At 39.3% G+C, this 113,733-nt stretch overlaps 4 protein-coding genes and 1 long non-coding RNA gene across 5 annotated transcripts; 3 read left to right on the top strand and 2 right to left on the bottom strand.

Moving 5' to 3' along the window:
• Positions 1–19,832: 19,832 nt before the first annotated feature.
• On the top strand, positions 19,833–78,031 carry LOC134215237 (growth hormone secretagogue receptor type 1). Its single transcript, XM_062694459.1, has 7 exons — positions 19,833–20,732; positions 36,385–36,527; positions 37,266–37,360; positions 37,457–37,575; positions 63,227–63,336; positions 63,403–63,482; positions 77,386–78,031. Exons 1-7 carry the CDS (start codon positions 20,007–20,009, stop codon positions 77,505–77,507), a joined length of 1,395 nt encoding a protein of 464 aa, XP_062550443.1. The 5' UTR covers positions 19,833–20,006; the 3' UTR covers positions 77,508–78,031.
• Positions 78,032–87,125: 9,094 nt separating this feature from the next.
• On the bottom strand, positions 87,126–87,898 carry LOC134215236 (uncharacterized). Its single transcript, XM_062694458.1, has 2 exons — positions 87,659–87,898; positions 87,126–87,595 (listed from the first exon to the last, which is right to left on the bottom strand). Exons 1-2 carry the CDS (start codon positions 87,663–87,665, stop codon positions 87,258–87,260), a joined length of 345 nt encoding a protein of 114 aa, XP_062550442.1. The 5' UTR covers positions 87,666–87,898; the 3' UTR covers positions 87,126–87,257.
• An 11,680-nt stretch (positions 87,899–99,578) lies between these two features.
• LOC134215235 (uncharacterized) lies at positions 99,579–100,561 on the bottom strand. The gene is made up of 3 exons (XR_009980084.1): positions 100,401–100,561; positions 100,178–100,333; positions 99,579–100,058 (listed from the first exon to the last, which is right to left on the bottom strand). It is a non-coding gene; the product is annotated as an uncharacterized LOC134215235 (long non-coding RNA).
• Positions 100,562–105,354: 4,793 nt separating this feature from the next.
• Positions 105,355–107,366, top strand: LOC134215234 (microfibril-associated glycoprotein 4-like). The gene is made up of 3 exons (XM_062694455.1): positions 105,355–105,768; positions 105,830–106,636; positions 107,106–107,366. The coding sequence occupies exons 1-3, from the start codon at positions 105,611–105,613 to the stop codon at positions 107,242–107,244; spliced, it is 1,104 nt and encodes a 367-aa protein (XP_062550439.1). The 5' UTR covers positions 105,355–105,610; the 3' UTR covers positions 107,245–107,366.
• A 3,215-nt stretch (positions 107,367–110,581) lies between these two features.
• Positions 110,582–111,949, top strand: LOC134215233 (ficolin-1-like). Its single transcript, XM_062694454.1, has 2 exons — positions 110,582–111,372; positions 111,439–111,949. The coding sequence occupies exons 1-2, from the start codon at positions 110,648–110,650 to the stop codon at positions 111,560–111,562; spliced, it is 849 nt and encodes a 282-aa protein (XP_062550438.1). The 5' UTR covers positions 110,582–110,647; the 3' UTR covers positions 111,563–111,949.
• Positions 111,950–113,733: the final 1,784 nt, after the last annotated feature.

Raw genomic sequence — 113,733 nt, 5'->3', positions numbered from 1 at the left:
GGAACCCTTCAGTTTCATTACAATTCACTCTTCAAAATGGTGCAAGTTACAACTGTTCTCATATTTTTAGCGGCAGAAGAAATTTTGTGGTGGCGAAACTGTTTTACTGACACCTATACGCGCTGACTCTGAGAAAATTGTTGTCCCACAAATCGTGCTAATTTGTCCATCGATTCGTGAGTTACATTCAGCCACCTGGCACGACGCCATGTTTTTGCAGCCAACATCTTAAAGTAAAATTTATGGTAGATGACACCCACCTGGGCCCTGTAGCATAATCAGACTAATAATATTAGCTACAAGTTACAAGTTACGAGTCAACAAATTACAAGTACTTGTAATTTGCGTCGCATAATAATGTTTTGCCAACTAATAATATTAGCACTTGTATTATTAGTAAGGTTGAAATTACAAGTCCGTCAGGTTCATTTACCTGTCAAAATTCATCCGACAGTTCACTGTCATTGCGGAGGTAAACGATTTGTTTACGTTTGTTTGCAAATTTGTGGATAGAATATATATTTTGACTGCGATAGGTATGCACGGAACACGAATTATTATCTCAGTAAATTTATTGATTCCGCGGTTTAAGCCGGCTTCATGGTATTGACATTTTTAACCAAGCCAATGTAATGCACACTGGAGTCGTTTTTACGTGGTCTTTGGGATTGACTTAAGTTTTAATTAAGGCGATTTGTAATTAACGTGAACGTACCGCTAGACTTGTTTGTTGTGTGTTTTTAAAGCGGGTTTAATTTACGTGTATTGTGAGACTTATGCGGGTTTGGATTTTGCTTCTAATTCGATTATGAAATTTGGACGATTTCTTTTTTAGTTCAAAATACTAACTGATGAGAATATCGCAATAAATTCTACTCAGAATTTAGTTAGGTTTTCCGTTTTTCCTTTCTTTCCCATGATTGTTGTCATAAATAAAGCAATATGCATGGTCTTAAACGAGATTGTTTAGTACAATAATACAATAATACAAATTTCAGTAAATTAATATATTCTCAATTTTGAGATGAATAAAGTCAACTTTGGGTAAACTAAACTCAGCTTTGGTTAATATATTTTAAGTGGATTAAGTTAAACTTTTTTTTAACTTTATTTATGTGTTTTTAAGTTAAACTACTAAGTTTTAGGAAGCTCAGTTAGGGATCTTGGATACCGTTTAGCGTTTTTAAAAACTAATTTTAATATACCGAAACACTTTATTAACGTAAGACCACTACACTACACACTGCTTAATGAACAAGTAAAGAGGACGAGACACGTTGGCACTCGAGTTTTATAGCCTAATTCTGCCTACCTAGCACATTCCTACACCTAGCTTCTGATTGGTGCATAGCGTGGCGTGATGCACCCCGTTGATTCCATAACGGCTCCCCTCTTAGTTGGAAGCACGTCCTCGGCTTCCGTAATGTTGTTACTCCTGTGGAATAAGATGAGGCTGCCGCTGCATTTCCATCCATCTTTCGGGTATTGCTCTTTCGCTAGGTCCAATGATCATGGGATCCGGAATTGATGATGAATTTTCCATGCTGTGGTTTCCTTTCCATATAAGAACTCTCAGAACACCGATTACCGCTATGATAATTATAATGGTTGTCAATGTCGTTAGGGTTCCGAAAGATAACCATCCAAAAGGTTCAGCTTCCAATGAATATTGTCAGCTGTTAGGTTCAAATGCGCGATATTATGACGCTGCTCCAAATGCTGTTCCTGAAGAAGTTCCAATGGAAGACGATTTATGAATTTAACTGGAGTTACCTTCAACCCTGTTGTTGGGATAAACGAATGGGGCTGCGCATCGTATTTGTGGTTTGCATATTCCTCATCATCGAGCTTCAATGTACATTGTTGAAATTGTATAAGGAACGATCCTTGTAGTTTACGTTCCTGGGCTGAGCAGTTTGATGACATGAGAAGATCTGCGGCGCTAACCACAATGTTTGCGTCGTCCACTCTTTTGATGAAATTTATTCCATACGTTCGTTCTACGTTACAATATGCTGGTTTTCCGGTAGTCAGCTGTTGAATACACTCCGTCATTGGTTCAGTTTGCGCGCTGGAGCATATAAACATATCCTTGGCTTTGGAACATGGAGTTTTAGAAAGATAGGGTGTTGGGCCGTCGAGATAGTAGTTTGCGTGCAGTTGAATTTTGAGATTATTCTGTACCACTGGTTCAATGAAATTCAGTTTGTAGATAACGTTTTTGATCCTTGGGATTTTGAGGGTATAGATAATCATGTCCTTGCTGTAGATTACGTACACACTGGCGATGTCCAAAATGCTGTCCATGCTGTGTTGTTCAAGGCCATCGTGGGAAAGAAATTTCTTGGCGGTGATCAGCTCGCTAGAGCTGATGATGCAACTGCTGGGGATATTTCTCCTGGCTAGGGTGACTGCTTCCTCTATGATTTCTAGCTGATAGATTAGCTCATCTAAGTTGAAAAGGAGGTTTATAGAATCAAATCCATCTAAAGTCCCTGCAGTAAAGTTTCCTGATATTTAATTAAAGAATTGAGTTTTTCAGTAATGTTTTTGAGTCTATGTTCGATTGCTATGTTGATTCTAATTTGCCTGTCGTTTTGATCAATCAAGGAATTCGTTGTCACATTTATAATTTTTAAATCCTCCGCGTCAGGACTTCCTGAAATATACTTCCATGCTTTCCCTAGAGCTTCCCAACGTCTATTCCTGTTCATGGGCCTAACCTTTGATATAATAGAGTGCAGTCTATGAAGCTTGATTTTCAGAATATTACTAAGTGGTTTGTCTTTGTTGATAGCATTCTGCGTCACGGCATCGATTTCCGCTATGTAATCTCCTAATTGTCCTAAGTTTATGGGGTGAACTATTCGTAGGTAACTATTGCTTATTCTGGCTTCTCCAAGGGTATGATGGCGACTGGGTTACGGTTTAGGTCATGTACTCTTATGTCGGTCCAGGTTGTTTGAATCAAGATACATAGTCTGAAATCAGATAGAGGGAGTAAACTTCGATGGTTTTTGATATGTTTTTATGTATTTTGATATTTGTTGTGTCCGTAATCGTCTTTTGTGTTGTTCTTGAATGTCTATCGCCCTGTATCTGTCGTGATATGGAGACGGCTTGGCTTTTGTTTTAACTAAGATTTCTTGAGCCCTGATATGTTCGTACTCTTTGGGTCCCGTAACTTGTCTTGCATTGTGTTTCCTAACTTCCTGTGAAATATTATCTCTAGCCGTCATAATTACTCTTTGTTTCGTTAAATTTATGTCGTCCAGATTTAGAGAGGTCGCGTTGCCAAAAATTATCTGTCGGGGAGTGAGCTGTGTAGTGGAGTGTTTACTGTCGTTGTATATGGCTGTGATCAGAGATAATCCCTGATAGAGTGTTAGTTCGTCCACCTTTCTCCTGTTTGCCATATACATTTCCAAGCGTGTTGTGGAACCTCTCGATTATGCCATTACTGTTGCTACTACTAGCATAGTGAATGGCAACACCGTGTGTTTCAAAAAGCTCTAAAATTTTGACTTCTAAATGAAGTTGCTTGATCACATGTGATCAATTTTGGTATGCCGAACGTTTTGAAGTATTCCGTGAGGGTTTCAATTAGTTCTTCCGATGTTTCATTGCAAATTTTATAAATCTGGGCGAACTTTGAGAAAGAGTCGACAAGTGTTAGAAACTTTTCACCTTCTTTTACATAGACATCAATGAAGATATTTTCAAGTGGTTTTTCGTACAATCGTCTAGTAATTTCAATTTTGAAGGGTTTCCGCTCATATTTAGAGAATTTGCAATCATCGCAATTTTTCACGAATCTTTTAATTTTCTGAATCATTCCGGGAAAGAACACTGACTTTTGGACCTCTTCGTAGGTGAGTTTCCAACTCCTATGATTGAAATTATGGCTCCTTTTTATGAAGTCGTTTTGTTCGTTCTCGGAAACGAGGTCGGGCAGTTTTAGATTTGAAAAATGGACTTTTATGTTAGGATTGAAATGGTTTTTTAGGATCTGTTTACAGGGGAGGATTACATTAAGAGGGGCGAATATTCCGTTTTTAATGCCTGGGACAAGGCAATCCTTGAGGATCCTGAGCAAGTCCTCTCCCGTATATTCGGCTTGGTGGAAGACATGGCGAGTGTAACCTGGAAATATACATACGTGAATATGTGGACTTTTGCTATTGTCATCTGAGACCTTAAGGATTATCTGTAGCTTGAAAGTATTTATGATTTCGGGATCGTATGAAGCATGGTTTTCGTAGCAATCGTTCTTCAAAACGGTATGAATATTCAACTCAACACGAGGAATCCTTGAGAGACCGTCCGCTACCACATTCTGTTTTCCACGTTTGTATACTAATTTAAAATCGAATTGTTCGAGATACAGTCTTTGTCTCGTAACCCGTCCGGTTGCATCCGTCAATTTTAATTCTTTTGTCAGTGGTTCGTGGTCCGTATAAATAGTAAAAGGTCTTCCATATAAGTAGGGTCGAAAAGTTTTAGCAGAGAAATAAATGGCAAGTAACTCTTTTGATGTGGCTGAGTATTTTTCTTCGGCTGTCGATAAGGTATACAATAGGTTTTCCATTCCTTCCATTATTTGAGAAAATACTCCTCCTATGGCTACATGGGAGGCATCCGTAGTCAGAAGAAACAGTTGATTGAAATTGGGATATGCCAGTAGTAAATTAGAAGTCATGATCGATTTTAATTCTGAAAACGCCTTTTCATATGCATCGTCTAATACTATTTCCTTAGATTTTCCTCTGAGTTTCGAAGTCATGGGTTTCGCAACGTGTGCGAAACGGGAATAAACCTTCTATAGTACCCTACGGTTCCTAGAAAAGATTTTAATTGTTTTGCAGTTCTAGGTAGAGGCCATTTATGAATTGCTTCCACCTTTTTGGATTAGGTTTAACACCTTCGGTGGTCACAACGTGACCGAGGAACTCTACTTCCTTTCTCAGAAATTCTGATTTGTCACTCTGGACCTTCAGGTTTGAGTTTCTAAGTGTTTCTAAAACCTTCCGAATATCTTGAAGATGTTCTTCTAGAGATCTAGAGAAAATTATGATGTCGTCCATATAGACGAAACATCTTATATTCAGGTGCTTTCGCAGCACTGAGTCCATCAGTCTTTGGAAGGTAGCGGGCGCATTTTCAACCCGAACGGCATTCGAACAAATTCGAATTTACCTCCGTCGACATTAAAGGCGGTCTTTGGGATATCCTTAGGATCGATCTCGATTTGGTGGAAACCACTTGCGAGATCCAAAACGGTGAAATATTGAGCTTTACCTAATCTATCGAGTATTTCACTCACTTCGGGTATAGGATATTTGTCTGCAGGAGTCTTTTCATTAAGCTTCCTGTAGTCAACGACAATTCTATATTTTTGTTTTCCAGAATTGTCAATTTTCTTGGGCACTATCCAGATAGGAGATGTCCAAGGGGAACAAGATTCTCTAATTATTCCTGTTTCTAGGAGTTTCTGAATCTGTTCTGACACGACTTCTCTTAGATGGTAAGGATATTTGTATGTTTTTTGGTGTACAGGACTCTCATCGGTGGTGAATATTTTGTGTTTCGCTTCATGTGTGAAGGTCAATTTGTTACTTTCATGAAAAAATACATCTCGGAATGGTTGCAAAGTACTGGTTAGCCTTGATTTTTCCTCCTTGTTAAGGTGATCACTGAGAAAATTAAGTTTTCCAGGTTTTCTTGCTCTCAACAAGATCATCGTTGTTGAATGGGCCTAGTTTCTCTGATTCTAATTTAGATCGGCATGAAAGGTGTACCAGAGCTCTATTCTCACGAGCTTCATATAACCCTGGTTTCAAAACAACTTGAGGGGATAAGTTTATCTCCTCTTCTACTAAGAAGGTACCGTTTTTAGTGGTGCAAAGGTGTCCGAAAGAGTTTTTTTGGATGTTGAAGTTTACCGATGAAGGATAATATCTGGAGAAATCAAATGTTTTATTTCCAATTTTCAAATTATGGTGCTTTGTATCAACAACAGCATTCATCTTGGCTAAATTCTCATACCCAATGAGGCCATCGAAGAATTTGTGAAATTTGAAAACGAAATATGGGAGTTTTTCAGGATAAGCATCGGGCAAAAGGTTTGCGTGAACCATCTTATCGATATAAAATTTTCCGTTTTTTTTGTCACTACTGATGGGTTTGCTACAGATTTGGCCTTTTTGACGTGGTCGGGGTTTATATAAGATTTATTCGCTCCCGTATCTACAAGGAAGTTCAAAATTCCTTTAGTTGTTGGAACGCGAATATATGGGATGAAATTTAAGTTTGGTTCAGCCTGCCCTTGGCAGTCTGAAAATTTATCTCTTCGTCAGAAATTTCCAAGTCATCGACCTCCTCCTCTGGATTAATAACTTCTGGTTCTTCTGCTTCTTCTACTTCAATATTATGAGCCTCAGCTCTCACTCGCTGTACATATGGTTGTTTTTTAAACGGCGTGTCATGATTATTTTGTTTATAGTTGGTGTTAGGTGTCGCACCCGGTCGCGGCCTAAAGTCGCTATTGTTATTATTTTTATCAGAGCCGGTATACTTGCTTCTAAACGGGTGGCTCTGATGTGTATGCGTCTGCGGTTTATGCTTAACCCGCGATTCTGCATTTTGGTTGAGGAGCACCGCCTGGTGTGCCTCTTCTAAGTTTTGGGTTTCGAGTTCCTGATGATGAAACCCAATGGCTCTTGGATATTATTCAAGTATCTGGCCACCGTTATTATTTCTATAATTTCATGGCCAGAGAGTGGTTTTGTTTGGAGATTTGCTTTAAGTTTGATATTTACTTCACGCATATCGTTATAAAAACGGGTGTGTGATTTGTCTCCCTTCCGTGTGTGGAAAAGGGTAGAGAGGTTAGTGATGAAATCCTTTTCATCACCGTAATGTTCGACGAGGATCCTCTTGATCCCGTCTATAGTGTTAGGGTTGCCATTTGCGCATAGTAATGTGCGGGCTTCCCTTTCACCTTATTTTTAATAGCTCTAATGTAGAGGCTACTGAGTGAATAACCCCGTTTGAGGTTTTACTTTATAATCATTATATAGGTCATCGACCTCTTCCAGCCAAGCTGAAAGTTCTTTCTTGTTGCCCGTGAATTCGGACAAATACTTGAACGGGTCAGGGAGCCGAAATGCGACCCGCCCTGCGCCTGTGTAGGCGGCACAATCTGTGCCCTAAGCCCCGCTAGTTCATCTCTCAACGCGTCAATCTCTGACTGTTGCGAGTTGTCGGGCTGAGACAATACCTGTCTCTTAAGCTCATGCACTAGTGCCTTGAGCTGCTCAATCTCGTCTGAATGGCGTGTGTTTGGCATGGTTTGTAAAAGCGTGTAACGGTGTAAGAAATTGAGTTGTACTTACAGTTTATTAATGACCAATTAAAGATGCGTTGTGCGGCGGACAGCAATCGTTCGTCCTTTGTTTCCGTTGCTGGATTTTTCTGGAGCGGTTGATGCAATCACTATTTTAACACCTCACTCGCGGATCCCACTTCTGACACCAGTTAGGGATCTTGGATACCGTTTAGCGTTTTTAAAAACTAATTTTAATATACCGAAACACTTTATTAACGTAAGACCACTACACTACACACTGCTTAATGAACAAGTAAAGAGGACGAGACACGTTGGCACTCGAGTTTTATAGCCTAATTCTGCCTACCTAGCACATTCCTACACCTAGCTTCTGATTGGTGCATAGCGTGGCGTGATGCACCCCGTTGATTCCATAACGCTCATTTTACTCAAAGTTGGGTTATTAGTCCAAAGTATGGATTTGAGCTAAAACAACTTACTTTTGAGTAGTTTTGGGTTTCTGTGTACTGCATAATTGCTAATGATCTTTAGCGCTCCACCATTTGAATACTTGATGTCAGCATTTAAAGTACTTCTACTATATCCAAAGTCATTTGAAAATTTTCATTATTCTCAGTGTTATATGGGAACGAGATATTTATTCTTAGTGCACAGTATTTCATTATATGGTAATTTGAAGCAACTAGAATAATAGCTTATTTCTCTGTTAAGTCGTTAAAAACAATTAAACGATGCATAATTACTTTGCACAGCTAAAATAATAAAATAAAAGCTACTTGTAAAATAAATTACAGCACCATTCATACTTGTAAAAGAAACTACAAGCCAACGCTAATAATTTCTACTTGTATTTTCTTTATGCAACAGTTACTTGTAAATTCCACTAATATTATTAGTGCGGTTTACTTGTAATATTAGTCTTGTAATTTCATACTTGTAGATTCATTATGCAACAGAAAAATACAAGTTACAAACTACTCTACTAATATTATTAGTAAAATTTCGATTATGCTACAGGCCCCTGGTTACATTGCCTCAAGAAGATGAAGCTAAAAGTTAGAAAAATAAAATAAAATGCACGGAAATAAATTCATTCCCAGGATCATAAACATAAAAGCATAAAATTTGTTAGTTCATGAAATCATGATTATAGTCCATGATTTCGGATAGTCCATTCATGACACACTATGACTCTACAATGCACATCAGTCGATAAGATGCATATCCAGATACACTTTGATTATTTCGAATGAGAAAATCTTTTACTTATCATGTCTGTATACACTCTCGATAGGTAGCATACTGTGAGAGACGTTTTTCGTTAGCTGTTACGATAATGAACTGATTCGGGAGGCTACAACTCATGATAAATTTCTTTTAATAAGCCCCAATTGCGGGGGGCACGGTGATGCATTTCAACTTGTTTTACACAGCTGAGCAAACAAAAATATTGTCCCCAGCATAAAATGAGCGAAAACAACGCGTTTCATAAAACCTTCTCGGAGGGGTGGGGGGGGAGGTGGTTGGGATCTGCGCCTATCCGAATCAGTTTTTTTTTTCAACTTGTATACAAGTGCTACACTAATAAAAATCCACACATTTTTATTGGCAAAAATCAGAAGGGTTATATACAAGATACGACCGCCCGACGTAAACTACGTAAAACAGATCATAAGATAATTATTTTGGTTAGAGCCTAGAGGGATTGAAATTTTGACTTTTGCGCTCATCTATGCTTGAACGATAACATTTGCTGTTTTGATGAACCTCCTAAATTTTCAACTGAATTGGTTATAATTTAACTGAGTACGAGCCGTTTAAAGTTTGTATGGAAATTACTATAGGAATCGCCCCGTCTGTGAAAGATCGTTTCGTGAGGCGGATCATTAACTATTTAGGGGGAGATCCCCCAGCGCCGGACAGCTCCCAATATCGGACACTTCTTAAAACGATACTACTTGCAGAGGTCCCTCCTTCATCTTATTAAGTACAAAAGGAAGCTATTGAAAAGGCTTCTTACGGCAAGGAATATCAGATCTTCATGTGATAAACTTTGTACAAAATTTGAAGTTGAATAAAAATTCTTCACACCTGTTTTGTTACACTTACTTCAATTCAATTGTTTCTTCTTGCAGAGAAAGCCAAAGAAGTTAACAGAAACAAACATTGAAAAAGGTGGGAATTTGGATTAGGATGTAAAAAATTTAGCTGAAGAGTCAAATAAGCTCCACTAAAATTTTTCAATATTTACAACTTACAGCACGTGAAAAATATTACTATTTTGAATGATGTCTTTACTCATGTAACAAGAACTCAGTCACATTTGAACATGATGCAATAGTGTCCGGTACTAGGAGACATTTTTCTGAACCGTGAAATTTTTCACCAAAATTAATCGTTGTACAAATGATCAAATATAGTTTGTATGTATCATCAATGGTCAATGGTACTATTTTGTGTATCTATCTTTTTTTCCTTTGAGACAATATAACTCACGAATAGGATGACCGATTTGCGAGATTTCATCACTAATCGATTCGTATTGGGATGAGCTGTGTTTCTATATGTAAAAGGTTAGTTAATTTTAAAAGAAAAGTTGAAAAAATTGTCATAATACAATATTAGGGCGAGTTTGGATAAAACTTAATGAGATCGCTCGAAAAATTATCTAGAGTACGGCGTCGCAATCAACGCAGAAAATAACATTAAACGCAAAACCCGAGCAACGCAGGGTACGTTCTGCTGGTAAGGTATAAAAAGAAACATAATCCGGATAGTTAGAGTTTTTTGTTGTTAAATTGCTTATGTGTCCGGAACTTGAGGATCTCCCCCTAAATATAATCAACCCGAAGACTTCGTAGAATATTTCTAAACTGTAAGACGGTTGTTGTTGCGAACCGATCGGATTTTCGTAAGCAAATTCAAAAAGAAAAAAAAAATGCTCATGCTGAAGGGCCCTCCTTAGCCGTGCGGTAAGACGCGCGGCTACAAAGCAAGGCCATGCTGAGGGTGGCTGGGTTCGATTCCCGGTGCCGGTCTAGGCAATTTTCGGATTGGAAATTGTCTCGACTTCCCTGGGCATAAAAATATCATCGTGCTAGCCTCATGATATACGAATGCAAAAATGGTATCCTGGCATAGAAACCTCGCAGTTTATAACTGAGGAAGTGCTTAATGAACACTAAACTGCGAGGCGGCTCTGTCCCAGTGTGGGGATGTAATGCCAATAAGAAGAAGAAAAAGAAGAAAAATGCTCATTATTGATATGGTATTCTTTTACGTGCTCAATTAAATTTTCCACGATTTAGTATTTCCTTAATAATTTTTCTTGCAAGCAGCAAATTGTTTCGCAAAGACGATTCATTCACATGCTAATTTTTATATGTTGTCAACGTTCTCATATATTTTTAGATATTAATGAGCAACGTTGCAAAACGGTTTTCCAAAAAAAATTACTGTTTGCATAGTAATTCTCATACAAATTTCAAACCGCGCGTGCGTGCTTAGTCAAATTACAACCAATGGGATGTTGGATATATGGGGTCGGAAGGTAGCGAGGTTCGTTTTGGTAAACGTAATTTGTAGTTTTTTCGTAAATCATGTTCGATCGCACACCAATCCATTTATGTTTCGATCAAAATTGACGTAACTCACTATATGAAAATGGTTGGATATGACAATTTAAAATTTTCATTTAAAAACCCCAAATTTATTATTCCGCAGTGGAGATGATGCCTTTCTCCGAATGTTATTCGACTTAGAGTGATTAATACATCACATAGTTAATTGCCTATGAAATGGCGATTACATACTTTTGAAGTGTTATTTTAAGGGGTGCTGCCTAAATAGTAAGATAACATTGTATAAAATTGATAATAAATTTTAATAATCACCTCTTGCTTACATGAACATGTCCAGCATCTGCAGCACTTTTTCATAAACACTACTTTTTTGCTCCGACCGTGGTCATTGCTCTGGTTCTATTGTAGCCTACTTTTTGTGCGAATCACCGCACAAAAGTAGAGCGCAAGAACCAACCGCAGCCGGCGGCCGTAACGAAACTCTGAAATTTTACTGGGTTGGTAAAGAATTAGAATTTTCAATGTTTTTACTTTATAATCAATAGATCCAATGGGCTTAAAACATTGCTGGAGAGTTTCCGATTCGATTGTTAATAAAATCTCGAAAATCCATTGAAAGATAAAGGAGCTATTAACGTTTGAAATCTTACATGATTTCGTGACGGTCTCGAATTTGAAAATTTTCATTTGTCACCCTGTATCCGAGTCTTCCCCTTAGACGTAGTTTACGTCAAAATCTAAAGAAATTTACAAATAAATTTTATGTGTGCCTTAATAACCACCCGCTATGGGAGAATCCACATAAAGGTTATTAGTTAATAACGGTTATGTGTGTTTCCACATATATGCTATGCGAACTCACATAGCCGTTATGTGGGAAATGCTATAGTCTAAATTTATGTGCGCCACACATAATGGATATGATTGGGTTTTTGTCAGTGTATAATTTTGTTTTCATGATTTCTGCAATCCCTGTGGTGATCCTTTTTTTTTCATACCAACAACCGAATTGTAACGCGTTGGATGCGTTACATAAAAATAATATATGAAATCATGAAATAAATTGAAATCATGAAATAAGTACATGGTGTATTTTCATACCATGAAAATGTTCTGGATTGTTGAAATCATGAACTATACCATTTCGGGGAACAAATTTTTACCCATCTTTTAAATTTGGATATTCAGGGACAGAAAAAGTCAGTTCAACTACACTCAAACAGCTGACATTGAACACGCAATCAAGTTGCTAGTCCTTCCCGAATTTGAATGTGCGAATGAATAGGACGGCATGCGCACGAACAGCAGCAAGCATCGACTCTCGGTGTCAGCGTTGTTTTGTGCGGTGTCAAAATGAATCTTCAGCTTGGCACATTGATATTCAATTTGAAATCTCAAAATATGAATATCATTCCATACTGCGGTGCATGGATTCAACATTTTGAAGTCAGATTCCTGAAATATATGCATTTGTTTAGTATATAAACTAAAATAATCATTATTCATCGGTGCAAATTAACCACAATTCAAAATATTCATTTCAGCCCCGGTAGATATTCATTTTTTGCGCTCGATTATCAATCGGCTATTGAAGATCGGGCGGTAAATTTGGTATGGAAGTTTGACAGCATGCTGCGAGATGTTCGTGCCTGCATCGCCGAGCGTCTGATCAAAACAAACACGAATCTATGACGAAGCTGCCTACTGAGCATCGATGCAACTGATAGTAAAACGAAGATTTCCGTCCTTGATAGAAAGCCACTGCAATAGAAATAGAAAGCCACTGCAATATTAGTGGTAAATAATTTTGTCAAGGAAATTATTCTGTTTACTCCTATGTGCGATGGAAAAAAAAACTCCCAAACTTAATATTTATCCGTAGTAGAGTTCTCAGTACACTTTAAGGGACCGCCCAAATAACCATTACCGTCGTCGGGGGTGACAATGGGTCAAATGGGGGTGAGAATGGGTCACTGTTTCAACTACTTAGAATGCTTGTAGAATAGATTGAATGTATCTGACGGCAAGAAGACTAAAATATTAACGCATTTACCCAAAAGTACACGCGGCGCTCCCCAAAGGAAACGACGCACCGCGCTTTTTGCTGCCCGTATACTCCATTCTTATGGAGAGATAACACTGTGGCGTTTCATAGGGTGCGGTTGTTCCTTTCGAATGGGAAACTTCGCGTGGAATCTTGTGCAAATGCGCTGTTGGAAACAATTCAACAGCCGCGCGGTGTATCGTATTTACAGCACCCTACAATATAAGAGACCTTTTTGAACGATTTTGCTCTACGACTTCCAGACTGCCGGTGAAAGCTATGTCCCATTCTCACCCCCCAGACCCATTGTCACCCCCGATGGCGGTAGTCCAGCAATCCTAATAACGGGATTAAAACAGATCCAGATTTTCTTCTTCCTTTGATCTAAGCGATAATGGTTAGTCCCAAGACATCATGAATAATAGAACCCTCATACAATGGTTCTGGCCTGCACCACAACGAATTTATGCGAATTGCTCAATGTTAATGTTGTGTAATCTACTTACCTTACTTACGCAAATGTCTTCATTTGAGCCAAACGGTAGATTGCTATCATTTTTGTACTCTTTCGATAGGCGTTCAGTGGTATGACGAATGTTGACTGGCCTTATGGCCTACTGGCGTTATGAAGATATAACCAGCAATCGTTCACGTTAATGTCGGTGTTAGGAAAAGAGGTTATAAACTAAAAAGAAAGATTGTCTCTGTCATCGTTGTCCAGAACATTTTTTGCTGGCTGGGATGGGGAGGATGCAAAAATCCATATGATTTGTAAGTTTTACACCCCACATGTTTCGGACAGCAGAACAATGGGAACCTTAGCGACAATCTTTCTTTTTTTTCAGAATTTTCCGTGCGAAAATCATCACGTCTTTAAATAGAGGTTATAAACTATATAGAAGACGACTGTCGCTGCGGTTCCCTTTGTTCTCTTTGTTCTCCAAACATGTTGGGTACACAACTGTCAAAACGTACTGATTTTTCCTTCGTTAACATTTAGCGCCCTATCCTTGCCAGCAAAAGATGTTTCGCCACAGCGACAATCTTTTACCTCTATTCGTCTTAACGTGATACGCTATCAATATGGTCTATTGATACGCTATCACGGAAGAAAAAGTACCCAGCGTTGAGTTTTTTTTAAACTTATTTTTGACGTAAACTACGTCTAAGGGGAAGACTCGGATACAGGGTGACAAATGAAAATTTTCAAATTCACGAAATCATGTAAGATTTCAAACGTTAATAGCTCCTTTATCTTTCGATGGATTTTTGAGATTTTATTATCAATCGAATTGGAAACTCTCCAGCAATTTTTTAAGCCCATTGGATCTATTGATTATCAACGTAAAAACATTGAAAATTCTAATTCTTTACCAACCCAGTAAAATTTCAGAGTTTCGTTACGACCGCCGGCTGCGGTTGGTTCTTGCGCTCTACTTTTGTGCGGTGATTCGCACAAAAAGTAGGCTACAATAGAACCAGAGCAATGACCACGGTCGGAGCAAAAAAGTAGTGTTTATGAAAAAGTGCTACAGATGCTGGACATCCCAAGTAACATTTTGAGTTTTATACCCAAGTAACATTTTGAGTTTTATCATAGTCTATTAGCGGATTTGAAGAACAAATTTTCAAGACTAGCAATAAAACTAATATCTACATATCAACCTCTTGATGACCGCTATAAGATTATGTTATGACCAAGTGGACCACTCTTGAGAACGTCTTCACATCAAGTTCAAGAATGTTCATAAAACTTCCATAAAACCGCTGTCAAAAAAGGGAATTTCTTTTCCGTGGAACTTTTTGTTATTGTTTTGGAGAAAAAGGAAAACAGTAGAAATGGATAAATAAAAAAACAACATTCATGGACATTGATCATGGATGAAAAATATTATTCAATTATCGAAAATTTGATGCCCCAGAATTCGTTCGCGTGCTTACAATTTTTATGCGCGTTCGAATTTCTGGTGAAACCAGGTAAGAAAATCAGTTTAATGAAGCGCGCCGTCGTAATATTGTAGCTTACGGCTTATTAATTAGTGTAAATATTAAATCGATATGATGTCTTTTTTTCCTAGTGGCATTCCGATTGGCAACAAAACATTTCTTATGCTTTAATATTTGAAAATCATCGAGAAAGACAGCCGTTATTAATAATGGCAATGGATTTCGAAAAAAATATTTTCGCCAATATAAAATCAATTCTATGCTAACAGCATGGCTACTACACTGTGGGCAGTTTAACGGTCAAAATAAAATTTGCATAACTTTCAAAAATAAAATGTTTTTGCTGAAAGTCGCGGCACTCGTTTCCTTACGATTAGTTCTTCTTCGTGCGATGGTTCTACATTCCACGGAAGCTTGGCCAGTTTATCAACCAAATGTTCAGTTAGTATTTCCACAACTATGGATACCTAATATTATTGAAAAGTTTTCCTAATTCCAGTAAAATACAAAGGCCTGTCAAATTTAACATTTACCGTGCCGTGAGAAGATAGGGAATAGAACCAAATCCGAACTGTGAACCCCCGTTAATTTAAACGGTACTTCATTCAAATTAACAAGGTTAATTTACTCTCTGCTATTTTGTTTTGATTATGCGTTTCGTTTATCGATGTTTAATTTTTATTTTCGCTATCCCACTTGCTGAATGACGTTTGAACCATTTTTAATTTGAACGATGTTCGATTCGAGCCAACGAGGTTCAAATTTAAAAGTGTTTGCATTGAAAGCTACCCGGTCCATGATAAATTGAATAGAACTTATGCTTCCATCAGCAGCAGCAGAAGAACATCTCAAATCGTGTTAATCTCACCATATGTTGCGTATTCGTATTTATACCATTTTCATTTACCGGTAGTAAGATAACACGCTCCTTTAGTTTATTTTATTATTATTTTCTGTTCCATCAAAAGGAGTGGAATTTGACCAATGGATTTTATTGTTAATAAACAACAATATTTTGATAACAACAATACGATCAGTGGGGAATATTGTGTTTAATATTTTATTTGTTTAAGATATTTGAGGAACATGTACCAAAAACATTTGTTTTTAGCCATTCGAATGACCATAGTTCATGAAATTTGACATTAACATTATGCTCTTGAACAATGCCATTATAAACCTTTTGAAAACTACTAAGTTTTATTTAGGTTATGGGTAAGACAAGTCCATGACCAATATATCCGTCTTTATGAGTGTTTTTAAAATTGGTTTTATTGAAGTCCTCAGGATAATCATTAGACCACTAATAAGCTCATGAGATATTTGACGTTTATGGATTTATTGAGCGTTTTATTACGGTTTTGAAGATAGCTATAAGTCTTCGAATGAAGCTGATCTCGCAGCATTGAACAAAGCAGCGATAAAACCGTTAAAAAACTTTAATAAATCCATGCAGCCTTGAAATTGTTACTTGGGATGTTCATGTGAGCAAGAGGTGATTATTAAAATTGATTATCAATTTTATACAAGGTTATCTTACTATTTAGGCAGCACCCCTTAAAATAACACTTCAAAAGCATTTGATCGCCATTTCATAGGCAATTAACTATGAGATGTATTAATCACTCTAAGTCGAATAACAGTCGAAGAAAGGCATCATCACCAATGCGGAATAATAAATTTGGGATTTTTAAATGAAAATTTTAAATTGTCATATCCAACCATTTTCATATAGTGAGTTACGTCAATTTTGATCGAAACATAAATGGATTGGTGTGCGATCGAACATGATTTACGGAAAAACTACACATTACACGCGGCAAAACGTTTACCAAAACGAACCTCGCTACCTTCCGACCCCATATATCCAACATCCCATTGGCTGTAATTTGACTAAGCACGCACGCGCGGTTTAAATTTGTATGAGAATTACTATGCAAACAGTAATTTTTTTGGAACACCGTTTTGCAACGTTGCTCATTAATATCTAAAAATATATGAGAACGTTGACAACATGGAAAATTTAGCAAGTGAATGAATCGTCTTTGCGAAACAATTTGCTGCTTGCAAGAAAAAATATTATGGAAATACTAAATCGTGGAAAATTTAATTGAGCACGCAAAAGAATACCATATCAATAATGGGCATTTTTCTTCTTTTTCTTCTTCTTATTGGCATTACATCCCCACACTGGGACAGGGCCGCCTCGCAGTTTAGTGTTCATTAAGCACTTCCTCAGTTATTAACTGCGAGGTTTCTAAGCCAGGTTACCATTTTTGCATTCGTATATCATGAGCCTGGAACGATGATACTTTTATGCCCAGGGAAGTCGAGACAATTTCCAATCCGAAAATTGCCTAGACCGGCACCGGGAATCGAACCCAGCTACCCTCAGCATGGCCTTGCTTTGTAGCTGCGCGTCTTACAGCACGGCTAAGGAGGGCCCTTCAGTATGAGCATTTTTATTTTCTTTATAACTTTGCTTACGAAAATCCGATCGGTTCGCAACAACAACCGTCTTACAGATTTAGAAATATTCTACGAAGTCTTCGGGTTGATTATATTTAGGGGGAGATCCTCAAGTTCCGGACACATGAGCCATTTAACAACAAAAAACTCTAACTATCCGGATTATGTTTCTTTTTATACCTTACCAGCAGAACGTTCTCTGCGTTGCTCGGGTTTTTACGTTTAATGTCATTTTCTGCGTTGATTGCGACGCCGTACTCTAGATAATTTTTCGAGCGATCGCATAAGGTTTTATCCAAACTCGCCCTAATATTGTATTATGACAGTTTTCCCAACTTTTCTTTTAAAATTTACTAACCTTTTACATATAGAAACACAGCTGATCCCAATACGAATCGATTAGTGATGAAATCTCGCAAATCGGTCATCCTATTCGTTAGTTATATTGTCTCAAAGGAAAAATAGATAGAAGAAAGATACACAAAATATGACCATTGACCATTGATGATTCATACAAACTATATTTGGTCATTTGAACACGTTTTGCGACGATGAGTTTTGGTGAAAAATTTCACGGATCAGAAAAATGTCTCCTAGTACTGGACACTATTGCATCATGTTCCATTGTGACTAAGTTCCTGTTACATGAGTAAAGACATCATTCAGAATAGTAATATTTTTCACGTGCTTTAAGTTGTAAATACTAAAAATTGTTAGTGGAGCTTATTTGACCCTTCAGCTAAATTTTTTACATCCTAATCCAAATTCCCACCTTCTTCAATGTCCTTTTTATTTTTTGTTTCTGCTAATTTCTGTGGCTTTCTCTGCAAGAAGAAACAATTGAATTGAAGTAAGTGTAACAAAACAGGTGTGAAGAATTTTTATTCAAATTCAAATGTTGTACAAAGTTTATCACATGAAGATCAGATATTCCTTGCCGTAAGAAGCCTTTTCAATAGCTTCCTTTTGTACTTAATAAGATGAAGGAGGGACCTCTGCAAGTAGTATCGTTTTAACGCTGGGGGATCTCCCCCTAAATAGTTAATGATCCGCCTCACGAAACGATCTTTCACAAACGGGGCGATTTCTATAGTAATTTCCATACAAACTTCAAACTGCTCGTACTCAGTTAAATTATAACCAATTCAGTTGAAAATTTAGGAGGTTCATCAAAACAGCAAATGTTATCGTTGAGCGCAAAAGTCAAATTTTCAATCCCTCTAGGCTCTAACCAAAATAGTTATCTTATGATCTGTTTTACGTAGTTTACGTCGAGCGGTCGTATCTTGTATATAACCCTTCTGATTTTTAGTTATTTTTTCTCTTCTCTATCATCCACTCTTTCTTCTGTTGTCAAAAACAAAAGAGCCAAACAATCCATCGACGCCAGTTCAATACTGGAAGCCAATTTTGAGTTTTATTACCTGAGGTCGAAATTGAATGAATTAAACTTACATTTGGGTAAATAAATTTTCCATTGGGTAATTTTTTAACATGGGAGTAAAGGCAAACTACTTCGACCCTGCTTACTCAATTTTGGCTTCCCGTACGGATGTTCGACGTTGGGTGAATTAAACTCACTATTGGGTGGTTTATTTCTTCCGTGTACGGATAAATATATCAACAACACATTTTGATATACCTGCCGCATATCACTCGATTACATAGCAAAAATATGTATTTGGGTAGCATTCCTATTTCCGTCCCCAACGGTTATTATTTGGCCGCATACCATCCGAATTATTGACTCTATAGAATATGGTTAGCATCTGTCAGGTTTCTGAAGATGTACAAAACCTCATCTAGTTGAAAAGCCAGAAGAAAAAAGGTGGTGCTACCAAAAGACCTTTCCCTACTCATCATCAATGGTTTATATTGCTTTGCCATTTATTGGAGTCTTGAAAAAATACGTCGGCATTTTCCACAAATGGAGCCACATAAATTTTCCAAATCCAATACTATCCATACCACTTAGCGGAATATAGGACAAATCACTTTAAATTCCAAACATCAATGTGAACAATTGACGATAACGAACTTTTAGGCTTGCTTGCCGCTCTACCCACATTTGTCTGGATCGTTCCTGCCCATTTGAAACCACTTCAGAAACGATTCAGATGCGTATACTATACTGTCGCTTAAGACCAAACTCAAAAATAACCCAGACACCAAACACCAGTTGCCCTCCGTTCGTGGCCAAACATCAGAGGCAACTGGTGTCTACAGTACACTTGAACTTGAAGAGGTCCAAGTTGAATGAATCGCATGAACATGGACACAAACGGATCGGATCCAGGGGAAGTTCGATTCTGCGCGCATCGGATCTGATTCACCGGAACTCATCCGAGATTCATTCGCTTCGCGAGCGGAAATTCGTAGGTGCAAACGGTTATTTATCATGCTGTTTTGGCGAAAAAGTCTTCAGTCGCTGATAAGCCGGTCGTTGTGAAACTTTTCCCAGCGGAAACGGGGTCTTTGTGGCACGGTTGGAGTTGATGCTTCAGTAGTCGGCAGGATTAGGTCCGAGTTTGCAACACGCAAATGGAATGTGAGTGGTTCCCGTGTGCAGCGGCAAGAAAAGTTTCACAAGTGCTGAAAGTGCAAAAGTTAATTAAATATGAATGGCTCAATGACAAATCGAAATGCTTCCACGTTGATTTATGAGAAGCTAAAGTACAACGCAAGTTTCGAGTTCTGCGAAGAAAACGTGGAGAATTTGAATGAGTTTGAGTTGAAGTTGTGCTTGGATAGGCATGAAGATGTGCATCGGCAAGGGTTTCGATCGTTCAACGGGAACAGAAGTTTCGCCACATTGGATTATCCAATGGATTCATCAACTGCCATGGAGTGGGGGTACATGATTGGAAATTTTCTCACATTCTACTATACTCCAGCACTGGTCATCATTGGGACTGTGGGGAACATCCTTTCAGTGCTGGTGTTTTTCAACACCAAGTTGAAGAAATTATCCTCATCTTATTACCTGGCCGCACTCGGAATCAGTGATACGTGCTTCCTGTTGGGATTGTTCGTGACGTGGTTGAGCTTTTTCCAGATTCACATCTACACGCGAGAAGTTTACTGCCAGTTGTTTACCTTCTCCAGTGGTTTGAGCAGCTTCCTATCAGTGTGGTATGTGGTGGCGTTCACATTCGAGCGATTTATCGTCGTCTTATACCCCCTGAAGCGCCAGAGCTGGTGCACGGTACGGCGAGCAAAGCTGGTCATAGTCAGCCTAACGTTGCTTGGAGGATTGCATAGTGCCCCCTACGTCTTCTTTGCGGGGCCGCAGTACTCCGACCGGTCCAACGGTACCATCTGTGATGTACGAGAAGAATATAAGGTATGGAAAAAGGATATTAAAATGGGCATGACGGACGAGGCTATAAATGTTTCATTTTCCGGTACTTCACGGTCGTTATTCAAAATGTTTCTGCGTATGGAAATAACAGAAAGGATGCACGAGAACATTAAATATTACAAGCGTGACCCGACAATAAAACAAGCGGTTGACGTACTATTTGAATACTTAGTAAGTATTGTAATGATTGGTCAATCTTCTTATTTTTATATACATAAACATGAATTTCTGTCTGTCTGACCCTTATGGACTCGGAAACTACTGAACCATTCGGCGAGAAAATTTGTATGCAGAGGTATTTAGGGCCGGGGAAGGTTCTTAAGATGATTCCAGACCCCTCCCACATTTGGAAAGGGGGCTCCCATACAAATGCAACACTAATTTCTTCATAAGACAAAACAACTTCTATTATAGACGAAACGAAATTTGTCGGGTCTGCTAGTATTGAATAAAAATAACGACATAAATGGATTAATTGAAACAATCGTTACTGGCGCAAATGAACGTCCAAGGGAGAGAACAACAGCGAAGTTTACCCCAGCTTGAGAACCGCTAATCTATAGAACTAACATGCATCAGAAGCACTAAAATAGTACACTTGAATGATTAAAATTTTGACTTTTTCGCCCCCTTGTGCTTAAACGATCACATTTTTTTCATTTTAGGGGCCCTCCCAATTTTTGAGCTACCGCCAACGGGGGTGTCATTGGGCCAAAATGTGGTATGCTCCAAATAAATGTTACAAAGCTCTAGTAGTTAACATTGTAATCAAGTTTTAATAAGTTTGGTACAAACTTGAACAATGAATTTATCACTGTGTGGAGAGAAATAATAAATGAGGGAAATTCCTCAGAGTTATATGTTGTTTAAAATTGGCCCATTCTCACCCCTCGCAGGAGGTGACAAGTACAATAAAGTTCAACGGTGACGATGTAACGATTCAATCGTTCATTAAAAACAATTGCCTACATTACGGCTCTTATCAACTATGTATGGCAAATCAACCAAAGGCTTGGCCCAATCTCACCCCTTTTCAGCGTGCATTGCTCGTTGTGTGTATCTGTGTGTATCTTCAATCTAACTCCCACTGTCCGGCAGTGGTATTATGGAAGAAAGCTGTCTTTAATAAAGTCAGCTTTAGCCCGGGAGTTAGAAGGTGTTAGCTCTACTGCAGCTCCAGTAACCCATTTCAGACTGCCTGGCAACTCACGTCCAGTCCGAGGTCACTTTCACTTGCAATAAGCCCCGCCTGTTTATGCTACCATTATCAATTGGATAATGGATCCATAAACAAACTTCCGGATTTTTAAATCCAGCGCGTATTTAGTTTTGGAATCATATAAAAACAAATTGAAACAATCTCACCAAATTGATCAAATTCCGTATAAATGAACTGAGGAAGAAAAGACCACAACTAGTGTCCACGAAAAAATCACTACTCTTCCAGCGCTAATCCGAGCAATTCGTTAATGATCCATATTTTCCTGGTATTATTACACATTCAAACATATTTTCACCAAACACATCCGCGTATACAAAATACACAAACGATTTCGCGCGCTCTAATAAGAATACACTTGAGTAAATGTCACCAAACTCGTAAATCTCAAACTTCAGATAACTTAAACTTTTTTCTTCTAGTACGTATGCAAAATATATACATCAGCCGAATCTATTTCTTGCGGAAACGAACAAAAACGTGACAGCAAATTTAAAAACAACAGATTATCGTAACATGATAACCAGGTATCCATCGATCTAAAAACTAGTTATGTAATAGATGTGTGGGGCATTACTGACACTATTTTAATATGGGTTCATTCTATCAATAGTTTTACATTCAAATTTCAAGCATTATGGTACGAGAACAATTAGTTCTTGGAATTTGTTTTGTGATTTTCTAGACGTGAATTTTACTATAATTTCGAACCGTTTGAAGTTTTGATCAAAATTCGTAACAGTTTCTGAGATATTAGGAGTTGAAACATTTTTCGTTTTTGACCCAATCTTACCCCCTAGGCCCAATGTCACCCCGAACGACGGTACTTCTTCAATGGCTCTACACATTTCAACTAGAAACATGGTCTGCTTTTCAACTTAGTGTTCTATTCGCTTTTGCGTTGATATAAATTGGAAGCTTTTCTATTTTTCTTCTACCCGCCATTTGCATGAATATGTAGGGGAAGGTGGGGAGACTTGATCCCCGGGGAGACTTGATCACCCCCTGTTTTATCGAGAACTAAAGTAGTTTTGTTCTAGCGTATTTTTCACGGGTCTGACACTTGTATACCTCCACCACAGTTTGTTTCGTAGTCAACATAGAAAATTCCGCACTGACAGCCATAAGGATAAACACTGGAAGAAAAGAGATAGGTGCGATCCACATTGACAGTTCCATAAACGAGAAGCAGAAGAAAAGAGACTGCATCTATACTACGAAAACATAACCAAAACATCAGACCCCTGGTATTTTTTAGTATAGATCCTCTAGACAAATGACCTTTATGTGGTGAGTTATTTTTTTGGATTGACAACCTTATTTATTCTGCAGGGCGGTTTGTATGTTTTGACCTTCCCAAAGATTTTTTTATTGGCCACGCACAATTTGAACAACTTTTCATAACAATGACCAAATGCTTTCGTTTTTTTACAGCACAAAGCCACAAATATGCTTATTGATCTCTACTGATGAAAATGTTAACATTGCATCAAAGTTTTAGGATATTTGGATTTGAAGTTATTGCCTCAATATGGGGACATTTGATCCCCCATTAGTCACCCATACAAAAATTTGGCGAAAAAAATTCTAAAAAATATAAATCTGTATTCAGGCTTCTAATTTTTTGTATATTTGACAGATTTGATGAAGTTTTGGCAGGAAAAAAATATGTGTTGTGTAGATATCATAAAAAGGGGATCAAGTCTCCCCAAATTTTAAAATTGTATGTGCTGTCGAATTCAATAACAAAAGGGCATCTGAGGGCACCTTTCTAATTTTATCAAAGCAAGTTCTTGGAGAGGGATCAATTTCCCCCGAAAATTTAAAAAGCCGATTTTTGACAGCACTCCAAAAAATCGATTGTGTATCAATAACAACAATAGTTTAAGGACTGTCATACATCAGTAAAATTAAATACTATATTTCTAAGAGAGTTTGTGTGGAAATCGCGTAAGTTTAATTATTTTTGGTTGGGATACATCGGAAATCAGAAAAGGGGATCAAGTCTACCCAGTCTCCCCTATCTTGTGTAGCAAGCACATTGGATATAGAGGTGTGCGCCGGTCCGAAAATCGACGGCGGCGGCGTTTGTCAGAATTTTGGTTGGCGGCGGTGGCGTTTTCGGCGTCACGCCGAAAGCCATTTTTACCGGCGGCAGCGGCGGCGTGAATCGGTGTGGTGATTTTTTTTATAACGTTCTAGAAGTTTTTTGTTCATTTTTTCGGGATATTTTCAAAACATCAACGGGAGCATCTTTTCCAGATTTTTTTTTTTCAAAATGTTCATTATTGGAAATTATTTTAAAATTTTCCACTGGAACTACTTTGCAGCTATTTGTAATTCCCAAGGAAAATTGTCTGAAATTACAGGGGAAAATAATTCAAAATTTGAATGAGAAACTTTTCAGAATTTTCATGATAAATTGTTCTACATTTTGTACTCCAGAATACTCAACAAAATATTTTGTCAAATTTACACTGAACATTTTTTGGAATATCTGCGCGAGACTCTTAGTTTTTACGAGAAACTCGCTGGAGTTTTCACCAAAATGAGACAAAAATTTCGATATCAATGGAAATTGTTAAGAGTTTTCATAGGAAGTTTATTCTAATTAGCATGAGATTTTTTTTTAAATAGCCATGGAAAGTTCTTCGGAATTTTCAGAATTTCGACAGGGTGATTCGAAAAATCGATTTTGCCCACACCGCTCATCTGATTCTGTATCATTTTCTGAGTGTTCTCCAAAAATTTGAGCTCGTTTGGATTAAAACTGATTTAGCACAAGCCGTTTCAAGTTTGCATGAAAATTAGTATGTGCAGGTTAAAAGAAAACCTACATAGCTAAAAGGAATACTCAAGAGCTTTCACTCAGTGAAAACCGCATCTTAATTAATCGTTCCAATAATTAGTAATTGATTTTAATACAGGTTGCGAATCTTTAGTCATGATCGTTAAACTTCTTTGAGGGCATCACTGAAACGTGCAGTGCAACATAGTAGCCTGAATTTGTGTGTGCTATCTTTCGCGCCACGAGCAGCAATGTTGCCTGTTCAGGAGTTACGCAATTAGCTGCTGGAATTATCAGAGAATTTCTGACACAATCACATAACTTTCAAACACGAAAAAAATTAAACAATTTAAGAATTGAACACGTATGGATCGTTGTTCCGATCTATGGACAAAAAAACGTTTAACGCTTCAAAGGAATTTCTGAATAATTCCCGAAGCAATACCTAAAGAGAGCTAAGCATTTATTCGGGAAAACAATTAGGTTTTGCTTGTAAAATCTTCTGAGAATGAACGCTCGGAAATTCTTCATGAATGTGTTAAAAAAATATATATAATGATCAGGGTTTCGACTTTTCGTTTCATTGAGACCAAAGCAAGCGTTTTTCAGGCCAAGGGAGAATCTTTTTTCGTTGTTTATGTTGAAGATCATTTTTCACCCATCAATCTTTTCTCTAAAATTTGCCTTGGAAGATAAACGAAAATATTGCCTATTAGATGAAAATCCTTTTTCTTTTCATCAGTTTTACCTCTCACTCACTTCTCGCGAAAATTATCGCAGAACAATTACAAAATTGTATGGCCGCGCCGGGATTCGAACCCAGAATAGTAACAATAAAAGCCGTAGGGATGCGCTTACTCTAGCCACATCACCACGCTATCTGTATGAAAGCATTAAGTTATTTGTTCTACATAAGCTACTACCATTTGAATTGATGATGCCACGAAAAGTTTCGAATATGAAAGAAAAGGAGCAAACCCAATATGCTAAAAGAAAGGTGTGGTGATCACTTTGTGTATTACACAGCAGATTCATAAGGTAACATATTGGAATTCATACCGATTCCTTGAGGCAAATTTTCATAAGACGTTTGATTGAAAATCATACGTCCATTTTCCTCAGTGTAGTGTTGCAATATACTATGGGCCTATTGGTCACCTATCAAAGGTTAATTTTTATTGTGATCCTATAGCATTTACATAAAATTAGTGTACAAGTAGAGCAAAAAGTGGGACATTTGAAATTTATATAACTCATGTGTAATTTCGTGTAAACCCAAGCTTCAACCGCGAAAAAAGAGTAGACATACAGCACTTTCAGTGTACTAATCAGTTGTGTGCGCCATTTTGCGCCGGAACAAGTTACACGATTCTAAAACACCCCTAGAAAAACACATTTTCTCAAATAACTTTTCAATTTCAAGAGATAGAGCTTCGCAATGTTCTACAAAAACGTGTATTTTTGTTAGCCAAACAACTTTGTAGAAAGTGGTAAAATGCCTGAAACATAGAGAAAAAGTTATGCTCAAAAAACTGATTTCAGGGACCTTCCACAGAAAATGTCACATAACTCGTACTATATAAGTCATATGTAGGGGTCTCTTTGGCACAGTGGCTTGAAATAACATTCGCTGCAACTTTCCTAAAGACACTAGGCTCATATCTGGTTTCGATGGTTAAGCAAAATTTTTATCTCACTTTTAGGTGGATTAATCATTTTACAGATTTTCTCAAAAAAAGGCCCGTTTTATATCTAACGTCTTCTCCAAACAAACTACAGCGAAAAAATCCACAGAAATGATGTTATTAAAAAGCGCACGAAATCGGCAAAAAGCAACACTGTGCACCGTGTCTATGGGTAACCAACAATTTGTTATCATATCAATAACACGAAAAAATATTCCGCGGTAAGGATAATTAATTTTGTTTCTAATGACATTTGATCTTTTTTTTTCAGGATATTCAGACATTTCAGCATGCCAAGAGTATTCAGCACTTTGATTTATATGCTTCAAAATAGGAGGCATAATATTCATATGAATATTGCATAATAATGCAATAACATAATATAAAAGTTTCAGTGAATTCTGAAAAATGTATGCTTCGCGGAAGATGGCAGAAGTGCTCAATTAATGTGGAAAGCTTTTATTAAAATGGAATTGCGATAATTTGAAGTGCTTACATTGGTCTTGTAGATGCTTCTTTAATTTAACTATTGTAAATGATAGTCGTATTTCGTTGGCTGAAAAAAAAAACTTTAATGCCAAGTTATTCCGACCATGGTCGAAGAATGAAATGAGACCGTGTGACGTAACAGACATTCCCCTCAAAATGTGTTTATGTTTACAACTTACTAATACTATTGAACATCGAATTCCTCCACACCTTTCTTTTAGCATATAGGAGCAAACCAACGTTTGGCGGCAATCGAAGTGAGCTAAAAATGGTTGTCACTCTCCAGGCTGTTTTTCTTTCCCGAAAAGCGATTTCTCCCTGAAAATTTTGATGAGGGAGCATCCTGTGCTCCTGAGATTGAGTGAGCATTACGAACCCTGATAATAATTAAGGCTTTCAAGGCAGTTCCTGGAATTTCTGGATCAATTTTTAAAAGAATTTTCGGTTTTACAAAGGAATCACGTGCCCTAGGAATTATAAGCGTAATTTTCTAAATTATTCCTGGGGGAATTTCCAAGATGAGTCCCCGAATGAATTCCTGGAGGAATTTCTAAAGGTAATTCAGGAGGAATTTCCGAAAGGATTCTTTAAAGAATTTCCGCGGTAGAACATGAAGAGATTTTCAAGAAAAAAAAAATCTAAAGGAAATTGTGAAGGATTTCTGCTAAAGAAATTTTCTATGGAATATCGAATGGATTTTCCAAGAAATTCCCAGAAGAATTTTCAAAAGAATTTCTAAATGTATTCTCGAACCAATTCTCAAAAAAATCAAAGAATTCCACAGGATTCCAAAATGAATTTATGAATAGATTCCCGAAGGAATTTCGAAATCAATTTCTATGGAAATTTTAAAAGAATTTCCGAATGTTCAAAGGAATTTGTAGAAGAGAAACTCTCTAGAAATGATCGAAAAAATTTCCGGAGAAGATACTCGAGGAATTCCTTAAAACAAATACCGAAAATAATCTACTCTAGGAATTCTAGAAATAATTTCCAAAGAAATTCCTGAAGGAATTTATTTAAATTTCTTAAATCGTAAAAGAATTTCCGAAGGAACCTTCAAATTAATGTTCCTAAAAATATCCAGAACAATTCCTTAGGGCAGAGCTTCCCAAACCTTTGAGTATGCGGCCCACCTAACAAAATTCTATATGTCTCGCGACCCACCTATGAAAAAATGCATTTTACCAAGTAGTATTAAGCATAAATTGAATCAGAATGTCATCTGTTTCGGCTTCTTCCACATAAAAAATATTCACGTTACCTTACATGTACAAATGCAAAAAATGACGAACATGGTATTGTTTGTCAAAATGTTAGCGTTTTTATTTTACTTCAGTAAGGGGACAGCTTTTAGGCATAAATGTTTAAATAAAATAGCGTGGTGATGGATATTTGAAATAAAATGCGGTTTGAACTTGAAATAGTGTTCCTGAAAAAAAAAAAATGATCAAAAGGTTCGGCATTCGAGCTAATCTGAAAAACAATGTTTTCTTCTAGAACGCACCCAACCTTTTTTCTATAATAAATAATGGAATCAAACTCCCCATGCAGTTCTCTGTGAAAAATTGTTAATTTCTAGATTCCAATAAAAGGGTTTATAAAATGTCTATACATACTCACATACAGACATCAGCTCTGTTCATCGTATTGCAATATACTATTGGCCTATTGGCCACCTTCTTCTTCTTTCTTCTTTATTGGCATTACATCCCCACACTGGGAAAGAACCGCCTCGCAGCTTAGTGATCATCTTCCACAGTTATTAACTGCGAGGTTTCTAGACCAGGTTACCATTTTTGCATTTGTATATCATGAGGCTAACACGATGATACTTTTATGCCCAGGGAAGTCGAGACAATTTCCAATCCGAAAATTGCCTAGACCGACACCGGGAATCGAACCCAGCCACCCTCAGCATGATCTATAGGCCACCTACCACAGGTTAATTTTTATTGTGATCCTATAGCATTTACATAAAATTAGTGTACAAGTAAGGCAAAAAGTGGGACATTTGAAATCTATATAACTAACGTATAATTTCGTGCAAATACAAGCTTCAACCGCGAGATAAGAGTAAACATCCATTTTGCGCCAAAACAAGTTACACGATTTCAAAACACCCCTAGAAAAAAACACATTTTTCCAAATAGCTTTTCAATTTGAAGAGAAAGAGCTCCGCAATGTTCAACAAAAACCGTGTATTTTTGTTAACAATACAACTTTGTAGAAAGTGGTAAAAAGGCCTGAAACATTTGCCAAAAAAGCTGATTTCAGGAACCTTCTACAGCAGCGGCTCTCAACCTGGGATACATGTACCCCTGGGGGTACCTTTGCTGGCCTCTGGTGGTACCTGAGACAAAAATGCTTAATGGCGGACGTTGTATTAAAATTGCAAAGAATACTAATGTAAGGAACTTTTTTCGAATACGCTTAACGACTGTATTATTTTCCAGCCTTTTCCGTTAACTTGGCGTTTAGTTACCAAATATAACAGCATCAATACTTTCGGTTGAGCATATTTATGGGTGCGCGACGTTAGGCATCAATATATTAAGTACCCTTCTTTTCATAAACGAAGTGGGATTCTCTAATGGACGAGTGATTCAAATTTCGTTTTTTTTGCTTCCCGATGCTGAACGATTACATTTGCCATTTTAATAATCCTCCTACATTTTTAGCTAATTTGAGTGAGCACGCGCAGTTTGAAGTTTGTATAAAAATTACTATGAAAATAGTAACTTTTATGGAAAACCATCCCTCAACGCTTCCCATTAGGCTTTAAAAATACGTGAGCAACATAGGAAATTTTACAAGGGAACAGGCACTCTTTGTTGGGAAACGATTTGATGCTAGTAAGAAAAGTGAATAAATACTGAATCGTACCAAATTCTATTTAACACGTAAAAGAATAACATCAATATCAATAATGAGCATTTTGGTTTTCTTCATAACTTTGTTTTCAAACGACAAATCACTTCGCAATAACAACTGCCTTGCAGCTTGAGAAGTATTCTATGTGGTCAATGAGTTCATTATATTAAAATAGTTCATGGGCCACCTCACAGAACGGTCTTTCACATAACGGTCAGTTTTCAGTGTAATTTCCATACAAACTTTGAATGACGTGTGCACAGTCAATGTTAGTCATAACAAAATTTCATCACAATTATATAAATATTTATGTGTTACAAATAACAAAACTTGCAAAAATTTTGTTATAAATTCTCTGTCAAAGATGGAGGAAAGAAAATTTCATGATCGTCATAACATGATTTATTTTTACCAAAAAATTGCCTACGTTTTTGGTAGATAGCAATTGAAAAAAAACGACGGTACCAGCTTCAGTATAACTTGAACTTACATTCAAAGTTGAACCAGCTGGACAAAGTTAATTGCCTACAATCCGTAATGTAGGCAATTAACTTCGTCATATCTTTATCATAATCATAATCTTTTCAATAACATAATTTGTTATAGTATAAGCTATTTTAACCACGTTTTATGTACACATCGATTTATTTACTCGATTACACATCGAGTTATTTTTTTTTGTTCAATCAATAACATATTTAGTAATATGTTTGATATGAAGAAGAGATTTTGTTACAATTTTTGTTATTTTAACTACTAATTGTACATGTTATATAACAACCGCTGCTATAAAAAACTGCTGTAACAGAATAACATGTTCTGATATAAATTTGTTACTACCTACTGTTCGGAAAGTTATGGATGTTTCAAGATGCACGATGCAGTATTTTAATCTTAGATTCCCAAGTAACTTAATTTCAAAAAGATCAACTGTATTGATATAAACGGGTTTATTCGTTTCTCAGTGGGTAATTATTTATATCGTTCCACGTCTCAAAAAAGTTCCGCCTGAACTGTGTGAACTATTTTGTGTTTGTGTTAGAGTTCCCTCTCTAAACCACGGCAGGCTACAGACTGACACTTCTGCCAGTAGTTGCAGTTCTCTTTATTCAATAATAGGTATATACATCACAACCATAACAATATTTCTTAATCTACCCAAGAGCAACTACAACCAACTGGCGCCTGCTTCCTAACCATCAACGATGAACAGCGAAGCGTCGCACACTACCTGATATTCCAACAATTTTAAGTGTTTCGTCAGTAATCCGATGAATTTTTTTTAAATATGAGCCTCAAGCCATGCAAAGGTCTGAAAGGGTACCACTCATGAAAAGGTTGAGAACTTCAGGACGATTTGGAGAACCTGTAATTTCTGTAGGAAAATTGTTTATATTACGTTATCTATGTACTGAGGAATAATTTTTGAACACATTTATGAAAAAATCTTGTTCAAGCTAAATTATAGTCATTTTAACGCAGTTTTGTTTTGTTTTCCAACATACTAGACCCTGCCAAAGGCATCTAGAGATGTTCAAAAAGTGTATGTGCCATTTCCTTATGGAATGGTGATGAACTATACTAAATTAAATCGAGTAAACCGAATTTTACAATTTTTCGATTGGCAGTGTCTTGACTCATGACATTCTAGGAGAAAACTGAGCACCCCTAGAAACCCCTAGTATTTTGAAACTAAAAGATCAATAAATGAAATTTCAAAATCGGTTAACGGGCTGCTGATATATAGCGATATAAATTTTAGGTTTCCTACAAATCTGATCTCGGTATTCGTAGTGTTAAGCTTACTCGGCATATTAGAACACCGTTGAGCTAAGGGGTTCATCGTCATCTGCCAATTAGAAGCTGTAATAGAATACGTCCTTGCATCACACCAGCTACGACCCAAATGTGGTCGGACAAGATTCCGTTTTGCAACACTCTATACGAGAAGGCCTCGTACTGTGCGTCGATGAGGTTTTCGATTTACTCACGATCCCCCTTGCGTCTCCGGGCGCCCCACTTATTCTTGTGATTGAGACGGTCGAAAACTTAATCGTAGTCAACGAAAATTAAATAAAGGGACTGTTGGAATTTAAAGACTTGCTCCAGAATGATGCGGAGTATGACAATAGTGTCCACACATGATCTTCCGGCACGGAATCTGATCTGTTGCTGTCGGAGGGTCATATCGATCTTCTCCTGAATCCGGGCTAGGATAACTTTGCATAGGACTTTGAGAACGGAACACAGCAACATAATAACCGCGACTGTTTTCGCATACAATCAGGTCACTATTTTTGGACACTTTTTGAGATGTACCTGGAAATTGACGTTGTCCTAGATATTACAAAAAAAAAACGCTGCAATAGTTGAGCGAATGTCATAGGGTAAACTTTGAGCATCTCGGCTGATATGTGATCGACAATGACGGAGATTCGGTATTGACGCGTGTTATACGTCGAATCCTAGGCAGATCATGCCGAGGTGGTGAAAAAGTTGTGGTCGGTCAGTAGCTAACCAGTCGCGTCTTTCACGGGCATCGTTGCATTAGATGCTTATGCGTCGCGAGATACCGCAGAGGAGGCGAATGTCCGTAGGCTCTCTCTTCTTCGTCGGTAAGAGGGTCCGCCCACGCTCGCGTGTTTTGTCGACTTAGACGTTTTACTTTCTTCTTCAGAGTCGAGTAATGTTGTCAGGCTAAGACCCTGGCTCCCTTTTAACATGTAAACGTATTTGTTTTTCGTGTGAAAAATATTGAAATTCGAGCTTCAATAACATCACAAGAACCATTTTTGTGACTGTACAACTTTCGCTTATCTAAGTGTTGTTCTTAAGGTGATTATAGAATGAAGCCCGTGGTGAATTTCAAATTCATCACACGTTTATCTACATTAATTTCCAAAAGCCCAAATCTGGCCTGATAGTTTTCGTACAGTGCCGAAAATAAAATTAAGATTGTTTAGCATAACTAAGCAAACGATCTTCCATTATTTCAGCCCCATACGCGTTATGATTCTTTCATCTCGTGCTCTTGAAAAAAATATTGGAAAAGTACGTGGTATACAAAATGTCCGATTTCTGGCTTTATTCTATAATCACCTTAAAGAAGCTTAATATGTGTGAATGGAACACAAAATTGTGGAAATCTTTTTAAGCGTGAGATTATTCTCGCTGGTGGTGATGGAAGCGTTCTTGATGGCGGTCCATTGGTCTTCCACGCTTCTGAAATATCTGCAGCACGAGTCTTAAGTTCTTTAACGAAGGACCGTTTCACCATGGCATCTACCAGTCGGCGTGTGTTGAACCGTCGTCCAACAAGAAAGGCATCGTCACTGCTAGGTGGATTAATCTAGGTTTTTAATGTACAAGAAGATTAGTGATTGGTTATTTGAACTTCGTTAGTTACGTGAAGCTTCGAACTTCCTAGACTGAATTGAAACTGTTAACAAGCCACCATTAGCATGATCAAGCATTTTACCGTCAAACCACGGAAGCATTTAAATGCATTCAAATTAAATTTAGCATCCAGCCGGAACTTCCAAGAATCGTGAAGAATAACGCCGTGCCCCTTCATGAAAAAAGTTTTGTGCGGCATCAGTAAATCAACAAGCCAAGGTAAACGAATATAGGTGTTCGGTAGGATAAATTAACGTTTTATGTTTTGGCAGATGATGGACATCGTGTATTAATTAACTGGGTATTCATTGTTACTGATTACATCCCACCGTAGGATGATGATACTAATTAATATGCCTGGTGGTTTGCACCGCAGATCTGTTTGTGGATACTGACTGAATTGATTAAGCACATACTTGCCACACGTATATCTCAATCTGGACTGACATTGTTGCCTAGCAGAAATGAAATGCTTTGATATGAGAGAAGGTACAAACAAAACGAGCTACCCGTTGGCGCCAGATACCTATATGTATGAATGTATTCATATAGTCTGTTTTAAATGCTCTTTCGGTTAGCTTTCGTTCGAGGTACATGAATTATTTCCAGAAATATGAAATAATTGTAAGCAAGTAATAGGGTGGCTGGGTTCGATTCCCGGTGCCGGTCTAGGCAATTTTCGGATTGAAAATTGTCTCGACTTCCCTGGGCATAAAAGTATCATCGTGCTAGCCTCATGATATACGAATGCAAAAATGGTAAAATAATAACTGTGGAAGTGCTCAATGAACACTAAGCTGCGAGGCGGCTCTGTCCCAGTGTGGGGATGTAATGCCATTAAGAAGAAGAAATATAAAAGAAAATTACCATGGAAGAACTAGTAATAATACAGAATATTGACAGAAATAATTTTTTTTGCCTTTTCCGTTCGTGAAGAGTTCACTCCAGAATCGAACTTGTGATCCATCAACCGGGAACCCAAGTGTGTATGTGAAACGGAAGGTTACTTGAGTTACCCTCTCTGCCCTGCCCTGATCCCCCCACTGGTCTACCTTACAATATTACGTTTGACTGATCCCCCCACGATCCCATTACGTTTGAGGTTTTGGCTTTAAGTCTTTTGGGATCAAAAACGGTGTTTTCATCCGACGTTTCGGACACATTTATTGTGCCTTCTTCAAGTAGTAACTATGTTACGTTTTATTGTCACATTAACCTTCAGCAGAGGACCTATTTGTCACCACAATTCGTTTGCCCTGTCTTGAGTGAGGTAGGGCGGAAATTTGAATTGAACCGGCTCGCAGGAACTTTTGGCATTACGTTTTCAACTGGTAAAAGCAATAAACTTGCGTGAAAAAGCACTTTGACATGCGATTTTGGTTCATTGCAAAAACAAATCTCGGGTGCATCGCTCCATGAGAGCAGATGTTTTGATTTTCTGCTTTCGTTTGCATACTGCCACAACGTAAGTAAAATTGCAACCAACCAAACAGCAACCCATCTTTATCTTTCGTATGTTCGAAATCAACAGCCGCTTGTCCCAAGTGGGCTGAAAATAGCATCCACCTATAGAGCTCATATTGGGAAAATTGGCCAAAATTTTATCCATTTCGCTCGACACTTTTGATGGCTTAAATAAGAAATTCTGAGCAATTATCGTTGTTTTTAACTACTTGGTGCAATAACAAAAAGTAGGAAAGTCGCCCGATGGCATAATATTGATTAGAGCTCCAATATATGCCGATGTACAACAATAAATATGTTCAACCGCAGCATAATAGGCTAATGTTTGAGCCATATACCCTATTAGATAAATTATTAACAGCGATTGTTATCACGGAATGGTGGCAACGCAGAAAACTTTTTAGTACTAGTGGAAGAAGTTGTGTTGCATAGTTGGCCGGTAAAATGACCCAAGTTGTTTCCGAGTCATGTTGAAATTGAATTTTAGATAGATACTCCATGTTGGCGTAGGCAGTGTCAATCTGCATCTAAGGGAGCAAACAAATTTTGCTTGTTGCAACTGTCAGCGCACAACTGAGACCCATGTGGGTGCAAGCAGTATCAATCTGCATCAGGGGGAGTAAAAAATGGTTGCTCGTAGTGCACAATTGAGCAACAAAGTTTTGCTTCTAGCTACTATCAGTGCACATCTGGAATCCATGTGGGCGTAGAAAATATGAATCTGAGCTTTGGGGAGCTTCAAGTATTGAAAAGAAATATTTGCATTCGGATGAAACTTCTCCATTATGAACTTCGATATTTGTTTTTTTTTGGGTATTTAGTAATTGGTATTTTTACCTACCCTTGGCCAAATTGCTACGATTTGTGTATTAACTTAACGTACACACTTAAATCATTTCACAGATTTCGGTGAATTTTGCTTCAATTCACCGAAATCTCAACAGCAGATTTGTTCGGTAATTATTTCACCGATTTTCTGCGGTATTTTCCATTGTTCAACTATCAAAACCACCAAAAAACTGTAAAATTTTTACCGAACAGTTCTGCTGTTGAGATTTCGGTGAAATTTTACAGAAATCTGCGATTTATTTTAAGTGTGTAGTGTACTTTGTGGATGGTACTTGCGCCTCTTGTCAAAGGATCGTTTTATTTTTATCCTATAGTGCCTTAATTTGAAAAAAAAAATGACGTAAGCGTCAAATTACAGCATATATATTTTTAATTTGTATGTAAAAGGACTGGATGAGTACTACTCGTTACCACCTTTTCGGAAAATGGCGTATACGTCATTTTTCCATATTACGACAGTATACCTTTTATTACAATGCAAAGTTTACATGCATTTTCTGTGCTAGAAAGGAATTGAATAACATAGGTCGTGACCGATTACAAGAAATAGTCTACCACTATTAGCTGAATAAATAAATAAAAGAATCTTTGATTATGTAACACAGGCACGGAATTAAACATTTAGCATAACGATTTAAGTACCTGTTGTAAAATATTATTTAATTTCCCATTGAATGAAAACAAATGACAAGCTCTTCATAATAAGAGCTCTTCCATTGTCGATGACAATCAAATCCTAATTAAAGCAATACCGAACCATAATCCACCGGTGACTCGTTTATAACCTCATTATTAATTACGTTACCTCCCGCCTCAATAATAAACTAATGCGTTTCGTGTGATTATTTTCCTCCCAACTTCCATCCGCAGTCCCAGATGATCATATTCAATTATATCGACACAGTTATCGTGTTTGTAGTGCCGTTCACCATCATCCTAGTGCTGAACTCCATCACGGGGTTCACCGTGTGGCGAGTGGCCGGCCTACGCAGAAGCATGACCCTGATACGGCGGTGAGTATGGACGTGACCCGGCTAGATGCAATTCAGTATAAATATATAAACGTTTCCTAATAAAATAGGATTTTTCTTCAATAAACACCATAATTGCAAATATAGTAATGATATAAATCGTTAATAGTATAAGAGAAATTCTTCTGATTACTTGCCAAATTAAGTACAATGATATATTCATTTCATTATGGCGAATATTCTTTTAATCTCACTTATAGAGTATACGCCACAATACCCGAGCAGACAAAAATGATCAATAAAAACAAATCGTGATATGATAACAAAAAGAGATATGAACATGATTGTTATAAGAAATATTTTCTTATTACCAATATTTCTTATACCAATCAAGGCCATATCATGTTTTGTTATTCGGATCATGGATTCTACCCGTGTATGCTTATAGCGATGAGAATAATCAACATAATATATCAATCGTTTGAAACGTGAATTGTTACTCAATATGTGGTTTGAAAAAGATAACTGGAACTGAGTTACAAACCATCAAGATCACCGGATTTCCTGTTTTTGTTTTGTTTGTTTTATTTAGATTTTACAATTTTCCACGCTAAATTTCCTCCTTTATTACGTAGCGTTAGTTTGACTGCCCCTGTCATTGGGGGCAATACTATTGGCTTCTTGATGTCCTTTGCGGTGCGTGACCTGCATTTCCAAGCGATATCTAATCCAATCATTCACCCGTTTCGTTGCACGCATGTCTCCGGCCACCGCGCACAGCAAACCCTCGAGTTTTGAAATTCGTAGACAGCTTAGCATGCAGAGGACCTGCCCCCATCCTAATGGACGGAACAATGTTCTTAAGCAAAGACCCGGTAAGGACATAAAACATGTTTTAACGGTTTTCCACCAAAATGGAACCAGACCACTTTGACGCTTTTATTTTCATCTCTCTATTTCGTGGCGTTTAGGTATTGGTCGTATGGTCAACTCCCAAATGAAGGTTACTAAAATGCTGTTGATTGTGTCGTCGGTGTTTGTCTGCCTCAACCTGCCAAGCTATCTAATGCGCGTCCGAGCATTTATCGAGGTACGTGAGATAAGATTGGCTTCCTATGTTGATGGGGAAAAGCAAAAGTGTGTTCTGGTAGCTCGTTCTGAAGCAGTAAATACCTATATGATTTTGATTGAATAAATCTGAAATGTGAGTACACTCAATTACATATATTGAGATACATAATAATAGCTAACATTTCGTGTCAATAATTCACTTGTTTTGGGGTTATTTTGCCGAACGCCGTTTAGTCGAATCCCATTTGGCCGATTAGTTGAAATTTGTTTCTATTGCAAGTGTGTGAAGAAAGATGTTCGATCTTGATGTGAATAATAAAAAGCGAGAACTGAGAAGTTGAAAATGAGATGCTCGAAGTGTTCCTAGTGAGAAGAAAGAAATGAAAAGTGGGCACTGATTTGTAAAATATAGGCAATAACAGGAGAATAGTGAGAAATAAAATGCTTAAATTAATTAATGAAAAGTAAGAAATTAGAAGTAAAAAGCGAGACATGAGATGTGATAGGTAAGAATTGTGAAGCGTGATAATTAGAGTTGAGAAGGGAGTGGAGAGATATGAGAAAAAAGAGAGAAGGAGGAAGGGTGGTAGAGATATAAAATGAAAGCAAATAAGAACGGAAGAATCAGGTAGAAAGAAGAAGGATGAAGAAAGAAAGAGTAAAAAGAAAGAAGGAAGAAAAAAGAAGGAAAAAATATGGAAGATGGAAGATGGAAGAAGGAAGAAGGGAAAAATATGGAGAAGGAAAGATAGAAGAAAAGAGAGATGAAGAAGGAAGAAAAGGGAAGGAAGGACGAAGAAAAAATAAGAAAACAGTTATAGAAGAAAAGAAACAAATAAAGGGAAAAATGAAGAGAGGAGGACGATAGAACATGGGACAAAAAGAAATAAGGAATAATTTTAAAATTTCAATTTTAAATTCTAACATCTCACTTCTCACTTTTCACCTCTCACAGCTCCTTACACATCCCTAATTTCTTTCATCTCACTACTCATTTTTCACTTCACACTTTTCCCGTCTCAATTATCATTTCACTTTATTTTTAATTTCTCACTTTTCCTTTCTCACTTCTCACTTCTCGCTTATTGCTTCATATTTCTCACATCTCACTTACTACTAATCACTCTTCAATTCACTTCCTTATTCTCGCGTTCTGTTTCTTATAAGACGTGAATAATGTCTCATCCTTCATCCCTCACTACTCGCTTCACATTTCGTAACTGCTCGGACAAATGGCCCGACACTCAATTGAGGTTATTGGTTAAAAGTAAGAAATCAAAAGTGAGTGACAAGAAGTGAAATGTGATAGGTGGAAAGTGTGCAGCGAGATGTTAAGAGCGGTGAGTGGTGAGATATCGTTCGTATCGGTGAGTGATCGTTCGACCTAACCCCAAATATCGAATTCCTTTCGTTTATTGGGGCAATTTGACAAACGTCAATGTTGTTAACTTTTTGAAATAAAAGAAAATTTCACGCTCCACAAGAAATCGATCCCACCAAACACGGAATCAAAATGTCAACGAAGTTTTGTTTGATTCCGTGTTTGGCGGGATCGATTTCTCTTGGTGCGTAAAATTTTCCATTGTTCAATACAAAAAGCTAACAACAATGACGCTAGTCAAAACGCCCCAATTAACGAACGGCATTCGATAGTTGGGGTGAAGTCCTGTTAGCGAACGTCCACTGTATCTCATATCTCACTACTCACCACCCTTAACACCTCACATACTTCATATTTTGACGTTTAGCTGCTATTAAATTGGGTTCCGCATCAATAGACCAGTGCATGATGACGTAGGTTGGCAGTTCACAGAGCTTTTTCACCAGGACTTAGTCTCCGGCGAAGCTTCCGATAAAATTGTTTCGTCATATTATTCGCATGTAGATGTCCTTTGCGATTGATTTCATGCTGAATGCAAAGAATATCACTGAAATATTCGGATCACAGCAGTTTTAAGCTAAAAATATGAATTTTAATTATCCTCTCATCGATTTTTTCTAACATCTGGTAAACAAGCTTTGTGAACTGTCAAAATAAGTGAGGTTAAGTTAGCGTTTGCATTGGTTCATTAGCGAACTCCCACTAAACAAAACTCAATCAACGAACGGTCACTGTAGAAGGAATAGGGAAGAAGGGAAAATGAAGAAAGAATAAGAAAGAAGGCAAATGGAGAAAGGAAGAAATAATGAGAAATAGGAAAGGATGTAGAAAAAGGAAAGAAGGAAGAAAATAAAAAAGAAGCAAGGAAGGAACTGGGTAGCAGGAATAAGGAAGACAGAAGAAGGAAGGAGGAAGAAGAAAGAAATAAGAAGAAATAATGGAAAAGAAAGAAGGAATAAAGAAGAAGGTAGGAGGAAGAAAGTAGTAGAAAGATCGAGCATTGCAGAAAGAAGAAGTGGAAAAGAATAAGGATAAAGGAAGAAAAAAGAACAAAGATGTCAGAATTTTTTCTGAAAAGGTATACAAAAAGAAGTTAGAGAAATAATGAAGAAAGAAGAAGGGAGGTTGGAGATGGGAGGAAAAGAAGTGGGGAATACATGTTAATTTTTAATTTCAATAAATTCCTTTCCTTTCTCATCTTTCATTTCATATATCCCAGTTCTCATTTCTCACCTTCCACTATTAATCTACCTCTTCTATTTCTCGTTTTTTACTTCTTATTTCGTACTTCCCACTACTCTTCGCTCACTTCTCACTTCTTACTGCTACCTTTACAGTTCATATTTCTCACTTCACATTTTTTATTTCATACTTCTCACTTATCTTTTTTCACTTCTCACTTTTCACACTCCCCTTTTAACTTTACTCTTTTTGCTTTTCACTTTTCAAGATATGCCTGAAGTATTTTTCATATACAGCCAAGTAACATTTTAAGATTTATGATTTACTACAAGAGTATTTGAATCATACAACAATAAAACCATAGTCAAGGCATTTTATTCTTTATCGCTAACACCAAAACCTCTTGGAGAGTAGTATCTGCCTAGTTGGCCCACTCTTGAAATGGTTTTGAAGGGTAAATGCAAGACCGGTTTCATGATCACAATATGACAAAACATGAATACGAATTCGGCATCAAAAACCTTTCGTAATCTATTTGTAAACCATTATAAAAGATATTTGGACTCATTTGCAACCTTTTCTAAGCCATTTAATCTCGATGCCTGCGGAAATCTCTAGATCTAGCTTTATGCAAACTTTCACATGAAATAATAAAATACGTCCAGTCTCAACAAAATAAATTAAAGTTTATTGTACATGAAACCATAGAATGTCATAATCAAATATTGAAATGAAATATTTTTAATCATCGAGAAAAATAACCAAAGCAGATTTGATGTATGATGCTTCAATTTTTGGTGCCAAATGAGATTTATTGTGTCATATAGTGCGAAATTCAGATATAACTGATGCGCTCCCAGTAAACCCCGTTTTAAATATTATTTTTCGAAAAACATATTGTTGTTAATTTTGAGCTTATCTGTTAATTGCGTATTATTTAATTGTTTTATTATTTGCAGCTGATTTGTTTATAAAAGATCATCTCAAATCATAAATGTAATGCAGTACTAATAGATTTTTCGTTTCAAATTCTCTCCTAATGTGTAGTGAAAAAAATATGGCGATGGCATCCGAGATGATTTCTCGCCATCCATTTATTCACATTGCTTTGCTTTGATGAAATTAACAATAAAATCATAATGTTTAGATATGGCATGTATGAAGGCTCGAATGATTGTTATAAATGCTGAATGGTCATTTTTCGACATATATGGTGACCATATTTAGAGTGAATTTGACAGTTCATGTTTACCAAACGAAAGAAAAACACAGGGCATGGATATAATTTGGATTGAACTCAAATTGATCATTTGATACACGTAAGTAAAACATGAAGTACTCAACTAGTGGTGACGGCGCTTTATCAGTCGGACACATAAAAAACGCTTGCGTGCCACTGTTAGAAAAGTGGAAAAGTGAAACTTTTATAGCGACTGGAGCGGGTCTACGCGCCGTGTTTTTCCTCTATCTTGTATTCTTCAAAGTTTGTCACCTCGTGATTTCGGAAATGAATATTTCGACATCAAGTTGATTCATAAAGCTGAAAATTGGTTAGGATGCATATTATGAGTAAGCAAGCAAGGTGATGTTTCAGAGCTATTTTTTGTGCAATAATGAAGGATTCAGCTCTTACTTACTTTTTTTCAGAGCTGCAGAGTTTGTATTTTATAAGACTCTTTATGTAGCAAGCACAAATGCCAATTGATCTGATTTAAAGCCGAAAGTAACTTTTATAGTAACACAACGACTTTAAGAAGTATTTTATCATGACAAATGAAACAAACATCAAGGAGTTTTAATGGTATTTCCCAGGCAGGTTTAATCAAAGCATGGACTGCCCTAATAAATTCCTATTTAAAAGTTCATAGTATTCGGAATTAATAAACTGTCACAAAAGGTTTTGGAAATAGCTTAAAGATGGATCATAATTCAGGCGTGGTAAATGTTTTATCAAAACTGGAGAGCAAGCCTATTGCCATAATAAAACCATAATGAATAACATCGAATGCCAAAGAGCTGTATGAATGTTACTTGGGAGTCAAACCTCCATGAGTCAATATTGAAGGGACCATTGACTCATAGAAATATCGAGATGTAGAATATGAAATCTTTGACGAGCTGTTTGAACGGACCATCATAGTAACCCAGAAAACATCGAACAATTTGCTTCCATGAGTCGATATCGAGTCGTAGAACATCGACTGGTGGAGGTTTGACTGTACATTTTTGCTGTTTTACCTGCTATGCACACAAAGTTCATACCAACTTCTGTTATCGAGGACTCCACTTCTGCTGAAATTTCTTCACATTTCTCACATCCCACTTATTACCGTTTTGGGTCAAATTCCGAACATGACTCAAGCCCCGGACACAGACGTTAAATCGCCCTAAAACTAAAAGTTCTATCGGTTTTAGATAGTATCAATATCTCAAACGAATTCAATATCTAACGGAAACAAATATGCGAATAAAGTTGAACTGGTCGTTTGAACAAGTGTTTGAAATACCAAACATTTATATGATATTAATATGATTTATAGTGATAAGTACCGTATCATTCTTCAATTCACTTCCTTCCTCATACGATTTGTTTCTTATTAAAAGTGAGAAATCTAATTCCTCACTTCTCGCTTCATATTTCGGGATTCTCTCTCCTCACATCAAACTAATCATTTTTCTCTACTCGCAGTTAAAGGATTTGTATAACTGTCCGGCCAAATGGACTGAAACTTGTTTGAAATAATTAGTGAAAAGTGATAAATGAGAAGTGAGTAGCGAGAAGTGAGATGTGGTATGTGAAAAGTAAGAAGTGTGAAGCGAGATATTGAGAAGTAAGAAGAGAGTGGTTAAATATGAGATAGAAGAAATAGGGAAGAAGAGAAAGGAAATAAGAACAATATAAAAGGTAGAAGGAAAATGGAAGAAATAATAAGAAAGAAGGTAAACGCACAGAGAACATGAAACCGTTAGAGACCCAGGGAGTGTAATTCAGATTCTGGACGAGGACCAGCAAAGCCCCAAGCTGCTGGTCTAGAGCCACGGCAGCTTCTGGGGTGGGTACTCAAGGCCTCTTTTGTTATTCTCCCTGGTCCTCAGGGTCGTTTTAATTACTTGCTGTGTTGGTCTTTGGAGATAATTCCTTTTGTAATTCTATTTAGTTTTATGTGGTGGAAAGGAGGACAATAACAAGGTGGACGGAAACATCGGAAAACAAGATTTTTGGACTTTAGACTAAACGGACAGCTGTGGTTCGGAGGGCCATACAATTTTTGATGAAATTAATATTTGTTTTGTTTTATTTAAAGACTAAAGAGTGGGGAGGGGGGGTAACAGGGTGAGCTCACCGATACGTTGCGGCCGTTGCTGCTACTGATGATCGATGTTATTTTGAGGCTTCTGATGTTTCTTCGCTGGATCGTTTTTTCTGGCTTCTTCTTCACCGCCAAGCTATCACAGCATAAAGGGGGTGTATTTCGACGGTTAGGCCTAAGTGACGAACGGCCAATGTTTCGCGAGTCCGGAGGGTGGTACCGTAGTGCACACTGTTCTGGTCGGGATTCGAGCGAGCTGACACCATAATTAACTGGCAAGGTACAGACTTTACAAAACGTCACTGTAGTAACACCATTGCCACTTTCGACCACACTTCACTGCAGTTTTTTTTTTCCACACTCGCTCGAATTGTTCCGTACGTTCCGATCAAAGCAAGCTTGGCTCGGATGGCACTAACTTTTGCAAAATGGTGTCTCTTGCCAACCGTTCATGTGGTTTGCTACACTTTGATCCGTACTATTTATTTTAATTATTTAAAACTGATCGTGACGTTTTAGCTGTTTATAGTTTTTTGTTAGGACCAGTACTGGTAGTTTTCGTGACTGTCATGTGAAAGCGAAAACAGTTGCATTTTCATTTTCAAGAGACCAAATGAAAATGTAGCCGTCTGCTGGTCACCTGTCACATCACAAGCAGTCATGATGGGAATGTTGCTTTGTTTTGAAATCTAAATTTCTGGATAGTTTTAAAAGATTTGTGCAAATAACGATGACTAGTCGATAATATGATTGTATTGTTTTTGATTTTCGAGATAGATGCAACATTATTGAAGAAGAAACAGTTTGTTTACAATAGTTTGATGCGCTTTCATGAAATAAAAAGCAGTGAAAATTTGGCAGAATTCCTTTCATTGTTTATGTTTTCTTTGAAAGCGGGAGAGAATAGAATGTAAATATCGCGTTACCTCTATCAATGAAAATAAAAATCTCAGTACTGGTTAGGACTAGGGATCCTATATTAAGAGATGTGCGAATACTTTTCCAGACGATTTAGCAACGCTGTTACTTTCGTAAACAAACGCTGCCAGCACTTGCCGCAGTGAATAATGTTTAGGCTTGCACATGACTTTACATTCGAAGACACTTTTTGATTATTTTGTCTATCCTCTAGCAGTGCATTTTTGCTAAAATTAAAGAGCAATACGAATGAACACAATAGAAGGCATAAACTAGATTACTTTTACTTACGAAAGCAAAACAAATTGTTTATTTTATAAAACTTTTCATAAAATCTGTTGAATCCAAAATCTAAAGTAGTATCGTAGTCCGTGGAAGCACAAACTGCTAGAAAACGATAGTGTGTTGATTCTCTCACTCTCAACTCTTCTTTCTTATCAGCTCTTAGCATTAGCAGCATTCGATCGGAAAGCCGATCGATATCAATCTTCGTCCCTATCATTCCATTTGATTATATAAATTACCTGCTGTAGAATTAGAGAGTCAGTCGCAAATAAAAATTCGAACGCATCGTACTGTAATATCGTCGCGTATATTCAGTAGAGCAATAAATCTCGTCGTCTATCGTTTCCAACAAAATCGCAGCACAATCAATCCAAATTCGAAATTGCTACATAAAAAATGGTCCTTTGAACCGGATTGTTTGCTGTTGGATATTGTGTTCGCGATTTTGTCTACGTCGGTTCGGATTGGCAAAGTGGAATTAAGTGATAAGAACTAAAGATCAAGCATATGCGAACTGTGAATAAATGAACGTATCTCGAACAATTACCTCCGCGTACAGTGTAGTTATTGCGAAACCATAGTTGTTGGTGCTAACGGTCGCTGATAGTGTGCAATCATCGAAGCCATCTCTCGATTGTGAAGCTGGTCTATTGCTGCATTGTTTCCGATCACCTTTGTCGGTGGCGTTCTATAGCAACAGTGAGCAGACGTGGCTTGGGCATTACCGCGTGGGTTGGCTTGGGTACATCATCGACGATTGTAAGTACTGCATGCTGTATGTAATCCGATCGCGAGGAAATAATCACTTTTGAAAGATTTCCCGTATCGCTGAAGTTTTCGAGAATTTTGCATGATCTGATTGGATACAAATCACGGAATTTTGGCATTTTGGGTGGAACTTGGCAAAAACCTGCATACACACATCATCTGCGATTGTTTTAGTGCGCGCTATGGCCCCGAATTTAAGAAGGTTGGCAAAGGGAGAACGTTTCTGTCGGGATTCTTTGCGGAATCTGGCTCATCTGGTTGACGAGTACCAAGATGAAAGGGACAGTGTCATGCTCGAGGGATGGAAAGAGCGTCTCGAGGAGATTTTTGATGATTATAAAGATACTAGGTTGCAGCTAGAGGTTTCAGATGAATTCCAAAATGATCTTAAGCAAAGGCTGGAGGCAGACGCACTACAACAATCGCAAAAAGGGGCTTCAGTTGAACCTCAATCAATTGAACAAGCGAATAGAGAGGCAAGAGCCTCATTCGAGTCCACTTATTTGAGACTTAAGGGATTCATTCTGTCCAAAATTCAACTTAAGGGTAACGCATCCAGAGGAGTCGTACCTATTCCGGCGCAGCAAATTCGGGTTAAGCTGCCGGAGATCAAACTGCCCATTTTTGATGGCACTATTAGGGAGTGGCCTTCTTTTCGAGACTCGTTCCAGTCGCTGATTGCGTCAAATACCCATCTTAGCGACGTGGACAAATTTTCTTACCTTCTTTCGTCCCTCTCGAAGGAGGCGAAGCGCGTAGTTGAGGTGATAGAAGTGACCTCCGATAATTATGCTGTGGCGTGGGAACTTCTTGAGAAGCGCTTTGAAAATAAATACCTGATCGTAAAGTCATACGTTGAAGCGCTTTTCACGGCCGATCCTGTCAAAAAAGAGTGTCACGAGTCTTTGAATCGCTTGATCGATACGTTCGAGCGCAATTTGAAAATGCTGGAGAAGACGGAGAACGAACAGCCAACTGGAGTACATTGTTGGTGTTTATGCTGAGTTCTCGTTTGGATCCTGCAACTCTCCGCCATTGGGAAACCCACCGGAAATCTACACTGGTTCCTAGTTACACCGATCTCGTGAATTTCCTGCGCAATCATAGTCTGGTACTGCAATCCCTTGACGCGTCCAAAGGTCGACCGACCGATTCTTCTCGCTCATCCACACACCGCTCCCCCTCACATCCCACTAAGCTGAACGTCGCTCACGCAACCGTAACCCCTCAGAAATCATGCCCCTTCTGTAAACAGTTGGCCCACTCACCCTATCAATGCGAAGTGTTTCGAAAAATGACTCCTGTTCAACGGTTTGAAGCCACTAAGAAAAACGCTCTGTGCATTAACTGTTTGTCACCTTCGCATCTCGTCAAAGCCTGTATGAGTGGAACTTGTCGTGTTTGTCACCAAAGACACCACACAATGCTGCATCAAAGACCCATCGTCCCAAATAGCCAATCGATTCCACCTACCAAACCAACAGATCCACAGACTTCGTTCTCGTACACTCAGACCAACCGTCAGCAGTCTGCTTCATCGAGCAAACAGCCTCTGCAACCGGAAAGCCAACCCCCAGCCTCCGCGGTCCCTGCCCCACAAACCAGCCACTTTTCGATACCTGTCACCGAAGCCGAGCATATCGTTCCTGCAACTGTTCTTTTGTCGACGGCTCTGGTGAAAGTATTCTCTTCATCTGGCTTCTCATTGTGGGCCCGCGCATTGTTGGATTCCGGATCGCAGCTCAATTTCGTTTCGGAGAATATTGTACAAAAACTGAAGCACAAAGGAGTTCGTCCCAATCAGCGGTGTAGGCCTTTCGTCTACTTCTTCCAAACACACAACCATCATTCGCATTCAGTCTCACTGTGCTGATTTCGAGGATAATTGGAAGTTCCATGTACTTCCAAAGTTGACATTAGAACTGCCAAATCAAGCTGTTGATATTTGCCGATCGAGATGGCCGTCAGACGTCGTATTAGCAGATCCCACATTCGATCAACCTGGCACAATCGATCTGATTCTCGGCGTTGACATTTTCTACGACCTTCTACGAGATGGTCAAATTAAGCATGGAGGCGGAGATCCTGTGTTGCAGAATACTGCCTTAGGATGGGTAGTATCCGGGAAGGTTCAAGCAAAGATACCTTCTGCCTCGGTATCGAATTTTGCACACGTGGCACCTAGCCCAACGATTGAAGATCAACTATCACGGTTCTGGGAAATTGAATCGTGTCGCACGTTTAGCACTCACTCTGTAGAAGAGGATGAATGTGAAAAGTTTTTTGAAAAACAGTCGAAAGGGATCCGTCTGGTCGTTTCATCGTCGCTCTACCGACGAAGTCTTCAGTGATTTCCATGCTTGGGAGTTCTAAAGATATTGCAGATCGTCGTTTCTACTCGTTTGAGCGTCGGTTGAACGCTACTCCTGCGCTAAAGGAAGCATACACTGCTTTCATACACGAGTACGTGCAACTCGGACATATGCAGCCTATATCGGATGCGGAAACCCATACACTTCCATTGTACTATCTGCCTCACCACTGCATCGTCAGACCTGACAGTATCACCACGAAATTACGTGTGGTTTTCGATGCGTCATGCTCAAGCGACAGCGGTGTCTCACTCAACGACGCGCTTCTGGTTGGTCCTGTCATCCAAGATGATTTGTTGTCTATCGTTCTGAGATTCCGGATGCCGCAGTTTGCAATCATCGCCGACATTGAAAAAATGTACCGGCAAATCAGGGTGAGGAAGTGTAATCATCAATTACAACGGATTCGATGGAGAGATTCCGCAACCCAACCGCTGCAAACGTTTCAACTTACAACGGTTACGTACGGAACATCTTCGGCTCCGTACCTCGCGACTAAATGTCTTCAGAAATTAGCTGAAGATGGGTCCGGTAGTCATCCAAAGGCAGCATTGGTTCTTGGGCGTGACTTTTATATGGATGACATGCTTACTGGAACAGATAGCATCGAAGAAGGTCAGGAGCTCTGTCAACAGCTAATCGACCTGACTAATTCCGCTGGTCTACCCCTGCGGAAATGGGCGTCGAACAGCGCGGCTGTTTTAGCAGTCATTCCACCACACCTGAGAGATGAGCGCACCCTTTTCGAACTCGACTCTGCTGCTGCTCCCATAAAGGCGTTAGGATTACAATGGGATACTATTTCGGATGAGTTGCAGTTTAATGTTCCAAATTACAACACACAGCTGCCAGTGACCAAGCAGATAGTACTTTCGGATATCGCCCGCCTGTTTGATCCATTGGGTCTAGCTGGGCCAGTGCTGGTACAAGCAAAGTTGTTTCTCCAAGATCTATGGCGAGATGGCTGTGATTGGAAGGAACCGCTAAACGAAAATCGTCAACATCAGTGGCTGGAACTTCGGGATAGCTTTCAGCACCTGGCGGCCCTCAGAATCCCTCGATGGGTCGTTGCAACTACCGGAGTTGTGAGTTTAGAAGTCCATGGATTCTCCGATGCATCGCGGCCTGCATATACCTCCGTGCTGTGTCGTCGACAGGCAGCATCCATGTCAACCTGCTTACCGCTAAATCAAAAATAGCACCAAATGGCAAAAGCAAAAGAGCAGGAATCGTCAGTCTTCCACGTTTGGAACTGTGTGGAGCCCTGCTATTAAGCCACTTATTCGAGAAGGTCGAGTTCAGTCTGAAACTTAAGGCCCAGAACTTCTTCTGGACGGATTCGGAAATCACGCTTTACCAAATTACAGCCAGTCCCTCACGTTGGAAAACGTTTGTCGCAAACAGGTGTTCCGAAATCCAGCGTATCACGGCGGATGGCATGTGGTCGCATGTTCCTGGCTCGGAAAACCCGGCAGACATAACCTCCCGAGGAATGTGTCCAGAACAGCTGCAAAACTACACAGGCTGGTGGCATGGACCAGATTGGTTACCGCAACCATCACGCTTTTGGCCGCCACTGGGGCGGCCGACAAACCGAAACTTCAGTGCCGAAGAGCTTGAAGAACGAACGGTATCGCTTCCTATGCAAATACAAGTACCAAACGAGTTATTTTTGTTGTATTCCACGTACTCTAAACTCGTTCGAACTGTAGCTTGGCTACAAAGATTTGCTTACAACTCAAGAGCCAAAGATAGAATAAACCGTCGCATTGGATTTCTCTCGACCGCGGAAATCAATTATGCTACGCTGCTACTCGTCAAAATCGCTCAACAGGAACACTTCGCCCAAGACTTGGCGGAGATCTCTCGAAATGGACAAGTCACTGTTCCCAATCCTCGTAGATGGTGTGATCCGTGTAGGTGGCCGGTTACGTCACGCCCCTGTTCCGTATGACCAACGCCACCCTATAATCCTGCCGGACAAGCATCGTCTCACGGAAATGATAATGGTGCACTACCACCGGAAACTCCTACACGCCGGACCGCAGCTTCTGGCAGCTGTAGTACGGGAACGGTTTTGGCCGCTTCGTATACGGATTCTCTCTCGTCGAATAGTTCACGCATGTAGCAAATGCTTCCGGTGCAAACCCAAGGTCTTAAAGCAGCTAATGGAAAAACTACCGGTAGAACGTGTTACACCCTTTTGTTCATTTTGGATTGGATATTGTGGTCCATTTTCATATCGCCCAACCCGCCGTGCTACTGCCATCAAGTGCTATGTCTCTGTGTTTGTCTGCCTCGTAACAAAGGCAGTGCATCTGGAATGTGTATCCGATTTGACCACCAATGCATTCATTGCGGCACTCAAACGATTCGTGGCACGTCGGGGCAAACCCGAAATGATCGAGTGCGACAACGCCCTCAACTTTCAAGGTGCTAAGCGAGAGCTAAAAGAGCTAGCTCGCTTGTTTCGGTCGCAACAACACCAGGACCAAGTTTCTCGCAGCTATTCGGAAGACGGAATAACTTTTAAATTCATACCTCCCAGGTCCCCGAATTTCGGAGGACTCTGGGAAGCCGCAGTAAAGTCTATGAAGAGCCATCTACGCAGAACTGTGGGCAATGTGATCCTCTACCAGGACGAATTTCAGACTGTTTTAGCCCAAGTCGAGAGCTGCCTAAACTCTCGTCCGTTGACACAGCTAACATCCGATCCAAATGATCTGGAGGTGCTCACACCGGGGCATTTCTTGGTGCATAGGTCCCTTACTGCTATACCGGAGCCCAGTCTAAACAGCATCCCGACAAACCGACTAGACCGATACCAACAGACTCAGGAGTACGTCCGAAGAATTTGGAACCAATGGCAGTCCGAATACTTGTCCGGGTTACAACCCCGTACGCGTTGGACTCAGCGGCGTAACAACATAAAGGTCGGAACTTTGGTTCTGGTCAAGGAGGAGAACCTTCCTCCACTGGAAGTGGAGAATAGGGCGGATCACGAAGATCTTCATGGAGATGACAATTGCATTCGAGTCGTCGATGTGCGCACGAAAGACGGCGAATACCGCCGAGGAATATCCAAAATCTGTGTGTTGCCTAATCAACTCGATGATGGCGGTGCTGTCGACCCACCTGAAGGAAACTGAAATCCTTCCACCAATCGCAGTCTTCTACTGCGCACCACCGGGGGGTCGAAAGACCTCCCGTCCATGTATGTCGTTTTGTTTCAATTGTATTTCAAAAAACTAATGGAATGTTTTGTCTCCCTGCGTCTGCGATGGCATCGTTTGCATCAACCCGCCCACCGAGGTTCCAGTTGGCAGCTTCTCAACGGTCTGCATCTGATCCAATGCATTCACGGTATGTCCGATAGACTTGTGAATTTGCTAGGTGAAATGCATAGATCTGAGGAAGCTAGCTCAGCAACTGCCTCGTATCGCCATCGAAATCAAAATCAACCTAGAAGGAAGCCTCGCTCGCTTAACCGCCAACCGAAGGATGTCTAGCTTGCCAAGTCGTCGCTCGAAGGAAGTATCGCTCGTTACATCGTCGCTCGAAGGATGCCGTCGAAGGATCGTCCGGAAACGGACCCGTGGAGACCGGTTGCCTCCGTCCCAGTTAAGTGTTTCTTATTTTCTTCATTTACTGTTTGAAAAAGCCGTCTATGTTTGATTACAGAATGAGGAGTCTAGGCGAGGACGACGCAGCCGACGAAGGAGACGGACGAGTAATAGAAACCCTGTCAGCATCCAGGTTACCGTGAGCTGGAGAAAACTGAAAGATCGACCATGTCAGCCGAGAAGTCACATGGCTTTGACCCATTCAGTCCCGAGATGTCGCCGAAGTAACACGTGGTGGCGTAAACAAACACACGATCCTGATACGAATATAACCGAACGAAAACGAATCCTGTCGTCGAAGCCGCAACAATCGCATTGAAAGCAGAAGGAGAACCCAACGAAGTGATCAAATTAAAATTATAGAGAAATATTTACTAGTGAATTCGATAGCAAGTAAGGATAGACTTTGACATGTGTTGCCCGCCGGTTATGAAATAATCCGGAGTCGTTAAAATTAACATTTTCACGGTGGCCGGCATGTTGAATCCAAAATCTAAAGTAGTATCGTAGTCCGTGGAAGCACAAACTGCTAGAAAACGATAGTGTGTTGATTCTCTCACTCTCAACTCTTCTTTCTTATCAGCTCTTAGCATTAGCAGCATTCGATCGGAAAGCCGATCGATATCAATCTTCGTCCCTATCATTCCATTTGATTATATAAATTACCTGCTGTAGAATTAGAGATTCAGTCGCAAATAAAAATTCGAACGCATCGTACTGTAATATCGTCGCGTATATTCAGTAGAGCAATAAATCTCGTCGTCTATCGTTTCCAACAAAATCGCAGCACAATCAATCCAAATTCGAAATTGCTACAAAATCTATTTCACCAAAATCGCAATACCTTTCGATCTGCAACAATAACGATGTTCATTTGGCTCAGATTTTGACAGTTCTCAATGCTCGATTGGCTCAAGATGGCCGCTTTCGCATATCTCTGAATGTAGGATCCCTAGTTAGGACTAGTTTTCACAAAGTTATCACTAACAAGCGAATTTCCCCGGATCGTGTATGCAACGGACGAAACCGGACCGTCTTTCGTCACCACTCCGGACCAAACTTCTCAATAGAATCGACCCCTTGCCTTTTGAGAATCCCTTTTTATATTTTCATCATGACTTCTCGAAACTTCTGCAAGTCATTCTTTATGTGGAAAGAGTCGTATAACGGATGCGTTTTCAGTGCAACAATGGTCTTCTTACAGACTAAACAAAATTGAATTAATTACAAGTAGGTGTCATGTCAAAATACTAATATTTAAATTCCGATTGTTGGCTACATGCAAACCTTTACAACCTTTACAATCCTAGCCGGACACTTGTTTTCCTTTTATTTCTTGTTAATATTTTTTTATATAATTGTAAATAAAGTATCTCGATAAATAGATTAATAATAAATAATGAATAAATAAATAAATAAATAAATGAAATTAATAAATAAAGCCTCTGAATAAATAGTGAAATAAATAAATAAATAAACAAATGAATAAGTAAATAAATAATTTTTTTATTTTATTTTTTTATTTACAGTCTTCGACTATGTTGTTCATCGTACAGACTAAAAAACTTAAGAACTAATACGCGACTTGAACATTCGTTTACTTAAATTAAAATCATACAAATGACTGATAACATTAAAACATTCACAACAAACGTCAAACGGATTTTTTTGCCCATACAATGTACGGTGTGCAGGGCGTCGGAAAAAGTCTGCTCTCCTTACTGTTCTTTCGGGGGCATTGAAACGGAGTTTCGCCAAGAGATAAGGACAGTCGATGTTGTTCTGCAGAAGGTCGAATACGAAGAGCCTCTGATAAAGCATTCTCCTACTCCTCAATGTAGGAAGACTCACGAGTTCACAGCGGTGCTCATATGGAGGCAGCTCACGTCTATTACGCCAGGGAAGCCTTCGTAGCGCAAATCTGATGAAAGCCTTCTGAACATGTTCGATTCTAGCTATTTGCGTTGCGTGATACGGCGCCCATTTGACTACGCCATACTCCAGAATACTGCGAACCAACGATGTATACAACGTCCTGAGGCAGTAAATATCGCTGAAATCTCGGGTGTTGCGCTTCATAAGTCCCAATATGGCGAAAGCTTTAGCTGTTGTGGTTGAGATGTGCTCACTAAAACGAAGTTTACTGTCCAGTGAAACACCTAGATCTTTGACGAGCGAGACTCGATTCAAAGTTAGGTCATGCATAGTGTATTCGAAAATTATTGGAGAGCGCAGACGTGTGAAATGTTACATTTGTTTACATTCGCCGTCAATGCATCTGAATAAATAAAGAAAATCTACAATCGGAATACATAACAAAAATGAATAAATAATAAATAAATACACCTTAAGCTACTAAGCGTAAAATAAACATCGTAATCAAACACAAAAATGTGGAAGCAGACGATTATTATACACTTAGACATTTAAATTAGAAATATAAACATACAATTTGAATAAAAAAATAACAATAAATATTCTCCAGACCATCAGCTGGCCTCTCCAACACATAACAACATTGTTACCAAAAACGGTTGGTAACAAACAGACATGGAGGCACGAACACAATTTCTTTCAGAACATGTGTAAACAAACAAACCGAACTTCAACACCATTGACGTCGACATTGCAACTCACGATCTCATTTTGACAACACGATGGCGCTGGTATGCTTTTGCATGCAAAACGACACTAGCGCACAGTGGTATTTTTTGATGACGCTAGCGCTGATTCTGCACGGGATAACGGCGACATTCCAAAGTTATTTCAAAATGAACAGTAAAAAGTTATCACAACATAGCGAGTGCAGGTGTGGTAAAAGGATGATAGAAGATAGAATAAAAAAGAAGAAAAAAATGAAGGAGAAAAGAAGAAAGAAAAGGGAAAAATAAAGCAAGAAGGAGTAGGTAAACGGAAGAAGGTAGAAAAACAGAGCAGAAAAATATAGGAGGAAGCAGAAAGAGTGAAGAAGGCTGAAAGATGATAGTAAGAAGAAAGTAGAAGGAAGATAAGGATTGAAGAAACAAGAAGGATGAAGGAAGAACGAAGAGGCACAAAAATAAGAAAAAAGTTGAAAAAGGAGGAAGAAGTAAAATAAAGAATAAATAGAGAAGAAGGAAGATTGAAGATGGAAGGAAAGGCGGTGAGAAATATAGGTTAGTTTTTCGATTTTAATTGCTAACATCTTACATCTCCTTACTTATTTCTCATTAGTCACATCTCACATATTTTTTTTCTAATTTTTCAAATCTCACTTTTCTCTTCTCATTTCTCATTTCTTAATTCTCACTTTTAACTTCTGTCTTTACACTTTGCATTTCTCAGTTCACATTTCTTCTAAATTCTTACTTCTGACTTTTCACTTCTCACGTCTTACCTTTCACCTTACCTCACCTCCTACTTTTGTTTTTCACTTTTCAAATCCCACTTCTTACTTCTAATTTCTCACTTTTCACTTCTAACTTCACATTACTCACATCTCACTTTTTACTTATTACACTCCACATTTCTCTTCATTTTTCTCACGATATTTCAATTATGAGAAGTGAGAAATGTCTCACTATTCACGCTTCACACTTCGCAATTTTGTCTACTCACTTAAATCTACTCTCTTTTCTCTACTCTACTAGCTGTTCATTTAAAAAGTTTCGGATTGGAAGCTTCCTGACATAGTGTATCCATTGTGCTGGCAACACAAGGTACATACTCATGCAATGGCGGGCATTGGAAAGCTATTGACAACTTAGGAAATGCTAATAGAATACTAGGTTGAAAATCAGATCAAGTTCCAGTTGAAATGCAGAGCCATTGAAGAAGAAGAAAGCATTACCATATGAACAATTATAACATCCCTAGTGCCACGTTGTTATTGTAACAAACTTGGTCGACGGTAAAATGTGTAGAGTTACGGATGGCATTTACGGCCAGGTTTAATTCCCGGCACAGACTTAAAACCAAAGAAAAAACATTATTTTGCCAAAACACCTCCGGAATCGTGTTTACGATGCAGCTAGTTGAAATTGAATTTAAAGATTTAATGAATCGCCTGCTTTGAGTGTAATTACAGCTGCACACTAGGAGTTAACTTTCTGAAATCAGTATGGCGAAAGACATCTAAGGTTCGATTTTTCAAAATTAAGCCCCTCCATCGAAAAAATATTTGGTAGGCGTAGTAGCGGACACCTTCCTACATAACCGGTACCAAATAGTTTTTCATGGAAAGTTCCTAATTTTGAAAAAACCTACGTTAGATGTCTTTCGCCATACAAATTTCTGGCAATTAACTCATGCTGGCTATTTGCGCATATACGATAGCGCCTGGATGTGGAAGCGGCGAGTAGAAAATCAGCCACTGCCAATAATTCATTGGGGCTTTAGAGGAGTGTGTGCAAATAGTCTGCCATGAATACCTTCCGATACCATATTGCTTGAAATACTAAGAGAAATATTCCTGGTTATGAATAAAACTGTGTCATCAAAATCACATGTAGCACAACAATAAACCGATTCGACTTAATGAGCTAAGAATCAGTGCTGTGTTTATAACTTCTACTGCATACAGAAGAACTTGTGGTTAAAAAGAATTTGCCCACGAAATAACTGTACAAGACGCTAATCAGATCTGTGGTTTCAGCATGGTGCAGCATGACTTGCATGGCGTGGCCGAGAAAATGTGTATCTAATGCATCACAGCAGTATCTAATCAATCCCTCAAAAGCAATTGGGGTGAACGAAACCGCAACAAGTAAGCCTGTGTCATTACGTACTTCCTAGGAACATATGCATTATCGATCCACGGAAGTGCTAACTGCAGGGTAATAGCCATGAAAACCCAAGTCAATCAATCTTACTTGTGACAACTGCCGGTTAATCGATACCCAGAAGTGTGCCTCTGCCATTCAGCACCTCGCTTAAAATGCTTGATGTAAAACTATGTTCGCAATTTCTCGCTCAAACTCCCAGTGATCCATCCACTTTCATAAGACCTGCCAATCAGTCTTTGATTAGGGGGGCCGAAGCTTCGCAGCAGGAGAATGGACAAAATGGTAGCATTAAAATCAAATTAAGCTTATCAGCGTGGAACATTTGCCACCTGACGGACAAATGAACTATTATCGGAAGCTTACTTCACCTGGGACAGGCATGCATCGGTACCTATCAAGTAGGTACGTCGGAAGGTAATCGAGTTGCCTACTGAGGACATGCATTGGGTTGCATGATATTCTGCCGTAGCGAGTCGATAACGGCGGCTCTTGCGTGCGCCTTTCTATTGCTTTTGTAAATTATTCCTTCTACGTATTCTCGATTACGTATACCGTACGGTGCACAACATCTAAGTGCATAGTTGAACATACCCGTGCAGGAACGAGTTGGTATGAACTTGGGGTACAAAAGACATGAAATAAGTCCAAACATAAATGTGCAAAATACTTTAGACATAACATACTCAGGTATTTTATTACCAAACAGATAATAATTTCTTGAGCGTTTGGTATTGTAATAACAGAAAAATGTTATGTCTGAAGTTTGTTGCATATTGCATATTTTTGGTATAAAAGATACTCTACCTTTTATGTACCTCTTATGAACTTACATTACTTACTTATGAACAGTGTGGTTCATCAAAAACAGTATGTACGTTATTTTGAGTTTTTTTTTCTCCTGCTCGGGTATCTACTAGCATCAAGGCTAATATTAAATTTGTGAGGCACAGTCAGTTCGTTTTTATTAGTGTACTAGCGAAAGAAACCCAGCTTTGCCCGGGTGTTGCAAATCTAGATCAACATTTGAAAAGGGCGTAACAGCCAAAATTTATTCCTTCTGATTCTTTGTCTACATATATAACTATACTGCCGCTAACCGCAAGTCAGACTTATCTGTATATGGACGCAATATCCAGATAAGTCTGATTTGCGGTTAGTGGCAGTATATATGTAGACGAGGAATCAGAAGGAATACATTTTGGCTGTTATGCCCTTTTCAAATGTTAGTCTAGAAATGTCACAATGAACTATTTGTAGCCCCGCACTCTAAATCAATTTCCGTGCGTTTGTTTTGTTTTTTCTCCACAGCTGACCTAAATTGTTCACCAACTGTTTATATACAAACCTTGCGGATCCCAGAATGTATCGATTATGGAAAAAAACTTGCAAATCGGTCAACCCGTTCGCGAATTAAATCCTAAGGAAGGAAACCTCAATTCATTTTTTTTATATAGATAGGTATTAGGGTGGTTCAAAAATCGATTTTGTTCCACAGCGCTCATCTGATTCTTTATCATGTTCTGAGTGTCCTCTGAAAATTTGAGCTCATTTGGATTAAAACTGATTTCGCACAAGATGTCTCAAGTTTGTATGCAAATTAGTATGGAGAATATATTTTTTCATTACTTTGTTAACGACGCTTCCCCATTAAGCGCAGGTTAAAAGAAAACCTGCATAGCTAAAAGGAATACTCAACAGTTTTCACCCAACGAAAACCGCATGTTGATTGATCGCCCCTATAATTAGTAATCAATTTTAATACAGGTTGCGAATCTTTAGTCATGATCGTTGAACTTCTTTGAGGGCATCACTGAAATGTACAGTGCAACATAGTAGCCTGAATTTGTGTGTGCTATCTTTCGCGCCATGAGCAGCAATGTTGCCTGTTAAGGAGTTACGCAATTAGCTCCAATGGCTACGCTATTGCTTCATACAAAAAGTGTGACATACGTCGATGAGGGGTCGAAAATGGCCAATTCAAGCTCTATCTGGAATAAGGGTGAATGTCGCAAGAGAGGATTCTCTTCGTCGTTTTCCCCTCTTTTTAATAAAAGTGACAAGCAGGGGATTTCTTTGCAGTTTATCACCTCAGAACGATAGAAAACAATGCGAACTTGCATTCTGAGGTGATAAAGTGCAAAGAAATTCCTTTCTTGTCACTTTTATTCAAAAGAGGGGAAGTCGACGAACAGAATTCTCTCTTGCGACATTCGCCCTTTTACCAGATAGAGCTTGAATTTTTGCATTACGTAGTTATTGAAGGAGTCAAAGTTGAACAACATGTCGGAGCGTAATGCAACGTACACACCAGTCAAGCAGTTTGACGAACATTGACTCCGCCCCCAAGAAAACGCTTCGGTTGCTACTTTGTTTGAACGTGTGTGAAGTTGTTCGAACAACCATTTGACAGTTGGCGGCTCGGTTGGAAGAATATAAAACCGTTTGATTTTGGTTTGAGTTGTCGGGGGTGGAGTCAAGGTTCGCCGAACATGTTTGAGCATTTGTAGTGAAGTTGCACAAACTCCCATATATTTTTTGATGGTTGGTGCTCGAGTTGGTGCTTCGGTCGTTCGTGTGTGATATTGTTGGTCAAATAAATTGATTGTTCGTGTCGCTGTTGGTAAAACTTGATGGATGTTTGAATAAACGATAGGTGGAGCCAATGTTGGTCAAACTGCTTGACCGTGTGTACGTTCCATAATGGGGCCCCTTTCAGTCAGAAAAACAAAGCAGGAATAGCTTAGCCAACTCGGTTTGCCAACAGCGGGCTGAAGCTGATGATCATTTGGCACAAATTTCCTGTCTTTGTCTTTCAAGTGATAGTATTCACCCAAGCATTTATATAGGGCCGTCACTTTCACGCTCCAGCGAATGAACTGAATGGACTGTCACTACGGGCTGCGTGTGCAATGAGAGAAGATTTCTTTTGTTTACTTTATTGCGAGAAAAGAGAAAAATTCTAATTTTGCGGAGCAAAGACGAAGAAGCAGACTGAGTATCGGAAACTTCAAAATGGCATGCACTGTACGAAAAGTGTTGATAAATATTTCTTGATATCAAGAATATTCGAGAAATCTAAAATGTTTCAAAATCACGTAAATATACGACAATATGCCTTCAAAGTATCATAAAACTTGTTTAAAAAATATAGCGGCATGTAACACTCGTTTAAAGTTGCATGTTCCCGTTGATTTTAATAATCAACATTCACACCGAAAAAATAAACCAAAAATTTTTACCGTGCAACAAGTGATTTGACGTTTGCGGAACAGCTTTCCGACAGTCGACCGTCGGACCCCGGTTCGAATTTTTCAATCTTCTCGCAATATCTTTGATTGTTGCTGCTAACCATTTCCAGTTTTCACTGCTAGGAAGTAAGTTTGAAGAGGCAATGGTATCAACATCCTACAAATTTCAGCCACTGAGATTAAGAATTCGCACCACTGCACAATAGGACAGCCCCATACAAAGGAGTGACCAAAACTACCAAAAGGCTGATTTTCGTTTTTTGCGAGTAGAATGTGATGATTACATAGCTTATAACCTATATTTTTATAATCAGGACGGTTTTTATTTTTTTAATTTTTTGGGGAGGGATGAGGGGCGTTCAAACTAGACCCTCCTAGAAATAATATTTTTACGTTTTTTGGGAAAACGGTCATCTTTGTCATATTTTTGTCTCAAAAGTAACATATTTATATATCGTTGCAAAGCTCTTAAACATATCCATGTAATAGTCTTGATGATGTAATAATAGCTCCGTACAGAATTTAGTTTTGCAAAAGCGTATTTTACGCAATATTTAACGAACAAAACAGTTTGATACCCCGCAATACCCCGCAGTAAAACATCATGTACTACACTATTGAACTCTTAAGCTTTGAGGACCATGAATAAAATTCTGCCCAAATTCACCATTTTGTGAGATATGTACATGAATTTGAAATATTGCCCATTTTTGTCTTTTTCGTGTACTAATTATACGTAGAAGCTATATATAATTGCGCCAAAAGCATTTAAAAGAAAGCCCAAACGCTCATAGTGTTGTATACCGATCGATTCGGTTCGACGAATTGAGGTGATGTCTGTGTGTGTACGTGTGTATGAATGTCTATATGTGTGTGAGCAGAAATGATTTTAACTCTTTTTCAGGCACTTACTTTAAACCGATTTACTCGCAACAAGTTTCATACGTCAGAGAATGTTGTTCCATTGTTCCCTATTGAAAAAAAAGGCTGGATTGCGCTATAGCTAATATACATTTTCTTATAATGCACGAGAAAGACAACATTACCGCTAGGGGGATTAATCAGGTGTTTTGGTAAACTTCTTCATTTTCAATTTTCATTTCAGTTACTCAATAATGCCCCTTTAATTGAATTTGGTGTCGAACACAAACTACATAGCATTTTAAGGGGAAGGGTTATGTTTTAACCCTGGCTGAAAGTCATTTTGCCGAAAGGGTCGTTTGGCCGAATGGGTCATTTTGCCGAAAGGGTCATTTGGCCGAAAAGGGCGTTAGGCCTAAAGGCACATTTGGCCGAAAGAATCGTTTGGCCGAAACGGTCGTTTGGCCGAAAGGGTCATTTGACCGAAAAGGTCGTTTGTCCGAAAGGGTCGTTTGGCCGAAAGGGTTATTTGGGAGAAAGGGTCGTTTGGCCAAAAGGATCATTTAGCCGAAAAGGTCATTTGGCCGAAAGGGGCATTTGGCCGAATAGGTCATTTGGCCGAATGGGTCATTTGGCCGAAAGAGTCATTTGGTCTCACTTCTCACTCCTCATTTCTCATTTCTCACTGTTGAAAAAGAGAAGCGCGAAGTGATTAGTGAGATGTCACTCTTCTTATTCCTAATTTCTCACTTTTCAATAAACTATTCGGCTAAATGACCTATTCGGCCAAACGACCCATTCGGCCAAACGATCCTTTCGGCCAAATGACCTTTCGGCCAAATGACCCTTCGGCCAAACGACCCTTTCGGCCAAGCAACCCTTTCGGCCAAAAGACCTTTTCGGCCAAACAACCCTTTCGGCCAAACGACCTTTTCGGCCAAACGATCCTTTCGCCCAAATGACCCTTTCGGCCAAACGACCATTTCGGACAAACGACCCTTTCGGCCAAATGACCCATTCGGCCAAACGACCCTATTCGGCCAAACGACTCTTTCGGCCAAATGACCCTTTCGGCCAAACAACCCTTTCGGCCAAATGACCCTTTCGGCCAAACAACCCTTTCGGCCAAACAACCCATTCGTCCAAATGACCTATCCGGCCAAATGACTTTCGGCCTAATGGTCTGTTCGGCCAAATGGTATATTCGGCCTAGTGGCATTCGGCCAAATGGCTTTCGGCACTGAAAAATGATTGGGATAACCAATTTCCAAATAATCAGCTATTTTAATTCTGATGGATGCGTTACTGATTTTACAGCACAGGAGAATACAGCAAAGAGGAGTCGAAAGGGCCCTCCGCGCGGCTACAAAGCAAACCATGCTGAGGGTAGCTGGGTTCGATTCCCGGTGCCGGTCTAGGCAATTTTCGGATTGGAAATTGTCTCGACTTCCCAGGGCATAAAAGTATCATCGTGTTAGCCTCATGATATACGAATGCAAAAATGGTAACTTGGCTTAGAAACCTCGCAGTTAATAACTGTGGTGCTTAATGAACACTAAGCTGCGAGGCGGCTCTGTCCCAGTGTGGGGATGTAATGCCAATAAGAAGAAGGAGTCGAATCGATACCAAATTGGCCATGTTCCTCCGATCTAGTCCGGATGTCTTGCTTGTCGCAACTTTCTATTTATAATAAGCTCGTTTTCTTGACATATTTTTTATATGTTTATCTTATATGAAATTGAACAGCTACGAATTATCCATTTCACTGAATTAGGTATATACGTTTGTGTTGTCGGAAAACAATTTACTAATGATTAGCATGTGGTCGGATTGGTTTTCCGTTTTTTCTTGGCTAGGTGATTTCAATGTGGCCTCGTAGATATTTTCGCGGAGAAAGTAGGTGCTTCCGATTACCGTTCCGTGGAAGCCTGCAAAATTTATACACCAGTGCATGTATACTGCAGCTGCTGCATTAAATGCACGTTGAAGAAATCTGCCTGACCAATGCACATACTTCAACAATTGGCTAACAAACACCAAGCGCTAGTAAGTTTTGCCCAGCACTATAAGACCGATTCCAAGTTCTTTAATGGTGCCACAGATTTTCTGTTACGCCCAGCAAATTTAATATAGCGCCACGAGTCAAAGTTGCGGGTATGTAGCTCATCGCAGATTATCCGGTCGCTTGATAAACAATATTATTAAGAGTTCCTTCTAGAGTGTACCTGGTGGAGCTGTTTTGCTTTTCAATGCGGGGATGTCTAAGTAGAACCAAGAAAAATATGATGCTATTTTTTGATATTGGATATGTGGAATGTATCATACAGCACCCTTGTTGTGTTCAAAACATATGGCATACCTCGCCTTCGTACATCATATATTCATAAATGTTTTGCAATCAAAATCGGCGAGCACGATTCTCATTTGCGTGCATCAGATTTTTCCTTCTTCATTGCTCAATACGCCAGGATACGAGAAGCATGAAGAAGCTGCGTAAAAATTCAAAGTATACATCATGTGCTCACTATTTAAACTGTACCGCTGAGTCGCATTACATTACTGAGAACTGTAAAAAAAAAATGTTAAAAATTGAAAAATATTTGCGATAAATTGCATTTGAACCGGTTCTTTTACAGTCAATTTTCCGCAAGGTAAAACAAGTAATAAATATCCCCACACTTGATGGATGTTAGAGATCGTTATTCATTTGAGGCTTAGCACGTTGCACGTGAATATATTTTCGCAATGGCAACTCCTACACGTAGCCACATGAGCGTAGATTTTTTCATAACTAGCCCGCAGAATGCATGCATAGTGTTTTTTTCTTCTAGAGTCTCCAGAACACACAGGCGCTGTTACATTTTATATTTTAAATTGTTGTTGTTTGTTTCTCTGTTTCTCTACCTTGAAAAGTGAGCTGATATGTAGTTGAAATTAATATTAGTTTTTGCATTTCAGACCGAACCGTCTAGTTTGACTATACTCATTCAGTACTACTGCTACCTGTTCTTCATAACCAATTTTGGGATCAACTTCATACTGTACTGTATAAGTGGGCAAAACTTCAGGTTTGTATGAGTACCCTTCGTGTAGGAGTTTAGGAACGCTACTTTCTGTTTTATCTAACTCAACAGGAAAGCTGTGATAGAGATGTTTCATAGAAATAGAAGAAATAACGCCAACCAGGACCATTTTAGCGGAGGAACACAAACAGGTGAGATTTGTCGATACTTATCAGTTTCTAACCCAATGTATGTAGTTTATACACTGAACCAAAATATCCGCCCAACAACGACTGAAAAGTGTTTTGCCGCCGCCCTTTAACGATTGTCATCCGCTTTTTGGATGATGATCATTCGTTTGGTTTGGTGGAAGATTGCAATCATTCATAAGACAGTCATACGATGGTCGAAAGATATTCTTATTGGAACCGTATGTTACAGGATATTACTTTTGACTTAGATACAGACCTTGATAAAATGAAACAAATTTGAATAATGAAGGAAAATCTGGGTTTTGCTAGGCATTTTGCTCTCATTATATTTGAAACGGAAATATTTGAAATGAATTCAACTCGGATGTTTTCCAACACATTTTTTCATTTTATTCGAGTTTCCATGCACTTTATAAATAATACAATAAACATTCGTTTAGTAATACACGGGAAAGTTGAAGAAAGATTGGAAAAGTTGCAGAAAAACGTTTCCTTCGTGTATGACTACTCCGGACTTCTCATCACAGGAAAATAATCAGATTCGAAAATTGTTTCTCATGTCACTTGATTCACCATTTTAGCGCAACCGACATTCATAGGTCCGAGTGAAATCCCACAAGAAGACAAAAACCACACTGCTGCCATTTTCCGATTTCAAAGACTTGCATTTTTTCGCTCGCATCGCATCCTGAATATTCCGGTTTTCTTTATCTGATGATTGAGCAGCATGTTCACATTTTCCTGCAAAGGGATTAATGTAGATATTGAAGCAGAATACTTTTAATTATATGTATTATTCTTACCTGATTAGTCGATAAAACATTCTTTAAAAATATTTTCCTCTCGAAGCCAAGCTCAAAGCTGATCTATTATGGCGTCTCAGTTGTTGCGCTGAATATTCCAGACCGGTGCGATGCTCAATGGTTGAATGACAATATCCGAAAAATATTTCGAATTCAAATGATTTTCGTTAAGGGGCGCGTTTGTTTTAAACATCATCCAATGTCTCGATGATTATCTTTCGTTCATACAGTCTTAATTATAATAGAGTGATGAATCAACTGACAAAGGTATGCAAATAGTTCGTTCATCGAATGATTGGCATTCGAATTTGCGAAGGTAAATCATCCGATCTAGTTTGTCATATGGTTATAGGATGAGGTATGTCACAGGCAGAGGGAATTACAAATCAGTCGTTTTCGGGATGATGTTTTGGTTCAGTGTAGGTTTATTGCAAAAGATTGTTATTGTTGTTGATTTATTTTTGGTCGTATTTATACGCAAAAAAGAATACTAGAACGCCTGTTAGTTGTATAAATCAAGTGATGTGCAAAGCATCAAGCAATGTGGTTGGAATGCGGCCGAGACTTAAACATCGTGGACGGGAATAGGTGGTACTGCCCAGATGGTTTATCTATATGTTTAATTGTATTACCATCCATCCTAATTTTTGCTACAACTGTTTTTGTCTACCTCTGATTTTGGCAACATTATCTTCTTGATTTGGCTACAATCCCAATAGTATCAATTTTATTCACTTGTCTTAAGACAAGTTTGTACCATCACATTTAATTCCACCACTTGATTGTACCTTGACAGATACGTATTTCGACCTCAACAGTAAGGTCGTCTTCAGTGTCTCGTGCTCGAAGTCGAGTCAAGTACGAGACACTGAAGACGACCTTACTGTTGAGGTCGAAATACGTATCTGTCAAGGAACAATCAAGTAATGGAATGGTACAAACTCGTCTTATGACAAGTGAAGACATTCCATAAAAAGCTCAAAATAATTTTCTTATTAATTTTATTGTTATTTTGAAACCTTTTCGGCCCCAAATTTTTCGCAAACGGTATGACACTTCTTCGTCTTCTTCAATGGCTCTACATTCCAACTGGAACGTGGCCTGCTCTTCAACTTAGTATTCTATTAGCAATTCCTCAGTTATTAATTGACAGCTTTTCTATGCCCGCCATTGCATGAGTATGTAACTTGTGTGACAAGTGCAATGGATGGATACAGTATTCCGCCGGAAATAAGTATGAAGACAAGCATGATTTTCATACATTTTCATCGTGTTTGAGGATCGAAATCTCGATTCGCAGCGCAGGCATTCGCAGGCACATGTTTTCAATTTGAGCTTTCGACTCTGAATGAGTTATTTACATTTCTATTGATGTTGACCTCAGAAAGTGGAAATAATTATAAAGACACCTCCTTTTTATATTGGGCTTCATACAACATACCTGTTTTCATATTTTTCAACGTAAACACGTATAAGCAAAATATATGCATAAATGTAACTTTCATTGAATAAAAATTCAAGTTATCTCAGGCTTGCTAACAAAAAAAACATCCCAATCGAATCGCTAAGAATCGAGATATTGACTTTCTAACAAAGACATGTATGGTAAACGAGCTTGTCTTCATACTTTTCACGGCTTTTCACGGCTATTCGGTCACATTGAGAGTTGACGTAAAATCAATGTTAACTTCTCTCCCGAACAGCCAAGATAGCTATGTGGTGTCGGCAGCCAGTAATCTGGCTAAGAATAACGCTACGGATTGCCTGTTCCAGTGGTAAAAGTCCACCATACAGATGACCCCTAATTCTCGGTGTGACGCGGCTTTATGCTCACCGTGCCTACGAAAGAATTGTAGAATTGTTAGGAGGAGGGTCTAAAAAGAACCTAACCGCTAACCGAGCTTGTGAAGCACCAGGGCACCCTTCACAGTATTGAGCGCCTACTGCGCTAACCGGAGCTATGGCGTAGTTGACTTTTTGCTTCTCCGAAATAATCGGCTACTCTTATTAAATCTCTAATTGAGGTTGAATAAAGGTGGGATTATGAGTAATGTTTTTATTTAGTTTTTCAACAAATTGTCACCTATAGGGGAAGGTGGGGAGACTTGATCCCCGGGGAGACTTGATCACCCCCTGTTTTATCGACAACTAAAGTAGTTTTGTTCTAGCGTATTTTTTAGTATATATCCTCTAAACAAATGACCTTAATGTGGTGAGTTATTTTTGGATTGACAACCTTATTTATTGTGCAAGTGGTTTGTATATTTTGACCTTCCTAAAGATTTTTTTATTGGCCACGCAAAATTTGAACAACTTTTCATAACAACGACCAAATAGCGGTTTCGTTTTTTTCACAGCACAAAGCCATAAATTAGCTTAATGATCTGTACTGATAAAAATGTCAACATTCCATCAAAGCTTTAGGATATTTGGATTTGAAGTTATTGCCTCAATATGGGGACACTTGATTCCATACAAAAAAATTGCGAAAAAATTCTAAAAAATATAAATCTGTTCTCAGGCTTCTAATTTTTTGTTGATTCGACAGATTTGATGAAGGGTTGGCAGGAAAAAATATTTATTGCATATATATAATAGAAAGGGTATCAAGCCTCTCCAAATTTTAAAATTGCATGTGCTGTCGAATTCAATAACAAAAATCGTTCATGTATACGCACAGCAATCTGAGGGCACCTTTCTAATTTTATCAAAGCAAGATCTTGGAGAAGGTCAATTTCCCCCGAATATTTTGAAAGTCGATTTTTGACAGCACTCCAAAAAATCTATTTTGTATCAATAACAACTATATTTTAAAAACTGTCATACATCAGTAAAGTTAAATACTAAATTTCTTGGAGAGTCTGTGTGGAAATCACGGAATCATTCAGGAACGTTTTTAATGCGTGTACACAATTTCGAATAGACCGTTTAATTTTAATTATAATTTTATTATATTAGAACAATTAGGAGTACCTACTCTGGTAATAAATTTTTATCTACAATTATTTCTCCCTGTAAATAGTACGTATTTGAATCTAATAAACCTAACTTCTTCCCCTTCTTATTGGCATTACATCCCCACTGTGACAGCGAGGTTCCCGACTAGAAGAGCATAACAGAAACTGAACACAATTTTAACATATTGTAATATTTATAACTTATTTTGATACAATTTTGCTCTTAGCAGCATTATCTTTCAAATGTTGTAATAGGATTTTATCATAATATGATTTAAAAAATGCTTAACACCGAATTGCCCAACAGTAGACAATTAAATTAGATGTAGCAAAGTCCTCCAGCCATAGATATCACAATGCTGATATAATTTGAAAATGTTGCCTTTATTGCAATGTTGTTAGTTTCATGTTTTCGTAAAATATTCTTGTACATATAAAAACAAAAATTTCTGATTGTTAATCACAATCTGGAGACCTATCACGACCTGTAAAAAATTCCAACTGCACATAAACAATATATTTTTTATCTGATTCTGTTATGAATTTTTATCAAAATTTGTTATTTTTATGATAAAAATGTATCAAAATTTGATAGTTTTGTGTTTCCAGTAGAATAATTTTTGATAGAAATTTAGATATTTTAACAACATCCTGCACCATGTTTCTAACAAATTTTGTTATAAAAATTTTGCATAACATAATAACATAGGTTGATATAATTTTGGTATGACCTTCTAGTCGGGTTTCTAAGCCAAGGTACCATATATCATGAGGCTAACACAATGATACTTTTATGCCCATACGTAAAAAAATGTAATCATTATATTTATTAAATTCCGTTTTTATCATCAATTAGATGTTGAATATGATTCTCATAACAAATCTGAATCATATTTATTTAAAGTGCATATATTAAGTATTATCGCATCGAATGGCAAATATGTATTAAGCAAAACTTATACTTTTGATTACGTTGCGATATGAGAGAAAAAAAACAGCCGTCAGTGATATTCATTCTGCTGCCGGAGGAAAGTGTTTTTTTTAATTACTATTTATTTGAAGGCTCAAGCGCTCGAAGGCATAACGGAGCCGAAAGTCAATTGATATTTTATTACAATTTCAGCTTTTGCTCGTATGTTAGTGTTGGGGAGCCGAAAAACTCGCGGCTTGGTCGAGGTTAAGGAGTACATACAAAATTGATGTCCGTAAGTAACGTTGGTGCAGTCTTTCCATGATGATTGGTGTGGTGCAGAACAGGGACAAACTGTAATGATACAAGCAAAACGTTTCTACCGAGCGGAGTGGGAGAAAACAAGGTGGACATGGCCCTACGAATGGGGGGAGAGGGAATTAAACAATGACGTTGATGCGCTTCAAAAAATTGTGAACAAGGGCCATGTAGTCAAGATCAAGCTTTCCCAACACATCTCTAATGTCCTCATTTTCTGGTTTCCCTCGGGCCCGGAGGGATGCATATAAATCGGACCTGGCAATACCGTATTCGGGACAGTTCCAGACAACGTGATTGATGTCCTGATAGCCTGCTCCACAACCGCATCTATTGCTGTCTGCGAGCCCTACTCGATAGGAATGCGCGTTTAGTGAGTAGTGGTTGGACATTAGCCGACACATTACCTTAATAAAGTCTCGGCTAAGGTCCAACCCCTTGAACCAAGGTCTTTTCGAAACCTGCGGGAGAATGGAATGTAACCACCTACCCAAATTTCCTTCATCCCATTTTCGTTGCCAACTGAGCAAGGCTTGCTGACAAGCAATTGAAAAAAATTCATTAAAGGCGATTTGACGCTCGTATATATCACCTTCCATAGCGCCCACCTTGGCAAGTGAGTCCGCTCTCTCATTACCCGGGATCGAGCAATGTGAAGGGACCCATACCAAAGTGATAGTGTAAAAGCGATTCGATAGAGCACTCAATATGGATCGTATTTCGCTTAGGAAATACGGTGAGTGCTGTACCGGCCTCATTGAACGTATAGCCTCCATTGAGCTGAGACTATCCGTAAAAATGAAGTATTGATCAGAGGGAAGAGAGGAAATTCGCTCTAATGCGTATTGTATAGCTGCTAATTCTGCAACGTATACGGAACAAGGATTTTTAAGTTTTCGAGCGGCGCTATGCAATTCGTTGAAGACACCAAATCCAGTGGATTCATTTATTTTTGACCCGTCGGTGAAAAACTTGTTGACGCAAGTGACATGGCTGTATTTACTTGTGAAAATTGGTGGTATACACTCCATTCGGAGAGGATCTGGAATTCCATGGATCTCTTCTCTCATGGACAGATCAAAAACTACAGAAGAACTGGAGGAGTCTAAGAAGCAACCACGATTGGGAACATTCGAAAAAGGGCCAATCTCCAGGCTCATGTACCAGTAGTACAGTGTCATAAATTTTGATTGGAAGTTTCGTTCGATTAGCTTCTCAAAATTTTCAATTACCAATGGATTTAAAACCTCACACCGAATGAGGAATCTGAAGGATAATTCCGTGATGCGATCTGATAAACGAAGTACTCCCACGAGTACCTCCAAACTAATTGTATGAGTCGAGTTCATACAGCCTAACGCGATGCGGAGACAGCGATATTGAATGCGTTCGAGCTTCAAAATATGAGTTTTCGCGGCGGCTTGGAAACAAAAACTACCGTATTCAATAACCGACAAAATCGTTGTACGATATAGCTTTATCAGATCCTCCGGGTGGGCTCCCCACCACGTACCGGTAACTGTCCGCATGAAGTTGATTCTTTGTTGGCATTTCTGATACAGATGTCTAATGTGCATTCCCCAGGTGCCTTTCGAGTCGAACCAGACCCCTAAGTATTTATGTGAAATGCCTTGAGAGATTTTCTTACCCCTAAGATGAAACTTTAATTTTGCTGGCGTATGCTTCCTAGAAAAGACAATCAGCTCAGTTTTCTCCGGAGCGAATTCGATACCCAGCTTCAAATCTCAAGTAGACAAATTGTCCAGAGTATCTTGCAATGGTCCTTGCAGATCGCCCGCCCCTGTTCCTGTAAAGGAGACAACAGCGTCATTCGCAAGCTGTCTTAACGAGCAATTTTCCACAAGACATCCATCGATGCCTCTAACATAAAAATTGTAAAGAAGGGGACTCAAACATGAGCCCTGGGGGAGACCCATGTAACTAATTCTTGAAGTTGTTGAGTTTCCATGACAAAAACTCATGTTTCTTAGACAACAAGTTGTACAAATAGTTATTTAGTATTGGTGAAAGCCCACACTCGTGGAATTTGTCTGAAAGAACGTCAACGCAAACTGAGTCAAAAGCCCCCTTAATGTCCAAGAAGACTGAACCCATTTGTTCTTGTTGAGAATAGGCCAGTTGAATTTCTGTAGTAAGCAACGCAAGACAGTCGTTCGTTCCCTTGCCTCTGCGGAATCCAAATTGAGTACATATCTGATAGAAAGCCATTTGATTCGACCCATCTGTCGATCCGATTGAGAATCATCTTCTCTAACAGCTTCCGTATACACGACAACATCGCGATTGGACGGTACGAGTTATGATCCAAAGCAGGAAGTGGCGGGAAATTGCCAGCCGCAAACTTGAACCCAATAGAAGAAATTTTTTGGGGTTTCCCACCAGTTGCTAATTTTCCAGGGGAAGGTCGAGTATTCTGTTCAACGACAGAAACATTTTGAGAAGCGCGTTGGTGCTGTCTCCTGCATCTTGCTCGCTTTCCGTTGGGACCGCTCGATTTTTAAACCCCCCAGTACCAGTCTTGATGTCAGCACATGTTAGAAACGGCTCGGTGGCCACTCCTGCTATCTCGACTTCACTGCTTGCGATGTATACGTGATATTTCAATCGAAAGAGCTCGAAGGCAGCAATTCTGTTGGCCTGTTCACGATCACTTACAGTGACTCGCAACTTATTACGGCTTGGGGCATTCACTTCAATAATGCCCTGAAACAATTTTGCCAGATCTTTTTCGATTCGCAATTTGTTTAGCGGTTTACCTTTGGGCCGAAACAAAACCAGAAATGGGCCCTTAGATCCGGGCGGGTACGCTTTTAGGCGGGGGGTCGCCGGGGGTGTTGATCCACTTCCCTGGTTAGTATCCATAGGATCAGGAGAAGGCAGGTTAAAAATCCCAGGAGAATTTGAGTTGCTGACTTGAACGTTTACCTGTTTTTGAAAAACAGTTTCATCGGGAGTTAAGCCGGTTTCATTAAATTGCTCGGGGATGGAATGTAATCATCGTCCGAAATTTCGAATCGCGAATCACCCCCGCCTTTGTCATCAGTTTCCATTGCGGAGAATGATCACCGCAACGAAAAATAAATTGATTCCAATATCGAAACAAAGAGCACGCAGAATATTGCGGTTATTCCAAAAACGAAAAGGATAAAGTGGGAAAACGTGCTGTAATAAGGGGCAGTCTCCGCGTTGTAGCTTGTAACACTAGCTGCTGTTAATAACCCAACTCGTCCAAGAAAAAAAAATGGCGGGTAAATGAAAAAGTGAGTGGGACAATTGATAAAAAATGAAAAAAAATATAACGAAAATAAATATAACGAAAAAAAATATAATGAAAAAAAAAATATAACGAAAAAAAAATATAACGAGAGAAAAAAAAATAACGAAAAACCCAGATTAATCCACCTAGCGGTGATGGTGCCTTTCTCGTTCGTTCAAAAGGTTTGGAAAAATCTCAAATAACACCAATATGTGGATTAGTCTTATTTTTCATATATGTTATTTATATGCATAAAAAAAAATCTCGCCAAACGCAATTTGTTGCAAACAAATCGGATGAGCATAAGAGCAAAAAATTTAATTTTTCAAAAATTTATTTTGTAGTTTTAAAATTAGTATTTTCGCCATAACTTTTTACCCAATTGTACGATCCGGCCAAGTTTCTATAGGAAACAATGGGACAAGATTCGGCGTCGAATGCAATCTGTTGCGAGCGACCTGAGAAGCACACATATTGCACATCAATCACAGTAACTTCTATATGACCGGATTCAGTCACAATATGGTTACTGCAACCAGATTTGTTGAACTTGTGTATCTTGTGAAATAGATGAAGTCTAAGTGCTAGAATTTTTTGAACTCTTTTTCACAATAAATAGTAATTTGACCATAACTTCTAAGCCCATAGTCTGATCTGGCCAATTTTCAATAAGAAAATATGAGACATTCTGCGTCGAATGCAATTTAATGCGAGCAAATCGGTTGAGGAAAAGTGCCTGAAAAATGAATGAGTTTTTTTAGCGATTTTTCCATGAAAAAAATGGTATAATTTTCGATCCCATAGTCCGATATGGCCAATTTTCAATAGGAAAAAACGGGACAGGATTCTACGTCGAATGCAACTTATTGTGGGCAAATCGATTAAGGATATGTGCCCGAAAAATTAGTGACATTTTTTACGCGATTTTTTCGTGTGAATTTGTATTTTGGCCATAACTATCGATCTCATAGTTAGATCTGGCCAATTTCAAATAGGAAACAATGGGACAGGATTTTGCGTCGAATGCAACTTGTTGCGAGCAAATCGGTTGAGGATAAGTGCCCGAAAAATGAGTGACATTTTTTACGCGATTTTTTCGTATGAATTTGTATTTTGGCCATAACTCTTGATCCCATAGTCCGATCTGGCCAATTTCAAATAGGAAACAATGAGACAGGATTCTGCGTCGAATGCAACTTGTTGCGAGCAAATCGGTTGAGGATAAGAGCCCGAAAAATGAGTGACATTTTTTACGCGATTTTTTCGTATGAATTTGTATTTTGGCCATAACTCTCGATCCCATAGTTAGATCAAATAGGAAACAATAAGACAGGATTCTGCGTCGAATGCAACTTGTTGCGAGCAAATCGGTTGAGGATAAGTGCCCGAAAAATGAGTGACATTTTTTACGCGTTTTTTTCGTATGAATTTGTATTTTGGCCATAACTCTCGATCCCATAGTTCGATCTGGCCAATTTCAAATAGGAAACAATGGGACAGGATTTTGCGTCGAATGCAACTTGTTGCGAGCAAATCGGTTGAGGATATGTGCCCGAAAAATGAGTGACATTTTTTACGCGATTTTTTCGTATGAATTTGTATTTTGGCCATAACTTTCGATCCCATAGTTCGATCTGGCCAATTTCAAATAGGAAACAATGGGACAGAATTTTGCGTCGAATGCAACTTGTTGCGAGCAAATCGGTTGAGGATAAGTGCCCGAAAAATGAGTGACATTTTTTACGCGATTTTTTCGTATGAATTTGTATTTTGGCCATAACTCTCGATCCCATAGTCCGATCTGGCCAATTTCAAATAGGAAACAATGAGACAGGATTCTGCGTCGAATGCAACTTGTTGCGAGTAAATCGGTTGAGGATAAGTGCCCGAAAAATGAGTGACATTTTTTGAGTAGTTTTGCGCACACACACACACATACACACACACACACACACACACACACACACACACACACACACACACACACACACACACACACACACACACACACACACAGACATCACCTCGATTCGTCGAACTGAGTCGATTGGTATATAACACTATGGGTCTCCGGGCCTTCTATAAAAAGTTTGTTTTTGGAGCGATCATATAGCCTTTACCGTATACTTAGTATACGAGAAAGGCAAAAATATAACGGAAGAGAAAAAAAATATAGAGAAAAAAAAATATAGCGAGAAAAAAAAACAACGAAAAAAAGTATAACAAAAAAATATATATATAACGAGAAAAAAAAGTAACCTTTATCTGATGAACTTTTAGTATAGTTCTACTTGCCAACTTACTACCAGTTCATAGTTCCACTTGCCAATTGAACTACCAATTCACAAGATGCGAGACTCGCAGCGAGAGACCAAAAACAACAGGCGAGATATTTACCGACAGTAGGGGAAGTGGGGGTAACACGCCCATAGGGGTTAAAACGCGCCACCCCTGAATAAGGTTAAATATCCCCATTGTGATTATTTTAAATAGTCTATACGATGAATCAATGAAAAATATTGCCATTGGATACATATATTTCATGATTTTTCTCTAGTTACACATGAAAAACTCGAAAAAATGATTTTTGCGTGTTTTGATGCAATTCTAGCTCGGTGAAATTTAGTCTTTCTATCGCTGTTATTCATTGGTAAATTGAAAATTGAGCCATGAGCCATGCTGCTTACTCGTGTTCTTTATGTTCCACACGAAATCGTCGTCAAAATTGGTCTTAAAATGATTTGATGGGCCTTCAAACTTCTGAGGTCGGTGTGGGGCAGTACGCCCATGCTCATTTCGTATGACCGAAACAGCTGAAACATTCGGTTAATTGCCTTAATGTAGGCAATTAAAATGAAAATCAGTACGATAAACACATGCGCGTTTTAACCCATCCACCCCGCATGGTTTCAAAATCAATATTTTTCGGGTGCTTTTTAAAAATCAAATTTCTGTGCAATAAAATGTACAATTAGATATCTGTCATCGGTAGTCAGTCGCAGATATGCTGTTCTTTAGTATGCGCTGATGAAAACTGGCTGAAATGGTGGTTTTCATTGATAAAAATGGCATTTTCCTTAACGTGGGCGTCCTACCCCCAGTTCCCCTAACAGCTTTTTGTAGGTAGGTAGCGTACCAGCGTCGATTGCGACTCCTCCGCAGGCAGGCTTTTGTCGCCGTATTGGCTGGCTGGGATGGGGGCTTCGCTAGCAAGATGACTGCCGCACTTTCTGTTGCTGGTGATGATGCAGCTTTTGAAAGGGCTGCGACTTGCGATCCGGCATGTTGTCGTAGCCGGAAGTGCCTTCAACAGACACACCGGAGGTCTCGGCCAGGGTGTGCTGCTTCCCAGTCACAGGGCATAAAACGCGTTTTTTAAAAACGAGTGTAAAAAACTTCTAGGGGAAGAGGCCCCAAAACGCCCCACCGGGGCAAAACGACTTTCGGGTATTTACTTATATTTAGGGGAAGAGGCCCCAAAACGCCCCCCCGATGCAAAACGCCTTTTGTGGTTTCCCTCATATTTACCGTCATTAATATGTCCGTAACAAAACGGGCGAAAAAAGTGTCAAAATAATATATAGGAATGTAGGAAAAACTGAAATTTTCCACATTTTGATGAAACATCTAACATTTCAGCGAGGCAAAACGCCCTAGTGGAACTATCCTACAATGTACTCGCGTCTCCATGCACTGTCCATACCAGAATGCTGATGTGCCGACGCATGGTACGTTGTTCCCTAAGAGCTGCCTGTTAAAAGGCGTTTTGCCTCATGAGTTTTCCGGCAACGAAATATCACCACTTTTTCGAAATGTGAATATTATCAATATGATTGAAATTTTTGCTAGTTTTAATATGGCATCAGCTAGGTATATTGTTTAACTGTTGCGTAAGGTAGAAACACCCATGAAAATCGTTATAGCAAAGGTATAAAACCAGTCTATGCTTAGCTGGGGCATATTGCCCCTCCTTCCCCTAATGAAGAAAAACACTCCGAGAATTCCACGCGAGATGAGAGCAATCAAAAAAACAAACTGCTCGCTTCTAACGAAGAACAGGGAATGAGGAAAAGTGTTTCAGAGAAAAAAGTGTAAAAATGCACTAAAAATGGTAAATAATATCATATATTTATACGCAACAATCAATAAATTCGAAGTAAATTTTATGTTGCAGTTATTCTGAGCCGCTCCTGGGATGGTTTGCCTTTAAATTTGATGGAACCTCATAGGGAACTACCGACTACACGATCATGTGAGGACGCGCATGCTAAACCAGATTGTACGGAAAGTTAAGCAGTCGTGGTGGAGCATAAAAACGATGCTGATTCGCTGGGCGGGTCCATCCGGCAGTACGGCTGCAGAGTGCCGGGGAGTTAATCTGTGACACGTTATATAGTTTTCATCGCACATTAGCTATGCAATCTAGCGAACTTTTCGATACCGATACCGGAGAATTGCAAGCGGTACAATAAGGAAGATTATTTGGATCCCCTTAATGTGCAGCGTTGCATGGAATCTTCCGAGCATCCAGTGCGGTGTTTCGTTTACAATAGTGCCAATAAACGAGCCAATAACAAAATAATTGATAATAAACAAAATGCCTAATATTCGAGTTTAAATTCATTTCAGATTCAAGAAAACAGCATTCGTAACAGCAATAATCTACATTTATCAACCTAATGATTGTATTACTATTTCCCCAATGTATAACATAAATTAACTTTATATTTATTATATAAAATTTCTTATGATGTATATACTCATTTTACATGAAATGTATAAGTTTCATGTTATGATTATCTTATGCAGTGCCGCATAACCTTCATTGCAATTTGTTTTATATTCCATTAAGAAACCACAATGGCAAAAATGTATGTGTTTTGCCGAATACATTCATTGTGAATTTTTTTTTTTCGTGTAGCCCAGAACCGTAAATCGAACATAGCCACCCTCAGCATGGTATTGCTTTATTACCGCGCATCTTACCGCTAGGCTATGGAGGGCCCCTAAAAACCTAACTTTAATTGGGTTTTAAGTATTCGGTACTGGACCAGGTCATTGCTCTAAAATTTTTAGTTGTTAAGTAATTAAAGTAGTAGTTTTTAGTTCCAAAGTAACATAATACGCAATACATTTATGCTTTTTAATTTTTGATAACGCAGTGTATAAAAGCAAATATTGAATTTATGGAGCAAAACTTGTAAGGAACGATGATTGATGTACCATTATAAATAGGTACCTTACTCAGATAAATCAACATAGCCCATGATTAAGTGGAAGCCCTGTCTGTATGTTGTTTTGATTCACTTATCAAACTGTACAAAGTGCCAATCTCCTATCAGCGTTTTCGATTTCACTTACCCTCTCAATTCAAGACAAAATTTTCAAAACGACTTATCTGCTTTTGTAAACAGAGATTCAAACGTCGATTGCACGAATCTCATAGCACTTCGACACAAACCAACGCCATCATCAGGTAGCCGAGACCTTCACCTGCCTATTGGTAGTGTTTGTTTGCGTGGGAGTGTTATCAGATTCGTCGAATCGACGTTCGAATCTTTGTTTACAAAAGCAGATAAGTCGTTTTGAAAATTTTGTCTTGAATTCAAAGATATCATTTTCACTCCTCTATCCACAGAAATACTTCGCAGCTCAGGATCCCTGCTGCCCCTCAAACGCTCCAACACCGCCACCCATCGGTCGTTCATTGGAACCTGCCGAGAGTTTTCCGATAGTCCCTCTTCAATTGGCCTCCCTTGACGACGGGAAAGGAAAATGCCACCGGCCAGTCAGTTGCTTTTGCCGCGACGCCGTCGCCACTGTTATAGCTCGCCTCATTCCGATGAACACGTAGTTGAGCAGGATTCCGTGTAAAACAGACACCCGACAAGTGATGTCGACAATTGGGTAAACTTCTTTTCTAGCAAACGTATGTTGTATGGCAGCTATCCACTGGACCTGCAGTCTCAGATGGTGCCAGAGGATTAGGGTTCATGTTTCTCCACAAGTCCAGGCGAAAGAAGCTGCTGTACGTACCCTTTGTACCAAATAAAACTTTTTTATGGGCTTTATTTTGCTGAGAGATTACTCTGAATGCCATTTGGCAAAGAATGGCGGAATGATTTTGGGTCTAGCTGTTGGGCATGAATTGTGCAACGGACAGATTTTTTTCACTTGCCTGGGTAATCGGCCATTACTGACTGGTACAAAAATGTGTTTACGCTAATTTTCATGCCAGTAAAAGCCGTTTATTCTAATTATGTTTACGAGCACCGTTGTGCTGTTCTCGGATTACTGAATAAAAATAAATTGAGATATAATTGTGCTTGTTGTTTTTGTCATGCTTGATGAATATATCCTTGAGCTATGTTTTATTTTTATGCGCACCCAAGTGAATCCATTTAGGTTCTAGTTTCTCAAAGTGGTGGGTAGCGACGCCCCCGGTGTGATTTTTATTGAAAAGCATCGCTGTCCATCAATAATAGGAAGCTATTATTGAGGTGCTAAGCTTTTTTCATAGAACTTGTCTGAGAACAGGTGAATAAACTATTTGAGAAAATGTGCTTTTATTATATATACTTTTATTGTACCCAGTTGTCCTCATCTCAAATGCTCCCTAATGTTGAAAACGAACTTTCATATGCGAAGGAAGCAGTGACTACATATTGTACTCATATCGTATAAATGCTTGACTGGTGCTTAGTTTCGTCCACAGAACTTGTTTTTCTATTGGTGCTAATATCTGACGATGATATTGATACATCAGCTGTTCGCTTTGCAAACTCTATTTACGGTGTTATCGTTACGGACATCCATTTCCCCACCAGGATGTAAGCTGCAGGATGCTGTAACTTTTTGTGAGAATTTCAATTAATAATGCAATGATAAGAAAAGCAACATTTTCTATATCCGCTTTAAACTTCTACACCCAGATGCTTGTAGTCAGTTTCTTCCCCGGATTCATTCTAGCACAGAACAATTTTGTACCTCACAAGGAGCAAATTCTAAGCTTACCGAGTGATTCTATACCACAGGGAGGATTAAATTAAACAACAGTGCTGGAGAGCATGAAAATGTAACGTAAATTGAAGTTATTCGTGGCGCAAAACTCAAGAAAAATTTAGTTGCGTTACAATACAGCAAGCATCATGATGTATAAATAATATATTTTTATTGGCAATTGGATTTTAGATGTTCGGTTTTCAGACCACGAGGAGAAGCTCGAGTGGAAAATGCTCTTGTTGTTTTTATAGTTTTGAAAACTTTCTTCTTCAACGGCTATACATTTCAACTGGAACTTGGCCTTTTTCTCAACTTAGTATTCTATTATTAGCATTTCCTCAGTTATTAATTGAAAGCTTTTGCATGAGTATGTATCTTGTGTGGCAAGTACAATGGATACACTATGCCCAGGAAGTCGAGAAAGTTTCCAACCCAAAAACATCCTAGACTGGACCAAGTATCGAACTCGCCATTTCCGTATTGGCAATCCTACGCCTTTGCTCGCAGGGCTACTGGAGACCCCAACTTTATTGACAATGAAAAAAAAACTCCGATACTCAAATCTGGTAATTCTTCATTTAACATTAAATTAAATACCTCAACCACACAAGCATTATGTTACCTACTCGATATGTACTTCAATATTTTTTTTTGCAATTTAGTTGTGCAGCTTCCTTACTGATATCAAAATGATTTGCGTGAATCACAAGTACCACTATTAGGGTGGCACGAATTAGTATGGAAAAAACTTATTTAAAGTTTTTTGATGGGCGATTTTTCGTTCTATTTTACGTTATGATGCTATGAACAATATTTCAGTCAACGTTTAGGCAGTGCCAAACTTATTGGAAGTTTATATGGAAAATGTTTGGAAAAATATCGAAAAACATCGAAAATGGTGCTCCAAATACCATTTACGATGAAGAACTATGATACTATGGTATTCAGTTCTTAAAAACAAGCAAAAAAAACTTCCATCTGCCATCATACCCTGTTGGTAAAACAGTTCGGTTCCGCTGTGTGTCGTGAGAATCCTCCGATAATATTTCCCACAAAAAACGGTCATGTGCGGGAGAAATGATCAATCCATTTGAACAATGTCTTGACTTGACAATTACTCTGAAACAAAGAATGACTCCAGAATGAGATATTCTCCCAGGAGTTTTTTAAGTACCTCTATATATTTCGTTTACAATTATCCTTTCAACACTCATCATGACTTCCTCCAGAAAATTTAAAGGAACTCGCTCCAGATGTTGTTTATGAACTTCTTTTAGGGATATCCTCAAAAATTCTTTCAGGATTTCTTTGGGAAGTACCTAAAGGAGATATTTCGAATGTTCTTCTATAAAATTATATGAAAATTCCTTCTCGAATTTCTTCGGAAATTGTTCCAAACATTTATTTGAGAATTCCTCCAGAAATTCCTTTGGGAGTTCCTTCGAAAAATCCTGCGAAATTCCATTACGATTACTCTGGAAAATCCTTCAAAAATTGTTTTGAAAATTCCTTATGAAATTTCTTCTAAAATTCTTCAAGGAATTTCTTAAGAAATGCCTCCATGAATTTCTCCAGATATTGCCAATGAACCTCTTCAACCCGTTTCGGCCCGGGCTACGATTTTAAATTCCAAAAATCACTGTTTCCTTGTTTTTCAACCGATTTACATGAAATTTGGAGGGAAGATGGGTTATACCCTATATTAGATGTATTAATCTGGTATTTGGGTCCATGGGAACAGTTTTATCAAGGGTCCCTCGGGTCCAATGGAGTCAAAAATAGGTCAACTTCCTTTTAATCGTAGATAACTTAGTAAATGCTCCCAATTGCTTTTATTCATAATTTTGAAACATTGGAAATGAAAACTGAACGTTTGGACCTCCAAAAGTTAAATAATAAATTAAAAATATAACTTCATGATTTTGGAACACAAACACAATAGAATACAATTTGCAGACCATCTTGGCACATTGGGCACTTCCGAAAGCACCCTGGGAACCGATGCCCCAGAGAAGTGGCCACTTTTTGAAAGGTTCTGACACCCAGCTTGCTACACAATAAACTTCATGATTTTGCAACACAATCAAAATGTAATACATTTGCAGACCAAAGCGGCACATTGGCCACTTCCGAAGGTACCCTGGAAACCTGGTGCCCCAGGGAAGTGGTCACTTTTTGATTAGTTCTGACACCCAGCTTGCAACACATCAAAATTCTTGATTTTGCAACACAAATACAACAAAAGACATTTGCAGACTATCTTGTCTCACTGGCCACTACTGGAGGTTACCTGGGAACCTGGTGCCCCCAGGGAAGTGGCCACTATTTGAATGGTTCCGACACCCAGATTGCGACACATCAAGCTCCATGATTTTACAACACAAACACAAAAAAATACATTAGCAGACCATCTTGGCACATTGGCCACTTCCGAAAGCACCCTGGGAACCTGGTGCCCCCCGAAAAGTGGTCACTTTTTGATGGTTCTGAAACACATCATGCGACACATCAAACTTCATTATTTTGCAACACAAATACAATAGAAGACATTTGCAGAGCATCTTGGCACATTAGTCAATGCATTCTCTTTTGTAAAAAAAGTGGCCAACGTACTCAGATTTTCTGCAAATGTTTTCCATAGTATTTATATCGAAAAATTATGGAATTCCGTCAGGGACGAGACGACGTGGAGCGCAGCGAGCGAGATGGGCTGACCAGGTGCAAAACGGCTTGGCGATCGTGGGGCGTATTCGAGGATGGAGAGATGCGGCCTCGAACCGTGTATTGTAGCGTCAAATTGTTGATTCAGTGTTATCTGTTTAGATGTAGACTAAATAAATGAATGAAGTGTCGCAGGTTGGGTTTTAGAACCATTTACAAACAGACCACTTGCCTGAGGGTTTGACTTCCCATAAAGTTTGATGTGTCGCAAGTTAGGCTTCAGAACCACTCAAAAAATGACGACTTCCATGGGGAGCAACAAGTTCCCAGGGTGCCTTCCGGAACATCTCTAACCGTATTTTAGTGGTCCAAACGTTCAGTTTTCATTTCCAATGTTTCAAAATAATGAATGAAAGCGATTGCATCATTATTGGTGGCAGTTATTGCTAGTTGTCTATGATTAAAAGGAAGTTGCCTTATTTTTGATGAACCCAAGGAACATATTAATACACCTACATAAAAATATAGGGTATAATGCATCTTTCCTCCAAATTTCATGCAAATCGGTTGAAAAACAAGGGAACAGTGATTTTTGGAATTTTAAATCGAAGCCCAGGCCGAAATGGGTTGAGGAATTGCCTCAGGAATTCCTTCAAAAATTCTTTTTAAAATACCTTTAATTCTTCCAAAACTTCTAAAGGAGTAACTTCAAGAATTCCTCCCCCTCAAATTTCCCTCTGAAATCCCCGGCGAATTCTCCTTTAAATTTTCGGAGGAACTATCTACGAGTTCACGCAGAAACTGCCCTTCAATCTTCCGGAGGAATTCCCTTCTGATTTTTTCGAAGAATCCCCCTCCGAATTCCCGGGGAATTCTTCTCTGAATTCCTAGAGTATTTTTTTTCCTTCCGTTTTCTCGGAAGTGTCCCCCTTTAAAGTCGCAGATGAATGTCCCTCCGAATTTCCTCATCGAATTCTTTTCCCAATCTCCGGAAGAATTTTCCATTACATTCTTGAAGTAATTAATTTTTAAATTTACAATGTTCTGAATACTCATATGTGAATATGTACACTATGTACACTACCGTAACACGGTAGATCACTTTGACGTAGTGTGTGGCGGTGTAAGATCTACAAAACAGAGCCCTAGCCTCATCCATTTTTCTAGCTAGTAGAGTTAAAAGGGAATTCCATGGAAAGGCTAGACTACAGAATGGACAAATGTACATATTGCAAAAGGCATCCCCACTTTCTGAAAGGATGGGGCTAAAGGTTGTAAATATAATTCAAGCTGTTTTGCGAATAGTTTCAATCAATCGATCAATAGCAACTAATGTAGATGTGGAGCCGGTTACGATGACATCGATCACGAAGTTTGGTATTGCTCGATAGATAGCAATTATTGGATACCCTTGTGTCGCGAGGTAAACAACCCTACAGAGAAAAGTAAGAACTGTTTTGGGGGATCGCGATGTGGTATATATGCCAGGCTACCTATGCATTTCTTTGCTCGTCTGACATCAAATTCTAATAGTTCTATTTTTTTCTAAGTTTTTTTTTCTTATTTTCTCTGTCTTATTGTTCCGTATACCATGAAGCTCTGGCTATCCGGGAGATGCTCCTTGACGAACCACAACTCGAGCACGACGCTGAGCAGCTATAATACCCTAAACCTAAACCCCAACCCTGTCCATCTTGACATTACCGCACCAAGCGGCTTTTTGACTGACTTGTAATATTTTGTTCGCTCAAGAAACACGGGAATCATTTCATATCTACTCATACGTATATTTGATGTATGATATCCTCAGTTATGGGGTTGGAGGATATTAGATACGATTTACGATCAATTAAATCCGCTAAACGAAAGTTTGGGCAGAAAAATTGGTGATTTTTCTACTACTACTACTACTACTTTTACTACTACTACTACTACTACTACTACTACTACTACTACTACTACTACTACTACTACTACTACTACTACTACTACTACTACTACTACTACTACTACTACTACTACTACTACTACTACTACTACTACTACTACTACTACTACTACTACTACTACTACTACTACTACTACTACTACTACTACTACTACTACTACTACTACTACTACTACTACTACTACTACTACTACTACTACTACCACTACTACTACTACTACTACTACTACTACTACTACTACTACTACTACTACCACTACTACTACTACTACTACTACTACTACTACTACTACTACTACTACTACTACTACTACTACTACTACTACTACTACTACTACTACTACTACTACTACTACTACTACTACTACTACTACTACTACTACTACTACTACTACTCGCGCAATACAAGTTTTAATCATTTCATTTTTTCATTTCTACTACTACTACTACTACTACTACTACTACTACTACTACTACTACTACTACTACTACTACTACTACTACTACTACTACTACTACTACTACTACTACTACTACTACTACTACTACTACTACTACTACTACTACTACTCGCGCAATACAAGTTTTAATCATTTCCAAAATCAAGAATCTGCTTTATCTCTAACAATACTATCTAGACATTCATAATATTGTTTCATAGTGATTTCTCCTTCTTTTAAAATAGCTCATTCTTCAACTTTGATTAATGAGATAAGTGTGTAGTTATTTCTGCTTGAAGTTAAATGCATAGCACAAACACCCAACTTGTTCTTGATCGAAATTTTGTCTCATTCGACGTTTTGTCCTTTTCGACCTTTTGTATTTTTCGACCTTTTGTCCCTTTCGACCTTCTGTCCCTTTCGACGTTTTGTCTTTTCGACATTTTGTCCTTTCGACCTTTTGTCTTTTCGACCTTTTGTCTTTCGACCTTTTGTCCTTTCGACCTTTTGTCATAGATTCTGTGCCAAGATCTACTGTGGTATTCTGCTGTACAGAAACCAAACATAATCTATTTTTAGATTTCCATTACTCATTTATTGTTGTCGTTGCCAGTCCATCTCATCGTGAGTCCATTGTGTCCGTTTGTCCATGCCGTGCATCCAATGATCGTTGCATTGTTCGGTTGCCATTTATCCGGGTAACGGAGGAATGCCTCCGAGAAGAACAAGTTGTCAATCGTCATCAGGCAGCCGTGACGGTAAGGCGCGTACCCCAAACGCCACCGTATGGGCTGCGGATCCGGCGACTGACGAGGGTTTGGTGGAGGGGCTGGGAATAGAACCCATGACCATCCGCTTGTAAGGCGAACGTAAGGCCAACTACGCTACGGGACCCCCTAAGCCCTCGTGCGGTGTTGCAGCAAACTTGCCCAAGCTGCATTCTTCTCTTCCACTAACTGCTCACATTCGCCAGTCATCCATACCAGTCGTTTCTCTGAACCGGGGCACCGTGCCAAGTGCCAATGGCGGATCGAATATTTCTCCAGCCATCTTCAAGAGACGCTGCGCCTAGCTGCTCTTCCGTTGGTAGTGCCACTTCCAGCTGCTGCGCATATTCTTTGGCTAATCTACCGTCTTGTAGCCGCCCAATGTTATGCCGCGGCGTCCGACTTCGACGCGTGTTGTACACCTAGCGACTTGCAGTTCCATGTTCCAAGCTTCCAATCGTGATCCTGTATTCGCCTAGGTCTTTGCCGATTATATCGAGTCGCATTATCTGTTATATTGTTCGTAATTATTGGTTTTCCTGGCGGCTTATTGGGCCTGCGCAAACCTCCTGGCTCGTCGGAGGGCCGTCATGTCAGGGCTGTGGCGTCCCACCTAACAGCTTTGAGCGGCACTCGGACGCTTTGGTGGGGCCTACTTGCCGATAAATGTAGCTTTTTATAGGAATTTATCAGGGTCCACTGTCAAACCCCACAAACCCCACAACTCGCAGATGGCCTGGGGAGGGATCGTTAAGCCCTTGGACATAGTCCCTGCTGCCCGCTAATTTACCCATCAAAAGATGCCCGGAGATGTCGCGTCACCCAGAGACGACTTTTTTAAATAATCGAAAACAAAAAAAAATAGATCAAAAATCCTTTTTTTAGGGACACCCTAATTCAAGTAGGTAAAATTGCTCTAAATCAGCCAACTTAAGAGCTACAGAAAAGCTTTTATAGCAAAATGTATTAGAATAAGCTGTTCTACAACACTGTAGAACATTACATGTCAGTATTCCGAGAAATAAAAAAAATCTAATTTTTTTATATAGGGTAACGGTACCAATAGTGGAGGTATTAGTAGATCAACAAAAGATTTTTTTTAAATTGATAATCATGATAAATTTAAAGTTTCAATACCTTAGTAAATAGATAAACTAATAAATTTGCTAACAAAAATGAGGTTGGTGTCATTTAACATCAACAACTACCAAATGTCGCTTGCACCACTAATGGGTACACTGTTCCTTTAGTGGCGGTAAACATTAATTTTGGTTCCCATAGTGGTGCTATCCATTGATTTCTTATGAGACTCGCCACTATTGGTACAGTTGCACCAGTTAAGTTAATTTTGTTAAGGAAAAACATTGTTTTCAATAGTTTTTCGGGCGAAATCTTGGGATAAATTGTATTTGACAGGATAATTAAATCACGACACATCAACTGAAATCATCGTAAAGTGTATAATTATGAAAAATCTCATTAAAACCCTACTACCTCCACTATTGGTGCTACCTCCACTAAGGGCACGGTTACCCCAATAGGTCACCCTTTTTTTATAAAACCGTAATGGACTTACTATTCCGAACAATTTTGTAGAACAGCATTTTTTTCTGAAAAAGAATGCATCTTTCCGCGAAAATCTGTATCCTGTGCAGTGTTACTATAGACGGACATGAAACTTGGACCGTGCTCTAAGTGGACTTGCAAGCAGCGAGCTCGTCCAGCTCTATGGCGAACTCAGCAACCAGAAGGTAGCTAAAGCCGAAAGGGTGCGATGGGCATGGTATGTTGCAAAAATGTCGGGAACCCTGCAAAGATAGGGTTCGTTTTAGATCCGGCATGTACAAGACGGCGTGGAGCATAGCGAACGAGATGGGCTGACCAAGTACAGAATGACTTGGCAAGCGTGGGGCGCATTAGAGATGGTCGGGTTTCACATTTTGTAAACCCGAACCTGACCCGAACCCGATTTAGATATTCCTTTCAAACCCGGACTCGACCCGAACCCGGAAGGAAAACTCCTATCAAACCCGAACTCGACAATTTTTGCAGTCTTAAACCCAAGCTGGACCCGAATCAATTTTTTGGCGGAAAACTCAAACTAGATATTTTATCAACTCACAAACCCGTACCCGACCCGAACCCGACATTGTTCTAATTTTCCAAACCCGAACCCGACCCAAACCCGTCGGGTTCGGGTCGGGTTTCGGGTTTGAAAACCCGAAACCCGACCATCTCTAGGGCGCATTCGAAGATGGAGAGGTGAGGCTAAATAAGTGAATAAAGTAATTTGTTTTCTTCAAAGGACTGATGTCCATTGAAATCACAATGGCAGCTTTACTGTTCTCGTGATTTTTTTAACTTTGTTTGTTTTGTCAACTTGCTGAGAACATAGATGAGTCTATTTCCATTGAAGAGCCTTTTGGTGTCATCAAATTATGAACGCTGAACTAATCAAACGTTTTAACGTCACGTTAGTCACACCAGAGCTGGGAAATGGAATATTCATTGATCTTACATAAATATTATATTATTTCCAATCTCATGATACATGTACATCTTGGACTAAAGCTGTCTTGAATGCCTCACATGCTCTTTATTGAGATTTGACTATACACATCACCGAATACGTTCAGAAAACTTTCTATCAACTAATAAAATACCATATCATCATCATAGTTTCGTTGGGCCATCAGTTGCGACTGCATTTAGCCAAATCGGGATAATCGCAGCGGTTCACGGCGACTCCGAATTCCAAACCACCAGGGCATTCTTGCTCGAAGGCACGACCACCGAAGCACTTCATAAACTTGCTGCAATCGCCTTGGATTGGCAGATGGATAGGATTGTTGATATCGTCTGTCCTTGGGCAGCGTACATCGATGGTTCCCGGAACAATTTTGTAGCCATCGGGGCTCAACTCCTGGGTCCGTTCAGGTTTTTGATGGTGCCAGTTTTGTTGGGATACGAAATAGTTTTCAGGAGCGGCCGATATTCCAACAATGGCCAATGTCAGGAACACTGTGAAGACTGAAAGAAAAAAAAAACAATTGGAGCTACAATAATATAACAACTAAAAGACCGATAAAATACCTTTCATTGTGAGCTTTTGCGCTTCAGGTGGTCAAAAAGAAAGTGCTGTCTTCTTTCTTGATGAGCCATATTTTTATATCATTGATTGCCCGGATGGTTTCCGTGTTGTAATGAGATCATGTTTTTCTTATCAACAAAGTGAGATTTTAAGTAAATTTATCAGTTCATGGTTACGTAGATCCTCTTCGGTGGCCAATATCAGTGCTTGTGACAATGCGGATACGTGCTGTGTAGCCTAGGTCATGGCATACATTTTTCAAGAAATCATCATTATCAACAGTAGTTGTATGTGGTTTGTTAGCATCAATTTTCCTGGAATTCTGCAATGATCGGAGCAGTATCTGCTTCAGATATGCTATATTTAACTATTGTATGCTCTTGTTGGCACATCGGTGATTTTGATTGCACAATATACTGCCGTGAATTGCAAGTCAGTCCCATTTGTATATGGATGCCATATACAGATGGGGCTGAGCTGCGATTCACGGCAATATAGATATTCTTAACAGATTTATATGGGACTAAAGATCATTTTGGGCTGATTGTTCTGAAAAACTTCGATGTGAATATGTACAATATGTGTAAGATTTTGATTTGAAAAATGTATTGACCCTCAGTACGTTAGACTGGTGCTTAAAATCAACTAAGCTACGAAGGATCTCCTTCGCAACTTTGCGGCTACTGAATGATTCCCAAATCGGACGCATAGTCGAAGCACTCACAGTTTTTTTTTCTTTTTTTTTTTTTTTTTTTTACGAACTCCTTCCTCTCCAGTCATTCCCCCGGCCCGCAATTAAGCAATACTTCGGGGGGATGACTATTGGGCATTGCGCCCCCTCCATGACGTACACAAGTGCACGTATGCGCCTCAACTCTTCGACACTCCCCATGCAACACATTTGCACAAGACATACTGGCACCACATGTACCCCAACACTCACCTGCCTATGCCGCTTGAATTACTGCAAGGGACCAACTAACAGGTACCCTGCAGGGGGTACCCCATGCCGCCATCTCACAACATAGACAGTCCTCACTCAGTGTGGTGTTCACCCCGTCCTGCAACAGGGTGGCACCACTTGTCTATCAAGCCGGAGGCGACCCTAGGTTGGTGGCTCCTATGCCGCTCCTACCTCAGCTACGAGGCAGACCCTTTCATGTCTCCTATTTCTGAGGTGCCGCAGAAGCATCAACCCCCCGACACTCCTGTCAGTCATAGCGAGACTTTCGTGTCCCCTACTTCTGAGGTGCCGCAGAGGTATCTGCCCCCCGATACTCCTGCCAGGCCTAGCGAGACTTCACTCAGTCTGTCCCTAGCAGCCGGATCACACTACTGCCTAAGCAGCCACTCTGACCATACGTACCGTGCGAGTCTGACTTGTGTGCTCACTCATACATTCAGTCCCAATCACTTGCACCACTTGTGCACCACTCTCCTGACATTCAGTCACTCACTCAGTGGGGGTTGTGATACACCCATCTTCCATTTTTTTTCCACTCTGTGCACCTCCTGTGCATCGTTTGGGCGTGGAACACCCGGCACGTCAAGCGTGCCTAACACTCACCTACCCACGCTTTGATCCTGCCAATAGGTCCCCGTTATGTACTTTGCTGGCAGCACCCACCCATTGACATTTCTAAGCCCAGGTAGTCCTCAGCCAGTGTGGTGGTCTCCCCATCCTGCAACGGGGTCGCACCACTTACCTTGCATGTCTCCGATTTCTGAGGTGCCGCAGAAGCATCAACCCCCCGACACTCCTGTCAGACGCAGCGAGACTTTCGTGTCCCCTACTTCTGAGGTGCCGCAGAGGTATCTGCCCCCCGACACTCCTGCCAGGCCTCACCAGACCTCAGTCATTCTAACACTACCGACCATGCGTACCATGCGAGACTTACTTGTGTGCTCACCCATACACTCGGTCCCTCACTCTGTGGGGTATTATGTGTAATACCCCAGCTCCCATTCGCTTGCACCACATGTGCACCACTTGGGGGTGTGTGGGTACCACTCACTGCCACCCGCTTGCCGCCGAAGCAGCACTCACTCTGTGGAACCTCCACAGGCTCCGTTAACGACCTGGCTAATTGTTTCACTCCCCAGGTCATTCATCCCCTCGGCACGGGTCGCCTGACACCTTGGGGTTCGGGGTTAGGGGCTTGTATGCTTTAAGCGGCACACGGTCGCTTGATAAGGTTTGCTTGCGGATATGTGGTTTTTGGGAGGGAATTAACAGCGCCCCCTGTTAACCCCACCACCTCCTAGGCAGAACCCCCTGACTCACAGACAGCTGGGGAGGGGTCGTCAAGCCCTTGGACATGGTCCCTGCTGCCCCAAAGCACTCACAGTTTGTCAATCAAAAACAATGCAATGTGTGTCCCAAAAACTGGCCAATTTACAATATGTGCTATTCACTTTCAGCAGCAGCAGCAGAAGAAACATTTCCACAGATAGCTTTTTTTACAAATAATATGAAACGCGTAATATTCATTTGGTTGTTTGAAAATATTCCAAGGATAAAATACAGCACACCAAGCTTTGTATACTGTGGAAGATCACGATACCCTCGGTCAAAGTAATGCGAAACACAAGAAAATACAGTAGACCATGGTTTCCCAAACTGTGGGTCCCGACCCCCAGGGGGGTCGCGAGCGGATTGTTGGTGGGTCGCGCAGAACAAATATTAATTGCAGCTCGAATGCCGAACCTTTTGATCATTTTTTTCAGGAACATTATTTGAAGTTCAAACCGCATTTTATTTTAAATATCCATCACCACACTAAAATATTTATGCCTAAAAGCTGTCCCCTTAATGAAGTAAAATAAAAACGCTAACATTTTGACAAACAATACCATGTTCGTCATTTTTTGCATTTGTACGTGTAAGGTAACGTGAATATTTTTTATGAGGAAGAAGCCGAAACAGATGACATCCTGATTCAATTAATGCTTAATACTACTTGGTAAAATGCATTTTTTCATAAGTGGTGGGTCGCGAGACATATAGAATTTTGCTAGGTGGGTCGCTTACCCAAAGGTTTGGGAAGCTCTGCAGTAGACATTCTAAAATTGGGCATTATTTAGTGAGAGTGATTTTTAGTTGGTGGTTCATGTATCAAAATCTAACAAAAAGCAGGCAAAACGTCTTAACTAATTCAATTTGCTGATTATTGAATATACAATATATGTACATACATTCATCTCTTAGACACTGTCATTCTTATTTGTTATGATACATGTTTAGTTATTATTAATACATTCTAATTGCCTCTGGCAGATCAAATTTTCCACTGGTTGAATTGATTATTTTTTATTTTCTGATACTAAGGTCGGAGTGGCAGTACATACAAAGTTTTCTCCATTCAGCTCGGTCCATTGCTGCACGTAGTTTTGCCGCAGGAGTGGATGGAAGGTGGCTGAGGGCTTGGTAGTCATATGGCTACTGCTTCTGCCTCATACGCAGGAGGTCGTGGGTTCAATCCCAGGTCCGTTCCATTCTCCTACTTTGTATCTTTCTCTGTATTTCTCATGTTCTAGCAATCGCTAGAACTGGAAATGGACTTCCATACCGTTTCCATTACTATTCCTATACCTTCAACTTGAGTATTCTAACAGTAATCTGCTAGAATTGGAAATGAACTATGCAGCTCGTTTCCTACATCCAATTAGAAATTCCATCAGTTACCTTCTCCTATATATCACATTGGCAGCTCGTTAACCAAGACGGACCTCTGCCTCTCCAACCTAACCCAAAAATTCCAACAAATTCCGCATGAACTCGTGGCAAGTGCAGAGGTATATTCGGCTTGCAGTGGGCGAGTGATTGCATCATCATTTCCTCCCCCTTCCCTACATTGACTTGCATTCTGACGTGGCAGGCGCCAGTATGACCTATCAAATGAGATCACCAGTACTTGCACATTGAAGATGTGTGCTAGTCCCAAGCAAACATCTGTTGGTTCCTTGTGCAAGAACAGCTGATCTGGTCATAATGGAGTAGCAACTACGAGCAGTCAATCAAGCTCAAGCTCAAGCTCAAGGAAAGGAGTGGATGGAAGGTGGCTGTCCATAAACCACGTAGACCAAATTTTCATATTTTCAAACAGGTTATTTTCAAGACAGGTTAAGAAATGGAGTGCCCAACAAGTACTGTAGAGTGGAATCGCATGCATAACAATTTTTACGTCTGAATGGTGGCTGACTACTCATGTAAATTATTAAAGATGTATGGTTTGAAAGTAATAATATTAATAATATTATTGTTCAGATTATATTTTCTAAATTCATTATCATTATCATTCATTAGAATGATTATTCTCCTATAGTTTAGATTGATATATGTTTTCATATTATTGTCCTCTTATTTTGGGGAACATTATAAATTGCACAAAGATATACGTAGGAGGAAGCAGTGTATTAACTATAATTTGAGTTTCCACATAAAAAACTGACAAATGAGTTTGAAGTGTGCCTTGATTCGATTCGGACGTTTTTTCTCCTTGCATAAGGGAAAAGTTTTTTTTTATACAAGTGTTCGATCGCTAAATCCGAGGTGAAAAAAAGTTCTTGAAATATCCTTTAAGTGCTGAGCATTTTTCTTGGATCTTGGATTAGTTTTTGAAGAATTCTATACAAGTGCAAGTGCAAGCTTTTTCGTGTTGGACGCAGAACAAGCGAAATGTCCGATTCTGCAGTGCTGGTGAGAAAAATTATAAGAAAATGAAACAATAAGTTTTTTGTGCTTTGTATTGGACATAAAATGATCGCGCGATTATCTAAATGTCCGGTTCTTGTGTGCGAGTGGATACATTAATAAGGTTTGTACGTGTTTTGTAGGACGTAGAACGATCGTATATCGCGTCCTTGTTTTCTTCATTAAGCAGAACGATCAGCCGGTCATCAAAATTGTGTTCTGCTTTGTGCGGTAAGCAGAAAGATCGGCCGGTCACCGAAATTTTGTTCTGCGTAGTGCGGGTGAGTAAATTAATTAGAAAGTTAAAGTTTAGATCGCGTCCAGACATGTTTTCTTCAGGAAGCAGAACGATCGGCCGGTCATCGAAACTTTGTTCTGCTTTGTGCGGCCTTAAATTAAAATTACTAGCTTTGTTTTTATCGATCAAACTACACGCTATACACGGCATACCGTTTACCAAAACGAACCCTGCCACACTCCCTACCCCATATATCCAACATCCCAGTGATTTCTCGTGGAAGTGCAGATGACTCGTCGGCTTCTATCAAAGCGAGAATCATGTCAACATTCTCCTACCCATTCCTCAATTGACCTGCATTCGGACACGGCCGGCGCTGGTATTGCTTATTTTGGGTCACCAGTTCTTACACATTGAAGATGATGTTAGTCCCAAACTTCATCTGTTGGTTCTCTGTGTAATTACAGCTGACCTGGCAATAACGGAGTAGCAACCGTGGGCGGTCAATCATGCTCATGCTCATGCTCATGCTCATAACACATCGATATTCCAAGGAATATTTCGTGGAAATTTCATAGAATTTTTCGATTGATAATCCTAAAACTCCCGTTGATACTCATAAGAACTCTAAGTAAACATTCCATTCAGTTTACCGTTGAAATTTCGTAGATCGTAAAACACAAGTAGAACTTTTTTTAATCTTTATTAAGGAGACTTTGAATAAGTAGAACTTTTTGTGGGGTTCAAAAGAGCTTCCAAATGATTACGTGAGAATTTTGGTGAATTTTCCATCAAAACTGCAAAGGAAATTGCAAAGATTTTTCCATGGAAACTCGAAAAATTTTCGGAGACAGAATCAAATATTTTCCCGTGGAAGTTTTTAACAATTTTCTTTGAAAATCCCGAAGATTTTCCATTGGTAATTCTAAAAAAATCCATTGGTAATCCCGAAGAAACTGTCGTTGAAATTCCGATGAAAGTTCAGCAAATATTCCAATGGAAATTCAAAAGAATTTTACGCGTACTTCACGGACAATTCCTTGCAGAAAATCGCTGAAACCTAAGAATTTTCCGTTGCAAATTCCGAGGAAGGGATTCTTAGCAATTTTCTTTGGAAACTCCAAAGAGTTTTCCAAAAAGTTTCTCTTCAATTCGCTTTCGTTGAAATTAGGAATAATTTCTAGGAAAATTCTGAAGAGTTTCTTATGCAATTTCCAAATAAGTTTCTGTGAATATTTCCAAGAATTCCGAGTGGAAATGTCAAAAAGTTTTCCAAAAGATAGACCATTACTTAAGTGGAATTCCTTCGATTTTTAGAGAATTTCAAAAGATTCTTCCGTCTTATATAAAATCCGGAGAAATAAAAAAAAAGAAATGAGCGCAATAAGAAATCGTGACGCTGATCGATGTAGCGCCGCTGGCTACAATAACGGTTTTCAGCATAAAGCCGAAAGCACCGCTGCCGATATTCGGACCAGCACACATAGTTTATTAGGCATGTATTGCTGTACCATCTAGTCCATCAGATCCAACAAGTGCTGAAGCGATCTGGAATACTTCTGTTATTTCGTTTGCGTCCATTTCGCACAAAGGTGGTTTATTCATTGTTTTTAAAAGTGATGAAGTTGAGAATAGAAAAAGATTGTATTCAAAAATAAAAAATTAAATAAAAAGTCTACGTAGACTCTTGGTATATCCCCCCGTCCCCCTTCGTAGACAAACGTAGACTTTTTCGAAATCCCCCTCCCCCCTAAAGAGTCTACGTGGTTTATGGACAGCCCCTGTCGTGTGTCCCATCTACAAAAAGGGCGATAAGCTGGATTGTAGCAACTACCGCGCAATCACATTGCTGAACGCCGCCTACAAGGTACTCTCCCAAATTTTATGCCGTCGACTAGCACCAACTGCAAGGGAGTTCGTGGGGCAGTACCAGGCGGGTTTTATGGGCGAACGCTCCACCACGGACCAGGTGTTTGCCATTCGCCAAGTACTGCAGAAATGTCGCGAATACAACGTGCCCACACATCATCTATTTATCGACTTCAAAGCCGCATATGATACAATCGATCGGGACCAGCTATGGCAGCTAATGCACGAACACGGTTTTCCGGATAAACTGACACGGTTGATCAAAGCGACGATGGATAGGGTGATGTGCGTAGTTCGAGTTTCAGGGGCATTCTCGAGCCCCTTCGAAACCCGCAGAGGGTTACGGCAAGGTGATGGTCTTTCGTGTTTGCTATTCAACATCGCTTTGGAAGGTGTAATACGAAGAGCAGGGATTAACACGAGTGGTACAATTTTCAATAAGTCCGTCCAGCTATTTGGTTTCGCCGACGACATAGATATTATGGCACGTAACTTTGAGAAGATGGAGGAAGCCTACATCAGACTGAAGAGGGAAGCTAAGCGGATCGGACTAGTCATCAACACGTCGAAGACGAAGTACATGATAGGAAGAGGTTCAAGAGAAGACAATGTGAGCCACCCACCGCGAGTTTGCATCGGTGGTGACGAAATCGAGGTGGTAGAAGAATTTGTGTACTTGGGCTCACTGGTGACTGCCGAAAATGACACCAGCAGAGAAATTCGGAGACGCATAGTGGCTGGAAATCGTACGTACTTTGGACTCCGCAAGACGCTCCGATCGAATAGAGTTCGCCGCCGTACCAAACTGACAATCTACAAAACGCTAATTAGACCGGTAGTCCTCTACGGACACGAGACCTGGACGATGCTCGTGGAGGACCAACGCGCACTTGGAGTTTTCGAAAGGAAAGTGCTGCGTACCATCTATGGTGGGGTGCAGATGGCGGACGGTACGTGGAGGAGGCGAATGAACCACGAATTGCATCAGCTGTTGGGAGAACCATCCATCGTTCACACCGCGAAAATCGGACGACTGCGATGGGCCGGGCACGTAGCCAGAATGTCGGACAGTAACCCGGTGAAAATGGTTCTCGACAACGATCCGACGGGCACAAGAAGGCGAGGTGCGCAGCGGGCAAGGTGGATCAATCAGGTGGAAGATGACTTGCGGACCCTCCGTAGACTGCGTGGTTGGCGACGTGTAGCCATGAACCGAGCCGAATGGAGAAGACTCTTATATACCGCACAGGCCACTTCGGCCTTAGTCTGAATAAATAATAATAATATTGCTGCACGTCACCTTCCACGCAGTCTGCGGAGGATCCACAAAATATCTTCCACTTGTAAAGGTAAAAGATATTTCAGTTACTAGATAAAGATTGTCGCTTCGGTTCCCTTTGTTCTGCTGTCCGGAACATGTTGGGTACCAAGCTGTCAAATCGTATGGATGTTCCTTCTTTGACATTTAGCTCCCCTATCCTCGCCAGCGAAAGATGTTCCGGACAGCGACGACAGCGACAATCTTTATCTGGTAACTAAAATATCTTTTGTAAAGGTGCTCTTGCAGGAGCTTTCACATTTCTCGGCATTGCGCCAGACGGCCTCAACCGTCTGCTGAGAGCTACGGTTTAGTTTACCAGGCCATCAAAGTTCTAACTCCACTGCAAGACCACACAATTTGCTTCCCACACCCTTCTAAAATTGTGGGCTTCGTGGCCATGCGGTTAGCGACGTCAATCGTCTAGACCCATGTGCTGTTGAGTGTGGAGTGTGGGTTCGATTCCCGCCCGGTAAAGAGAAAACATTTTGTCCCAACCAAAGAGCTCCAATTTCCAACTTAATTCAGTTCCTTTCCTTAGAATTGCATCTAGCAAGGGTTTAAAACAAGTGAGTTTCAAGTTGGATTGATTGGGGCTACGACTTCACCAGCCAAGATTTTCATGCAGCAACTCTGAACTTTGGAAGATGGAAAAGGTAATCGATTAGACTGGGATCAGTCCGTACCTTCAACGGTGGGTGAGAATTGAAGACAGTTTCATGAAGGACTCCCTGAATGAAATTCAAATCGAGCGGTGTTTAATCTTGCTCAGAGCAGTTTTGGTGGAGTTACACTGTTTTTCGGATGCTTCATGCAAAGCTTATGGTGGCTGCGTTTACTTACGAAGTCAAGACTCGATTATTGTACGGCTCTTATCGTCCCGATCTAAAGTGGCTCCCCTACGCTGCCAATCTATCCCACGCTAAGAGCTCTGTAGTGCCGTAGTGAAGGAATCAACTAGATTGACAGTCCAAACCTTTTTCTGGACGGACTCAACTTGCGTGTTCCATTGGGTCGAATCACCGCCAATCACGTGGACCACATTCGTTGCCAATAGAGTGGCAAAAATTCAAACGCTAACGTAGGGTTGGAATTGGCGACACGTTCCTGGTACGGACAACCCAGCCGACCTGATATTACGTGCAGTGCTGCCCGAAGAAATCGTTAATAACGCACTTTGGTGGAAAGGTCCCGGTTGGCGAAGCACCCGAGTTATGGCCTGGAGGCATTGAGTCTGTCTGATGAGGAAACAGGGGAAGAAGAGAGGCGCCGCACAGTTGTGGCATGTGCTGTTTCAACGAAATGTATATAGGGAAAATTGGATCATATTCAGATTTAGTACGTCATACAGCTTACTGGCTTCGTCCCATGAAGCTTTTACGAGTTCCCGCAGCAGATCGATCCACTACTGGGTTCCTAACTACGAGAATGTAATACTCCGGAGCGTACGACAGGAGGTTTTTGCCGAAGAAAGAAGGGTATTGTTGCGAGCAGAGTTTGTGTCAAAAAGATCACCGCTAAGATGGTTTCATCCGTTGATTTGTAAGGATAAACTCATCAGAGTCGGAGGGCGACTGCAAAATTCGCAAGAATCAAAATATACCAAAAATCCTGTTGCTCTACCGGCACGGCACCAGTTGACTCGGTTGATTCTTCGCCATTTTCACGAACGCCTATTGCATGCAGGGCCACAACTACTGTTAGGAACAGCCAGATTACGATTCTGGCCACTCGGTGGAAGAAATGTATCAAGAGAGGTAGATCATCAATGAATAAAATGTTTCCGCACGAAACCAACTACCATGCAGCAGTTTATGGGCGAACTACCGTCACCACGCGTCTTTGTTTCGCCCCTTTTCCTGAAAAGTGGAGTAGACTACTTTGGCCCAGTATTTTTTAAATCAGCACCAAGACGAGCAGCCGTGAAGGTCTATGTTTCGGTCTTCGTGTGCTTTTGTACCAAGGCCGTTCATCTGGAGCTGGTTTCTGACCTCTCCACGGATCGATTCTTACAAACCTTGCAACGATTCATTTCAAGGAGAGGCAGGTGTTCGGATATCTATTCGGACAATGGTACGAACTTCGTCGGTGAACGGAACAAGCTAGCAGAACTCTACAGATTGCTGAAGGATCATACCCATCGTGAAAAGGTTACGAGTGAACTGGCTAAAGATGGCATCCAATGGCATTTTAATCCACCCAGCGCGCCACATTTCGGTGGACTTTAGGAGTCCGGTCGACCAAGAACCATCTCATTAAGGTGATTGGTGAAACACTGAAACACACATGTCGAGGCATGTCTAAACTCCTACCCTTTGACACCGATGTCCGATGATCCAAACGGTTTGGAACCTTTGACTCCGGCTCACTTCTTAGTTGGATCATCGTTGCATGCTCTCCCCAATCCCGAGTTCACGTCCATCCCAGTGAATCGGCTGAACTATTATAATTTGATGCAGCAAAAACTACAACTATTCTGGATGAGATGGCGTAGAGAATATTTGAATCAACTGCAAGGAAGAGCGAGAGGTGGAAATCAGCAGTTCCAGTTGATGTATGCAAGCTTGTAGTTTTGAAGGACGATAATTTACCTCCGACGAGAAGGAAGTTGGCAACAATCATCGCATTACATCCCGGCGAAGATAATATCGTGAGAGCCGTGACACTGAAAACTTCTTCGGGGGAACTGAAACGTCCGGATGAGAAAAAAAATTGTTTGCTTCCACTACCAATCAGCCGCGAAGAAGAATATGAACCATTGCTGTAATCATCTACTCCTATACCTTCTCAATTCCCATCCCGTCGAAGAGGTTTTCGGTTTATTTTCAAAAATTTAGCAATTTTCTGGGCGGGTGAGGATGTGCGAGACTGAACAACCCTGGATCAAAATCACCGTCGCTACTACAGCTGGTCCCGTTCGATTGTATCATATGCGGCTTTGAAGTCGATAAATAGATAATACGTGGGCCTGGGCATTAGAGTGGCCCAAGCTTATATGGAAAAAGTGAAAAGTCTGGAATTTCAAACCTTGCACCCTTAAATGGCAGTTTGGGGATCCCAGAAGCTCCCCTGAAAATTTCAGCTCATTCGGTCCAGTGGTTGGCGTGCGCAAATGGCTCAAAGTTTGTATGGGAATAGTGATCTGAATGTATGGGGAAACGCAACCGTTTCAGTTTTTTGCTTCTAGGTGGCGCTGTAGTCGACGGTTGCCTGTTGTGGACAAAATGTAGAACCTTTTTTATATAAGGAAGCGACTGGTGAAGACCGGATGTAAATCCCTTTGAAATTGGCCAAGTTATAAGCATCCATAGTCGAGGGTGTCGAGCGTGTCCCCCAGGGGTGTTTGAAATGAGAGCAACGCAATCTCGCGAATTTTTATCCGATTGGTAAATACTTTCCGTGCTCTGTACAGTAGTGCAGCTAGAGAGGAAGGGGGTTACTTACCACTGAAGCCAACGAGCTGAAGTTTTTAAGGGGAGACAAAATTCATGAAATATGTGTAACGAGTTATTTTCGGACATCGTGATGCCCGTTGCATCAATTTTAGAACGATATGATATAATCGTTTCAGACAGAGGGACAGAAGGACAGAAAGACAGAGAGACCTGGGATATTTTTGCAGAATATAAGTTATTTATTTTTCAAACAACAGTTTTAATGCTTATAGCATAATTTATTAACTGTATAAAACTACAAAGTTATCAACAAACAACGCTTATACCTATATTAATTATTTATTTCAACTGCTATGCCTTCCTTTATAACAGAGCGAGTGCAACCTGGAAAATTTTGCCTATGCTGTCAAACAACTTTGAGAAGATATAGAAGCTGTTCTTCATTTTTTGGCAGTTTTCCACAAAAATCTTGAACTAGTTTAACTCCTCTTTCAGCCAGTCATTCACTACCAAAAATGAATTAATTTTATTTCTACTTTCACCAAATTCTTCCAATCATCCCATATACTAGGATCTTCTTTGAGAAAATTTGCAGATATTCCAGAAATTTCAAAAAAATTCATCGTATTTTGAGAAACGAAATCCGAAAGCGTACAAGAAGTCAACTTATCGATCGTAGATACTTTCAATTTTATTTTTCTTACTTCATCACCCTTACAAGATTTTAAATTGTGTGCCATTTCTTTTCTCTCATCAGTAGATATTTCTGGGTCGAAAAAAGCCAGAGCGACTAGTTCTTCACTCAAGTACCATAGATGATTTGCAACTCTTGAAGCGCGATATTCTGCACGGGCCCTTGAGATTGTTTGTCTGCTAACGGTAAAATCGTCTGAAAAATAGATAAAGTTGATAAAGATTTTGTTTTAGTTACAAGATACTATCAATATAATAAAATTAAACTCAAGGAGAAAGAACAATACAATAAAAGTACTGTTAAGGAGAACTTACCTAAGTTTAGTCCAGCACTTGTTAAAACCGCACAAATAACATACATTGCATTTCGGTCGCTTAGTCCAATACGGTCTAGGGTAGCAGCTAGTATAGGAGTCATGATTTTTTATTTACTTCGCTCGGAAAACGCTCTACTAGTGGCGGGTTTCTCATCTGGAAGCAAGACATAAAAATATTGACATATAGTAGAAGTTACCATATTATTTGATTATATTCTTACCTCCTCCAACAATAATAAAAACGCTGGTAGCTGATTGAGATTCCAAGGAAGGCTCTGGTTCGGTTGTTGGTTCTTCTTCGATTTTGCCTTTTTTAACTCTCGCAAAGGCAAATCCAGGCCTTCCAACTTCCCTTTGCAGAATATGGAACTGTTTATCCTTATCGTTTTCAATCATATTTAATGCATTTCGTCGATTTTTTGATAATTGCTCGCATTTTGTTAAATAATTTTAGGAGCTTAACAACAGCATTGTAGTGTTGCATTAGAGGAATTCTATATTTCTCCCAAAAAAGTTGAAGTTCAGTTACTACAGTTGTAGCAGCTGGTTTTATACCCAAGTGTTGATTTTTCATTATAAAACGCATCCGACCAAGCACATCACCGTTTGAAGGCAACTTTACACCTTTAAAACTTTCAATTGGGACAACAAGTTCCATACTTAATTCTTCCTTAGATTTTGAATCCATTTTATGTATTCCACTTGCACGATCAAATATCACTTCACAAAAGCAAGAAGCACATTTTTCTTGCAAGACCAGTGGTTTTGGAGATACAACAATTTGAAGAGTGAAACATTAGTTACGTTATATCGAGGTATGCCTGTAGAAATACAGAGCTTTTATTTGATTTGTTAATACAACAAATAGGCCTAATGATTTGGGAGTTACAATTTTATGAAAAATTAAAATTCCTGAAATGATCGATTTTTCTGAATACCCTATATTGAAATTGGTCACCATAAAGGGGAAATAATAAAATGGGTCCAATATTGTTGTATAAGAAACGGTCCTACCAAATATAAGGTAATTTTGTGGGATTGTATTTGCGGCATTTCTGCAATACCTGACGTACGGCGAACACCTGATCTGTGGTAGAGCGTTCATCCATAAATTCCACCTGGTACTGCCCTACAAACTCTCTTGCAATTGGTGTTAGTCGGCGGCATGAAATTTGGGAGAGTACCTTGTAGGTGGCATTCAGCAATGTGAGAGGTTATGATTCTTTATTTCAAATCAAGCATTGGCTCGGTTTGAAGCAATAAGGGAAGATGTGATCCCTTCTTGCAAATGATGCATTTGCTCGGTTTAAAGCAACCTCAAGATGAATCTTTTTTTAAGAAGCGTGCATTTTTCCTCTCTTTAATTCTTTATTTTAAAGAGAACTTTTACCCTGACAGAAGACCTGGAGTTCCACAATGCCAGTTTGCTTTCTGTTGCAATAGAGCCAGCTTGCTGTCTGCATGCGCGTGACAATATGATTTTTATTTCGAAATACTCAACGCATGAGAGGATAATTTCTTAATAAAAGTTTTCTGACATACCCTTACATGAAAAACAAAACTCATCAATGCCAAATTAATTCAATTATGATTTATCTTGCTGGTAGGTGTGTCAACATTGAAGATATTTCCATTTTTACAGGAAGCTTCTTTATTCTCAATTTGCTGCGTCGTACAATCCTGCTTCCAATTATCATATATTGCCCATATGGTGAAAACAACGTAAATGGACCCATTCACCAAATCTTATTTATCAAACACACCGCTCAAAAACAATTATGCCAAATGACCCTATGCCAAACGTCTTTATGCCAAACGGCATTTTGCTAATCAGGGTCCAATCGAAATCCAATCCAACATACCGCCAAATTGGTAATTTGGCCGAAGAAGCCGTTTACGCTAACAGGTCGTTTGGCCGAATAGGTCGTTTGACAGAAAGGGTCATTTGACCGAACGAGCATGCGACCAAAAATGTAATTTACTAAACGGCTAAAATGTCGCTCCGTTCGGAAAAATGGCTTTCTGACAAACGACCATTTCGACCAAATAATCTATTCGACCACACCCCTTTTTCATGTCCATTTCGGCCCAATGGCCCATTTCGACAAATTACAATTGTACGACAATTCCCCGAAAACCAATTCCCCGAATGCAATTTTCCCGAATGCAATTTCCCCGAGTGTAACAATTCCCCGAATGTAACATTTCCCCGAATGTAACAAATCCCCGAGAATAAAGTAGTTTTTGCAAACACATAATTGTCATTGACTATTGGCGCCCGAACAGAGCAGCGTTCAAAGATTTGTTCCAGAGTGTCTCTTTGGAGATGCCGAACATGACCAAATCTTTCGATAGTATTGTATGCCCTTGATCTTCCTTACTGTTAAATTAAACATCTTATTGTTAAATTTTAAAGATATTATAATAAAGTGTTTTCCTATTCATTTTTTTACTAAAATAGTCGAACATAGGCTGAATTTATTTGGTGAAGCAGAATCGCGAACAGAAATGCCGTTTGAAAGCATCATGGTAAAAAATTGTGAAATCAAACTCCTGTCCTATGTAAGGTCTATCTCTTCTTAAGAAGTTACTGTAATCGTGGATATGAATCCTTTAAGAAATAATGCGTATGCCCGGAATAAGGCAACGGTGAATGCGATCCCTTCTTTAAAAGTAGTACATCTACTCGAATTTAACGCGATGGATTAATTTGATCTCTACTTTGAAAGTAGGTGTTTTTGCGGAATAATGAAGGTGTAAATGTTATTCCTTCTTTAAAAATCTGTATCTACCTGGTATATAGACCAATTCATTAAAGTTAGGCGCTAGCTCGAAATAAGCCAAAGTAAAATGAAATTACCTTTTCAGAAGTAGGAATTTGCCTGCAATAAGGTTATAATAAATGTAGTCTCTTCCTTTGATGTAGACGAGTTTGGCCGGAATAGATATAATAAATGAGATCGCATATAGCAATAAATATCAATTATATAAACCGAAAAAAATTGACGTCTTCATTCAAAGAAGGCAATATCTCCTCCATTGTCCTTATACTGCCTAGACGCGATCATTTAAGGAAGGCATTATCTCCTTCCTTTGCTTTACTCCAGGCAAACGTGTACAATTGAAGAAGGGTCCATCTACCCTCTGTGTCTTATACCGGGCAAACGTGTTCATTTTAAGAAGGCATTATAACTCGTCTTCCCCTAATACCGGGCGAAGCGATTATAAAAAAAAACATCCCTTTCCTTTGTCTTCCATACCGGAAGACGCATTAATTTTCTTCCTTTATCTTTATCCTTCTTCCTTATTTTTCCATTCACTCTTCCTACATCTCACTTCGTATTTTGCCCTTTCTCGCTCCTCACATAACACTTCTTGCATCAGATTTTTCACTTCTCACTTCTTACTCCATACTTTTCACTTCTTACCATGTACTTACTTCTCATTTCTTACTTTTCAATTCTCACTTCTCACTTCTCATGTCTCACTTCTCACTTCCCAGTACTCACTACTCACTACTCACTTCTCACTCTTCGCTTCTCACTTCTCACATCTCACTTCTCACATCTCACTTTTCACTTCTTACTTCTCACTTCTCATTTATCACTTCTCATTACGCTCTTCTCACTTCTCACGTCTCACTTTTCACTACTCACTACTCATTTCTCACTTCTTACTTCTCACTCGGCCTAATGACGGTTCCGCATAATTGTCTTCGGCCCAATGTCCCAGCATCTTTTTTTTACAATTTTTAAGCGAGTTGTCCCGCGACCCTCACTTTTGTTGCAACTCAAAATTATGACAAAAGCCAATTATGCGACTTTATGTTAAACGACGCAGATTCCTTTTTCAGTTTTAGTTTTATCTGCACTGTGGAAATAATTCGGGGAAATGTTACATTCGGGGAAATGTTGCATTCGGGGAATTGTTACATTCGGGGAAATGTTACGTTCGGGGAATTGTTATTCGGGGAAATTTCATTCGGGGAAATTGCATTCGGGGAATTGGTTTTCGGGGAATTGTCGTACAATCACAAATTACATTTTCCGCCAGATGGGCTTTGGCTTAATGGTTTATTCGACCAAATGATATTCTGCCAAACAACTTTTAGCATAGTGACATTCGACCAAATGGAATTAAAAAAAATGAACGGTAAATCTTTGAGAATTTCAACAGAAAATGTTTCGGAATTTCCATTGAAATTTTTTTAGAGCTTGCACAAGAAGTTATTCGAAATATGCACGAATATTTTTTAAATTGTCATGAGAAATTCTTCGGAATTTCCTCAGGAGTTTTTTTTCCGGTCTGTGTACTTCAATTCTTTCAAAATTTCACAGAAATTTGCTTGGGAATTAAACGGGAATATATCCAAAATATCGATGGAAATTCTTTGGATTTCAATGGAATATTCTTCGGTTTCTTAGTTTCTAGAAAAAACTTTTCATATTTTAAAAAAATGTTTTGAATTTTCAAGGAAATCATTGGTATTTCACGAAAATTTCTTTGGAGTTTCAACGTGAAGTGATGAGGATATCAATCGAAAAATTTCTACGGAAATTCCACTGGTTCTTCGGATGTTCCACAGAAAGCTCGGACAGATTTTAATTGCGGCGCGCCAATGAAAAATGTCGGCGGCGGCGGCGTGCGATTGCGGCACACACCTCTCACTATGATACACTAATACACATGATAAAGATGGGACTGATTTGCGATGCTATGTAGTATATTTGATCTGAACACAGTTAATTGGTTTATCACACTGCTCGATAATTCAGAATGACTGATTCTACAACAAAAAGAACACTATAGTGGTTATCGCAAGTCCATTCTTTTTTTCGTACGTTAGAGCGTTCAGAATGGCTAAAGCATCACAGTCTGGCAAATCTTTATTTCAATTGGTCGACATATTGTAATTTTGTGTATACATATTACAGTGCTCAGAGTATTAATTAGTGTAATATTTGTTTTGGGTATCGTGTAGATCTCAAAGCTACCAATTGTTCTCTATTTATTCATTATCGTGTCAATTCAAGTTATAATAAATTCAATTCAAGCCCGCTTGGCGAAATGTTTACTTAATGATTCCACCTTAATAAAGTTTAAACAACTTAATGATTCGAGTATATTTCTCATCACATAAATGAACTAACGGGCATACGAAAGGCTCTGTCGCTGCTTGGTGAATTAATCCGGGCCAGTGGACTTTCGATTTCGTTCATTTCTTTCCAAATCGCAATAAGAAGGCGATAATTACTGGCTCACTGCATCGTCACTTGGTCGCCACTGTCGTGCTCATACACCGAATCGCCACCGGTTGTTTTATATGGAGCTAGTTATAGGTGTTGCCCCACGGCTGGTGGTACGCTGTACGAAATTTTGGAACCGATCCAGCAACGTACAGTGTCGTTCGTGATCTTGAATCGTAAGCAGCATGGGCCCTCGCCGCTTATGGGTGGTTCTTCTCTTGGCTGTGATTTACTACCTCGAGTGGATTGCGTGCGCGGTAGGTCCAACGTCGGACAGCGTTGAGGCAGAGCCCGGTCTCGATTACCAGAAGCTGCTCGCCAAACTCGAGATATTGGATACGAAGTATGGTAACCGTATTTAAGATAAGATCTTTTCGGTGATTTATCGGACTCTCAAATTACAGAATCACCCGCGTGGAAGTAGCATCACGAGAGCAGTTTTCATCACTAGAATCGAAGCTTGATAGAATCATGAACCTGGTCGATGGCATTAGCCAGTCCATGCATGCCACCCAAAAAGATATCGGAACGGCTAGGGCGGAAATTCAGTTGTTCCAAAATGAATCGCTCGAGCAGTTGGAAGCGCTAGCCGGCAGTGTATCAATTATTGAGTCACTATTAGTTGAAGGCCACCGACAAAAACAAACACAACCAGTGAGAGGTGAATCGATTCGAGTGTTTGCAACTAAACCAACAACTTACGATAGCTGTGATTTTGCACCTGGCAATGTTTCTCGAGTCGAAAAGATTTTACCCGATCCAGGGTTTGGAGCGCCTTTCCAAGTATTCTGTGACCAGGATTATGCTGGCGGCGGGTGGATAGTCATTCAGAACCGATTTAATGGCTCGGTAGATTTCTATCGCGGTTGGAAAGAGTATAAAAATGGATTTGGAAATTTGAATGGTGAATTTTGGCTGGGACTCGACAAGTTACACGCTTTGACTTATTCGGCACCGTATGAACTGCACGTATTGCTGGAAGACTTCAAAAATTCAACTGTAGTGGCTAAATATACACAGTTTGCGGTAGGGAATGAACATGAATCGTTTGCTATAACAAAATTGGGAGACTATAGTGGAACGGCGGGGGATGGATTAAGCTACCACAGGAACTCAAAGTTCTCTACAATGGATATCAATAATGATGTAGCGGGTAACAATGGTGGAGTCGATTGGACGGGCGCATGGTGGTATCGCAAAGGACACTTCAGGTGAGCGTTGCAGGGTACACAGTACACAAAGTACACAACACGATTATAGGGAGAGGAGCTGCCTTTTGGACCTCTCTTTCAAAAGTTATGGAATTTAAGTGTGCAAAAGAGTTAAGAAGGAGGATTTAAAACTGGATCAAATATCGGCACCAACATATCAAAAAGGCGAAATTGCTTTTATAAACTAGAGCTTCTTACGTCGCTGGTGGGCTAATTTATGCTCACCTACGCAATCTAGCGCCATTTAATGGAAGAAGAGGATTCGCTGTTTCCATCAGTAGTGTTAGATTGCGTGGGTGAGCTCAAATTAGCCCACTAGCGACGTAAGAAACTCTTGTTTACAAATGCTAATTTCGCCCTTTTGAATTGTTTGTTGTATATTATGTACGTTACGTGCTATATTTGTGTACAATGTCTTGCAACTTAATCTATCCCAAGCCCCATTCATCAAGTACTCTATTTGTTTCAGTAATCTCAACGGTCAATATTTGTCAGGAAAGGTTGATCACACAAAATTCCACGGGAAAGGAATGACTTGGAATCCTTTTAGAGGCGATGATTACTCACTGAAAAGGTCAAGAATGATGGTAAAACGAATATCGATTTAGTGTTATAGTTTCTGCACATACAGACTTGGAACAGGAAGAGCGCACATCATGATACCAAATACTTTTCAAAATTTATTTCAAAAGGAAATAAAACATTTACATCGATGGATGATTTAGCAAAACCATATTTTTCTTATTTTTTGCTTTTCGTAAACTATTAGTATTTCGTTCTTTCTCGTTTGGTTCGTCTTTAAACATCGTTCAATTAACACGTCTTTGGCTGTTAATTGACTGGGGTTTGGTGGAGACAGTATGCTCCAATTGGAAATTTGTTACGCCGTGTGAAGGTCGTTGAGAGTGAGACAACTATGAAGAAAATCAGAATAACCCTTTAATCGATGATTGAGCTTATTTCATACGTATGATGATATCTTTAAAATCACATACTTTTATTCCCGCTGTATTCATATATTCTATAAGATCCATAAAGAAGAACGGAAGCGAAGAAAACAGGTCCGCTTCCTATCAGAAGAAAAAACTATGTCTAAAACTATGTCCAAGGGCTTGACGATCCCTCCGCAGGCCATCTGCGAGTTGTGGGGTTTGACAGTGGGCCCTGTTAAATTCCTATTAAAAGCTGCATGTATCCGCAAGTAGGCCCCACCAAAGCGACCGTGTACCGCTCAAAGCGCACAAGCCCAAGTCCTGGTGTTAGGTGGGACGCTAAACAGCCCTGACATGACGGCCCTTCGGCGAGACAGGAGGTTTGCGCAGGCCCAATAAGCCGCCTGGAAAACCAATAATTACGAACAATATAATAGATAATGCGACTCAATATAATATAATATAATCGGCAAAGACCTAGGCGACGAATAAAGGATCACGATTGGAAGCTTCCCGACCAGAAGGTCATATCATAATTATATCATCCTATGTTATTATGTTACACTAAATTTTTATAACAAAATTTGTTAGAAACATGGTGCAGGATGTAGTTAAAATATCTAAATTTCTATCAAAAACTACACTACTGGAAACAAAAAACTATCAAATTTTGTTACAATTTTATCATAAAAATAACATATTTTGTTAGAAATTTATAACAGAATCAGATACAAAATATATTGTTTCTGTGCAGTTGGAATTTTTACAGGTCGTGATAGGTCTCCAGATTGTGATCAACAATCATAGTTTTTTGTTTTAGTTTGAACAAGAATATTTTTCGAGCACATGAAATTAACAACATTACAAATAAGGCAAACCTTTTCAAATTACATCAGCGTTGTGATATCTATGGCTGGGAGACTTTGCTACATCTATTTTAATTGCCTACTGTTGGGCAATTCTGTGTTAAGCATTTTTCAAATCATATTATGATATAATCATGTTACAACATTTGAAAGATAATGGCTACTGAGAACAAAATTGTATCAAAATAAGTTATAAATATCACAATATGTTAAAATTGTGTTCAATTTTAGTTATGCTCTTCTAGTCGGGTTGTAACATGGAACTGCAAGTCGCTGGGTTTCGCAGGTTGCAACAGGATGATATACGATGAATTACATTCCCGCAACTTCGACGTCGTGGCGCTGCAGGAGATTTGCTGGACATGACAGAAAGTGTGGAAAAGCGGGCATCAAGCGGCTACCTTCTACCAAAGCTGTGTCACCACCAACGAGCTGGGAATCGGCTTCATAGTGCTGGGTAAGATGCGCCATCGTGTGATTGGGTGGCAGCCAATCAACGCAAGGCCGTTTCTTCAACTATAGCATCATCAACGTGCACTACCCACACGAAGGGAGAGCCGAGGACGAGAAAGAAGCGTTCTACGCATAGCTGGAGCAGACATACGATGGATGCCCACTGCGGGACGTCAAAATCGTCATCGGTGACATGAACACACAGGTAGGAAGGGAGGAAATGTATAGACTGGTCATCGGACCGGATAGTCTGCATACCGTATCGAATGACAACGGCCAACGATGCATAAACTTTGCAGCCTCCGGCGGAATGGTAGTCCGAAGCACTTTCTTCCCCCGCAAGAATATCCACAAGGCCACATGGAGATCACCTAACCAATAAACGGAAAACCAAATCGACCACGTTCTAATCGACGGTAAATTCTTCTCCGACATCACGAACGTCCGCACTTACCGCAGTGCGAATATTGAATCCGACCACTACCTCGTTGCATCGCCTGCGCCTGCGTATGCCTGCGCTCAAAACTCTCGACGTGTACAACACGTAGCCAGAATGTCGGACAGTATCTCGGTGAAAATGGTTCTCGACAACGATCTGACGGGCACAAGAAGGCTAGGTGCGCAGCGGGCAAGGTGGATCGATCAGGTGGAAGATGGCTTGCGGGCCCTCCGTAGACTGCGTGGTTGGCGACGTGTAGCCATGAACCGAGCCGAATGGAGAAGACTCTTGTATACCGCTCAGGCCACTTCGGCTTTAGTCTGAATAAATAAAATAATAATATTCATGATGATACAAAAACGGAAAAGCAACACGTGTCTTACGTATTTTCCCGAAGACTGATTCGATATCTTAACTACTTCGCGACGACTAAAACACGCACTGCACAACGCTTGCTCGATGACTACTCCGAAAAAACACGCACTGAACTGATTAACTTTATTACCGGCCGCGCAATGCAGAACACAATATTTCGGCAGATTGCGCGATCGTTCTGCTGTCCGAAACAAGAGAAAACACGCACTGAACTCCAGCTTTTCGCGACACTGGTAGTGAAGGAAAACTGGCTAAGCCCTCAGTACACTGTTTGTCATGATGACAAATATTTGTCAAGTCAGTCTGAAATCCATGTCGATTTCTAATCAGTCTGATAGATGTCCGAATAAACTTGACAAATATTTGTCAATATGACAAACCGTGGACTGTGAGCTTTATCACTCCTCAGATTTTTATTCTTTCACGCAAAATGATTTATCGGCGAAAATCTGAGGAAGCATTCTCTGCTCAAGAACGAATGGCTTATGTTTTTCGGTTTTTGCGTGCACACACACACATACATACACAGACAGACATTAAAATTTAGTCTCCGAACCTTTCATAAAAAGTTCGGTTTTGGAGTGAAATAATAGCCTTTCGGTACAACTTCGTTGTACGAGAAAGGCAAAAAGCTCTAGAATTGGTTTTTGCACCACAATGATTTGATTTTTATCCATTCACATAACATCCATCCGTCTTGGTACCTAAGTAAACTTAAACCGGAAATGTTTTACTAACTGGTACACTCGTTAATTGTAGCCCAGATAGAAGTTCTAGAAAAGCTTATCATAATTTACCGGAAAATTACTCACAATTCTGTTGCCATGGTTGTTGGGCCGATTAAAAAACAGTTAATACATTCAGTGCTTCTGCAGTTTTCTTCAAATCTGTACAAAAGTAGCTTCACAGAACCACCTGTTTTGTTACGGCTCCCTTGGTTTAAGTCATGACTTCTCTCGTGTACATACCGCAACTTTTGATTATTTTAAAAATATTAATCAGTGCAAATCCGCTGCCACCAGGTAGTTACAAAATTCACATCTCCACACACCATCTCCCTGAATTAGATTCTGAACTTTCAAATGGAACGGAATCGATTGTAAGCGAATTGAGACCCATTCATGAGCTGCTGAAGTCACGCGAAGATGAAGCAAAAGTTTACGAAACATGTGATGAAGCACCGTGGGATAAGTCCGGAGTATACAACATCCGGGTCAGTCCGCAGGAGAGAAAGCGCGTGTATTGCGATCAGGAGTATGAAGGCGGTGGTTGGGCCGTGATTCAATGGCGCTTCGACGGTTCGGTCAATTTCTACCGAGGATGGGCAGAATATCGGCATGGGTTCGGGAACATTGATGGCGGTGAATTTTGGCTTGGATTGGACATCATTCATCAACTGACATACTCTGGCCCACACGAGCTATTGATTATTCTGGAAGACTTCGAGGGAAACACAACTATCGCAAGATATGACAGGTTTGAAATAGCAGCGGAGAACGAAATGTATAAGGCGACTTTGGCTGACGGATTTAGTGGATCGGCGGGCGATTCTATCTCATATATAAAGGGACGCAGATTTACTACGTTCGATAAGGATAATGACTCATTGAATAATAAAAATTGCGCAGTTATTAATCATGGAGCCTGGTGGTATGATAGATGCCACTACAGGTTAGTTAATCTCTCAAGATATTAAAAAAAATGAATTAAACATTACTTTCTGTTTTCTGATTTTAGCAACTTGAATGGTAAGTACTTGACAGGAATAAAAAAGGAAGGTTCAGCGGCAATGGTGTGGCAATCTTTCCGCGGTATGTATTCGCTGAAACAATCCAAAATGATGATAAGAAGAAGACAATAAAAAAGTGTGTTTTATTACTGTTGCCAACTTTCTTAATTACCTTTCGGTATACCCAGAGTGACGTAATGTGCCGACTTGAAATATCTCCATCTCGAGCGATGTCCAGCTATCGCTTCTTAACCTGCCATAAACATCTGCGTCTACCTCTGCTGCGATGTCCAGCTGGGTTCGTCTGATGCCATTTGCCTACCAAAATATTGGAAGCTTTCAACATTTTCTGATTGTCCAGCTGAGCGATTCCAAGCAACAGCATCAAAATTTAAGAAAATTTTTAATTCATGATTTTCTATTGAGTTGAAACTTTGCACAGTTTTTCAATTTCATCTAAATCGTCATTTTTCGATATCAAATCTTCATATTGAGTCACGACTAACTTTTCAAAAGGGTGTATGTGAAAATGGTTCAAAAATATTTAAAAAGCTGCACAGCAAAAACGGAATGTTCGATTGTTATGATTTTTTCAGCAAAGTTAGACAACTAAATGGTGATTCTTAAGAAAATGTGCACAGTTGCCTTTAAAAATATCATTTTTGTCACAAAAACTCAAATATCTCAAAACCCTATCTTTTTTCGAACGTAATTTTTTTAGGGAAAACGGTCCATTATATTAGCTATCTACCATAAAAATTTGGTGATGGTAAACTAATAAACAAAAAGTTATGACATTTCAAACATTTCACAATTTTCACATATAGTAAACAAAAAAAATTTCCGTGTATTTTTTTTTTTCAAGAATCGCAGTTTGATGCTGATTTTATTGTTAAGGGCCTTGCGTGAGTTAAACAAGTTGTTTGTATGATATTCCATATTTATGTATTCATCGATATTATGTATATTATATGTATAAATATTATATGTATAAATAAATAAAAATGAATTAATATTATCCTAAGTATTAAATTAAATGTGGCAGTTACACAATGTTGTTATAGAAACTCTAAGAGTTTTGGGTTTGAATTTTGGTATGGGTTATGATATCATGAAAACAGTTTATTAATACTTATTTTTTATTTATTTTATTCAAATTTTTAAAATATCGAACACTTTTGAATTATTATCAGCACAGTTTGAGTATAGTTTTGCTTTAATTTTATTTTCCGACAATGGAATGAAACAGTGAAATTTTTGGGTTCCTTGGATCGTTTTCGCGTTATTAAATTGCTCGCTGAGCTCTGAAGCCTTCATTTCGTACTCTTCAGTAGTAGTAAAACAAAATGATAATTTGGTTAAATCTTTTCTTTTTCTACGATTTGCCCAATCAAAAAGTTCTTTTCGCAGTTTTAATTGGATGCTCACGTTCTTTGGCTAAACTTGCTCTTGTGGCCATGCGCTTTATTGTTCCTCCAATAGCATCACAAGGACCTTTGCCATGTGATGTAGCAAAAAATGCCATTCTGCATCAATTCCGTACATTGATTTAAATTGACATAGGCTCGAAAAATTCTTACGATTTTGTACTGCGACGCTGCTCCATCAGACATGAAATATATCTTTTGACTTCTTTATGCTTATCAACGCGTAAAAAGTTAATCATTTTTCAATGAACAAGTTTACGGATACTGAATCGTGTCTTAAATCTTCGGAAATTATAATAAAACTTAAGTGTTCAATTTGCGTACTTCCATTAAAATAAATAACGAATGGATGAATTGTAGCTTGTTGTACGTTCCAGTGATGGGACTGCACTTCATCTTGCAATACAAAGCTGTAATTTTCAGAAAAATCAGAAATGACTAAAAATTCACCATTTTGTAATGTATTTTTCGTATTTTTTAAAAAGCTGGATTGTTCTGTTTTAATGAAATCGTGAGGGATTAAACTTTCTAATTTCAAGCAAAAATATGACACAAACTCATCTACAGGTTTTACAATAGTTTCTATGTCACACCTATCCGTGGTCACCCATTGCTCAAATGATAACTGATCAATATATTTTTCTTCAAACTCAGCGAATAAAGTATTTTCCAATGATGAAGAATCTGGACAATCCGAACAAGATCGTAGATAGCAATTTGATGTTGTATTTTCACACATACACTACCAGTTAACATTTTAATATCCTTTGTTAAATTGATTCTTTTCAAACTATGTAAAATAAGATTAATATTCTCATGGGTTGTGCACACACACACATTATGTGTTCCTGAATTGGAAAGAAGCTTACATTGCCT

The sequence above is a fragment of the Armigeres subalbatus genome, chromosome 2 (genome assembly GCF_024139115.2).
Source record: "Armigeres subalbatus isolate Guangzhou_Male chromosome 2, GZ_Asu_2, whole genome shotgun sequence".
Classification (NCBI taxonomy): Eukaryota; Metazoa; Arthropoda; class Insecta; order Diptera; family Culicidae; genus Armigeres; species Armigeres subalbatus.
This window is presented reverse-complemented; position numbering and strand designations above follow the sequence as displayed.

What these genes read in the sequence shown, in the direction of transcription:
- LOC134215237 (XM_062694459.1), top strand. Translation starts at nt 20,007, where the DNA reads ATGAATGGCTCAATGACAAATCGAAATGCTTCCACGTTGATTTATGAG. An exon ending in ATGTACGAGAAGAATATAAG is followed by an intron (nt 20,733 to 36,384) that starts GTATGGAAAAAG and finishes TTCCATCCGCAG; the next exon opens with TCCCAGATGATCATATTCAA. An exon ending in GCGTCCGAGCATTTATCGAG is followed by an intron (nt 37,576 to 63,226) that starts GTACGTGAGATA and finishes TTTGCATTTCAG; the next exon opens with ACCGAACCGTCTAGTTTGAC.
- LOC134215234 (XM_062694455.1), top strand. Translation starts at nt 105,611, where the DNA reads ATGGGCCCTCGCCGCTTATGGGTGGTTCTTCTCTTGGCTGTGATTTAC. An exon ending in CTCGAGATATTGGATACGAA is followed by an intron (nt 105,769 to 105,829) that starts GTATGGTAACCG and finishes CTCAAATTACAG; the next exon opens with AATCACCCGCGTGGAAGTAG. An exon ending in TATCGCAAAGGACACTTCAG is followed by an intron (nt 106,637 to 107,105) that starts GTGAGCGTTGCA and finishes TATTTGTTTCAG; the next exon opens with TAATCTCAACGGTCAATATT.
- LOC134215233 (XM_062694454.1), top strand. Translation starts at nt 110,648, where the DNA reads ATGACTTCTCTCGTGTACATACCGCAACTTTTGATTATTTTAAAAATA. An exon ending in TATGATAGATGCCACTACAG is followed by an intron (nt 111,373 to 111,438) that starts GTTAGTTAATCT and finishes TTCTGATTTTAG; the next exon opens with CAACTTGAATGGTAAGTACT.